General features: G+C 43.0%; 2 protein-coding genes across 6 annotated transcripts; one reads left to right on the forward strand and one right to left on the reverse strand.

Moving 5' to 3' along the window:
• Positions 1–20828: 20828 nt before the first annotated feature.
• Max (MYC associated factor X) lies at positions 20829–49219 on the forward strand. 5 transcript variants are annotated; one of them, XR_011373934.1, is made up of 6 exons: positions 20829–21121; positions 21858–21884; positions 30152–30259; positions 46245–46368; positions 46842–46926; positions 47590–47678. XR_011373934.1 is itself a non-coding variant. In XM_070031762.1 (5 exons), exons 1-5 carry the CDS (start codon positions 21086–21088, stop codon positions 47775–47777), a joined length of 483 nt encoding a protein of 160 aa, XP_069887863.1. In that variant the 5' UTR covers positions 20834–21085; the 3' UTR covers positions 47778–49219. The 5 variants fall into 5 exon arrangements, 3 of the variants coding, with proteins under 3 accessions (XP_069887863.1, XP_069887864.1, XP_069887866.1); XR_011373933.1 differs by having other exon boundaries at positions 46842–46930; positions 47590–47676; XM_070031762.1 differs by lacking the exon at positions 46842–46926 and having other exon boundaries at positions 20834–21121; positions 47590–49219.
• A 14121-nt stretch (positions 49220–63340) lies between these two features.
• Fntb (farnesyltransferase, CAAX box, subunit beta) lies at positions 63341–120923 on the reverse strand. The gene is made up of 12 exons (XM_070031784.1): positions 120692–120923; positions 106483–106547; positions 97117–97189; positions 94308–94399; positions 84226–84372; positions 84043–84126; positions 81572–81658; positions 79510–79639; positions 74276–74408; positions 70406–70517; positions 69777–69891; positions 63341–64735 (listed from the first exon to the last, which is right to left on the reverse strand). Exons 1-12 carry the CDS (start codon positions 120833–120835, stop codon positions 64607–64609), a joined length of 1311 nt encoding a protein of 436 aa, XP_069887885.1. The 5' UTR covers positions 120836–120923; the 3' UTR covers positions 63341–64606.
• Between the last annotated feature and the right edge of the window lie 11945 nt (positions 120924–132868).

Here is a 132868-nt window from a genome sequence, read left to right on the forward strand (position 1 = left end):
AGGGTGAGGGGATAAAATGCCTGGCAATCCTGCGGATGCGCATAGGTTTGACAGCAGTCTGCTTATGCAGGGCGGGCGCCAGGTGAGGCTCCTTAGTCCTGACTGTCTGAAGGTAAACACTTAAGGTGAGCACTTACCTCAGGTTGTTGACATTTATGGTGGAGAAGGGGGAGGGGAAAGAGGGTGTGAGTCAGGCCAGGTTGTCTTGTGACCTCTGGCTGGGCGGAATGCTGTAGGCTGGGTCGTGGGTCCTCCCAGTCCAGAGCTGGGGAAGCCTCAGCTAGTACCGGGAAACTCTAGGGACTGGCTTGAGAAGGTGTGGCTCTCTATTCCTAAACAAAAAAGCATGCATGGTTTCAGAATAGGGTTACTTTAAGAGGAAATTTGTAGGTATTGTTCTCTTCTTTATTACAACTATCATCCTATCGTCTGGGAAGGACATTTGGATCTTGACATTTCCCTGTTTAATCACAATAGATAAGCACCTTAACTTGACGCACATTCTAAAGTCCAACTGTCTGGGTTCAAATCCTGACTCCACCATTTATTCAGTCGCTCAACCTATCCATGCCCAACTACATGGGACTGACAGTCATTACATCAGAGAGCTGTTAGAAGGCCATGAGGTTCTACTGGTATAATACCAAATACACATCACAGTCTGAAAAATGAATATATAATTACAAGTCTAGGCTGGGGGTATAGCTGAGTGGTAAAGCATGTATTTAGTATGCCCAAGGACCTGGTTTTGATCCCTCGCATTCACACACAAACACACATACACAGAAAGTCTATTCATCTTATATGTCTCCCATAAGAAGGAAAAGGCATTTTTTTGGTAGTTAGAATATAATAGACCCCATAGACTTTCCTAAGGCTCTCCCATGACAGAAACCCCAAATGTATGTCAGGTACACAAAACAACATAGAAGCCAGACCCCACCTGACTCGGACCCTTACCTGAGAAAAGTCTGTACAAAGCTCACCTTTAAATAGACCCATTCCAATTTAAAATCACCCATGAAAATGGTATAAATAATACCACATGAATTTAAATTACTTTAAACTTTGGGGTGGGTTTTACAGATATCCTAACAGTAACTGAAGAAAGATGCAACTTAAGACAGCAAATTTTTAGCCAGACATGGTGGCTCATGCCTGTATGTAGTCTTATCTAACTGGGAGTCAGACACTGAGAAGACAGCAGTTCAAAACCAGACCAAACAAAAAGTTTTCTTCAAGATCCCATCTCGGCCAATAAAAAGCTGGATATGGTCAGGTACTGGTGGCTCACAACTTTAGCTACCCTGAGGAACACAGTTCAAAGCCAGCCCGGGCAGACAAATCCAAAATCTCTTATCTGTAATGCCCAGAAACTCTTAATCAGCAAAAATCTGGATGTTGAAGTACGGCTCAAGTGGTGGCTCAACAGCCATGGTCAAAAAAGCTGATTGAGAGTTAGAGGCCCTGAGTTCAAGCCTCAATACCAGCTCTGTCCCGTCTACCCCCTAAAAAGCTGGGTGTGCTGACATGTGCCATCCAGCTATACAAGTGTCATCCAGCTACACAAGAAGGAGACTTCTGGTTCAAGCTGATTCAAACATATACTAGAGACTATCTCAAGAATAGCCAAAACTAGAGCTGGGAATGTGGCTTAGTGGTAGAGTACTTGCCCAGAATGCATGAACCCATGGGTCTGATTCCTCAGTACCACATAAACAGAAAAAGCTGGATGCTGTGGCTCAAGTGGTAGAGTGCTAGCTCTAAGCAAAAGAAGCTCAGGGACAGTGCCCAGGCCCTGAGTTCAAGCTCTAGGACTGACAAAAAAAATTACCAAAATTAAAAGGGCTAAGACTTTAGCTTAAATGGTAGAGTCCCTGCTTAGCAAGCACAAAGCCCTGAGTTCAAATGCTGTACCACCAAAACAACAAACAAATGAAAACATGAAGGCAAAATGTACACATTAATTTTTTTTGTACACATTAATTTTTGAATCTTTAAACCACTTTGTTGAGAGAATAGCTTGAAAGAATTATCTCAAGCTTTCGCTATATACAAAGTTACTCTTGTGTCACTTCACATGTGCCCTCCAGGCAAGATTTTACTACCTTACTTGGTAAATAAGTATGACCTTCCTCATACCAAAAATGTACCAACTCATACTAACTGGATGATGTGTTTATTGTGTGGTCATTATGTTGTGAAATGGCAATGGGCAGCTTTTTACAAGACCTGGGTATAGAGGGACCTGGTTTGGATGAATCATCATCACAGGTTTCTGAGCTGAAAGCCTAAGTGGGAAGGGCTTAAAGATGTCTGGGCTGTCTGTGTTGTCCAATAGCTCAGCTCTGGATTAGGTGGGCCCTTTTATTCTAACTACTAGGAGAGAGGTTCCAGAGGTTGAGTTTAATACACTGGAGTTGGTCCTTCCATAGAACAAGATGTATTTATTGAAAACAGCTTCCTTAAACCAGGAAATCACATGCCTAAGAGACAGACATGAGAACTTTGAAGATAAAAAGCCAGACTAGCAGATGTCAGTGGCTCAAGCCTGTATCCTAGCTACTCAGGAGGCTGAGATCTAAAGATCCACATTCGAAAGCAGCCAACCTGGGCAGGCAAATCTGAGCATCTTTTACTCCAATTAATCAGCAAAAAGTTGGAAACAGGGGTATGTCTCAAGTAGCAGAGAGGCAGCCCTAAATGAAAAAGCTAAGCAAGAATGAAAGGCCCTTAGTTCCAACCCCAGTACTAGAACATACACACACACACACACACACACACACACACACACACACACACACACACACACACACACACACACACACACACACACACACACACACACACACACACACACACACACACACACACACACACACACACACACACACCAACAAAAACAAAAACAGGAGCTCACCAGTGGAATTTATGCCTGCCATGCACAACGCCCTGAGTTCAATCCCTAGCACTAAAGAAAAAATGATTAATTAACCTAAAGGTTCGAGCAGTCCCAATCAAAATCTCAGTGGGCTTTTTTTTTTTTAATTGGCAAGCTGGGGACTGGGAATATGGCTTAAGGGCTAGAACCCTCCTGCTTAGCAAATGCAAGACCCTGTGTTCAAATCTAGTACCACCAAAAAAAAAAAAAAAAGACAAGGTGGACTGAGGATTTAATTGAGTGACAAAGCACTTGCCTAGCATGTACACAGCCCTACATTTGATCCCCAGAACCTCAAGAAAACAAAATCTTCTATGATTAGTAGCTAGTACATTGTATGATTAGTTAGAAACCAATAATCCTACCAACTTCTGTAAGATGACTTTACAATCCAAATGGAAATGGATAGGACCTACAAGAGTCATAGCTATTTTGAAAAGGAACAAAGTAGAAGGATTCACATTTCCACATTTCAAGTCTCTTATGAATTAATTTATTAGCAAGATCAAAATAATGTGATTTTGATATGTGGATGAAGACATAGATCAGTAGAATAGAACAAAGAGTTCAGAAATAGACCCATACATGAAAGCTAATTGATTATAGACAAAGATGGCAGTCTGAATAGTTCAATGAAGGAATAGTCTTTTCAACAAATGATGGTTCTGGAACAATTGGACATATTAAAAAATGAACTTAATCTTTATCTTGTACCATTAACTGAACAGGAAAATCTATACAGACTGAAAATAGTATTTCCTAGAGATGATAATATAGGATAAATTGCTAAGAAATATGAGATTTATTTTTACTAGTTCATTTAGTTTTTGTGATACTGGAAGTTGAACTCAGACCCACATACTTGCTAGACAAGTGGTTTAACATTTAAATGATAGATGTGGGAGATAGGGTCTCATGCTAACTTTGCCAGGGCTTACAGTGAACCTCAATCCATTGTCTTTGCTTCTCTAGTACCTGGGATTATTCACTTATACCACTATGCTAAGCCCTGGCTATGAGCTTTCTTTCTAACAAAAAAAATTTTTTTATGCTGGTTCTGGGCTTTAACTCAGGGTCTGGGTGCTGTTCCTGAGCTTTTGTGCTCAAGGCTAGCACTCTACTACTTGAGTCATAGCTCACTTCTGGCTTTTTGGTGATTAATTGGAAGTAAGAGTCTCATAGACTTTCCTGTCCAGGCTAGCTTTGAATGGCAACCTCCAGATCTCAGCCTCCTGGGTAGATACTACTACACAGGCGTGGGGCAGCTATACCTAGCAATAAAAATCTTTTAGTTAAATCATGATGTGATGACCACATAACTCTGTAAAAATACTAAATGCCTTGTATTATATACTTGAAATGAATGCAAATATGATATGTGAATATATTTCAGTCAGATTGTTAAAAATTAATTCAAGATGAATCATAATCCTAAATGTAAGTATTAAAACTAAAGTTCTAAGAGACTAGAATAAAATCTTTGTCACCTTCTCTCTCTCCTTCCTTCCTTCCTTTCTTCCTTCCTTCTTTCCTTCCTTCCTTCCATCTTTCCATATGGTTTTGTTTTATTTTTGAGAAAGGGTCCTGCCATGTAGCCAGGATTGCCTTGAATTCTGATCTTCCAGTACTCCTGAGTAATATCCCTGTGGCAAGATTTCTTAAATAGAACAAAAATGACAGGCCAAGCTGGGTGCTGATGGTACATGCTTGTAATCCTAGCTACTCAAGAGGCTGAGATGTGAGTATCAATGTTCAAAGCCAGCCAGGCAGGAAAGTCTATGAGACTCTTATCTTCAATTAACCACCAGAAAACCAGAAGTAGTGCAGTGGCTCAAAGTGGTAGAGTGTTAGCGTTGAGCAAAAAGAAGCTCATGCCCAGAGCTCAGGCCAAGTCCAAGCCCCACAACTGATTAAAAAAAGAAAGAAAGAAAGAAAGAAAGAAAGAAAGAAAAATTAAAGCTCTTGATGATCATAAGACATTGTTCAGAAAATTAAGACACATTACAAACAGGGAAAAAGATATTTGCAAAAAGAAAGAATAAAGAACATATTAAAATCTTAGCATTCAATATAACCATTTTTTATCTTCTCTGAGTCCTGCTCTAACTTTGCTTAGACTGGCCTTGAACAAGATCTTCCTATCTGGGTCTCTCACATAGTTTGGATTACAGGGGTATGCCACAGCCAAACATTTTAATGCACAAAATATTTGAAGGTATATCACCAAAACATTATATATAGATGGCAATAAATACATAAAAAGATGTTCAACATCATTGACCATTACAGAAAAATTTAATGAGATAGGAATGCTAACTGTTCTGATTTGATCATTATATATTATATATGCATACTGAACTGTCATATTATACTTCATACATTTGTATAGTTATGACAACAATGATATTTTATTTTATTTTTATTTTTATTTTTTTGGGTCTGGTGGTGGGGCCTGAACTCTGGGCCTGGGCACTGTCCCTCAGCTCTTCAGCTCAAGGCTAGCGCTCTACCACTTGAACCACAGCTCCACTTCCGGCTTTTTTCTTTTTGCTTATGTGGTGCTGAGGAATCAAACCAAGGACCTCATGCATTCAAGGCAAGTGCTCTACCACTGAGCCACCTTCCCAGCTCCAACAATGATATTTTAACAAGTACTGAAAAGGATTAGTTTAAAATTTTTAAATAATATAGAAATGACACAATAAAAATCCCCTCTGCCTTCTTCAATTCCAGTTCTTTTTTCTTTCTATCCCTCCCTTCCTCCCTCTCTTCCTCTCTCTCTCTCTCCTTCTCTCTCTGGTTACTGGGTATTGATCATGGTGTCTTGTGCTACCTAGGCAAACACTGTCACTTGAGCCATGTCCTCAGTCTTCTTCAATGCAGTGAATAGTTTATAAATATTCTTCTAAATGTTCATGTTTGTAGAAATACATAAAGATGATAACTTGGTAGGTGTTGTTTTGTAACCTGCTTGGCTTGTATCACTGTTCACTTCTAGCATCATTCCCACTTTCATCAATGAATTCAAAATCTCTCTCATCAGATTTCTCAGAAGAAGTAAGAATGGCAAATAAACACATGAGGAAATGCTCAATATCACTGGTCATAAAGGAAATGCAAATCAAAACAACATTGAGATTCCATCTCACCCCAGTAAGGTTGGCCAACATTGAGAATTTAAACAATAACAGATGCTGGTAGGGATGTGGGAAAGAGGGAACCCTAATGCTCTGTTAGTGGGAATGTAAACTAGTACAACCACTCTGGATGGTGGTTTGAAGGCTCCTAAAAAACTAAACATAGGGGGCTGGGAAGGTGGCTCAGTGGTAAGAGTGCTTGCCTTGCAAGCATGAGGCCCTGAGTTCAATTCCTCAGCACCACATACACAGAAAAAAAAAGGCCAGAAGTGGCACTGTGGCTCAAGTAGTAAAGCACTAGCCTTGAGCTGAAGAGCTGAGGGACAGTGCCCAGGCCCAGAGTTCAGGCCCCACGACTGACTAAATAAATAAATAAAATAAACATAGAAATGCAGCAGTGGTATTCACTGGACACTATGTTGAAAATGAACTATACAACTTGTGGGTAGGGCTATGAGGGAAAAACTGGGAGAGAGTGAGGGAAGGGGCGATTCTGTCTAAACTGGCCTAACTTATGTAACTGTGACCCCTCTGTCTATCATGTTTATAATAACAATTTTAAAAATTAAAAAACTAAACATAGAACTGTCCTATGACACAGTCATACCACACTTGACAATACCACTCAGAACACTATAAGTCAGGATACAGTAAAGACACTTACACGTTCATGTTCACTGCCGCACTATTCACAATATCCAAGTTATGAAACAGCCCAGATGGACAGGAGAACTTATATAGGGCTCTATGCATTTACAAACAAATAGACTAAAGGAGGATACATGTTGGGAAGGAACCCAAAGGCATAACTCCTTGGAACATCTAAAAGTAGTATATTTCAAAATGAATTCCAGGAAATGGAAACATGTTTTGTTTTTATTGTTGGTGGTGGTGATGGTGTTGCTTTTGTTTTTGGTGTTGTCTTTGGGGGGGGGGGCAAAAGAAGGCACAGAAATGGAAGGAGAAAGAGTGAACAAATGTAGTCATTATATTTAATATATGTAAAAATGAACTATGCAACTTGTGGGCAGGGGTGAGGGGGGGGCGACTGAGGGAAAGAGGAAGGGATTACATCATTTAAGAAGCATTGTACTCATTATCTAATTTATGGAATTGTAACCCTTTTGTACAACTCCCTAATAATATCTTTTTTTTAAATTTCTCTCATCCTGTACCTCAGCTCACCTCACTGTGGAGGACAGCAAGGACTGTCCATAAATGTGGTTACCATATCTGCTAGCCCTGCGTCAACGGCCACCAACAGAAACAGACATTCCAACAGCTATCTGAGTCCAAGGGACACTGTGTTCTTTGGACCTGTTACCAAACCAGCCAGGTCAGTTTCTCCTCCTATTTCAAAGCAAATTTCCTCTCATTCTCTTGAGTTGCTGCAGCATTAGGCCTGTAATTTTGCCAAAGGGAGTGGGAATAGGGTTGGGGGGTGGGGGGGGATTGTGGCCTAGAAGGGAATATTTGTAGCATACAGAGTCATTGTTCATACATTATCATTCCTATTTATTTACTTATTTGCTTATCTGAGCCAATATGCTTAAAGAGTTCTACTAATAGCTCCTTGAGAGACTCATTCAAGATCATATAAGCCAGTGGCAGTGACCAAAAGGAAGAGGATGAGATGGTTTTGTTGTCTTCAGCCAGCAGGCAGGCTGTGCCAGGCATGGCGGGTCATCCCTACCAAACCCGGACTGGAATGTGACAAGCACAAGGCTCAGAACTGGCAGATGGAAGTGACAGCTGGATTTTGGAAAGTTATATGACAGCTTCAGTGGCATTCACCCAACTTGCCCCTTGAAAGAGAGCACCTGAGTGTTCTAAACACCCAAGTGCCTGCTTCACAGACGCCGCCCTTCATTACCCCAACACTGCTTGAACTTGTCATGGTGAAGTGCTCAGCTATTTCAGACTGCTGACCACATAAGGATCTCAATCCACATAAGGAATTCACAAGGCCATGTCCTTCAAATCACTATTCTATAAACTGAAGAGGGCAAGGAGCTTACGCAACTGCACAGAACTAACAGCAGTATGCTGTAGTTGATCAAAAGGAGTGGGGTGGGATCATGTGACTAGGTCATTTCTAAGAGTCCTTCATATTCTAAAGCCCTCTATTATGCTTCTGATCCAAGGCAGCATGTGTTTCATGTGTTAGCATCAGAGACTATGCTGGCCCTGCTACCACCTACTAGTGAAGTGATGTTAGGCAAGATGCTTAGCTTTGCCCAACCTCAGTTTCTTCACCTCTGCTGAGCTGTTGAGAGATTTTGTGGCATGATCCAGGGCCTACTGCAGCACCTAGACGTTGTAAACACATAGTGCTATGGCTACCATCATTATTAAGAAATTTATAGAAGTTAAGGTGACAAGCAAGAAAGTGAGGCTGTGAGTTTAAGCCCCAGTACCACCACAAAAAAGAGAAAGAAAGAAAGAAAGAAAGAAAGAAAGAAAGAGAGAAAGAGAGAAAGAGAGAAAGAGAGAGAGAGAGAGAGAGAGAGAGAGAGAGAGAGAGAGAGAGAGAGAGAGAGAGAGAGGAGGGAGGGAAGGAAGGAGGGAGGGAGGGAGGGAGAGAGTGAAAAAAAAATGGGTGCCAGTGACTTGTAATCCTAGCTACTCAGGAGGCTGAAATCTGAGTATCATGGTCTGGAGCCAGCCCTGGTAGGAAAGTCCATTAGACTCCTATCTCCAGTAAACTACTTAGAAAAAGCCAGAAGTGGCACTATGGCTCAAGTGGTAGTGCTAGCCCTGAGTATAAAGAGGCTCAAGGCCAGTGCCCAGGCCCTGTATTCAAGCATCAGGACTAGCAAAAGAAAAAAGAAAAGAAAAAAGAAAGAAAGAAAGAAAAAGGAAGGAGAGAGGAAAGGAGGGAAGGGAGGAAGGAGAGAGGAAGAGAGGGAGAGCAAAGGAGAGACATTTATTGACTGATGGGTTGTATCTTCAGGGGTAAAGTGCTTTTCTAGCAAGTGTAAAGTCCTGGGTTCAATCCCCAGCACTATGTACACAAAAAGAAATTTATCATTCTGGAACCAGGAAATCTATACAGAGAAGATAGTTCAGTGGTTGTTCAGGGTCTGGGGTTTTAAACAGGAGGAATTAACTAGCAAGGGATACAGAAGAATTTTAGGGAGAAAAGTGTTCTGGATATTGATTATAGTGCTCAGTTGTATACCTATGCAGCTTTCAAGATTGGCAGAAATGTACCCTAGATTTTATTCCATGTAAAATAGGCCTCAATTAACAGAAAACCAAAACAAAGTATCACTGCATGTGTGATCACAGTTTATTGATGCATTTCCATCATCTAAGGCAATTGTTCTCCTTTCTGCCATATGAGGGTAAGACATATGGAAGGAAAGGCAACTCCAGTGGGGTAGGACTCAACCTGTGGTCCCTTACCAGAACTACAGTCATGTGTCACTTAAGGATGAAGACACCTCCTAAGAAAGACACTCTTAAGCAATTTTGTATTGTGTGGACATCATAGAGTGCACTTGCATAAACCTAGATGGCAGAGGCCAGTCACTCTATGTGGCCCCTTGACATAATCAAAAGACACAGTGAACACAATTATCAGCAGTATACTTTTAAAAAATCTAAGTAGAATTGCACTCTAAAACTGATGCTTTTTTTTGGGGGGGGGGGGGAGGTCTGGTCATGGGGCCTGAACTCTGGGCCTGGGCGCTGTCCCTCAGCTCTTCAGCTCAAGGCTAGTGCTCTACCACTTGAGCCACAGCACCATTTCCGGGTTTTTTTTTTCTGCTATGTGGTGCTGAGGAATCAAACCCAGGGCCTCATGCATGCAAGGCAAGCGCTCTACCACTGAGCCACCTTCCCAGCCCTAAAACTGATGCTTCTAAGTATAGTAGAGTCAGGCACTGGTGGCTCACATCTGTAATCCTAGCTATTCAGGAGGCTGTGATCTGAGGGTTGCAGTTCAAACCCAGCCCAGGCACAAAAGTTCATAAGACTTTATCTCCAATTAGCTACCAGATGACCGGAAGTGGGCCTGTGGCTCAAAGTGACAGAGTGCTAGCCTTGGGCAAAATTGCTCAGGGACATAGCCCAGGCCCTGAGTTCAAGCCCTACGATGACCACTACCACCACCACCAACAACAACAACAACAAATGTGTAATAGAGTAGGGCTCAGTTCAATGGTACAAACCTGTAATTCTAGCTACTTGGGAGACTCCATTTCAACCAATAGCTGGGCATGCTTCTTATCAAAGCTATGGGGGAAACACAATGGCTGGACAAAGTGCCCCATGCTTGTCATTCCCAGCAACATGAAGCAACACAAGTAAGAGGATTGCCAGGCTGGTCCAAACATAAAGCAAGACCCCCCTTCCCCCACATCTTGAAAACAACCAATGCAACATTGTACAAAAACAAAAGAAATTCTTTACCTGATTTGTATAACTGTGACCCCTATGTACAATAACAATAAAGAAAAGTAAAAAAAAAAAGACCAGAGATAGGGCTCATTAGTACCAAGAAAAAAAGATAATAAATATATAAATATATATAATATAATAAATATACATCATAGTATGGCCAATATTTAATATCAATGTCAAATGTCATATATTGTACTTAACTACATATGATATATATTGATATATACATATATATGTGTGTACGTATTATATATATATATATATATATATGTATGTATGTATGTATGTATATTTGTGTGTGCCAATGGTACTGGGGCTTGAACTCATTTAGCTTTTTTACTCAAGACTGTCATTTTACCATTTGAGCCACACCTCCACTTGCAGTTTTTTCTGGTTAATTAGAGATAAAAGTCTCTCAGATTTCCCTGCCCAGGCTGGCTTCAAACTATGATCTCCAGATTTCAGTCTCTTGAGTACCTAGGGTTATAGGCATAAGCCACAGGTGCTGGGCGTCAGCTGCATTCTAATCTTACGGGCCATTTTCCTATATGTGGTCCATTGTTGATGTAAGGTTATTATGGTACATGACTTTTCCACTCTAATTAAGACACTCAAAGGTCATGCCTTATAGTCACTCTCTTCTCTTTTCTTTCACAGTTATGTCTAGTGCTTCAAGTCATTGATTTAAATAACATCAAGGAGTTGATAAATTAAGTTGCTAACTAAAACTTCAGTGATAGGTTCTGAATTCCTCCAAGCTTCAGAGAACCATCTTTCTTCAAGATTCCTTCATTTTGTCACAGAAAAGGGACAAACAATATGTCTTTGGAAAAAAAAGTACCTCAAAGTATGTTCTTTCAAAATGAAAGGAGCTTAGGAAGCTGGGGCATGCTTAGCATGTAGGGTCCTGGGTTCAACTCTTACCACCAAGGAAGAAAATAAAAAGGATTGAGAGAATTCAAGGGCAGTCGGGGTTACATTGTAAGACCCTGTTTCAAAACAAAACCAACAACAACAAAAAAGGAACTTGGGGTTTGTAGGTGAAAATACTCTTACCACGATAAGCAAAAACACCAGGGCAATGTTACAGTTCTCAGAAGTAACTTTGAAATTGTCTCTTGAAATACATGTGACATTTGAAGAATATCAGGATGGAAACCCTGATAGATTTATTACTTTAAATAAAAGTTGTTAATCATTTTACTCTGAAATATAACTGTCAGAGACCTATGATACTTTTTGTTTGGTCTTTGTAAGTTGGGCTTTGACCATATGATATAATGTTGTAATATATGCAATATTACTTCTTAAGGTCTCTTTTGTCTCAAATCTGTTGTATATCACTAACAATAGCCAAAGTGATAAATGAAACAACTTCTATAAGCAGATTTCTAATGTGTATTAGGAAACTAACCCTGATGCTAATAAACAAAACATTCTCTGTGGGCTGTTGCTTACCAAAGCTATTAACAAATGCCTTTGATATTCTGACAATGGAGTCAAATTAATTCAAGGACTTCAAGTAAGGTAGAAGCTAAACGTGGATTGATCCTTGACATTAATCTCTTCCTCTTCACCATAACCCCTGAGTCCTCAGGATTACAGGAACACATTTCCAGAATCATTCAGAGCCTACATTAGTAGCAGGGACTGCCCTGCCAAGTACTATGTGAAGAAAGACCTAAACAAATAGCACTTCATTGTCTGCAGTCCCCAGATGTTTTAAGGGGAAAGGGGCTCTTTGAAGTCTCCCTGCCAAAAGTGGAACAATCTTCATGATTTACTTCCAGATATTTCAAGGATGAATTAACATTTGTCCAGACAGCCTATAAAGTATGATAGAATAGGACTAAACAGTTGTTAGGTTCAATCCCACAGTATTTATTATGTCTCAGTCCATTCAGGGTGCTGTAACAAAACACCATAAACTGTGTGGTTTGCAACAGTAAACATTTGTTTTTGAAAACCCTGGGAGCAGAGAAATCCAAGGTCAAAGCATTGGCAGATTCAACTGTCTCCTGAAAGGTGTTGGCTCATAGTGCCCCTTCCACCAAAGGGGAAAATGAGTATCTTGGGCCACTTTCTAAAGACATTAATTCTACTCCAGAACCTAATCACCTCCCCTTCTAATATGGTTGACTGGGAATTAGGATTTTGATGAAACACAAACAGTGGACAGAAGCATCTATGTCTACCCAGCTACCATGCTAAATGTCATACATATGACTAGGAACAAAATGAACAAGGTCCCTGGCCTCATAAAATTGAAGGTCTAATGGGATGAGACAATAAATAAGTGAACAAACACCAATAAAATAAGTGGTGAAAGCTGGTGTGGTAGAACATGCCTGTAATCCCAGCACTAGGGAGGTGAGAGCAAGAGGATCTCAATTCAGAGGCCATTCTGGATTGAAGACTCCCTGTCTCAAAACAACCACAGTGAAAAATAGAGGGTGGTAATGGCTGCCTCACTTAGATGATGAGCTCAGAATGGCTCTTAGAGAAGCTCAAAGCCAGGGGAAGAAGAATCTAGGCAAGGGGAACTGCAGACAGTTGCTGGGGAAATAGGGAGATGAGAAACCTCATGCCTGGACAATGATACCCTAAGATGCTTGGAAGTCCTTCAGGGACTTACAGTCCAACGTAGAGGGGGGTAAGAAGAGAGGCATATCCAAACAGGAAGCCATCACATAACACAGTAAGTGTTTGGATAAGGAAAGCATCTTGTGCTGTGGAAATAATTAATTGGACATCTAAACCTGTCTTGGAGATTCCTAGAAGACTTCCTAGAGGAGGTGACAGGGAAGTCTTAAAGGAACTGCAGAAAGTGGGGCTGAGTGGGAGTTGTTTGAGAGAGCACACTCAGGGCAAACTCTGCAGTCTAGGTTTATTCTGGGACCATGGAGAGGACTGAAATGTTTGATCAAGGCACTAGTACATCACGTCTGTTATCCTGGCTACTCAGAAGGCTGAGAGCAGAGGATCAGTTTGAAGGCAGCCTAGGCATATAGGCTTGAGATTCTTATCTCCAATTAACCACCAAAAAAGCCAGAAGTGGAGCTGTAGCTCAAGTGGTAGAGCAAAAAAGCTAAGGGACAATGTTTAGGCCATGAATTCAAGCGCTAAGACAGGCACCAGTGAAGACACTTCATTCTTTTTTTTTTTTCTTTTTTCTTTTTGTCAATTGTAGGACTTGAACTCAGGGCCTGGGTACTGTTCCTGAGCTCTTTTGCTCTCAAGGTTAGCACTCTACCACTTTGAGACATAGACCCATTTCAGTTTTCTGGTAGTTAATTGGAGATAAAAGTCTCACGAACTTTTCTGCCTGGGCTGGCTTTGAATCATGATCCTCAGATCTCAACCTCCTGAGTAACTCAGATTATAGGTATAGCATCTGGTACTTGACACTTTATTCTTTTTTTGGGGGGGTGGGGGGTCCAGTTGTGGGGCCTGAACTCTGGGCCTGGGCGCTGTCCCTCAGCTCTTCAGCTCAAGGCTAGCACTCTACCACTTGAGCCTCAGTGCCACTTCCGGCTTTTTTTTTTCTTTTTGCTTATGTGGTGCTGAGGAATCAAACCCAGGGCCTCAGGCATGAAAGGCAAGCGCTCTACCACTGAGCCACCTTCCCAGCCTGACACTTCACTCTTTATAGAACACCTAGCTATAGGGTGGGTAAAGGCAGAAAGGTGGGCTAGAAGGCAGGGAAACACACTAGGAGGCCATTGCTCAGATCAGAGAAGATGCAGGCCAGAATTGACAGCTCCATTAGGAGCTAAGCGCATGAAAGGCCTGGAAAAATACCATAATTGGACTGGAAGAATGTCTCAAGGGAAAGAGCACCTGGCCAGCAAATGTATGGCCCTGAGCTTAAATCCCAATGCCGCCAAAACATACATACATACATACATACAGGATTGCTGATATGCTAGATGAGAGAGTTTGGTGGGAGTAAAGGAAGGGTGGTGGTTCAAGTGGGCTGATAAATGCCATTCTGGTCTCCCACCTTAAATCTGGATTCAATTTATAAAGACAAATTGATGGAAACAAAATAGCTTTATTGCTGGGCACTGGTGGCTCATGCTTATAATCCTAGCTACTCGGGAGGCTGAGGTCTAAGCATCATGGTTCAAAGCTAGCCTGGGCAGGTAAGTCCGTGAGACTCTTATCTCCAATAAACTACTCAGAAAAAAGCCGGAAGTGGTGCTGTGGCACAAGTGGTAGAGTGATATCTTGAGCAAAAAGAGGCTCAGGCCCAGAGCCCAGGCCCAGGGTTCAAGCCCCAGGACTGGCAAAAAACAAAAACAAAAACAAAGAAACCCCCATTATTATTGATGGAGATGAATGAATTGAAGGTGAAGCTTGACCTCTGTGGCTTCTTAACACCCTTGATACAGCTACCAGGCAGTTTGTCATGTCAAAGCTAGGTGGCCGCAGGCTCTTCTACAGACCCTCTATAGATAGGGAGGGGAAAAGGCAGAATTCCCAGCTCAGGTTGGGCACCAGTGGCTCATGCCTGTAATCTTATCTATTCAGGAGGCTGAGATCTAAGGAACACAGTTCAAAGCCAGCCTAGTTGAGAAAGTCCGTGAGAATCTTATCTGAAAATAACTACCAAAAAAAGTCAGAAGTGGAGCTATGGCTCAAGTGGTAGAGCACTAGCCTTGAGCAAAAAGAAGCTCAGGGACAATACTCAGGCTGAGTTCAAGACCCAGGACTGGCACACATACACACAAAATGAAGTTCTCACAGCTCAGGGAGAAAGGGCTGGACCACAAATAACCAGTTTCTCCTTTGAACTCTCCCAGGTGACAAAGGGTTCAAGAAACACTGCCCCATAATATACTATAATGTTCTTTTGGTGAGTGCAAACGGGGCACTTGGAGAACGGCAAGTGCAGGGAGGAGCTCTCTCTGTACTCCCTTATCTAAGTAGACACAGAGGAGTTCAAGAGTCTGCAGTCCTTCCCAGCATGTCATCAGCCAAGGAGGATTAAGTTCAAGTCTGGAGTCACCACCGCATGCAGACAGGCTTTGCCTCAGGTTCTGTCTATTACCTCGGGGCCCATCCATCTTTTCCAGTAGTCATTTGCTCTCCTAACTTGCCTCCTTTCCCCCCCACAACAGGGTATGGAAGCTTCTAGTTCTCACTGGGTATTAGATACTCCCTTTTCTGTGATGCCCAGTACACATAATAAATTTATAAGCTAGGTGCTGGTGGCAGAGTGTAATTCCAGTTACTCAGAAGGCTGAGATCTGAGGATTCCAGCCCTGGCAGGAAAGTCTTAAATTTCTCCAGTTAACCAGCAAAAAGTGCTAGAAGTAACTTAAACGGTAAAGCACCTGCCTTGTATAGAAAAGCCAAGTGAGAATGCCAGGCCTTAAGTTTAAGTCCCAGTACTGGCACACAAACCCACATTAATAAGTAGTAATAATAAAATAAATTTCTATATTTTCTTCCTTCAACCGACAGCTTATTTCATAGGTGAAGTTGTTGAACTCTCAGGGTAGAAAGGGAAGCTTTTCCCATTCCTCCCAAGACAAGTTACTCACTCATTCCCCAAGAGGAAATAAAGGAAATAAAGAATGCTAGAATCCGCCCCCCATCCTGTATTTTTATACTTTTTTCTTCCCTATGGAATGGGTTAAAACACATTTTCTTCTCTGAAAATACAAGGAAAAGGTTTCTCATGGTCCTTCCTTTTGGCCTTCCAACTCTAACTACTCTGAGCTCTTTACCTAAGCCCATGACTACACACAGCCTCAGAGTAGTTACCACTGCCCCCTCCCCTCTATGGAGTGTGAAAAGGAGTCCCAAGAGAACTGAGCAGTCTCATAGACTCTTTATGCTCTGACTATACACTAGTAAACAACCTCTTTCATTTTAACTCTTACTTCATTAATTACTTTTCTGTAAGTCTGGGGATTCAATGCTCTACCACTGAGCTATATCCCCTGCAATCAACTTTATTCTGACCTCTTTGAATGGTCCTTAGTTGAGTGTGGCAGCTGGTTCCTGAGGGAACTTGGTGGTTACATTTCCCCAAATAAGGAGAGAGGAACACATTGAGTAGGGAAAGGAGGAGATTGTCTTCCTAGGAGTTCCTTGGGAAATTTGCTGCATAGGAAAGATAGCCAAGTTGTTGAGATAGTTGCTAGTCTAACAGGCTTTCTGTTTTGTTAAGAATGATGTACACTTGAAAAGTGGCTCATATGGTAGGACGCTTGCCTACCAAAGCTGAGGCTCTGCGTTCAACCCCAATATTGCAGAGAGAGAGAGGGAGAGAAAGAGAGAGAGAGAGAGAGAGAGACAGAGACAGAGACAGAGAGACAGAGTCATTAAAGGTATTTTAGCAAGATTTAGCTAAATGGCTTTCTACATATTTCTATACACACACACACACACACACTCATAGATATGCTCAAGTTTATGTGAATGGCTCATAGTCCAAATGTATTAAAATCTGCTTTTCCTCATTCATCCATAGGTGGGGGGGGAGGGTGTTGTTTGTTTTGTTTTGTTTTGTAATGATCTCAATATGCAAAACCTTGGGATTTATTTTTATGGCTTTTTGTTTTTGTTTTTTGCAGTACTGGGGTTTGAAATCAGAGCCTCGTACCTCAATCCACTTATTGTAGACTTCGCATTAAAGCTGAAATGACAAGTATGTATCACACCAGCTTCTTTCTACAGAAATTGGAGTTTCTAGGGTTTTTCTACATAGTCTGGCCTAGATCTTCCTAATCTCAGCTTCCCATGTAGCTACTGTGCTTAGCTACTGGCTAATAAAGGGTACTAAGTGTATGCCTGGGCTGGCCTCAAACCTCAATACTCTGGGTCTTGGCATCCTAAGTAGCTATGATTACAGATATGAGCCACTGGTGTCTGGCTAGGCCTTGAGTTTTCAAAGTAGATGTGCCCAGACTGGCATCAGTAACTCATCAACACACTGGTAAAAAGTGCCAATAGGATGTTCCTTTAATGTATCCTAACTACTCAGGAGGCTGAGATCCAGAAGATCATGGCTTAAAGCCACCCTGAGCAGAAAAGTCCATAACTAACTTCAACTAACCAGCAAAAAGCTAGACTGGAGGTGTGGCTCAAATAGGAGAGGGTCAGCCTAGACTGCAAGACCCTAAGTCCAAATCCCAGTACAGCATACCACCACCACCCCCGCCGTCCCCCAAAAAGAGTGATTTTAGCCAGGTGCAATGGCTGCTCCAGAGTCTGAGATCTAGGTTTGAAGCCAGCCTGGACAGACAAATCCCTGAAACTCTTTATCTCCAATTAACCAGCAAAAAAACAGAACTTGAAGTGTGGAAAGCGAGGAAGTCTGTTTGCCTACCCTTCCTCCCACACCAGAGCATTTGAAGCTCTAATGTGCATACAAATGAATAGGTTTTAATGCAGATCTGATTTAGAAGGTCTAGGTGCCAGCTGAGACTTCCCACTCCAAACACGCTTCCAGGTGATTTATCACTGACCCTGCTTGTAGTAGCAAGGGGCTAACAAGATTCTTGCTCATAAGACTGAAAAAAGCTCTCTTAAGCTCTACCAAAGACAACTGTGTATAGAGAAGAGAATAGATCCTTAGATTGTTATTCATATCAGGAAAGCACCAAGAAGGACAATTCAATTTTCTCCTTAGCTTTAGTGTTATTTATTCTTTCCCCCCACCCTTCTCTCTTTTGCCAGGCCTGGGGCTTGCACTCTGGGCCACGGCACTGTCCCTGAGCTTCTTTTGCTCAATGCTAGCACTCTACTTCTTGAGTCACAGTGTCACTTCCAGCTTTCTTTGTTTATGTGGTACTGAAGAATCAAACCCAGGGCTTCATGCAAGCTAGGCAAGCACTCTACCACTAAGCCACATTCCCAGCCCCATTATTTGTTCTTTACTTGCCTTTGGTCTAAAAACATTCTCTCTAAAGATCATAGTCCTTTGAAACTTACTGAAATTTGCATTATGGTTCAAAACATGGCCAGTTCTTGCATATGCCCTATGAAAATAGCACATTCTACAATTGTTGGGTGCAATGTTTTGTCAGATGTATTAACTAGGCCGGGAGGTGTTCAGAGTCTAACAATTACTAGGAAGAGATGTGTTAACATCTCTTGTCTCTCTACCTGGAAGGCATTTCCTCTCATTTCAACCTACTTGCTCAGACCTTCTTTCAACAACTAAGGATTCAAAGGGAACAAAATGTGGCCTTGATCTTTACAGACCCTGCCCTTGTCCTGGTGGAGCTGACAGTTTCAGATGTTCTTGATGGAGCCCACCCCCATGTGGGACTTGGCATTCTTTCCCACTCTTCTGACCTCTTAACAGCAGTCACTGCCCTTACAATGCATTTGACACATTGTCTTTACCACATTGCTTTCATAATTTACTCTCCTGTCATTCCATGTTTAGCAAAGATTATTTTTCTTTTATAACAGCTTTATTGAGATATAATTATTGATGTATCATAAAACCCACTCTTTCAAAGAATACAATTCAGTGAAAGACTATCTTATTTATCTTGGCATTCTCTATAGTGGTTCAATCTTGGGTCCACATTGGAATCACTTCAATAGCTTTAAAAACTATTGCTGTTTAGCTCTCACCCCCAGGGATTCTGATTTAATCGGTTTGGGATATGATCCTGGTATATGGATTTTTTAGAGCCTCTATTGAGTACACATAGCTGGGGCCCAATGATTGTTGTAATCATCAATTAACCCAGATCTACTATCTAGTTAACTCACTGAAGAGCTACCATCCTAGTCTCCTTTACAGCCTACTACCTCTTATCACATAATGATCTTCCCAACACAAAAAGAAATTTAGAAACAATCAATTAGCCAGGCATACCTGTAATCTTATCTACACAGTAGGCGGAGAGTGGGAGGATCGTGGTCCAAGGGCAGTTTGGACAGAAGAGTCTGTGAGAGTCTGTCATCACCTCCACCAGAAAAAGCAAGGCTGGAGAGGTGGCTCAAGTGGTAGAGTGCCAGCTAAGCTGAGAATACTGAGTTCAAACACTAGTACCGGGGATTGGGGGGGGGGGGGAGTAAATGTATTTACAGCAAGTACAGACTTAAAGGACTGTACCACTGAGCAACAAAGACAGCATATTTGAAGGGGGGGGGAAGAAAAAGCATATTACATTTACATTTGTATCTTTAGTAACACAAAGATATGTTCACAAAACGATATATAGCACAACGATTGTGTGTGTGTGTGTGTGTGTGTGTGTGTGTGTGTGATAGCCCCGAATTCCCACATTCAAAGGAGTCTGGGGGCCATATAATAGTTTTCATTTAGAACTGGTAACTCATGGAAAAGCTCAAGATATCATTCACCTTGCAGGAGAGATGTGAGAGAGTTGGTTAATTTATCTGATCACAGAGGCGTCTTGTTTTTGTTTTTCTTTCCCGAGGGACTTGGAACTCTTACAAATAGTGGCAGGCCACCCCAGGCCGTCTACACCTCCACGGCTGGCTGTGAGCTCTGTGAAGGCATCTCCTTGCTGCCTGCCGCATGTTAGGTGCTCAGTAAATACCCGGGGGATGGAAGTAATGACACCTCCTGCCGGTATCTACATACGATTTTAACTGGATTGGAAGCTGCACGTTTCCCGTTCAGTCCTTTTTTGGCAATGCTTAATTACAGCTCTCTGGACCTGCAGTTCCGGAGAGCTGCAAACGCACACGGGACGGGGCCTCTTCCACGGGCGAGCGTGCAGGGCTGCGAATGTGCGAGCCTCACGGAGGGCAGAGCGGTCACTCAGAGCCAGACACTCCCACGCGAGCTCGGCCCTCTACCCGGTCCTGAGACGCTACCTCACCCCAGCCACTGCCAGCCACCAGAGCCCAAGGACCCACGTCGCGCCGCGGCCCCCGGTCCCGAGCGTCCTCACTTCGGCCCCGGGAGCCCCAGGAAGGCAAAGTAAAGACAGTCGCACCAGGAGAGGCAGCGTTCTTTAGGCAGCCGGCTTCTCCCCAAGAGCCTCCGCCCAGACCCTTGGGCCCGGCGCCCGGAGCTTGGAGCCCAGACAGTGGCAAACTCCAGGAGCTCAGCTCCCTCCACGTGTCCTGTCTTCCCGGCAGCCTCTCCGCTGCCTCAGGAAGAAAACCTCCTGACAACTCGCGGTCTTTGGACTACACCTCCCGGCAGGCATCGCGCCGCTTCTCTCCGCCCCCTACTGGTGCGCAGGCGCCCTATGCTCCGTCAACACGCCGAGCTAGGGGCCCCGGAGTGCGGTGCCTTATGGGATTTATAGTTTTCCTGGCTCACGTCAGGTGGCCCAATATAGAATCGTGGACTACAAGTCTCGGCTACCCTAGCGCGGCGAAGCCCGGTCACGTGGCAGGGGTCCGATCGGGCGTGCGTGCCGCCGTTGATCCGGTGCTGCAGTGAGGAGGTGGTTCTCGCCCGTGTTGTGTGTGTGCGTGCGTGTGAGTGTGAGTGTGTGTGTGTGTGTGGTGTGAGTGAGGGAGCGAGTGCGTGAGTGAGTGAGAGTGTGTGCGGGGGCACTCGGCTTCTCGTTGTCGGTGACTTCCCCTCCCCCCGCCCTCCCCCTCCCCGCCGTCGCTGCAGTGGCCGCTCCCTGGGCCGTAGGAAATGAGCGATAACGATGACATCGAGGTGGAGAGCGACGTGAGTCCCGGGGCTTTTTCCTTCCCTTGAGGGTTGTCAGGCTGGGACAGCGGCCGGGGCTCTCAGGGGGGCGACTGCGGGAGGGGGCCGAGGCCGCCGCCGCCTCCTTCCCCTTCCCCTTCCTCCCGGGACCAGGACCCGCTGCGTCGCGCTCCCGGCTCGCTCCTCTCCGGGCCGGGACGGCCTCCTGGGGCTGGAGGTGGGAGTGGACACGCGGCCTCTGGGACCCCCGCCCCCTCCCGCGGAGGAGGGTGTTGCGGCCTCCTGTACGCACCTCACCCGGCTCAGGTTCCGGGGATACGGGTGGGTTGAGCCAGGGATCCCATTGTCCGGGTGCTGGGGAAGGGGACGACGGTCCGGACTTGCCCCTTGGATCCGCGATTCCCCCCACCCCCCACTCTTCCCATGACCCGTGCGGATCCTGGGGGTGAGGGAAGACGGAGAGAGGTTGGGAGTGCCCAGATGCCCGAGCAGAGCCAGAGGGGAGGGCACAGTGCTCCCGACTCCCTCTGGCCCGGATCGGATCCCGGAAAGAGGGACGGCGCCCGGGACCCCCCTACCCCGCTACCGGATCCCGCTGGGGGTGGGGGGTGGGGGGAGAGAGAGAGGGAGGGGTGTCGGGCTGACTCCCCACCCACCGCTTCCTCCGCCGCCGGCATTTTCTTTCTTATTATTGAATGTGAAGTGTAAAAATAACTCCTATATTTTCTATTTTTTTCTCTCTCTCTTATTCCAGGAAGAGCAACCGAGGTTTCAATCTGCGGTACGTCTCCTACTCTCCATTTCATTTTCATTTCCGTTCAGTTTTAGTCCTTTTTGGGGTCAGAGAGAAAACGATATCATTCTATTACTTTTAATAATGTAGTAAATTCTCTTGTTGACAGCTAAAGTGGGTCTTCAGGGGTTGGGGCGGGTTGCAAATTACGTGATTTTGGATCCTCAGGTGGTAGATTGTAGTGAGTAGTCAGTAAGACAAGCTGTATGCAAAGAAGTGCATCGTTCCTCTAGTTTGTAGGTGAGGGATTCACCTGCCTCTGTATGTGAAGTGAGAAAGAAGGCGTTCTGAAGTGATGGTGGTATTATTTGGGGGCAAGATGGCCAGAGATTTATTTCGGAACAAGTAGGTTTTAAACCATATCTGCATACTTGTATGAACCTGAAGCCACATGCAATAATCACCTATAACCAAGTCATGTGACTGCTGTAGACCCATAGACTCCAGCCAAGCAAAGTATTTTATTGCAAAAATAGGAAATATAGAGAGAGGAGCCAAAGGTTGAATCCTAAGAGTGTCACATACAGCTTCTTGTGATCTATTTCTACAGGATAGAAAGAAAACAACAAAAAATTGAATTGGCATTGCAGTCTCTTTGCTGAAAAGTTGATAGTTATGACTGTATAGTGTCATAATAATTTCCTCTTTGTGTGTGCTGGTACCAGAGCCTAGGACTGTCCTTTAGAATTATCACTCAAGGCTAGAGCTCTATCATAGCTCAAGTTAATTGAATGTAAGAGTCTCATAGGCTCTTCTACCTGGGCTGGCTTTGAACTGGGATCCTCAGATCTCAACCTCCTGAGTAGCCAGGATTACAAGCCTGAGCCACTAGCACCTGACTATAAAATGATTTCTTACCGTTTGGACATGGTTTCCAGAAGATGATCCTGTGGATTTAGAAACATACTGTAATCTCATGCTTTTGGAGTTTGAGACAGTAAAAATATAGCATTAGAGAGAAAACATAGGCCCAGAGTAAGAGTGAGGAAGAGGAATATGTATATGAAAATGTCTGATATTTGACAGTGAGGAACATAGACATATATAGAGTGAGAATCAAAGATTCATTTGTCTTTGAGATAGTGAGGAATAAGATATAGAGGGAAGAGGTGAGGACTGGAACATATGCCACTTCCAAAAATGTGGCTACTCTTCAACTCTCCAGTGGACTATATTGTGGGAGAGCTCACTGTTAGCAGATCTTTCTGTTTCTGCTATTTATTTATTTATTTATTTATTTGTTTATTTAATTTATTGTGATGGTGGGGAATCAAAAGTCAGGGCCATAATTATGCATGCCGGGCAAACCCTCTGTCACTGAGCCACATCCCTTAGATCTTCATAGTCTAAAAGAAATGATACCTTTCTGGATTTTGGCGGGCAGGGGAGGACACCACAGTTGCTAAGCAGGCACTGTACTATTCAAACCATGCTTCTTGCCTATATTTTTTTAATGCTAATTTAATTTTTTTTTTTTTTGTGGTACTGAGGTCAGCTGGGGCCATAAGCATTCTAGGCAAATGCTGTACTACTGAACTGTACCTAGTTCATTTTTCTGGTTTATTTTTAAAAATGGCATGTGGCACACCTGTTTAAAATAGTATATGAAGACTTAAGAGGGTGCCTCTTTGATTCCTCTGGTGTAAGATTTTAGTAAACACCATGTAAAGGCAAGCTCTTATAGTTGTACCTGCATTTTAGCATGATCAGAGATTGTGCAGGTTGTCTAAGACTGGCATTACAATTTATATTTATTTGAGATCTGATGTCTCCATAAAACCCAGGGATGCAGTTGTTCCCATAGTTTAAGATTGTCACTGGGTAATGGTTACTAAAAATAATTTGAAGTGTTGTCCAAATTTGTTAATATATTTGACTATGTAATATATTTGACTATGTGTTAGTTTTTATTCTTGTTTTATGATACTGAGGTTTAATTCAAAGCCTTAGCACTCTACCACTTGACCACCCCTAGACTTTTTTTTTTTTTTAAATAGTATGTTTACTTGATAATGTGGACTTGGTTGGAGTTTTGTGTTTGTGGCCCAGTCTATTTAAAACATAGTGTTTCCTCCAAGTCTGCAGTTACAAAATCTGCCACAGGGCGTGGTCAGGGTTGGATGGTAAGATTGGTAAGGCTTCCTTTGCAGAATTACCCTTTGAATTGGAATTGTATTGCTTTCCAGTTAGAGGAAAGTTTTCCTTTGTGTGAAATTTTGGCTCACAGTTCTTGAATGCTTTTTGCTTTTCAAAACATTTATCTACATTGATGTTTTTGTATATTTGTTGACTAAGTTTTTTAAATGTGTCCACTCTCCTAGAATACTAATCTCCATGTTTTATTTAGATGTTTATAGTTTGCTGTTAAGGTATTAGGTTTTTTTTTTTCCTTTTGATTTGTGGGAAACAGACAATGAAAGTAGGTTGGACCCTTTGTTTTTGTTTCTTGGTGCAGGAGATTGAACTCTAGTCCTCTAAAGCCTTTGTTTTTAATTTGCACACCAACTTGTTGAAACGTAAGTTTTTATCAGGCACAAGTGAATACCAAAGCAGAGAGAAAAAGCAGATGTGTATAGACAAATGTTATATACAAATACAACTAATGTGGATAGCGAGGATAAAAATGATTTCATATTTTTCCCCTTTACAAATACATTTGTTTACTTCCTGAAATTTAGTATAAAATAAATATACTTTTAAAAGTTTACAAGGAAACTATTTTTACGTTTTTTGCTTTGGAAAAAACCACGGGAAAAGATGTGGGTTTTGAATCATAAAATATTTAGGACTACAGAAGAACTTTGAAAGTTATTGGAAAGTGTTCTGTGAGTTCTGATACTAACATGTATGTTTTACAATACCACTATAACCATGTTAGCCTTACTATATCAAAAATGAGGATACTCAGCAAGAACAGAATTAAATTAGGAAGTAAGGCTGACTATAACAGAAAGTGAAACTGATTTGACGACTATGTTTGTGTGCCTCAATACAAAAGGGAAAACAACTTTTCCAGTGGCCACTAAGTTTTATTTTAAAAAAGAAGTAGCCCCAAATTTGATAAATCACATAATTCCACTGATAGTGTCTTAGTTTTGAGAGTGAAAAGTTGCATTTTAAAGATAAATTTTTGTAATAGGTCTATTTTCATTTTATACAAGGAGTTCCTTTTGCTTTGTTTTAGTTTGGTACGTTTCTTAGGAAAAGAGTGAAAGTATGCCAGAAATATAGAATGGGAGCTGGTTAGGAAGCCAGAGACCTTTTCCAGTATTGTCTATCCCATGGCAGCTAAACGTGGGTTATAGTTGTGTACCATAGCCATTAGGAGTTTTAAATAGATTTGTACAAGTCTGCTTCTGGTGCTGTTCTGGCATATTTTTAACTTTGCAGCTCTTTGTTTCTTTAGGATTTACAGTGTATTCAGAAGGGTTGTCTCTTACCTGCAACAGAATCAGTTGCACAGCAGAAGTGCTGCACAGTGCTTGTACTTTGTGTCTGCTTCGTGCTGACAGTGATAATATGAATTCTGAATGTGCTTGTGTTTAGAATAAAGGTTTGTTTTGTTTGGTTTGGTTTGGTTTGGTTGGTCATGGGGCTTGAACTCCGGGCCTGGGAACTCTTTTTGTTCAAGGCTAGCACTCTACCACTCTGAGCTTCAAGAGTCAAGATGCCAGAAATGGTGAAAACTTATAAATCCAATGTGACTTTCAGTTGAGATATTCTGACCAAGGCATCCTTACTCCCAAATGGCTGAAGCATGATGCTAGGTGTGTAGGTAGTACTATCTTCCTATTTTGGTTTAGACACCAGAAGGTGGGAAGAGCCTGGAAAATAAGTACGTTTATTATTAGATCACAGGAGTGTATACCAGGCAATGGGCTTCTGGCAGAATAAGTGTTGGGAAACTGAAATGACTGTTTTCCTGTTAGAAACTTTGGTGGACTTATTTCAAATACTCAATTCATATCAGTTAAAATGAGAATTTTAAGTTGCTAAGAAATTCAGTTTTACCTGTTTTATCCACCAGAATATAGATATTTTTGAGTAAGAATGTGGAAGCTTTATTTTTTTGATGTTTTTAGTCTTTAAAAAAATAGCTTTAATTTTTAAATTTTTATTTATTTTATTTTTGCTAATCCTGGGGCTTGAACTCTGGGCCTGGGCACTATCCCTGGGGAACTTTTGCTCAAGGTTAATACTCTACCACTTGAACCATAGCACTACTTCTGGCTTTTTCTATGATTAATGGGAGCTAAGAGTCTCACAGACTTTACTGCCAGGGCTGGCTTTGAATTGTAGCTAGGATTATAAGCATGAGCCACTGGCTACTGGCTTTTAAAATTTATTTAGTTATGAATGTTACATTATGGGGGAAGGGAGTTTGAACTCAGGGCCTACGTGCTGTCCTTTAGTAGTAGTAGTTGTTTTTACTCAAAACTGGAACACTACCATGTTTGCCACAGCTCTGTTTCTGGGTTTTGGTGGTTAATTGGGATTAAGCCTCATGGACTTTCCTGCTGGGTTGGCTTTGAACCTTGATCCTCAGATTTCAGTCTCCTGAGTAGCTCAGATTACAAGAATGAGTCACCAATGTTTGTCTCATCTTTATTTACATTTCTTAAAGGCAGTAAGTATTTAGTACATTGCATAGATTCTCTATACACTAAGGGTTTTCTATGTTGGCATTGAGAAGATTCCCCTTATTAGAGTGGTTAGGTGTCAGTAGCTTGCAACAAATTATATTGTACTGGAAAACTTTCTGTATCCTTGAATATCAAAGCATTTGCTACTCCATATTATTTTCCTAAAAGTGTAAGAAGAGTGTGGACTGGTACAATTTCTTGAACCAACATGCATTCTCAGCATTAAGTTGAAATCATTTTAAGAGATTTCCCATAATTCAGAACAGATTAACTTCAGTGACCTGCCAGTTTAACAACTTATTGGCCAATAAAATGTTTTCTTACAACATTTAACTACACTTAAGGTACATGTGTTTTGTTAATGTCAGAGAGGGACAAATTGTAGGTGAAGATTTTTATTCTGGCTGACAGTATGGAAAGTTGGGTGGAAATAAAACTAAGAGGCTAAGTAAAAAACCTTGGCATTCGTAATCCACCGAAAGCTGGAAGCGATTTTGTGCTGTAGTTCCTGTTGAACATCTGTGGGCCACTCTCTGGTAGCCCCTTAGTATTTCTGTTGGGTCTAGGATGTGCTAACGGAAAGGCTTTCTGGCAGAAACTAAATCCAGTGTTAAAGAACTAGCAGAGCTAGCAACTGCTTGCTCCTAGAGCATGGGTAGAGCAAGTATTTGGGGGGATCTGCTATACAACAGCAGGTTATCACATAGAATTGTGTTTGATCAATTCTGTAAGAGTGAGTTTTCATTGTTAGAATACCTCAGCACAGGGGAGAGAAATTTTGTTTGCTCAACATAATTGTTTAGCCCTTTATATTAAAAAAAAAATCAGTTGTGAGTTTGTGGGAAGAACTCCAGTACCTCACACTGAGTCTTCACCCAGTTTTTCTTTCTTAACTCTGAACTCTCTCCTTTTGGAACAGGGTTACCAGCAAAAGACAGTTAGCAAAGCATTGAGAGTAAGTCTGCCAACTGGCTGTATGTGGTGATGGGTATCAGGCTGCATGGATTGCTGGTTTAGAAATATCTCTTGAGAATTCTCAGCCTGTGTGAAGGTTTTTCAGTTTTTCATGTGTGCTTTCCAGTATAATTAGGCATATTCTGTATTTTTTTTTTAACTTGGCTCTTGTAAAATGGGCTTGGGGAAGAGGCTTATTTGCCATTGTTGGAAAGCTTTAATATTGATTCTGATTAGACATTACAGCTCAGGATAGACATAGACAAGGCAGGAGGGACTGTTCTAAGATTCCCCTCTTCTGCTAGTTAAACTGAGCCTGGAATCATCACAGAAATTCCATACACACGTTTGAGAACAACAGTCCCAAGCTCAGGCTATCTACCAGGCAGTGGACTGCTGTCTTTCCTTGTTGAGCCAACTTTTTAAACTTGGCTGCCTCCCCAAATGAGAAGCCAAGATTTTGGCTATGGTCCCCAGCCAAGTTCACTTACAATCCTCTAACCAAAAGACTTGTCCATTTGAGTCCGTTCAGTGCTCAGGGAATGGGAGAGCGGTAGTTCATTGTGGGGATGATTTTGGTATTAGATTATATATAACTCCACATCTCTGGCCTATGTGAAACCAATCCAACTTTATTGTAGATGTTTGAGAGCTGCAGGGCTCTCCCAGAAAGAAAACAGAATTTTTATTTGTATCCACAGGATGGATTGTGAATAACTGGTATCATTGCTTCTGTTCATAGCTCTTAAGCTGGGAGGAAGGCCAGGAATCAGGGTGATTTAGTAGACTAGTTTGTCTTAGGCTGATGTGGGAGACCAAAGCTTGGCAATTAATTTGCATGTAAATAGACCATCTTGGAAAGTATATAGCAAACACAGCAGAGGCAGTAAATGCCAAATGTCAGCTCTCCTCCACCTTCTTAGCTCTTTAGGCATATTCGTAGCCTAATTTACCTTTGTATTACATGACTAGAGGGAGCAATAAGTTAGAGTAGCACTAGGCCTTATATGTGTTTAATTCCTTCAAACTATTTTATACTCACATTAGAAATTTTGTTTTTTTGCTATAGTAAGTTATATGATGTGGAGTACCTGCCTCTAGCTTCAGGTTCTCTGATACTCCAAATTTGATTGTCCATTAGATTCCCTGTACGATTTGATTTAATGTATCACTATAGTTGGTAAAATACTCACAGTGAACTCAGACTTCACATGGGACAGCTTTAGACTGCTCTTACCTTCTCCATGATGGGAACCACATGTCCATTCAACAGAGCTGTGGATGAGATGACCACAGCTGTTTCTGACTCTTCTTTCATCTGGAGTGACTTAGACATATTTTTTTCTTTGATATAGGGTCTTACCATATAACCCAGGCTGTCCTCCTGCTTCAGCCTACAGGCATGTACTACATTCCAGGCTTAAACTTTTTAAATTAAATAATAGAATTTCATATCCTTTCATTCTTACAATTCTTCATGGATTTTTGTGTGTACATCTTGTCTAGTACATGCATTTGTTGGTGGTGGCATTGTTCTTGTACTCAGCCAAGTTATTTACTCTTGTTGCTTCATTTTTAAAATTCATGGCACTATCTTGGTAGATTAAAGCTACTTCACTTTATGGATATGACTAGCTCAGTGCAATATGGAATAGTCAAAGTAGATTCCTAAAGATTTTCTGTAATTCCTAGAGTATAGGTGTGGTAAAGCTCTTGCTTTGAATAAAGTGCTTGGAGTCCTTTGAGAGGCACCATTGTTATTATGAGGGGACTTGTCCCTTGTTACCTTTACCCTTTTGACTTATTGACAGTCTTTGTCCAGCTCATTGTTCTTTGTGACTCCAGACAGAACAAGTTAAAGATTGGCTAGGTATTTTAAACTGCCAAATTAGCCTGACCAGGTACATGTGCCTTAGGGAATTTACTCAGTGTGTGTTTATAGAAGACCTGCTGTCTAAGAACTGCCCTTCTGTCTTGCTCTTGTGATGGGAAGCCTTTAGCAGATCGTGTCTTGGATTTGCTTTCAAAAAAGAAGTCTGAATGCAATTGACATCTCTAGCAGCTCTGTGAGGATTTCAGATTCAAGAGGGTTTTGTGTTTTGGGGTTTTCTAGAGGTTTTCTGTTGCTTTAATGAGATTATACTAGTGTCTTTAAGCAAGTGAGAAATCACAGCTGAACCTCTGGGTTTCATTTGGAGCGAAGCACTATACCAGTGCCTCAACTGTTCCCTGAACATTCCCCCCAGTCTTGGAGTAGGGTGCGCCCATCTTAGAAAAGGGCCCACTGGAGCTTTCTTTAGTCATTTCCCAAACATGGACTTGTGGGTATCTGCCATATAAATTGGGGGACACTGTTGGAGGAGAGTCGTACTTTGTCCCCATGAATAACGATGATTTTACTTATGCATGAGCTGGATGCATCGAGCTACTTTGGATGTTCCTGTCTGTCGCAAGCCTTGCTCACCCCTTTCTCCCCTTTAGCAGCCTAATTCTGGAGACTCCTAACTGTCTACCTCGCTTGACAAATCTTCCTAGTACACTCACCAGGGACAGCGCTGACACCATATACTTCCAGGCTGTACCCCCATCTACCTCGTACCAAATATAAGGTATATAAGGAGTGACATTTCTAATGTGCTCTTTTTCCCATTCTTGTAGGCTGACAAACGAGCTCATCATAATGCACTGGAACGAAAACGTAGGGACCATATCAAAGACAGCTTTCACAGTTTGCGGGACTCTGTCCCATCACTCCAAGGAGAGAAGGTGAGTTTTTTGAGAAAGCTGATTGACCAACACTAGCTTGAAACTTGTAATAATAGCAGGGCAATAAATAAATATAAAAATAAATATGGAAATAAATATAGTTAGGGATATTTAAGTGCTATGACTCCCTCATTTTTTGATTATTTGAAAAATCATTGCACATTATTTGCTCTTGTTCTTAGCAAAAAAATATATAAGTTGTAATGGAGCTGTTTGTAAGTTATCAGTAAGAGTGGTCTTTCAAAATTGGAGATAATATGTAATGATTCATTCAAGAAATTATCATTATTATAAGTATAGTCTGTAATACAAAGCTGACCTCATAATTAGTTTAGAATCACACTAAAGATTAAATCTGCTTGTTGCAGTGCCTATAATTTGAGCTACTTAGAAGGCTAAGACCTGGAGGTCTGTAGTTCAGATCCATCCTGGACAGAAAAGTCTGAGATTCCATGTCCAATTAACCAACAAAAAGCCAGGCTGAAGGTATGGCTCAAGTGATAGCGCATTAGCTGAAAATAAGCCAAAGAGCCTCGGCCCCTGAGTTCAAGCTCCAATAACAGAAAACAGAAAAGAAAAAAAGGGAATTGGGGCTTATGAGCCTGGCTTAAGAGGTAGAATGTCTGGCCTATAAGCGGGAGGCCCTAGGTTCAAACCTTAGTGTATCACAAAGGAAAAAAAGATTCACAGTATTGGCTCCCTAGACCTCCATGGGAATTTCTTTCATGCAGTTCAAGGATAATACTTAGCTGCAAGTGTGCTTCCAGGCATGTCTGTGAACTTGCCTGGGCAACAGTGATTTTTTTTTTTTCCAGCTGTTCTTTCTAAGATCTGTAAAGAGCATATTTTAAGTTTTGGAACAAAAGACTTGAATAAAAAGATATGTTCATTTATCTGTGTTTTTATAGAAGGAAAAATAGTTACTTCCTCACTCCCATCCCACACTGGGGGCGCCCCCTTCAGAAGCTATCATTTTCCCTGGAGGGGTGGGCACTAGCTGTTTCTTCATTTGAAAAACAGAAGCTTTGAGCAAAAGCCTATGGGTTAGGGTCACTCCTTGGAATTTGGGGAAAACATCTGTTTGCACAGTTAATTCCATCTTGACACAATGTGTAGCTAGCTGCTCTCTGCAGCCCTTCTGTAGAGTAAGTGGCAAACTGGAAAAAAGACTTCAGTTTTTTCCTGAGTCAGTGATCCAGTGTTCAAGGAATTGGCTGTTTGGGGCTAGAGGTGTATAGCTCAGAAGTAAAATGTTTGCTTAGCATGTGCACGGCCCTGTGGGTGATCCTTAGCACCACAGAAAGAAAAAGAAACAACCACTTGATTAAAAACAACCTTTGTTCTGTACTTTTGATTGACTTTCCTGATTTAGGTCTGTGGTAGGAGTCCTGAGTTTGCTTATATTATTAAAGATCAGATTTGGAACCATTATGATTCATTTTGTTTTGTATTATGACAAATCATGTGCTTTATACTTCATTAAAGGTGGGGTAGATCTGACTTTTATGAAAAACAAAACAGGCCATGTGGATACCTAGTATTGCAAAACCAGAATCTGCCATAGGTTAAGCTTACTGAGTAGGGACCTTCTTTAATGGTCTTGAACCAAGGTACTTACCTGGAATAACAACATTCCTGGATACAACAGGACATCTTTATGACAGAGAGACCCACCCTTTTGTCAAACATTTGTATGTGCAAAGGATTATCTTCTGCATTTATGCACTGTTGATAAGAGAGTGCTTACCCATAGCATCATTTTAATGAGCTATGTAGACAACACCTTACATTTAACCAGGAGGGGTCCTAAGTACTTCTTTCTCATAGGGGGGGCTGTGGACCACTCACAGAGAAATCATCAAATCCACTTTCTGAAGGCAGACTTGGGGATACTATGTTTATAACAAGCAGTCAGGTGACTTAGGCATTAAATTTTTGAACACTATTAAGGAGTCATAGACCACAGATACTGTTTTACATTGCCATAACCTTCTTAAGTCCTCATAATCTCCTTATCCTACATCCTGTTTCTTAAAGGAAATTGAAGTTTTGAATTTGGAAGCCTTACAAATGGAATAGTAGGTCATTTGTGTGACTATCTACTCACTCCATTCAGCAGTACTACTGAGGGTCTACAATATGCCAGATACTGTCCTAGATATTAGGAAAACAGCAGTAAACCAAGCCATCTTGCTAATGACAAAATGGTAGAAAGTGAAGTGATCATTCAAATACAAATACTATGTCAGGTAAGTGCTATGGAGGAAAATTAAACTGGGAATATAAAGGCTTGTAATTAGGGCAGACAAATCTCACTGGCACAATGGCCTTTGAGTAGATCTAAAGTAAGTGAAGGAAAGAACCATTCATTTTGAGCATTCTAGGCAGAAGGAAGGCCTAGAATAGAAGCCCTAAGGCAGAATCTGGGGAGAACTCCTGGGCCAGTAGAGAAACTGAGAGACCAAAGTGGCCAGCAGCTGAGATTATGGTAGTAGGTGCTTTCTAGGGGAACTAGACTTCGTAGAGCCAACTTTACTGGATGCCACTCAAGTTGCAGAATTGTGTTCTGTGTGCTATTAGTTTTGGTTCAATCTAGCCTCTTCCTATAGAAAGATCATGACCTTTATTATTCTTTTTGTCTGCCAGCCAGTTCACAGGTACAGTGACTCTAACAGAACCCTTTGGTCTTCAACGTGATTTTCTCACTAAATGTTGCAATTTTTTTTTTTAATGTGATGTTTGAACCAAAGGAAATTGATTCAGTCTTGATTTGGACTGCAGTAATTAAGGTTGAGAAATTATGTAAATAGGCATGCAATGACTATTTTACTGTGAGTTTTGGAGAGGTTAGCTCAGATTCTTGAAAATCTTTGATCAGAGTCTTCTGATCCTTTGATTTGAGTATCTTTATTTTCCCAGTAACTTTTCACTTAACATTTGAATTATTTGTCATATATGCCCAAGCCTTTTATTATTTTAAAGAGAAATTACTATTTTTAAAAGAAATTACTATTGATTGAATACATTCCTAACCAAGAATAAGGGTTACTTGTGTTGAGAAAGAGAGGGAGGGAGAGAGAGAAGAGAAAGCAAAAGATTTTTTTTTTTAATTGTTTAAGACAGGTTCTCATTATGAAGCAGGCTGGCCTTGAACCTCAGGATCCTCTTGCCTCAACTTCCCAAGTGCTGAGGTTAGAGATGTGTACTACTAAACTGTACCTTGTTTCCTTTTTCTTTGTTTTTAGGCCATCTCACTATGTAGCTCAAGCTAGACTAGAACTCAGTTCTCCTTCCTCAGCCTCCTAGATTCTGGGATTATACCACTAGGCACCACTAGGCCTGACCAGGAAAAAGAAGTTTGAAATACAAATTCTATACTTTGTTTTCTGCATTTCTGCTGCCAACAAATATGTGTGTGTGTGTTGGGGTGAGGGGTAGAATGTTCATGTTTTAAGAAAAAAAGTAACTTAATACCTGTATTATAGGTAAATTAAATCCATGTGAGGCTCTTTGAGGTATTAGACTATTGATACTGCTGCTGCCAGACCTGCCATCATCATTGTTAGATGAGGAAAAAGCTCAAGGTTATTTTTTTTTTTTTTTGCCAGTCCTGGGGCTTGAACTCAGGGCCTAGGCACTGCCCCTGAGCTTCTTTTTGCTCAAGGCCAGCACTACCACCTGAGCCACAGCATCATTTCTGGCTTTTTCTGTTCATATGGTACTCAGTAATTGAACCCAGGCCTACATGCATACTAGGCAAGCATTCTACGACTAAGGCACCTTCCCAGTCCCGAGCTCAAGGTTTTAACAGACTTTGTAATAGAACGGGCTAGAACTCAGGGCTAGAACTCAAGGCGTGACAAATTCCAACTTTTCCATACTTAAGGTAAACAATTTAAGGATGGTTTAAATCTTATTTGAATACATGTTGTCATTGTCTTGAGACTTTCCCTCAGAGCCAGTAATCTTGGCAGTATGTCCTGCCACAACTACTAGAAAAATACTCTCTGAACTGGCATATGTAGGTTACATTGAAATGTTCAATTAAGAGTCATGTCAAATCGATGGATTCTTTGTGAGTCCACATAGTAGTCAGCACCAGGAAATGTACAACTACAATCAGTTGGTGGTCTATTTAAATTTTCCTTTTGAGTCTGTTTCAAGTCATTTGTGTTATAGGAAAAGATGGGATAGAATTAGAAACTATTAGCCAATCAACTAGAGAAACAGAGTTAAGTAAGATGAACTGTGGTCCCTCCCTTTTCTCTTTTTTTGTTTTTCTTGTTTCCAGTATTATTTGGGCTTGAACTTAAGGCTTTTACTCAATTTCCCCCTTCCCCAGTAACTGTGTTCTACCACTTGAGCAGTACTTCCAATTCTTGTTTTTTTGCCTTCGAAGTTTGTCTTCCTTGGCTGGGTTCAAAGTGCAGTCTTTAGATCTCAGCCTTCTGAAGATTATTAGGCAGGAGCCAGTAATGTCTGGCTCGGTTGGTGTTTTGTTTTTAAGTCAGGAGCTTACTGTGTAGCACAGGTTGGCTTCTAACTTACAGCCAGGCCTCAGCCTCCTGAGTACTGAGATTACACGAATGGGCAACCATGCCTGGCTTGGTCTCATCTTTGAAAAATAGGGAAGTGGTACTTTTCTTGAGTGGAAGTTATTCTTTGTTTTAAGGAGTTCCTTTGGGTGCTGTGAAGCTCAGTGGTTTACTGGCACCATGTTTATGTGGAGGTTAAGACCTAGTGGCCAGCCTGTCTTCCTTTACATAGAAGTGGAATACTGCTTTCCACCCTATAGTTGAAGTACAGAAGACAAAATGAAGGCCGGGCGCCAGTGGCTTACGCCTGTAATCGTAGCTATTCAGGAGGCTGAGATCTGAGGATCGCGGTTCGAAGCCAGCCCGGGCAGGAAAGTCCATGAGACTTTTTTTTTTTTTTTTGGGTCCGGTCGTGGGGCCTGAACTTTGGGCCTGGGCACTGTCCCTCAGTTCTTCAGCTCAAGGCTAGCGCATTACCACTTGAGCCACAGCTCCACTTCCGGCTTTTTTCTTTTTTGCTTATGCGGTGCTGAGGAATCGAACCCAGGGCCTCAGGCATGCAAGGCAAGTGCTCTACCACTGAGCCAACTTCCCAGCCCTCCACGAGACTCTTATCTCCAGTAAACCACCAGAAAACCACTGTGGCTCAAGCGGTAGAGCACTGGCCTTGAGCTGAAAAGCTGAGGGACAGCACCCAACCTCCGAGTTCAAGCTCCTTCAAGCCCCACGACTGACCAAAAAAAAAAGAAAAGAAAATGATTGTATCCAATCTTGTTCCTTTATCATGGTTTAATATTAGTAATAGAAAGTTACTTTCACCATTGCCTTTAGCAGATACATACCACAGTTTATAGTAATTTATCATCTTTAAAGTCTCTCCCTAAATGTTTGTTTTCGTGTGTGTGTATGTATGTATATATACATATATATATATATATATATATAGCTGCCTCCAGCTAAGCTCTGTATTTCCTTCTGAATAGAGCTATGTGGAAAAGAATATAACCTCAATAGAAGTTTAAAAATGCAATTTTTAATTTAAAATTTATGTAAATTCTGTTTATGTATTTATTATCTATTTGTTTATTTTTGTCATTCGTGGGGCTTGAACTCTGGGACTGGGCGTTGTCCCTCAGCTCTTAGGCTCAAGGCTAGTGCTCTAACACTTGAGCTACAGTGCCACTTCTGGTTTTCTGAGTGGTTTATTGGAGATAAGAGTCTCACGGACTTTCCTGCCCTGCCTGGCTTTGAACCAAGATCCCCAGATCTCAGCCTCCTGAATAGCTAGGATTACAGGTGTGAGTCACTGGCATTAGGCTTACCTATATATATAAATATTTTATATATTATGTATTTATGTAAATTTATTTTAAGTTAAACATTCCATACTGTACTTTCCTAGACACTATTTGGTTCACAATTTCTTGATTTTGGTGTGAAGATACGAGGCATTACTCCTGTCAGTTTCCATTACAGACCTCCTGGCATGTGGCAGGTTTTCTTTCCATGATTGTGGATGGAAAGAACTGAGAAACAATGGCTTGCTCGGCCCTTTAAAATAGACAACAGCAACAACTTTCTGTGCTCATTTGTGCAATTGAGAGCCCAGTGACTGCTGTAGAGGTTTTAAGGCTTAATAGAGTAGGTGTCTACTCTTGAGGGTCTCTTTCAGAAAGAGGATTCGGCCAACAGTGAACAATAATGCATGAACAATAATGCATGAACAAGGAAGTCTAAAACACTGAGCTAATCTCAGTTTTGTTTTCCTTGAAGTGTGATTCCCTTAACTAGTCAGGTAGATACTGAAACCAAATAGTTCCCTTGTGCCAGGCAATGTAATGATGCTTAAGGTTAAGTATTCTCATAGTGTTTAACCTAGTGTATTCCTACCTATGCTTGTGATTCTTTGATGATGGGTACCCACATGGCCCATAACAAGTAACATGAAAGCAGAGAGCCTGTCACATAAGGTCATTTTCTTCCTTCACTGCCTGACACATAGTAAGGGGGAAAATAGAGATTTATTAAACTGAGGAGAGAAGTGCCCTGGCTACAACATAGGTTTATGTTCCTGTGGATGCTTTTAAAGCAGGCAGTTATTTATTCATCCACATGTGTCTACATCATGACTGGCTGCTGGAGCTATGTCTTTTAAAATGAAGTATACATATACACCATAACACTACCCATTTTACCTCATTATTCATTAAACCAAACTCCGATTTAGGTGATTGTTGTCTGCTTAAATTTTGTAAATCTTAAATTGTTGCCTTATTCTTCAGCCTTAAGTCCAGGCTCACTGACTGTAAATTTATTATTTTCTTTTTCTTTTTTTTCCTGGTACTGGGGTTTGAATTTAGTTAGGGCCTTGAGCTTGCTTATATTTCTTGATCTTTTGTTTGTTTGTTGTTGTTGCTTAAGCTTTCTTGTTCTTGTTCCTAGCTGGCATTATGCCACTTGAGCCTCACCTCCAGTCCTATTAAATTCTTTAAAAACTTGTGTTTTCAACCTCCAAGGGCATTTTATTGACCATCCAATAAAGGACTGACATTATTCAGTGTTCTCTAAGGCACCTAATTTGTGCAGTTGGGCAGCCATCTTCTGTTTGCCCAGAGATGTCACTAGCTTATCTGATATATTTCTTCAAGGTCCAACTCCATGCCCTAATGATATTGAAAAGACTGCTGGGGACAGGGGGCTCCCTGTTCTAGCCCTTATTTCCTGTTTCTCTGACCCTTCCTAAAGCCCACTTCAAACACTTCCCTTTCCTTAGAACCTTGGGCCCTAATCTGTGGACTTTTGTGGATCCTCTAGTGTTGTCTTTATTTTTGTGATTGACTGTTGACTGAGGGTGATGGGCCTATAGTGCAGACAGTTGGCTGGTTACTCCTTTACTGGAGCTGAGATAGATGAACTCTGGGCCTGGGCGCTGTCCCCCAGCTCTTCAGCTCAAGGCTAGCACTCTACTACTTGAGCACAGTGCCACTTCTGGCTTTTTCTGCTTACGTGGTACTGAGGAATTGAACCCAGGGCCTCATGCATGCAAGGCAAGCACTCTACCACTGAGCCACCTTCCCAGCCCTGAGATTTTTTTACTCCCTGAGAAGGACTGCAGAGACAGAAGACAAGTTTTGCCTCTTGAGATTTGAAATAATAGATGACTAGACTTTCCCTTTAGTATTGTTTTCCTTCCTTTCTTTCCTTTTCCGTTCCTTTTCTCACTGTCTCCTTACTTGCCTCCCTTAAGCAAAATTACAAAATCTTGTGAAAAAAACACATCTTACTGTTCCTCTAATACAATGACTACTCTCTGTCCTAAGATACTGTGAAAACCACTGCCCAGTAGACATAAGATGCTATTAATAAAAAGTAAAAGGTAAAATTAATTTTAATTGTATTTGTAATTTAATTGTATTAACTTTAGCTGTATTTAACCAAGTACTTTAAAATAAGTATGACTTGAACATTATAACTGCTTAATAATTACTAATGAGTTAGACTATTTTTGTTGTACTCTTTTTTTTTTAAGTCAATGTTTTATTTTGTGTTAAAACATTTCTCCCTTGTTGTTCTCATAATCTGACTTGTTGCCCTGTCTTAATAATCCAGTATGTGTTTTATTACTGTGGTCCACCTCAGTTCAAAGTAGTCACATTTTAAGTGTTTATTAGCCACGTGGCTTTTATGGATCATATTGGGTAGTACAGTTCTAGGTACTTTCCTCTTTCACCCTCCACTTTAATATGACTGAAATTGGGCACCATATTAAACTGTCAAGAAGCTTGCCTCTCATTTTTCTTTAGAAAGCTGCTATTATATTTCATTTGTGGAATTAAATGATGGCTTAGTGATTCTGGCCATTTTCGGAGCTAGAATCCTTTCTCTGAAGCTGGCTTTTTATTGCCAAGGTTTGTGCTGTGTCTTGTCATAATTTTTTTTCCTAAGCATTTTTTTAAATTTGTATTATCTTTAAGTAGTTGTACACAGGAGTTGCCATTCAACAAAGCAGTTTGTGAGTACAGTGCAGCTTGATCAAGATCACTCTTTTTTTCAACATTCCTATCTCTCTCAACCTACTTTCCCCTCACTTTTCTTAATTTTATAAGATGAACGTTGAATTCTGACTATATTCTCCCCACCCTCTTCTCCCTTCTTCCCTTATTCCCCTTCCTTCAAATGCCTATTTCCTGGTGTTTATTTTGAACCATGATTTTGCCTTTCTAAGATTGTCAGTATGCTTTTTAAGAGGATTGTTGCCATAGCCTCTTATTTTTATTTTTTAATAGTACTGGAGATCGAACCTAGGGACTTAAACTGATGCTTACAAAGCAGGTTCTCTAGCATTGAGCACTGTCAGCCTTTTCTGTGCTAGCTGTTTTCAAGATAGGTTCTTGCTTTATTCTCTGGTGGCCTGTCCTGCAGTCCTTCTATTAGTGCATCCTTGTTTCTGGGTTAACAGGCATACTCCATCATGCCCAGCAATTGGTTAAGACAGGAGTCTTAAATTTTGTTGCCTGGCTGACCTCTAACCTCAATCCCCTGTTTACCTCCTAAGTAGGAGGTTTTCAGGCTTGAGCCACTGTGCCCATCTTCATTTCTTTTCCAAGTAAATTCCAATACTAAATTTTGTTTTTGTCAGTTGTGGAGCTTGAACTCTGGGCCTGGGTGCTGTCCTTAAGCTCTTCAGCTCAAGGAAAGCACTCTTATGACTTGAGCCACAGCACCACTTCCAGTTTTCTGGTGGTTAATTGGAGATAAGAGTCTCATGGACCTTTCCTGCCTGGGCTGGCTTTGAACCGCTATCCTCAGATCTTAGCCTCCTGAGTAGCTAGGATTATAGGTGTGTGCCACTGGCACCTGGCAGTACTAGATTTTGAACTAAGAGTGTTGCACTTGCTAAATGATAGGTATTCATCCATCTGAGCCATGGCTTGTACATTTTAAGAAGGTAGCTAATTTAGCAGGTAAAAGATAATAAGTATTTTTTTTTGTATTAGTTATGAGAGCAGATACTTGGTTATGTGTTTACTTATTAGTGTTTTTTCCTCTCTGGGAACTCTGTGCTCTGGCCTTTCACAAAGTTTGTTGGGGAAGTGCCACACCTTCGTCTCAGACTTCCAACAACCAGAGGAAAAAAAATGCAAGGTTTGGAAGTGATTTTGACCCTTAAATGTTGGCTCCTGTCTTTAAGCTCTTTGCAGGGCCCGGTAACTGCCTTTTCCTAATCAGGCAAGCCGAGGGCCTAGAAGCAGAAGCAAAAGGCCTTTAGAAACCTCACAGCCTTCCCATCTATCTCCCTAGTATTGGTGGAATTCCATTTTTGATTAAAGTATTTTATAATATTAACCCAATTTGTTGTGCAGATGTCATTTTTACTTTTAGAAGATGGCTTTTTTCAGCTTTTCCAGCCCTCCTTTTACCTTAGTATGTGTAACTGCTTGTAGAAAATAATTTTCTGAGTTTCCAAATTAAAAAAAATAAACAAAAAAACATTTAAAATAGGAACCAGGTATGGTGGAACTCACCTGCAATCCTAACACTTGGAGAGTGGAAACAAGAGTATCGTGATGAATTCAAGATCAGTCTGAGCTACGCAGGGAAACTCTCAAAAGCACAAGGGCTGTTGATGTAGGTTAGTGCTAGAGTACTTGCCCATCATGTGCAGCACTCTGAACTTGACCCCCCAGCACTGCCCAGTATCCTCTCTCCCCCAGAAAAGCAAATACAACATATTAGTTAGCAAGTTGGGCAGTAAGTTACCTCTCTTTTAATTAGAGGAACAAGGCAACTGAACCCTTATGAGCTGTTTGTTGTTGTTGTTGTTGTCAGATAGGATCTTGTTTATAGCCGAGGCTAGCCTTTAAAAGCTCTGGAACCTTCTGCTTTTACTCTGGAGTGCTTGCATAATAGGAATAAGCCACTATGCCCAGCTAGGATCTATTTTTGATAATGGAGGAAAAAAGAATAAATACAGCTAAGATCATTATTTTTCAGGTTATTAGGAAATTCTCAAAGGAGGGCAATAATGTTCCTACTGTTAATGATGTAGACCACTGTTCTCAGTGTCACCTCTCTTCACCTTCTTCCTAAAAACAAATTTGCTTTTTATACAAATCTTAAGTTTCTCTAATAAGATCTACAAGTCCAGAAATGTGTAGAGCTCTTGTATTATATATTAAAGCTTTGCGCGTCACTGCTTTAGGTAGGACTTAACTTGGATGATCCCCTAAACATCTTTTTAATGAACTTGAGGAATCTTTTTAGGCCCTAAAAAGTTCTGATTTGCGCTGGGTACTGATAGCTTATTCAGGAGGCTGAGTTCTGAGAAACACAGAAGCCTGTTGGGCAGAAAAGTCGGAAAAGTCCATGAGACTAACTAAAAGTTGGAAGTAGAATTATGGCTCAAGTTGTAAAGCACTAGCCTAGAACATAAAGCTAAGTGACAGCACCCAGGTCTTGAGTTTGAGCCCCAAGACTTAAAAAAAAAAAAGTTCTTATTAGAATTAAGCTCTTTGGGGGCTGAGCCTTTTTTGGAAATGTGTAGATTCTCACTGTGGCACTGGATTGGGGAGTTGGACTCTTCTAGAAGCTGAGTTCTGAGAAAGCAGTGCCTCTGGAAGGTGAACTGACCTGACCTTGCCTTCCTTTCTGGCCAGCAACGGCATTACAAACAGTAGAAGCAGGGACCCACTGCCACACCCCCGAATCTTCTCCATTTTCTCTTGTATTTTTCCCCTTGTTGGCTGCCAAGAGATGGTGGAGCCAGCAGCGCCACAGGAGCTGACATTCCCTCCCCTCAGCTTGATCAGCCAATCTTCTCAGGCGATCTTCAGTCTTTGCCTCTCCGTTTGTTTCTGTTTGGAGCCTGTTTGCTTCTCACCTCTTTTGTGTGTGTGTGGGGGGGGGGGGAGTGCCTGTCTTGGGGTTTGAATTTAGGGCCTGGATGCTGCTATCCTTCAGATTCTTTTGCTCAAAGCTATTGTTGTACCTCTTGAGCCAGTCACAGTTCCATTTCCAGCTTTTTTGTTGGTAATTTGTTGGAGATCAGAGTCCCACGGATTTTCCTGTCTAGGCTGGTTTCAAACTGTGAACCTCTGATCTTAGCCTCCCTAATAGCTAGGATTACAGGTGTGAGCCCAGGTGCCTGGCTTACCTGTCTTTAGATGAAAACAGTCTTCCCTCAATGCTGCTGTTAATACAAGCTACTGTTTTTCATTCCTTCCTTTTCAGCTAGATTTGCTTTGCTTGTGGCTCACTTGCATGCACATTAGTGTGTGTGTGTGTGTGTGTGTGTGTGTGTGTGTGTGTGTGTGTGTGTTGGGGGATACTGAGGCTTGAATTCAGGGCCTGAGCACTGAGCTTTTTCACTTAAGGCTAATACTGTACTATTTGAACTGCAATTCTACTTCTGGCTTTTTGCTAATTGAAGACTTTCCTGCTCAGGCTGACTTCTAATAATGAGCCTCAGATCTCAGCCTCCTGAGTGGCTAGGATAAAAGGGGTGAGACATGGGCACTTGGCTCTGGTCTTTTTAAACCCTTTAGTTCTAAAGTGGCCTCTGTTCCCAAGATACAGGTGTCTCATGGGCTTGGGTTCAAATTCTGACTGTGCTTCCTTCAAGTTATGTGACATTGGGTAAGTTACAGACCTGTGCCTCATTTATAAAGTAGAGAAAAGAGCATATCAAAGGGTATGGTTAGGATGACGGTATTTAATAAGCCCTTACTGTTAGCTGCTGTGATCCTTGTTATGGTCATCATTTTTTTTTTAAGAACTAGGGTTTAAACTTGAACTCACGGCCTCCAACATATGCTAGGTTGACACTCCACCATTTGAACTATGCCTCCAGCTCAGCTTCTGCTGGTTATTTTGAAGATGGAATATTGTGGACTGTTTTGCTCAGGCAAAAAAGCTTCCATCCTCTACATTTTAGCCTCCTAAGTATCTAGGATTACAGGTATGAGCATTAAAGGTATGAGCCACTGGCATCTGGCCTCCATCATTGTTTCTGAGTGCAAGCATTTTAGACCAAGAAATGGCTGCCCAGCGCTCTGCTGTGTGGTTCCCCCACAGTATGAGAGAAGCTTGTCACACTGTTTTATAGGAGGCCCAGCTCCCGGCTGCTTCGTCATTATCTCCTTCAGCCACTAGAGTCTACCCTACCTTCAAGGCTGCGTCCAAACTCTAGAAACTAGCAGGAAAAAATGAGTCTTCCGTCTTTTTTCAGGCAATACTTGATTTATGGACAGGTGGCTTGCTAGCTCCTATTTGGTCAGCAGTCTCATAGGAGTATTATTAGTTATTCAGCTGGCTGGGAGAGCCTTTCAGAAGATTGAAACCAAAAGTCTGGAGTTGGTACACAGTCCCTGTCATAAACCCCATGGTTTCTTGGAAGTCTTTACTAAACACATAAACTCATAAAGACAAGGATGGGCCTATTAACATTTCTGTGGCTATGGTCTTCTGTGGTTTGGAAAGATGTTGGAACAGGACACTATTCAGATTAATCTAGCATTTTCTAGATTCAACCTTTCATCTTTTGTTCTAGAGTAGATGTGGGTTTTATTTAGTTATTTTTTTTAATTGGACTTTAATTCTTGTGGAATGTCTTAGGAAGGACAAAATAAAGTTAGCTGAACCATCATTTTTTTTTCAGTACTGGGATTTGAACTCAATGCCTTGAGCTTGCTAGTCAGGAACTTTGCTACTTGAGCCATGCCCCCTACCCTGAACCAGTCTTTGGAGTTGCTGAGGGGCCAGTAATCAAGGACACTTTCAGCAGGAAATAGAGGAAGAACTATGTTTAGTATTTTGGAGGCCTTGTGCTGGCTTTATACCAATCCAGTCTTCTTGGTGACTTGGTTCCTGAGCACTCTGTTTTGAGAATCTATGAATTCTGTCTGCCTCCAAAAACTTCTCTGGTGTAGAAACTGCCACTGCTCTTAGAACCTTGTTTCATTTTCTGGCTTGTTTTGCTGTGTTCACTTTTCATTTCCTGATAATAATTTAATGGTTTCATGTATAAATTAGCCAGAGAAACGGGGAGCACATAGACAGCTACTCCACCTGTCATTTATTACAAGCTACTACTAAAACATTTGCAAGTGTTTTCTGGTTTCACACTGTGCTTTTCTTCCCTCATTCCAGATGCATCCAGGTAGTTAAATAAGAGCTAGTATTGCCTCCTGGAAACTATTAATTTAAAAAATAGCTTTAAAATAGTCAAATTAGCAAGATTCTCAGTTGCAACCTTAGCACTGTCCCTCAAATAAAAGACATTTAAAGAAAGATTGGCACACACTTACAAGTCCTGTACTTAGAAGATTAAGGCAAGGAATCTTGACTTGGAGGCCAGCCAGGAAGCCAGCCTAATGAGACCCTGCTCAAAATAGTAATGAAACAAGTCAAAATAAGTCAGAGTGGACTAGGGACCTAGCACCTACCTAGCAAGCACAAAGCCCTGAGTTCAAACACCACTATATATAGACAGATAGATGGGATGTGAAATGGATGTCGTTATATCAGTGGTCAAGAGGGTAGGCATGAGGGCTAAGTGGGGGCATAGAGAATTTCTAGTCAGAGAAAGAACAGCCCTGGGCAGGAAGTGCCTGTAGGACTGAAGCCTAGTAATGACCTTGCAGACATGCTTCTCAGACCTATTGAACACCACTGGCCTGTTTGAATTCCACCTCTAGTGTCCAGAGAGGCAAGATATTTTAGTTCTTTCTAATTATGTACTCACACCCATCTTATCACTTAAAAATTATTAGCTCCAATAAAGCCCTTTGCCAGAAGTGCATCTGAAGTGTTTGTTATGTTTCTTCATTCCTTCTACACAGACCACCAGTTAAAGAAACACTGGACTTCTTCCTTGACTTCTTGACTCTGCTACTCTCCCTGTTTAGCATGACCTTTTCCCTAAAATTCCTCATTGGTCTAATGCAGGGTTCATGTGTATATGCACGAATGTGTCAGATACAGAGCAGGGCCAGTGCCTGGCACACAGGAATCAATCACCCATGCCAGAGGCCATCTTCCCATGGCCTTTGTAATCTGCAGTCGTCTAGTCCTGCCACACGTGTCAGCACTGCCTGTGATTATGTGTAGATAATACTTATCTTCTTAACTAGATAGCAAGTAAGCTTCTGGGCAGATATGCTAAGAATAATGTATTTTAATAGTTCCCCACAGTAGTCTGCCCAGTACCTTGCACATAAGTCATGCCAGATAAAAATGATTGCTTGAACATGTTTTCTGGTTGAAAAATTTGCCTTCAGGGTACTACAAGAATAAGCCTGAAGTACTATTGCTTTCCAAGTCTACTAAATAAACTCAGTCCTTGCATACCTCTCTGATAGTCAGCCTACGCTGAGATCTGTAACTTGAGATTGTTAGCACTTAATTCAAAAGTAAACTTAGTTTTGCTAATCTCAGTGTGGGTGCTTTCTTTTGTCTTTCTCCTACTGTTGTGACCCAGTTGTTTAGAACCACTTGGGTTACAGAATTGCCAAAAACTACCCTATGGACACAGAACTTTTCTACTACTTCTCAGAAGCCTGTGTGACATGCATGTCACAGTTTAGCTACTAATGGTCCTACCTTGGGCTTTTTTTGTACCATTCTATCAATTTGGCTGCCTGGCCAAAAGTAACTGTTTACAGCCTGGAAGGCGTCTCCCAGATGAGCATGTCTTCTAGGGGGCCCAGTAGTCTGCCCTCCATTTTATTGCCTTATTAATTTGTTGCTTTGGCAGGTTAGTGATAGGCTGCCTCTGGTCATTGTAGAGGTGTGGCTGCTTCCTGAGATGGCTCAGTCTCATGCCCTTCCTGTATTGACACCAATCACTGACCACTTTCACAAGAGAAGGCTGAAACGGTATCATATATCTCAGTGTTCAGTTGGGTCTACTTATCAGAAGTTTGAGGATCTGACTGAAGTGTGAGATCTCAATGAAAAGCAGGATATCCACTTCTATCCAAGCCAGCATCAGCTGACATTATACTCTCATCATATTGGACCAGTTGATTATAGCCGGCCATAGCAGAGAGTGAATAGCCAGAGCTTTCACTTAAGTAGTATTTTGATATTTTCAGACATAGCCAAGCTGAAGACTTTAAAGCAACCTAAAGAACCAAAGGGGATGGGAGGAGTCCAAGTTGAGGAGTCAGATGGGCCAAGAGTCAGAACCCAGGCTCTGCCACTGGTGGTTTTGAATAAGCCAGTGAACTTCTCTGAACCCTGGGTTCCTAGTGGAACTCGGCTGTGTGTCTCAGGTAAGCTCTGTGAAGCACTTGGCATTTTGACACAAAGAATCCCATAGTTAGCCATATTATTTCCTCTCTCCACTGTACCCAGCCTCTCAAGCTGTCTCCGTGGAAAGCCATGATTCCTCCGCTCCCTGCACTTGGTCTTTATTTTGTCCCCTGTGCTTTTTTCTCATATTGCAACAGGCATCCCGGGCCCAAATCCTAGACAAAGCCACAGAGTATATCCAGTATATGAGAAGGAAAAACCACACGCACCAGCAAGATATTGATGACCTCAAACGGCAGAACGCTCTTCTGGAGCAGCAAGGTGAGCAGCTGAGCTCATAGGGCGACTGGCCCTGCTGTGCTCGGGCCAGGCCAGGGCTTTCACCTGGGCCTGCAGTCAGAGCCAGTTCTGTGCCTCAGAAACAGCCTCGGATTTGCTTCTTTGGCCTGGGTAGTTGAGTGTTAGAGCCTTCTTGAGGAAGGATCTCTGAGCCACCAAGTGAGATGGTGGAGGCTAGGGAGTTGGACATCCAGTGGTGTGTCTTTTCTGGCCTGCTTTCTCCCTTTCTCGGAGCTCAGGTGCTCTGCCTGCAATAGGGGTCTCACCTGATATCAGGTGTCTGAAAAGAGCTTTGAAGTCCTTGGAGTGGAATGTGCTGCGTAAGTACCGGAAACTCCAGGTGTTCAGGGACAGTGAGCCCTCCCCATTGTCAATGGTAGTCCATTCAGGGCAGCCTATGGGCCAGGCCCCTGCTGTTCTCCAATGCTCACACCCGCCTTTTCCTACAACCACAGGAGAAAGCGAGAGCTGATCAAGTTCTTTGTTCCTGGGGAATTCACTTCTCTTCCTCCCTCATGGAAGATGCAAGTAAAAGGAAATGCAAGTAATCACCTGGGTTAGAACATCTCAAATGAAATAAATAAAATGAATGGGTTGACCTAGGCTCAAGCTGAGCTGAACCAAGGGATGGGCCGTGGGTGGCATCAGTGGGTTGGTGAATGGGCTGAGCAGCCTGCATGTAGGGGCTGTCAGTAGGTCCAGGTATTTTGTGCGCATTGGTGACTGACTTCCAAGTGTCCAGCTTGTCATTCCAAGTGGATCTTGAACCAAAACTTCTCTTTGGTCAGTATATCTTACGTCATCCTTCCTGGCTGTTGTGAGACTTTCATAACCTTGTGGAGCCGGGCATTGCTGGGCCGGCTTCTTCTTTGTCATTGCACTGCTGAATCCGACAGGGAACTCGCACTCCATCCTCTGTGCTGGACTTCTGTGGCAGGATGGGAACATCACAAGCCTTCTCTCTTCAGGGTTGGGTGGGATGGCAGAGTCGCTGGTCCTGTGTGCCCAGCCAAGAAAGGAGAGAGAAGGGGGAATTGAAGTGTGCGAGTGGAACAGCCACTAGAAGGGAGTGACTTCTGAGTCACCCTGAGCATTGGGGGCCAGCAAGCAAGCCCTTAGGAAGAACAGGCTGGACCTGAGCAGAGTCTTGTTTGTTCCTGAGTCTCCAGAAGGTGGTAACATGCTCCCTTGGTTGCCTTTTAGTCCGTGCACTGGAGAAGGCAAGGTCAAGTGCTCAACTGCAGACCAACTACTCCTCCTCAGACAACAGCCTCTACACCAACGCCAAGGGCAGCACCATCTCTGCCTTCGATGGGGGCTCAGACTCCAGCTCGGAGTCGGAGCCTGAAGAGCCCCAAAGCAGGAAGAAACTCCGGATGGAGGCCAGCTAAAGCCGCTGGAGCAGGCCAGCAATAAAAACTGTCTGTCTCCTCCATCGTCTCAGTTCTCCTCTCAGTTCATTAGAACCCTCAGAACCATTTAAGAGACTTTTTTTTCTTTCTTTTTTTTTTTTTTAAATTTTTATTTTTACATAGAAGCTCTTGGACAACAACTCTCGTTCTCCTTCCCCATTTTCACCCCCCCCCCCTGCTAAATGTATTCCCTTCAGGGATTCCCTGTCCCCTCCAGGAATTTTTAAACCAAAACACCCCAACTTGGCAGCTTTTTCTGTGGAGGACAGACAGCCGGCCGGACCTGAGCACATGGTGTCTTGTCCACCCTACCAGCTCCTATAGCCCTTCTGGGCACTTGCCTGGAGGGATGCCTACCCTGCTAGGCCTCCTCCCAGTCCTCCCTTGCCCCACCCCCTCCCGCCCCCCACCTCTGTTTGATAGACTTTGTGAATCTGTGAATGGCTCGACTTTTGAGAAGATGACCAGGTTGGAGTAATCAGAATCACCCCCTCTCGTTCATAAGGATTATTTTTTCTGGAAAGCTATTATCGTTCCAGCTGAAAGACCAGATCCTTAAGGAAGTTTGTGGTGGGACTGGGGCCTGGCTCAAGTGGTAGAGTGCTCTGCTAGCAAGTGCAAGGCCCTGAGTTCAAGCCCCAGGACCACAAAAAACAAGTTGGTGGTGTGAAAGGAAAGTGGAGAAAGATGTGCAGATTCATTCCTGCTTCTCAGCCAGCTGTTTAAAGCTGCAGTGCCAGCCTTATGGAGGGCCACGTGACACTTGTGGTATGTACAGGAGACAGCAGCAGTGGAGCAGCAGCCTCCGGAGAGTGGTAGGGGGTGGTTATTGGGGGTGGGACGGGAGGGGACTTGGGTGGGGTAGAAGTTTTGTATTGAGAGCCAGTGATGATGTTTTGATATTTATTTCCTGCTACTGAAATTTGAATCTGAGTGAATTGTCCCTATTTCTGATGATGTCGATATTGCAAAGCGACAGATTCATAAAGTAATTATCAAATCTTCCTTTCTTTTTGTGTGTATTTCTAAGAAATAGAGCCAACTGATTTTGTATGTAAATACCAAGAGCAATTTACCTGGTACTAAACCCGCACCTGAGTGCGGTCCCATCCCCACCCTCGCCCTGAGTCCTTTTTTCCTCCTGGAACCTGTCTCCACTGTGTGGTCCAGCCCTGGTTCTGGCTGCCGTCAACAGATCCCAGTGAAGGGTTTTGTGTCTTTAGGCCTCATCTCTTTGTCTTTTTCCTACTCTGTTCCTGGCATTCGCTGATTTTCTAGTGTATACTCTGTAGTCTCAGTCCGTGTTTGATTCCATTCCATGGAAATAAAAAGTATGTTGTACATACTGCTGAAGAACTGTCTTGCAAGTTAAGGCTTTCCCCTTTACTATAAGACTATAAATAAAAACTTATTTTATCCTTCTTGGTGGTGGTGTCTTCTTGCCCCTGAAAGGCCAAGGTAGTTGAAGGAAGAGGCTTCTGGAAGCTTCTGGGCTTATGTGGCATCCTGAACGATCAAAAAAGGTCTTTTTACTGGGGCTTGCAGGGCAAGGAACAAATATAGTCACCTGCTCTGACTATGTCTGTTTTGAGGGCTCAGCTCAGCCTGAGGAAGTATAGGTAAATGAGAAATGGTGACCTATTCATTAGAAAGACTGCCAGGGTTTGAATAGGAGTAACTTTTGACAATGTTGTTAATCGTCTTCCTGCTGAATAAATGGCCTTTAGAGGAATTGACAGCCTAGAACTCTGGTTTGTGTTCTGGTAATGTGAGTGCCCAGTGTAGAGGGTTTGGTGTTCACCAGGACCTTCCAGTTTCTAGAGAGTTCCAATGAAGATGCAGCAGAACTGCCAAGGGCCAGCTAGAAGTCAAGAAGGCCTAAGATCAGATTAACTCATCTGTGGACCCAACTCCAGACTGAACCAGGTTGACTTTAGCAAGAAAGTAGGTTTCTGGCTAGAACTGCTCAGCTTTGATTTTCCTGTCCAGCTCACAGGAAATTCTGCTTTCCTAGAGGGAGGGATTAAAGTCGGGTAACTTGTTTGATTTAGAATGGTAGAGGGTACCACAGCTTCAATCCATCTGATGTCAAATATCAAAGATGTTATTTTCTAGACAGAGGAAAACCAGTAGAATAACGAGCAGTCATGAAATTTCACAATCCCTCAGATCAGAATGCTTGCTTATTATGTCAGTGTTTTCTTGGTGATCTCTGAATCTGGCTAGCCATAAATACAATCTGTTAAACATAGTTGGTTTCTTCAGGATGGATGTTGGGGCTCAGCTGCGCTCTGCTGTTGGTGAAGAGGTACCAGGTGTAGGAAGGAAGCAAGGCATTCAGGCAGGGGGTACAAAGCAGAAGGCACAACCAAGCTTGGGGGGCAGGCAGCTGTTTATTCCTAGATGTAGTAGTCCCCAGGCTCCAAGGCATGATAGCAAGCTGGGCTCCCGGGGGGGAGGGGGGAGCCTAGTCACCTGACTTGAGCTGACTCTGGCAGGTGCCTGCACTGGAAAGGAGCTGCAGACTACTCTGCTGAAGTGGACAAATCAAAGTCACAGCCAGGTCTCTTATAGCCTTCACAGCAATGGTTATCTCTGAAATCAGGTTTTTTCCCTTTACTGTGGACAGTCTCCTGCACAAAGCCAGGTAACCTCTTGATTTGCTGTGTCACGCTGTAGATATCACCGCTGTAGTGTCACTGAGGGACTCCTACCTTCTTTTTTACTGTGGTGAACTTAGTATGGTTCCACCTTTGCCAAGAATATTTAAAGTGGTACGCTAATACCATTATATAACAGCTACTGCTTCAGTAAAGACTTAACTAGGCTCAAGAGCTGTCAGCTGGGGCAGTTTAAAAAGGAACAAAGCTGAAGTCAGGTGCTGGTGGCTGTCACCTATAATTCTAACTGCTCAAGAGGCTGAGATCTGAGGATCATGGCTCAAAGTTGGCCCGGGTAAGAAAGTTTGTGAGACTCTTACCTCCAATAAACTACTAAAAAAGCAGAAAATGGAGCACTCCCCTTGAGCAAAAAAGCTCAGGGATAGCCCAGGCCCTGAGTTCAAGGCTGAGTAGATAGAAGCCTGAACAAGGACTAAAGAAGGCAAACTTAACATTTGTAACAATACTGTTTGTTTTGTTCCAGGGCTCTACAGTTGGACTGCCTAGGTCAAAATCTTTGTCTGTCACTTAGTAGCTACTCAGTCTCCATACTTTCATCTATACAAGGAGGAAAATGATAGACACGTGTTAAATGACTGAGAATGCCGATCATGTGTTCAACCTCAGGAGTGAGTAGCCACTGTGGTGCTAGTGTGTGACCAAGGCTGACTGTAGGATGGGAAAAACTAGCTTCTGGGCACCTGCCTCAGAGTAAGGCCTGACTTTTTGGGCTTCCCAAATGCTTCCCACTGCTGCCCTATCCTCCAGCTCAGTAGAGCAAGTTCTGTGGGTGCACCACGCAGCCTGCCACGCCAGCATCACTGAGCTCTGGTTGCTATTAGAAAACCCAAATGAGTAGGTATGTATTCAAAATTCAGGGCCTCATATTTTCATTTTTGTTCACAGCTAGTGCTTTGCCAGTTTTCCAGCTTTTTGCTGGTTAATCGGAGATATGAGTCTCAAGGATTTGTCAGCCCAGGCTGATCTCCAGATCTCAGTTTCCTGTGTAGGATTATAGACATCACCCATCAGCCCCCAGCTGCAGAAAAATGTTTAACCAGTCGAAGAGAACTTGTTTCAAGGATATCTGGGCTCCGCCCCTCTTGATACACAGCATTCTGACCCAACAGTTGGAGTCAGTGTAACAAGTTCATGTCACTCAGGTTTGGCTCTCTAAAGTATAACCCAAGAAACTAAAGGAAGCTGTTGGGGACAGCAAAGAAAAGTTGAGTTCAATTGCAAGGTGGGACTGAGCTCTGTTTCCTTTAAAGCACTTGGAGGAAGCTCGGAAAGCTGCTGAGTAGTCCCTTCTCTTTATAGGTCTAACTTCCCCCCTCCCCTCTCAAGCATACCAGAGAAGCCCCGGGCAGCACACCTGTTCTCATGCTACACTGGTTGCCTCTGGTTGCCAGGCAGGTTTGTAATCCAGCCAGAGCAAGGGCATCTAAGGCCTGTTCCCAAGCTCTGTTCTCAACAACCCCTGGAGTCCCAGGAAGGGAAACGATTTGCTGCTCTCTATATGTACTGCTAGATGGTGAATGGTCAAACATGTCTGGGGTTTTGTAATGCATGAGTGAAGTAACACTGTCCCCACCCCCTGTGAAGAGGAGGAACAAAAATATTTTCTAGCCCGGCACCAATGGCTTGAGCCTGCTTGTACTTGTAGGGCACCTAGGCATACTGTCACCAGTAAGGGTTGAATTGCTGCCACTCCGGACTTCCCAGCGGCCCAGCTGAGGAAGGAGCTGCAGAACCAGTGCTGGGGCCAGGGCTGTCCAGATTGGCAGGGCAGTGACAACCTTTACCTATGAGGTGACTGCCCTAGTTTTTGAGCCCTAATACAAGGCCAGTAGTGGCACCATATGCATTGTGAGGCTTAGAGGCATATGTAAAAAAACGCTTGAACTGTGCCTGGCACTTAGTTCTTCGTCCTGCCTGGGTATTGTTGAAATGTGCAGTGAATGAGCACCATCCTGCTCACATATCAAGGTTTAGTGCATGACGATCCTTCAGAGAAAGTGAAAGGCAACATATGTTAAGGGCCAAAGACAAATGTGCTTTGCTTGCTTTCTGGAGACACTTGAGCAATAAATGTTACCTTTTGAAATAAATGGACCTGGGAAATTGATATATACCCTGGCTACCTGGGTCAGAGCCACTAACCATTAACATACCTTCACCCGGCCCTTCACTTGTTTCAGTTTGAGTTTCTGTCCTTCGCTCTGGTTTCAGTTTGTGTTTCTGCAGTGTCTGGTGCCGGGTGCACACTCAGCCGAGATTGAGCCATCCTGGGGTCAGCCTGGTGTTCTGTACAGGACCCGTTGGGACCATGGTTGCAGCCCATCTGGTGGTAGTACTGAGCCAGGCTTGTCCTCACTTGCCACATAACAAGCCAATCCCTGAAACAGTGAGCATTGCAGCCAAGAATATGGGAGAATCCTGGGCTCAAATCCACTGCCCTGAACAATAGTACTTAGAGGTATTTATGGGATAGGCCAGACGGGGTGGTCTGAGGTATGGGTGAATTGTTGATGTCCGTCACAGGCTCCAAACTTCATGGCTCCTAGGACACATGTTCACAAAATAGGGTGGAGTTTTGGAATCTCCCATAGTCAAAAGGCCTCCTTTGGGCACTCTGAAATAAGTTTGAACCAGAAAAGCTTTTCTCCAAATCCCTACAAAAGCATCCTAAAATAGCCCTGACTAAAGTATGCATTAGAGGTGGTTCCTATGATAAAACTAGCAGAGATCCATTCAGGTTTCCTTCGAATGAGTTTCAAAATAAGGGATATGCTCTGTAATGTTTACATTTCAACAAGCACAAAAGAGTGGCTCAAGTCTCTTAAAAGAGAATATTAATTTCATGATGAGGATTCATTATTGTGAGTGAAGTGGAAATAGACAAGCCTGCTCATTGGACCCTAGGCACATGTGTACATACTGCATGATGGGCGTGTTTACAGGTGTGCCAAGCAGGTGGCCCTCGACAGTTCACAACCAGCTGAGCAGGTCTCCTCCTGAGCCCTGAGCTAGATGCCAGCTGCCCAGCAGGCCTGCTGTGACAACCAGGCCCCAGGTAGGATTGTTTGCCTGTATGTTCATCGCAGGGATGGGTCCCTGTACACCTACAGCCTTCTCTAGGCAAAATTATCTGGCACAGTCTCTACTATTAATGTTTTCTATTTTTTTCTCCAGTAGATCAGGGATTGGGAGGGGGAAGCAGAATCAAGGATTTTATATTAAGGAAACTATACCAAAAGTTTCCATGCCAGTGCTGAACATAGGCAGGGATTCAGCTTTCTGCCAAGAAAAGCAAACGATCAGGCCAGTAGAGAGAGGTGCTTTCTCCCCACAAGCTAGCCCCTGCAGGAGACCAATACCAGGAATGAGCCATGCAAAGTCAGGTACCAGTGGCTCATGCCTATAATCCTAACTCATCAGGAGGCTGAGGTCTGAGGATTGTAGTTCAAAACCAGCCCGGGGAGGAAAGTCTATGAGACTCTTTTCTTCAATTAACTACCAAAAAGCTGGACGTGGAGCTGTAGCTCATCTGGCAATGCCAGCCTTGAGTAAAAAAGCTAAGGGACATCATCCAAGCCTTGAGTTCAAGCTCTAGGACCAGGAGGGGAAAAAAAGGAAAGAATGAACCAAGCTGCTGCCCACGCCACCAGTCACTCATCCCTAGCCCAGCAGGCTCAGCTGGCTGTGCATGCCAACACTTAAGAGAGTCATTGTTTCCTATCTCCTGGTGCCATCAACAGCTTGGGGGTGGCAAGGGCAGATCTAGGGCTAAAGGACATTGGCCAGTGGCTTTGGACCAAAAGGCCACAGTGAGGCCAGCCAGCTGAGAAAGGAATGTCACGTCCACAGAGAACTACGCAAGGCTGGTGAGAGACTTTAGGTAGGAGGGACCTTGGTTCCAACAACTGAACCATGATTCCCATTCAGGAAATGAGTTCAGGCTCTTCACCCTCTCCTCAATGTGAGAGGCAGGCCTTCCCCTGTGGGAGAGCTCCCATGAGGGTTGGGGAGGATCTACACTTGCTGCGGGTCCCTTCTCTTCCCCCACCCTTCCTTCCCCCTCCCCCCCCCCACAGCCCAGTGAGCCCAGTGTCTTGTCACTGTGCCACAAATACGTGTGTGTGTGTGGGGGGGGGGGGGGAAATCACTGTCCCTACAGCTTTTCTTTTTGGTACTAGGCTTAGACTCGGCACTGTGCTCTCACTGGGCTTTTGTACTCACGGCAGGCACTCTACCACTTGTCCATACCTCCAGTCCAGCTTTTTGTTGGTTAATTGGAGGTAGAACCTGGAGGACTTGTCTGTGCAGCCTGGCTTCAAACCGTGATCATCAGATCTCAGCCTCCAGAACAGGTAAAACTGTGGCTTGAGCCCCCAGCGCCTGGCCCTGCACTGCTTTTTATTGCTGCCTTTGATGGGCAGTTCTGGGTTGCCTCTTCAGGAGTTGAGCTGCAAGGCCCTATCCTGCACCACTCACTGGAGAGATTTACATGGGTTTTAAAGCCTGGCCCTGTCTCCTGAAAGCTTAGAAGAGCAAAATAAATCCTTCCCCCGAAACAAAACAAATGAACAAACACAGAGAAAGCTTAGAGAAAAGACTCAGATGTGGCCCAGGCACCTGAATTCCAGAGTGGCTCAGTAGAGCCCTCAAGGAGGGAGTTAGAGCCCTCTAACTCAGTGATCTGGGAAACTAAATCATTGATTCTCAAACTCTTTTTTTTTTTTTTTGGTCGATCATGGGGCCTGAACTCTGGGCCTGGGTGCTATCCCTGAGCTCTTCAGCTTAAGTCTAGCGCTCTACCACTTGATCCACAGTACCACTTCAGGCCTTTTCTGTTTATGTGGTGCTGAGGAATGAACCCAGGGCCTCATGAATGCGAGGCAAGTACTCTACCACTGAGCCACCGTCCTAGCCCCAATCCTCAAGCTCTTGGGCTCTCCTTTCTCTCTCCCTGAAAGAACCCAGTCTCAGGGCCCCATGCAAGCACCCAGAGGTTGCCAGCAGGTGTTGGTGAAGGGAAGATGGACACTACATGCATGGTCTCCCTTGGGATCCAGGCACACAGCAGTCACTGCTGGGGAGAAGGAAGAGAGGGTCTCAAAGGGTATTGCCTAGCGAGGAACACAGGGTAGAACTTCCAGGACTTGGTCATCTCCGTCAAGAAGGTTTCACCTGCAGGGCCCTCAGCTCTATCTTTTGTGCCTGGCACTAGTCAGCACGTGGTGTTTGATAGCTGCAAGCCCCAGAATATCCAATGTCCCATCAGCCTGGGCCATCCTGGGTACAGGGGTGGCAACAGAATCACACCCAAGATAACCGTCACGAAGCACAGTGTACTTACTTAATGTGATCAAAGGTTGAGAGAATAGTATAGCTGAACTCAAACAAACATATTACTTAATATCATGGATTATCAACAAGCATTGTTCTTGAAAGAAAAATGTATTATTATTATTGTTCCTGAAAGTGAGAAGTGTGGGTATGTGAAAAGGGTGTGAGGCAGGCACTGTGGCTCCTCACAAAGCTGAGATCTGGAGGATCATGGTTCAAGGGTAGCTTAGGAGAGTCATTTCCAAAATAGCCAGCGAAAAGCTAGACTGGAGTTGTGGTTGTAGTAGTAAAATGCTGTCCATGCAAGCCCTGAGTTTAAACCCCAGTACTGGCAAGAAAAAAAAAAAAAAAAAAAAACACAGGATTCAACAGAAAGAGTTCCCAGTGGCCAAAACAGAAACAATCTGAACAACAATGTAAACACTGTACTGCTGGAACAAAACCCAGAGTAAAAAAATATTCATGAGTCCATACTGACATAAATACAGTCATGTCTCAATACTGGGAGATTGCTTTCTGAGACCCTCCTCAAGGAAACCCAGATTTGTGGACGCTAATATAACATGGCACAGGCACAAAACCTCACACCCCTTCTAGGGGTGGGGACAGAGCTTCAGTGATAGAGTACTTGCTCAGCACACGGGAGGCCCTGGGTCCCATCACTTGTGCTGCCAAAATAAGATTACTTACAATACCTAATACAATGCAAATTCTAGGCAAATAGTATATTGGATTATTTAGGGAATAATGACAAGAAAAAAAAAGTATGTTTGATATAGGCATTTTCTTCTGAGTATTTTCAATTTGCCATTGGTTGAGTTTGTGGCATTGGAATGTGCTGATACAGAGGTCTGACAGAAGGCCCGAAGAAGTAAATAAATGGAGAATAAACACATCTCCCATGTAGAATTCTGTATGATACAGTTACTCCACATTCTTAAATGTGGGGTTGGGCTCCTTTTTCTACATGGTGTGGTATGGAAGGGAGGGAAGGAGTTACTTGGAGACATCTGACCACACCAGATGGGCCAGGTGATCATCAGAGCAGTAGTTTTACCTCTGTGGCATTCCTTCCAGAAAACCACAATCCCAGGCTAAGCATGAGAGAACACACAAGTCCCAGTTGACCTTCTACAAAGTAACAATACCCTTTAACACTGTCAAGGTCATCAAACACAAGGAAAGTCTTAGAAACTGTCATAGTCAAGAGGACCTTAAGGAGCCATGACTAAATAGAATGTATTGTAGAGGTGATCCAAAGACAGTAAAGTGGCTTTAGGTTAAAAACTAAGTTGAATAAAACATGCTAATTAATAACATAAGCAGACTGCTCCATTCCTTGTGCCACATGCCCTATATTAACATAAAATGTTTAACAATTGGGAGAAACTGGCTGGTTGGTAATGAGAACTCTGTGTGCTGTTTGTGATTTTTTTTTCTGTCTAAAACTATACAAAAGCATTTTTGTTGGTCCTGGGGCTTGAACTCAGGGCCTGGGCACTGTCCCTGAGCCACTTCGTGCTCAAGGCTAGTGCTCAACCCTTTAAGCCACAGCATCACTTCTGCTTTTTTCTGAGTAGTTTATTGGAGATGACTCTCATGGACTTTTCCTGCCCCTGCTGGTTTCCAACCATGATCCTCAGAGCTCAGCCTCTTAAGTAGCTAGAATTACAGATGTGAGCCACTGGTGCCTGGCTCGAAAGCTTTTTTTTTTTTTTTTGTCAGTTGTGGGGCTTGAACTCTGCACCTGGGCACTGTCCCTCAGCTCTTCAGCTCAAGGCTAGCACTCTACCATTTGAGCCACAGTACTACTACTGGTTTTCTGAGTGGTTTGTTGGAGAAAAGGGTCTCACAGATGGGCTGGGAATGCTGCTTAGTGGTAGAGTGCTTGCCTAGCATGCATGAAGCCCTGGGTTCAATTCCTCAGTACCACATACACAGAAAAAGCTGGAAATGGTGCTGTGACTCAAGTGGTAGAGTGCTAACCTTGAGTAAAAGAAGCTCAGGGACAGTGCCCAGGCCCCGAGTGCAAGCCCTAGGACTGGCAAGAGAAAGAGAGAGAGAGAAAGTCTCATGGACTTTCCTGCCTGGGCTAGCTTTGAACCACGATCCTCAGATCTCAGCCTCCTCAGTAGCTACAATTATAGGCATGAGCCACTGGCGCCAGGCTAGAAAGCTTATTTTTAAACACATTACACATAGTCATTTTATAAGAAAGCTGTTTCTTTTGGAAAGACAAGAGTAGAGACTAGTTCCCAGCAAGCTGAGTGGGAATCAAAGGCTGTGTCTTGCCCTGCTGTCTTCTTGAACGTCATCAGGCCACCTTGGTCCTTGGTTTCTGAACCTCCTGTACCAGGTGATGAAAAGCCAGAGCAAAGCTGTCATTGTGGGCAACTGAGCTGTCCAGAAACTGGTTAGACATGCTGGGGCCTGTCTGAAAAAGACTGGCTACCACCTTGGCTAAGGTCAGCTATCAGAAAGATCGTCTCAGTATGGCCTCACAGGGCCACACTGCACTGGGGTGACACACACTTGGTGCTGAGAATGACATGAGTATGGGCAGAGCATGAGGGACCCATTAGAAAACTGAAGTGGACCTGTTCCTACCTTTGGCTGTCTCCACCCAAGTCTTGGTGGAAGATGGAGGCAGGTGTTCAGGACCTCAGTCATGTAGCCCTGGAGGAATTTTTTATGTTTATGGTGTGCATATTTGGCCCTCGTCTTGACTTCTACAACCCTCGCACTCCTTCCTTCAGAGGCCTGGAGCGGTGGGAGCATGGATTTGGGGGCAGCAGATCTGACTCAGGTAGACTTCCTCATTTTACAACAGGGAGACCTCAGGTGATTCACTCTGCTCCTGACCTGTTTCTCCAGTTGTAAAATGCAGGTCAGACACCAGCCTCGCCCACCTCTGAGACTGAGTCAAGGACTGAATGAGGAGAGGTAGTAAATGAGGTAGGCTGACTTAGGGGTTATTGTTTGGGAAGTGTGCTTAGAGTGCTCCTGGTTTTTCAGGCAGCCAGGAGGGAGTGGTGGCCTAGGAGCTCATCTGAGACAGTTTTGTGTGTATCCAGGATACTTCCAGTTGCAACTATAGCTGTGCCTTGACTTATGATGGGGCCACATCCCATTAGAAACCCATTATAAGTTGAAAATATTGTTAATACTAAAATGCTTTTACAAGTCAGGTGTAGTAGTTCACACCTGTAATGCTAGCACTTAGTAGGGAGAGGCAGAAAGACTGAGTTCCAGGCCAGCTTTGAATCTTCAACAAGGCCCTGCTTTTTGCAAGTGCGTTCTTGTTTGCTTGCTTACTTGTTTTCATCAATTAATTTTAAACATACTTTCCTTGAATTTCAAAAGGGTTGTACAATTTAACATGTCCATATAAGTGTCCGGTATTACTTGATCACTCTTCCCCACCCTTCTGTTCCCTCCCCTTACTTATTCATTGTTTCCTACTTCTATAGTGAAACCCTGCTTTTTAAAATGCATTTAAATGCATTTACTACCAGTGTCCTTCCAGGGGAGGGCACAAAAGCAACATGAGTTCAATAGAACCTGTACTATTATGTTTGGCCCATACAGCCAGCCTTACCCCTAGACTTCCGTTTCAGAGATGACACATTTCTTCTTTGCTTTAAGCCAGTTAGGCCTGTTTTCTATCAATTTCATCCAGGTCTTAAATGCTACTCTCCTTTGTCTTCATCCAAGGCAGGGCATGCCACAGAGAAGTACATGTGGGTGACTAGAATGTTTGGCCCAAGTTTTAGTGGCCAAGTGCATTTGTCATTTGATTCTAATGTTACCCAGAAAGCATCCCAACCATGAAAGAGATGGAAGAATGCTACATGAATATGGATGAGGAGATTTCATCCAGATCAGGGGTAGGCAAACTACAGCTTGTGGAAGAAATCTGGCACAACACTTGTTTTCATAAATAAAGCTTGCCTGGAACACAGCCACACTCTGGTGGTTTTGTGTAATGGCCCAATGGCAGAACTGAGTGGGAGCTACAGGAATCATGTGACTCATAAAACCTACCAGAAAAAGATGTACTGCCCCCTGGTAGATGGTGGAAGAATAAAATATTGGGAAAGTCCTTCCCTGTGTCCCCAAATCACAGCAGCACTGAGAAGCCTACATCTTGGCCTATGTCTCACTACCTCTGGTCCTGTGCTCTTCAGGAAAGCGAGTATCACTTGAACAAAGCTTACCTCACAATGAAGTTAATGTGCCCTTACCATGTGGCTTACCCTCACTAGGAAGTAGGACCAGTGTAAATGTGCCGGGAGTAAAAGTTAGTCACGTTTTCATAACCATTTGTCAATCTTATCTATCTGGCATCTAAAGCCAATGGATTCTGCCTCTAGCCACAATTATAGTGTATTAAAGGCCATCAAAAAAAGGCTTGAAATTTTTTATGTTGTCCTGCAAGGATTGGACCCAGGGCTTCACATACTTTAGGCAGGTGCTCTACCACAAGGAGTAGGCTATACCTCGGTCCCAGGCCATCTCCCTGTTCAATTCTTGGCAGTTACACTCCTGCCTCAAGTCTTATATACACAGATAAAGTGGGTAAAATAGGGGAAGGAACATGTAATCAGTCATCCTTATGGGGTTTTCTAAAGAACTTTATCTCTGCTAAGTTAAATCATGAGCAAGAAACATAGTAAGATTTTGAGGAAATCCTGTCATAAAACTTCCTTAAACATCTATGATAATTTTGTATGAATCTTCCTCAGAAAAGGCTTCATAAAGGATAGTGTTGCATTGTCCACAAAATGGCTTTGGCAGGATAATCCTTGATGATTTGTTTTGTTTTATGCCTATCTTAGGACCTGGGTACCATCTTGAGCTTTTTTTGCTTAAGTCTAGCTCTCTGGCACTTTTGGTGCTTTTTTGGTGCTTAATTGGAGTTAAGAGTCTCACAGACTTTCCTGCCCAGGATGGCTTCAAACCACAATCCTCAGATCTCAGCCTCTTGAATAACTTCAAACCACAATCCTCAGATCTCAGCCTCTTGAATAATTAGGATTCAGGTGCGAGGCACCTTGTGATCCTTGGGTTTTTAGTCATAAGTCTACATGATGAACCCCTCAGACTTCCTCAAGGAAAAGGATGGCTGATCCCAGATCACCTGTGACCTACTCTATTCCTTTGTCTTGACCCTGGGAAGCTCTGGTGAAATAAAGCTGATCTCTATGAGTTACCTCTTCTAGGTTCAGGATCTACTTGATAAGTCTAAGAATGAATCTAAAACCTAGGCAATTGCACGCACGTGCGCGTGCCTGTGTGTGTGTGTGTACAAGTGCGCTAGTACTGGGGCTTAAACACAGTGTCTCTTGCTCTTGCATAGCTCTTTTCATTCGAGACTGGTACTATACCACTTGGGCCACACTTCCACTTCTAGTTTCTGATTGCTAAGGTCCAGTAATGTGGGCTATCTGAAACTGCTGGTGAGTGTACCACTTGTGCTGCCACAGGAAGAGCATGCTGCTGCTGTGGGCTTCAAAGGCACCCATGCAAGAATGGGCTCCATAGAGCTTCAGCATCTTCAGTTCTGAGTTGGATGTCTCCAGCTGCTTGAGTTCTGCTAGGAAACAGGATAGAAGTTAACCAAGGACATCATGTCTTTACAGAGGTTGGTTCTTTTCCGGCTTGGCACAGCTATTCTCCTTTCTTCTCAAAGAGCCTTGGAAGCTTTGATATGGCTACCAGGCTGGTACTGAGACTGGCATTAACTCCACAGGTTGTGAGCCTAGAGAAGTTTCTGGAATAGGTGAACTCTGGGATGAACTTGAGCAGTCAGGGGATTAAGCATCCATCTTCCAGTAGAGGAGACTCCAATGATGAGGGAAGCAGACTCTGGGTGAAGGCTGGCCAGGAAGAGGTTGACTGTGAAGGGCAGCACATCAAAGGAAAGTGGCAGCTTGTATTTCACTTTGGGTTTGTGTTGTCATCTCACAGTTACTGGCCAGAGTCTAACCTCTGATTCAGAAAAGATGTTCTTTCTGCCTTACCCAGGAGGCCTCCTCGCTGGTCCCAGGAGGGTCTGGCAGGACCCCAACATCTAGGACATTCAAGCTGGGCTTAAGGGGAAGGTGGGGCTCATGTGGAAAGAGCTATGTGGACATTTTGCATTTATTGGTGGGTCAGTTCATGTTTGTTGGGATTAGATGTTATGGTAGTATCTTCCATACATGGATCTGCTTGGTAAGTCTGAGAATGTTATCTCTAAAACCTAGCAAATTGTGTGTATGTGCATGTATAATACTGGGGCTTAAACTCAGGGCCTCTTGCTCTTGCATAGCTTTTTTCATTCAAGACTGGTACTAGGGCTGGGAAGGTGGCTCCAGTGATAGAGCACTTGCCTTGCATGCCTGAGGCCCTGGGTTCGATTCCTTAGCACCACATAAGCAAAAAGAAAAAAGCTAGAAGTAGCGCTGTGGCTCACGTGGTAGAGCACTAGCCTTGAGCTGAATAGCTGAGGGACAGCACCCAGGCCCAGAGTTCAGGCTGGTACTATAGCACTTGCGTCACACTTCACTTCCAACTTTTTATTGGTTAGTTGGTGATAAGTCTCTCAGTTTCATCTTCCCAGGCTGGCTTTGAATTGCAATGTTTGGGTCTCAGTCTCCTGAGTAGCTAGGATTACAGGCATAAGCCACATGCCCTAGCTTCTAGGACCTGTCTTGAATGCTGGGTTGGAAAGTCCAAGAGAAGATAAATCTCTGGAAATGGCAGTGTAAACACTGATATATCACCCTCTTTTCTCTCCCTAGCTTGACTTTACCTACCCTACTAGGCCCAGCTCCTTGTTGTAATGTAAACTCAGGTGAAAGCAGTCCGTTTTGTGTCTTCGTTACACCAATTATTATTACTGTGCCCAGAGCCTTCTGCATTAGTAACGGGAAGGATAGATTTCAATTTTGCAGCCCCACTCCCCCAAAAAAGAAACAAAACCAACTTTCTTACCGGGCAAAAAATAACCAGGAATCAAGAATTACTTTTGGGATTGGATTTAGGTTGTGTGGGTGTGGGCATGCTCTGAGGACTCCTCTCTCCTTGTTGGAGCAGAACACCTACCTTCTTGGCCTTCCTAGGAAGAGGGTCTCTCCACAGAGGAGACAAAAAGCCAGATGACTGCAAGATTCCAGTCTGTCTCCATGCCAACCTCTGCCTCTAGTCAGAACCTCTAGCTCCCACCATGCAGAATGCCTACTCCGGGCTCTAGAGCACAGCCTCCACTCATACTCAGGGAGGAGACAGACATGCTGAAATGCAGTATGTGCAGTGCAGGGAGTTTGCAAAACAACCCTTCCTACTCCTCACTGGGCACACTGCTTCCTTAACTAGAGGCAAAGGTGTGTGAGGGTGGAACTGATGTCCTGTCTCACTTGCAAAGGCCCATGCAAATTGTCTGGAAACATTTTACATGGGAGAAAAATGATTCAATGGCAACCTTCAAAACTCCCTAACACTAGACATTCTGAAGGAACTGTCAGTACAGATCACAAATGACAGACATTATAGAAAATGTTATTCCTTTATTATTTCAAGGAGGTAATACATAGCCCAGAATGCCAAAGCAATAGGAAATTAGAGGCAGCAAATAGCCAGAGTTTCTGAGAAGAGCCTCATGCTGCATCTCTGAGCTCTGGTCTGCCTACAGCCCAGGGCTGCTCACAAGAAGGCCAAGACAGTGACATGAGCTGGCTGTGACTGTAGCAGCGGACAGATGACCAAACTTGGCACTCCACTGACCAGCAAAGGGTTCAATGCAGGGAGCAGCAGAGGCACTACCAGGGCCCAAGGGGAGGATAGCCCTCACCCTGCCCCCCACTAGTTCACAAGGCCTCTGCCTCCACAGCAGCCAGCCTGTCTAGCACTTGACTATTTCTGTGAGCCTAGATTGGGCAAGCCAGAACTAAATCCTGAGTCATAATGAAGGTGAAAGACTTAGTAGTGTTAATGCTGAGAAAAAAAAGACAACACTCAGAAGATGGGCTGGGAATCTGTGGGCGAAGATGGAAACACGCCGAAGGGTCTCAAGACCTCAGAGGGTTTTACATGGTACATGATGAGAGGGGCAGGGGCTGGGCACTGGGGGCTGCTTCCTCTGCCTAGAGTTGAGCTAGAGGCCTGTTTCCACTCATAATTGGTTACCTGGATCTAAGTCAGCACACCTGAGGTAAGGCCTGTGCACCAGGCGTGACCTTGGAGAGATGTGTGGCTCAGTTCCCCCACCCCCAGCTTCTGTCCCTTGAAAATAACTGGGATGGGAGGCAAGAGGCAGAAGTACCTCTTACTGTGGCCCTAACATGGTCTTTTCCAGGGAGCTCATTTTGGTGGGAACCAGAGCCCCACATTGGCATGGAGTTGACCAATCTTCACCCACAAGAGGGTGTCCTGTCTGGTGATTTAATGGCGGCATGTTGTTGGGAGTGGCAGCAGTGGCTATGGATCCTGCAATGTTCAGATGCCATGCGTTTCAGTGCAGCCATCCAGGCTGGAGGCTGGCAGGGAGGGCTCCTTTCTCCTGGCATGCACTGCTCCCAGCCTCACTGCATGAGCTGACAGTTTTGGTTTGACAGATGTGAAAAGAATTTTAAAAACCACGCCACTGTGTACTCCAAACTCAGAGCCACTGGTTTTGTTTTGACAAGAAAGGACAAAGAGAACCACACATGGCTCCATGGTAGCTAAGGCTGGTGCAGCGCAGAATGCACTAGGTACCGAAACGCAGAAACTCTGTCTGACTGGGGAGCTGGGTGGCACGGGGACGCAGGTCCTCTAGTCAGTGGCAGGCTCTGCTGTCTTTTCCTCATACTCCTCAAAGCCTGGGACTGGCTTCTGTAGAAAGTATGTGGTGGCCTGTATCACCTTGTCCGGTCCAATATTGTACACAGGGTGGGTAGGCTGCTGTAAAGAGAACAGATGCCAACATCATACTGTGCCCCCTGGATATACATACATCCTTCATTTGCTGAAATGCACTTTTTTTTTTTTTTTTTTTGTCAGTCCTGGGGCTTGAACTCTGGGCCTGGGCACTATCCCTGAGCTTCTTTTGCTCAAGGTGAGTGCTCTACCACTTGAGCCACAGTGCCACTTCCGACTTTTTTGAGTAGTCTATTGGAGGTAAGAGTCTCACAGTTTCCTGCCTGGGCTGGCTTCGAACCATGATCCTCAGATATCAGCCTCCTGAGTAGCTAGGATTACGGGCATGAGCCACCCGCACCCAGCTGAAATATATTTCTAAGAATGTGGTATAAGGTTCATCAAAGATACACACCAAGATACATAAGATAAGAATGGATGTGGTGGCCCACTCCTGAGTCCCAGCACTAGGGAGGTGGAAGCAACAGGATCAGGAATTCAGAGCCAGACAGGGCTACACGGTGACTTCCAAGTCAGCCTGGGCAATACAGTGAGCCCCCACTTCTCCTCCCCACTCCCCCCTGCTTTTTTGAGAGTATATGTGTATATTCCCATACTGGGACTTGAACTAAGGGCCTGAGCACTATCTCTTAGTTTTTCTACCTCTAGTCCACAAACCATGTGGGGATCTTAAGACAACAGTAAATACGATTTTTAAAAGTCAGAATTGGAAGAGGCAAAACTATCCTTATTTGAAGATACCATTCTTTTCCAAATAGAAAACCTAAGCTAAGAGAGTCTGTAAAGTATTACAATTATTAAGAGTTTATAAAGATTGCTGTATATAAAATTAACATATAAAAATCAACAGCCATAGCCGGGCACTGGTGGCTCACGCCTGTAATCCTAGCTACTCAGGAGGCTGAGATCTGAGGATCGCGGTTCAAAGCCAGCCCGGGCAGGAGAGACCATGAGACTCCTATCTCCAATAAACCACCAGAAAACCGGAAGTGGCGCTGTAGCTCAAGTGGTAGAGCGCTCGCCTTGAGCTGAAGAGCTGAGGGACAGCGCCCAGGCCTGGAGTTCAAGCCCCATGACCGACAAAAAAATAAATAAATAAATAAATAAATAAATAAAAAAAATCAACAGCCATTTCATATACTAAGTAACAACCAGTTATAAAATATAATGGGGAAATAAGATTGTACTCAGAGTAACTACAAAAACCATGAACTACTCAGATATAGATCTAACAAAAATGTACTGGCCTTCAAGAGAAAAAAATTTAAGAATCACTGAAAAATATGAAAGAAAACCTAGAATGTTTATAAAAGTAAAACCTTAATAGAGGCCAGCTGTATCACATTAACCTAACATTCAGTTCTATTCCAACAAAAATTTCAAATTCTTAAAAAAAAATTTGTAAGAATTTGATAAGCTGATCCTATACCTCATAAGGAAAGGCAGTTGTAAAGAAAACAGAAAAGAGGTACTTGCCTAATTGTCTGTGTGTCGATTGTTTAAAGTGCAGAGGTAAACAAGCCAAAGGAACCGAATGACAGTCTAGAACAGAACCTCCTCACACACAAACTGATGGGAGGCCCACCAGCATGAAAGCTTGCAAACCACAATAAATACTGCTGGTCAGAAAAAATACAGAATTATATCTTGCCATCACTATAGACAGAAATCAAATCACACTTGAAAATTTTTGTCTTACTGCAGTGCTTTGTTAACTATGGCACTTAACGTGACTTGTGATGTATTTTGTTTGTCAGCTACTCTCAAAACATGGTAGGGATAAATTCCTTCTATAAAGCCTTGATATCCAAACTGGAAAAAGACCACAACAACAGCAGCAATAAAAATCACAGACAAATTCCTTAATGAACACTTGCAAAGTGAATTCAACAACACATCATGATTAAGTTGGTACATTCTAGGAATGCTAGGATGGTTCAACCTATTCAAATCAATGTAACAAAGTACATAAACCAAATAAAGTACCAAACCCACAAAATCACTTCTATAGATACAGAGAAAATTCAACATCTTTTCGTGGTTAAAAACTCTGAAGAAATTGCCGGGTGCTGGTGGCTCACGCCTGTAATCCTAGCTACTCAGGAGGCTGAGATCTGAGGATCGTGGTTCAAAGCCAGCCCGGGCAGGAGAGACCGTGAGACTCCTATCTCCAATAAACCACCAGAAAACCGGAAGTGGCGCTGTAGCTCAAGTGGTAGAGCACTCGCCTTGAGCTGAAGAGCTGAGGGACAGCGCCCAGGCCCAGAGTTCAAGCCCCACGACCGACAAAAAATAAAAAACAAAACTCTGAAGAAATTAGGTATAGAAGGAATGGACCACAACATAATAAAGATTATATATGACAGACCTGTTGCCAATATCATGCTTCATGGAGGAAAACAAATCATTCCCCCTGAAGTCAGGAATGAGACACAGGTATAGTCTCTATACTCGCTGCATTCTCCCAACTGCTATTCAGTATAGTACTAGAACTCCTAGCAGAGCAGTACAACAGGAAAGACAATAAAAGACTTAAAAAGGGAAGAAATAAATTGAATTATCCCTATTTGCAAATTATGGGGCTCTGTATTTAAAAGATACTAAAGATTCTAACAAAAAACTCCTGGATCTGCTAAACACTTTTTTTTATATAGAAGGATAAAAATTAGCATAGAGAAATTGGTAGCTTTTCTATATGCCAATACTGAACAATCTAAGAAAGAAATTCAAAGACAATTATTTTTTTTTTAAGCCTAGGAATAAACTAAGGAGGTAAAAGATCTTTACAATGAAAACTATAAAAGATCCAGAAGAGGACTGGGAAGATGGCTCAGTGGTAGAGCGCTTGCCTCGCATGCACGAGGCCCTTGGGTTCCATTCCTCAGCACCACATAAGCAGAAAAAAAAGCCAGAAGTGGCGCTGTAGCTCAAGTGATAGTGTGCTCGCCTTGAGCTGAAGAACTGAGGGACAGCGCCAGGCCCACGATTGACAGAAAAATAAATAATAAAAGATCCAGAAGATAGATTTAAAAAAAAATGATTTCAGGCCATCTACTATGGCTGGGCAGTAGTGGCTCACACCTGTTATCCTAGTTATTTTGGAGGCTGAGATCTGAAGATTGATGTTTGTAGCTGGCCTGGGCAGAAAAGTCCCGTTAACCACCAAAAAGCTGGAAGTGAACGTGTGGCTCAAGTGGTACAGTACTAGCCTTGAGCAGAAAATACAAGTAAGTACGTTAGATCATAAGGCCTTGAGTTCAAGTCTTAGTAACTGCACACACAAAAAAGGAACAATTACTTAAGTAACACTCCCCACTGCCCCCTCCCAAAAAAAACCCCAAACCATAGAAAAGATAAACTGCGTACTACTTTAAAGTGAAAATCCATTCAGGACTAGTACTAGGGCTCAAATGGTTGGGTACCTGCCTAGAAAACTTGAAGGCCTGAGTTCAAATCCTAATACCCTGCCCCTATCCAAACACTAAAAATAAAGCAAAAAGAAAAAGTCACAAATTGAAAGATACTTACTATATACCCATAAGTGAGAAAGGGTTAGTATCATGACTACACAAAGAAGTCCTACAAATATGCAAGACAAAGGAAAACATCTGAAATTACAAATCAGTAAGCTAAGGAGCTAAGGATAAGAATTCTGGCAACAAGAAAAAAAAATCTGCCTATGGAATGCCTTGTCTTACTGCTGCTGTGAGTATAAAATAGCACAAACCCTGCTGAAGAACATTTGGTAGCTATCTAGTAAAGCATTTGACTGCGTGTTCTGGGATACGCCTGTAATCCCATCACCTAAAAGGCTGAGGCAGGAAAAGATCACAGTTGGAGGTTAGCCTGAGAAACAAGTTCCAGACCAGAATGATGCACATAGCAAGACCTTGTCTCCAGAGATCAAAGGCTAGGGCTATTGCTCAGTAGTAAAGCATTAGTCTAGGAAGCAAAAGGTCTTAGGTTTGATCCCAAGTATAAAGCTTAAAATATGTAAAATTAACACACTAATATTTTTATAGTAGAAACAGATATATTAAGAGGACAAAAAATACACAGCCATGATAGAAGTCAAATTCAGGACAAGGTTAGCTCTAGGGAATGAGGGAAGAAACAAAAGAAGAGGGTTGCATTGAAGGAAACAGGAAAAAATCTAAGATGTAGAATGGCTATAAAGCTGTTACTCTCATTTTTCTCTGAGGTTGAGCATCTGTTCACCGATCTACTCGCCATTTGTGTTTCTTCTGTTTGAAAAGCAACAAAACAAGGAAGATTAAGAAGACAGATAATGGCCAGGCACCAGTGGCTCATGCCTGTAATCCTAGCTACTCAGGAGGCTGAGATCTGAGGATTGCGATTCAAAGCCAGCCCAGGCAGAAAAGTCCGTGAGACTCTTAACTCCAAGCAACCACCAGAAAACCAGAAGGTGTTGTGACTAAAGTGGTAGAGCGCTTGCTTTGAGCTGAAGAGCTCAGGACAGTGCCCAGGTCCAGAGTTCAAGCCCACGACCAACAAAAGAAAAAAGAAGACAGATAAGAAAATAGGCTCAGTATTTACAACTGTGGAAACAGGACACTGTAATACTTCATAACACTAAATTGTGTTCACTAAAATCTGTGTGGGTCATGTTACTTGACCTCTGTGGACATCTCAGTTGAATCCATGTCTTGGGCTCATATTTGGGTTCAGAGTAACTCTAACGAGACATTAAGCTGATACACCCAGGAGAGATGTAGTCAGCATACAGTGAGTATGCCCTGAAGATGCTGTACTTTCCTCAGAGAGGAACTAAGGGGTAAGTGCTGGTCTGGATACCTGACTCTGGAATAAACATACAAAACCTCTATCTATCCCAGATCAGACTACACTATTAATAACCTGAGTGCCTACAGTTGCATTTCCTAAAGGTTGTATCTTCACTAATGGGCTGCAAAGAGTAAGGGAGTGTCCACTAAGAGCTTTGTAGCCTGTTCACACAGGGAGCACATGCCAGTGCTGCAGGCTTAAGTTCTCTGCTCAGAGAAACACCATGGAGAAGAAGTGTTGAGTCCCCATTGCACCTTACCAGAGCATTTTCTGGCATGCCCAGGACCACATCGTGCAACATGGCTCCGCTGCCAAAGTGCTGGGCAATGGATAGGCCACTGAGGCAGTAGCAGGTGTGGTAGAAGTCACGTGACCTGTAAGGACAAGCAGTTCTGCACACGTGCTCCTCAGCTCCCACCAATCCCTCCAGTGAATCCAACCACATGGATCCAGGTGCCAGTGATATGCTTTGCCTGCCTTGCCCTTAGGCTACACATGGCTACAGGTGTGGCTTTTCCTAGCACTGTTTTGAAAAGCCCTATCTTCCCACCCCGCCCAACAGTGAGGCTATAATTTTAGCCTTTGTCCTATTCTACTTAAATCAGTTTGTCTCAACAGAACAAAACAAACAACAGAGGAGGAAAGCGACTGCCGGCCATCCTGTCCCCTCTCAGGAGGAGAAGGTCATGTGAGCAGGGAGACCAGATAAGCTGGGGTCCTACTGATTAGGGTGTCTTCCCCATGTGACACTAGCACGAAGCAGGCAGATTTAAAGGGATGCCCAGCCTTTAATGGCCTGGTTCTGAGCTGAGCTGTAGAATACTGCCTTTCCTGCTTGCCATCCCCTGCTCCCTTCCTCCCTCATTCCATCCCTGACAAGATACTCACTTGCCAGGCTTGTCCAGAAGGCCGCCGGCAGGGCACTGGCAGCACATGAGGATGTACTCCTGCAGGGCCTGCTGATGGAACATCCAGTGGCTCATGCTGAGGGCTGGGTCACCTGAAAGACAAAGGGTCCAGGCAGGAGTTAGCCATGACTTGTACTTTATGAGCCAGTAAGAACAGTCAGGCTTTCATTTCCCTCCTCTTCCATTCTTTCTTGGTATACTTGCTATCTTCACATATCCCTTCTGCTGAGCCTTGTCCTGTGTCAAAGAGCAGCCATTCAAAGCATTCACTTCCTACCTTATTAGCTTTCTGAGTACTTACCTTACTCCTCCTCCTGAAATGACCAATTTGTTTGCCTTTTTTTTTAATCTGCCTTTTTTTTTTTTTTGATAGTCTCATTATGAGCCAGGCTGGCCTCAAACTAAGTCTCCTGTGTGATAGAATTACAGGTATGTACTATCATGCCTGGAAGCCATCATTTCTGTATTCTAGCACCTTTCTGAACCTTGTGCAAAACTCTAAACAGATAAAGGAATTCTTAGCAGGCAGTAATAAACTGTTTATTCTCCTACTTTCTAAATCAGAATGAAAGCTATCTCCAAAAGGGAATTCATCAAATTATTTCTTGACTCATTTTTTTTTTCCTAGCTGAAGGAGTGGCTCAAGTGATAAAGCCATCTACACAAGGACCTGAGTTCAATCCCCAGTACAGGGGAGGGGGTGGTAAGAAGGAACATTTATTTAATGTTTTTTTTTAATGAGGACATTGAAAATATTCTAAAGTTAATTGTGATGATGGTTATATAATTCAATGAATAAACTAAACCCTGAATCTTATGTCTTAACACTTCAGAAAAGCTACATTAAACTTTCTATATAAAATATGCCTTTATGTCATACCCTAAAACAAATGATTATTTCTGGAAGTTAAGTAATAACCTATAGGTAAAATCAGAATCTGGAAAGAAAGTGCTATAAACTATTAAAAGATTATAGAGTGCTTCAATTATTTCCTATATTACTGAGGTTTAAATCTCAAAGTTCATAAACTCCACAAGGAGCTTCCTGAATTTGGACACAATCACTCATAATCAAAGCAAGATAAAGGGAAAAATGATAGAAGGATGATTACTTTGCATGGAAATCAGCTTTTTAAATCCCTTTACCTCTGCCTTCAACTACAGATCCGCATTATCATTTTGCATTTCAAAGGTTCCTTTCATCTACCCAATTTCTAAACCATAACTGACAGGTACAGCCACATGGAGCCCAATTTCACAGATGTACAAGAAAGAACCAAGGAATGTCCCAAAGAAACTCATAGGCTTTCTTAATGCTCCAGAATCATCGGAGATTTTTAAGTGACTACTGGTAATTCATTGTTCTATTCAAATATTGTCTTCCACTGGTTGAAGGCAGTTGATGGTATGGAGCTACTAATAGTCATTTGCTGAGTGAGGAAATAGCCTACACCTCTATGCTGCACTCTGTTGGGTCTTTTTCTAGAAAAAGACTGTGTGTGTGTGTGTGTGTGTGTGTGTGTGTGTGTGTGTGTGTGTGTGTGTGTGTGTGTGTGTGTGTGTGTGTGTGTGTGTGTGTGTGTGTGTGTGTGTGTGTGTGTGTGTGTGTGTGTGTGTGTGTGTGTGTCTGTCTGTCTGTCTCTGTTGGGTCTTTTTCTAGAAAAAGACTGTGTGTGTGTGTGTGTGTGTGTGTGTGAACAAGCGGGAGAGAGGGAGAAAGGGAGAAAAAAAGACAGATTGGGAATGGCCTTAAGCATGCTAAACAAGTGTTTTATCACTGAGCCAAATTCCCAGCCTGTGTTGTTTTCCTTTTTCTTTTTTCTCTATGCTAGTAGAGGGGCATGAACTCAGGGCCTCGTGCCATGGGTGGCTTTCTTGTTCACAATTGGCATTCTACCACTTGAGTCACACCTTCTAGTAGTATAGCATTTTGCTGGTTAATTGAAAATGGACTCTCAACAATTTTTTTTTTTTGCTCAGGCTAGCTTCAAACTTTAATTCTTTAGATCTCAGCCTCTTGAATAGCCAAAATTGAGTAGCCACCAGTGCCCAGCATATTTTATTTTTCTTTATACAAGAAACATTTCAATTGTAGAGAAAAACAGAAAATGCAAACTAAAAAAAAATGACTATCTGTAATTTCATATCCCAGAGTCTATTCTTTTTTCCCCCATCCTAAAGATGTTCCATCTTAAGGATTTGCATGTGCTAGGCAGGCACTGTACCACAACACTACATTCTCAGCTTTTTCTATTAATTTGTAGAGCCAACTCTCACTAAAAATGAGATTACTCTGTTTTGAAACTACTGTGGTCATAGTATAGGGTAAGACGTGTCTATAATGCATCTCCTTTCCATTCCAAGGTTGGTATTTTGCCTGCCACTCAGAACACACCCTCTGCTAGACTCCAGTCTGTTCCAAGTCCAAGAAACGTATTGCTTATTTCCTTTTCCTTTTTAGAAAAGCTTTTGTGATGGTGCTGGGGCTTCAACTCAGGGTCTCCTGCTCTCACTTGGCTTTTCCATTAAAGTCTGATACTCAACTATTTGAACCACACTTCTTTTTCTGGCTTCTTGGTGGTTTATTGGAAATAAAGAGTCTTCTGACAATCCTACTAGTGGTCTAGCCAGAAAGTGTGCAGCCTCCAGAGACAGACAGGTTTGTATCTTAAAGCTCTGAGCCTAATCCCTGTAGCCCTGGGCTGAGGACACAGCCTAGCAACTCTGTTTATCTTACAGTATCAAAAGTGGCCACAACTCAACAGCTCTTATTAAATTAAGCAGCTAAAGAATAAGGTGTGGAAAATATAAACAAGAAGGAGGAAAAAGACAGGATGAGAAGGGCAAAAGAAAAGAATCTTACTTTTTACACTTGAGCAACTAATAATTACCTACCTGAGTCCAAAGAAAAGTTTCCTTCTGGGAGGGGAATCTCCCTGAAGGGTTGGATTAGTACCCAGCAAGGCAGCACAGCTCCTCTGTCCAGCTGGTACTCAGTGACACCCTGCTCTCAGGAAAGCAAAGGAGCTAGCCAGAACAGGCAGCAGACAAGCAGCCTGAGGTTCCAAGAGTAAAGGAAGGAAGGTTTCCAGCACTTTTTGATTGTTGTCTACTTTGATTCTGCATCCCCACTGGAGACCCCACAGACAGGAATGTAGAGTTTTGCAATACCTGGTATTGCAGTTTGGATGGCTCAATGAATTTCTAATTGACAGTTACTTTTTTGTTTTTTTCTGCCGATCACGGAGCTTAAACTCAGGTCTGGGCACTGTCCCTGAGCTTTTGTACTCAAGGCTATCACTCTACCACTTGAGCCACAGCTCCACTTCCAGTTTTTTGGTGGTTAATTAGAGATAAGATCTCAGCCTCCTGAGTAGGGAGGATTACAGGTGTGAGCCAAGGGCATCTGGCTAATTGATGATTTCTAATGGTGGTGATATCTATACGGTCAGCATAGTGGACATGGTAGCTGTTTTCTCTGAACATTCCACTTCTCTGCACCTTTCCTGTCACCAGGTGCCCAGGCGCACAGTGTTGCACTTCTGACATGACCGAATGAAGCTCTGGGATAGAAGCTGTAGCTTCACACCTAGCTGAGGGGTCAAGACAGGAATGGCTGCTTCCGCCAGTAACAGGGGCCTCCTCACGATGTATAAGGGAGCTGATCCTGCCACAGGTGACCCCTCAACCACTAGCCCTAAATCCTGCTGAGCACATGAATCCCTCACCAAGGAGCTCTCAAATGCAGGATGGGCAGAGCTCCTTCCACCCCTCTAAACAGGCATGCTAGCTCCTGGCCACTTGGAGACCAACTACCATGCAGTTCCAGCTAAGGGCCTCCTGGGCTCACCTTGTGCATGCAGTGCGCGGTGTAGCAGGGGTAGAAGCCCTGCCTGCCAGAAGGAGTAGCAGCCGTCCACCAGCTTGTTGCAGCGGCCCTGAAATCCACCCTCAAACCGCATCTGCCGGCTTGTCACCCATTGCTGAGAAAGGAAAAAAAAGGACAGGAGAGGCAGAATGTTAACTAAACATTCACAAAATCCAGCAAGACAGGCTGCTCTGTGGGAAGAAGGCTTCCTTACATATGACTTCTTAGCTCTTGGATTTAGAGGCTCTGGCTTTCTTCCCTCTGGTCTCCTCATTGCTTTGATCATTTAATCTGACCCTTTTGAGGCTACTAGCACTTATTTCTGCTCAGTGGCTAACCTTTACTTGGTTCCAATTCAGTGCTGATGCTGAGAATAAAGAGAACAAGTTGATATGTAAGGAGACCTGCAAAAGTGTCTTAGTAAACACAGCATGTGCAGGAAAGCTAACTAAGACTGTCAATGGCTCTATACTCACTACTCACTGCTCAGGGAACATTTACTCAAAGTAGATAAATGGAATGCTCTGTTACACCTCATCACAGCATCTGCCTCACCTACTACCTGGGGAAATTCACTCCAGGCCTCTCAGCAAGTCTCCACCAAGACTGAGGCAGCACCCATTTGTTTTGACTATCAGCTGTAGTCTCTGCCCGTTTAGCCTCCCATCCTCCAAAAGGAAACTGGCTGGCTGATACGAGTCTTTTACTTTATACACTGGCACTTGATGTTACTCAGTGGTCACATGTGATACCATCATTCCTTCCTTATCTCCAAGTTGTCTAAACACACTGTACTACTAAGATCAAGACAGCCTTGGGGTTGGCTAAAGAAGTAGAATCAACTGGCTGAACAGATATAACATTCATTTCCCATCCCAGTCTATGGAGCAGTCACTGGCCGACGCCACAGGACAGTATCACTGTACTGAAAGGTAGAGAGTAGGCTATATCCCCAGTACCCAGTCTTTTGGATTGAATTCTTGGATATAAACACAATGGACTCATTAGAGAAAGCAACCCTGACCTCTCTTAATGGTTGTAGTTATAGTCACAGCAACATTCAGTGACAGTCACAACCACAAATTCTTTTTTTTCTTTTTTTGGTCTGTCATGGGGCTTGAATTCTGGGCTTGGGCCCTGTCCCTGCACTCTTCAGCTAAGGCGAGTGCTTTACCACTTGAGCCACAGTGCCACTCCTGATTTTCTAGTGGTTTATTGGAGATAAGAATCTCTCGGACTTTCCTGCCTTAGCTGGCTTTGAATCTTGATCCTCAGATCTCAGTCTCCTGAGTAGCTAGGATTACAGGCGTGAGCCACCAGCCACAAATTCTTAAAAGGACAGGGGCTGGGAAGATGGCTCAGTGGTAGAGCACTTGCCTTGCATGCCTGAGGCCCTGGGTTCAATTCCTCAGCACCACATAAGCAAAAAGAAAAAAGCCGGAAGTGGCGCTGTGGCTCAAGTGGTAGAGTGCTCGCCTTGAGCTGAACAGCTGAGGGACAGCGCCCAGGCCCAGAGTTCAGGCCCCAAGACCGGACCCAAAAAAAAAACAAATTCCAAAAGGACAAAGTCCAGCTGGGCACCAGTGACTCACACCTATCACTAGCAACTCAGGAGGCTGAGATCTGAGGATCTTGGTTCAAAGCTAGTTTGTGCAGAAAAGCCCACAAGACTCTCTTTATCTCTACCTACCAAAAAAGCCAGAAGTAGAGCTGTGGCTCAAGTGCTAGAGCAAAATAGTTCAGGGACAGCACCCAGGCCCTGAGTTCAAGCACCAAGATTTGCACAAAAGAGAAAAAAGGTAAAAATTTGCATAGTTGGCTGAGATAGTAACACAAGTCTTAAATGACTTGTGCCTAGGGATAATGGCATCTGATGGCAGTAGACTAAGCATTACTCAGGAAGAGAGAAAGTAAGCACTACCTAGGTATCTATTCATTTTTCTCTTTCCCCACTGCTTAAGTAGTCCCAAATGCAATTGATTTTTTTTCCCCAATGCCTAAGCCCATGGGTTCATTCTATTCCCTTGACTATAGGAAGTCATAAAATCCTTTAGATATAGGTCCTGGCTCTTCCAAAGCAAAAGGAAGGGAGGGAGGGAGGAAGTTTGGGTAAGAGTAATATCAACATTTATGGAGCATCCACTGTATAAACAAGGCTGTTTGTGTAAGTTCTCTCCTTTAACCCTCAAAGAACAAGGATTGAGACACATGAAATGCTCAACCTCCCTAGCCATAAAAGAAATGCAAATCAAAACAACATTGAGATACCACCTCGCCAGTTAGAATGGCTATAATCAAGAACTCTAACAACAGATGCTGGAGGGGATGTGGACAGAAGGGAACCTTACTGCATTGTTGGTGGGAGTGTAAACTTGTTCAACCACTTTGGAAAGCAGTATGGAAATTCCTCAAAAGACTCCACATAGAGCTCCCCTATGACCCAGCAATCCCACTTTTGGGCATTTACCCAAATGTTCACAAACAAGACCACACTAAAGCTACCAGCACGACTATGCTTATTGCAGTATTATTTACCATAGCTAAGATATGGAACCAAACCAGATACCCCTCAGTAGATGAATGGATCAAGAAAATGTGGTATATATATATATATATGCAATGGAATTCTATGCCGCCATCAGAAAGAATGACATTGCCCCATGTGTTAGGAAATGGAAAGAGTTGGAAAAAATTATATTAAGTGAAGGAAGCCACGCCCAAAGAAACAGGTCCCATGGTTTCCCTTATTTGCAATATCTAGTATATGTCTTAGTCAAGCAGAAAAGGTCAGATAAGTTGACGTTAGGGAAATGAACCCTAAGATACGTATTCAAATGTTTTTTTCTTTCATGTGATTGTTTCTAACACATTTATAAGATTATTTCTTTGTTGCTTTGTATGTCCCTCCCCCACGGTATAACCCCTGCTTTCATTGTATTTGATGTCGGTATAATTTGTGGAGGGGAAGGGAAAAAACAAATCGTTTAAATAGGGATACAGGTGGACCCGTTGCAACAATGAGATGTACAAGTCGTTATGTCAAAACGAACTTTACAACTTTGGTGGGGGCGGGGAGGAGGATTGGGTAGGGGGTGGGAGGGGAATGGGAAGGGATGGGAAGGGGAAACAAAGAAGGAGGCTACAATGCTTGATAAGAAATGTACTCACTATCTTGCCCATGTAATTGTAACACCTCTGTACAGTATTTTCACAAAAAAAAGTCCTCAAAAAATATATATAACACCATCCTGATTGATAATAGGTATCTTTAAAATTGTGTATCTTAAAATGACACTCACCTGGATCTGTACATTTGCTAAAACTACTGAATTAGGATTTTGTGTTTCTGAAAAAGCAGCTATTTATATGGATCTATTCCTTCTGTCATTGACTATTTCTCCAGAGGGAATACTTCATCAATAAGAGGGAAAGCTCAAACAGTAAGAAATACCACCCTAGTATCTACAACTTAAAATCTTTATATGGGGGGGGGGAGGATGGGAAGGGATAGGAAGGGGAAACAAAGGAGGAGGCTACAATGCTTGATAAGAAATGTACTCATTATCTTGCCCATGTAATTGTAACCCCTCTGTACAGTATTTTCACAAAAAATAAATAAAAATTTAAAAAAACTTTATAGGTCCACCTGTATTCCTATTTAAACCCATTGTGAGATGTACAAGTCATTATGCCGAAAACGAACTTTACAACTTTTGGTGGGGGGGGAAGGATGGGGGGGGGTATGGGAAGGGGAAACAAAGGAAGAGGCAACAATGCTCGATAAGAAATGTACTCATTGGGGCTGGGAGGGTGGCTCAGTGGTAGAGCGCTTGCCTTGCATGCCTGAGGCCTTGGGTTCGATTCCTCAGTACCACATAAGCAAAAAGAAAAAAGCCAGAAGTGGCGCTGTGGCTCAAGTGGTAGAGCGCTAGCCTTGAGCTGAAGAGCTGAGGGACAGCGCCCAGGCCCAGAGTTCAGGCCCCACGACCAGACCCAAAAAAACAAAAAAAAAAAGATACTCATTATCTTGCCCATGTAATTGTAACCCCTCTGTAATTTTCACAATTTAAAAAAAAATCTTTAAAAAAAAGAACAAGGATCATTCTTCCTACCTTTCAGAAGGGGGGAAAGAACAAAACAAACAAATTAAGACAGTTTGCCCAAGGTCACTTGGTTAGAAAACAGCAATGGCATGTATACATATATATATATATATATATATATATGTATGTATATATATATATGTATATATGTAATATTACCATTATATACTTAGTCAATAATTATATTCCTTAGTTCTACCTGGGACATGGGACTTTTATGTTGCATTCCTTGTTGGTGAACAGATCACCAAGTGTCTCATAAACTCTATGTCCGGTGCACAAAGCTAGTCATTTTGAAAAACTTTCTAAAAGAATGTGATGTATAGGAGCTTTCTAAGGAAGAGGATGCACCTAGCTAAACCTGTAAACAATATAGCAGAAATACTCCACAGTGGGTCCATGATGGGAGCCTGGAACCTGCACTCAAGAACTGTCAGTTATAGCTACTTTGCTTGGAAGTCACAGTCTAGAGAGTGCAAGGTCTCCAAAAGACAAGGGAGAATAGTTTCTCCTTAGTGGCTGTGTGTGTGTGTTTGTGCTCAAGACTGATGACTTTCTGAATTCATTCTGAATTTCAGCCAGAAGCTGAAGGTCTAGATGTAAATGTTTGGGTATCCTCAGTGAAATTACCTGGCTCCATCTAGATGTAGATGCTGAACATTCACATAGATGAGAGAGAGAGAAAAAAAAAAGCTTCACTTCAAAATGCTTCCAAGTTTTTACAACTTTTTCTCTTCTGAGACACATGATAGCAACTAATCCTGAGACTGAAGCTACTTTTCTTAGAAGTATGAGGAAGGTATTCTGGATCATTCCATGTTTGCAGGAGTTAAGAGGACTTTGGAGTTGGCTTAGCACAGTGTGCAGAAAATTTGAAACAGGCAGAGACAGCAGAAAAGAAAGCTGAGACTCAGACTAATTCTGGACTCTTTCAATTGTCTCAGAACTGTGCTGAGAGCTCCAACATCCCATCTTCTCCCAGGATTTGAAGGTGCTGAGCTCAAGGCTATCTCTATTGGTCTTTCCACAGCCAAACCTCCCCAGAATATCAGACCGACATAGTCACAACCCTAGGAGTTGGAGCTGAGGGGACACAGCTCAGCAGATACTTACTAACAAGCTCTTCAGGTTCAGAGAGCATTCCTTCTTGAGGATTACCAGTGCAGCCAGGCCACAGAATGTGTAGCCACCATGGGCTTCCATCCCTGGCACCCCGCCAATGCCACCTTCCCAGTTCTGACACCTAGAAGATATTGAGAAAGGCAGCCTGAATGTGTACATGTCCCCTCCACACTGCAGATGGCAGAGAATGACTTTGCTCAGGTAAAGGCAAAAGCCATCACCATTATGAATATAAAGATATTCCAGATCTTGGTTCAAAATACAGACTTAGCCAGGTGCTGGTATCTCACATCTGTAATCCTAGCTACTCAGGAGGCTGGTATCTGAGAGGTATGGTTAAAGTCAGCCCAGGCAGGAAAGTCCATGAGACTCTTATCTCCAATTAACCACCAGAAAACCAAAAGTAGAGTTGTGGCCCCAAGTAGTACAGTGCTAGCCTTGAGCAAAAGATCTCAGGGACAGCACTAGGCCCTGAGATCCAGTCCCATGACCACCACCAACAACAACAAAAGAACCAAACCCAGAGTGCCTAAAGTACGATTTCTAAACAATAATTACGAGGCTGGGAAGGTGGCTCAGTAGTAGAGTGCTTGCCTTGCATGCATGAGGCCCTGGGTTCCATTCCTCAGTACCACATAAACAGAAAAGGCCGGAAGTGGCGCTGTGGTTCAAGTGGTAGAGCACTAGCCTTGAGCTGAAGAGCTCAGGGACAGCGCCCAGGCCCAGAGTTCAAGCCTTATGACTGACAAAAACAAAATAAAAAAATAATAATTACCTTACAACAGCACTATAAAAATTGTAAGAAATGTTGAGTACTATGATTATCTGCTTTATTAATATATTAGAAATGAGAAGGTAATGGAATGATGCTTACAAAATTCAGAAGGAATATAGTTATAATATTCCTAACTTAGAAATCTCTAACCAAGTAAACGACTAAGCAGGTTTGTGAATATAGACATAGGCAAGATCTTAAAAGTGTATCTCCCAGGTGTCATCTGTGGAGATACACTAGAATATGTGCTCCATTAAAATGAATAAGTAAGCCTAAGAGTAATGCCTTCAACAAAGCAAAGAAGTAATTTCATGCCAAAAGGAAGCTTGTAGATGCCTGCTGTGCAACAAGCTGAGAACAATCTGCCCAGACTGAAGCAAGAGGCCAGAGAGCTCCAGGAAGGATAACTCAGGACCCAGGCATGCGCACACGCGTGCGCAGGCACACACACACACAAAGTGCACGCACTCATGCACGCACATACCCATACATGACTGCCTGTGTGTTTCACTATGTGGGGAATAATTTTATAGTTCTGACAGAATTTCTGGAATGAATTCCTGATGCATACATTTATGACATGTACATTAACTCCAGGAAAATCAAAGTAATGGAAAAAAATAAGATCATAGTATATTATGTGGTTTCACATTAAGTTATATTTAGATGGTTAAAAAAAAAGTACTACTACATTGACGAGAAATATAAAATAAAAATAGTATATATGTAACCGTTTGTGTGTGCCTGTCCTGGGGCTTGAACTCAGGGCTTAGGGTGCTGTCCCTCAGCTTTCTTGCTCAAGACTAGTACTCTGCCACTTGAGCCACAGCTCTACTTCTAGCTTTTTGATGGTTAACTGAAGATAAGTCTCTTGGATTTGACTACCTGAGCTGGCTTTGAACTACAATCTCAGATTTCAGTCTCCTGAGTACCCAAGATTTACACACAAGAGCCACTGGTGCCCAGCTCTCTCATCTCTTTCATAAGAGTTTCTGCAGGAGTGGAATTACTGATTCATAGCCAGGGTACTTTATGATATTGCTAAACTGCTCTAGACTGCTAAAATCAATTCAAACTCACACCTATACTGTTTACCAAAGTTTTGAGCCTTTACCATCTAAATAATAAAACGCTGGAAAACATAAGAGTTTAAAATATTTTTAAATGCACAAGCATGTAATCCTGAGTCATCTCTTATAAGTTTATATTTCTTTGCAGTCTACAGTGAAGTCTTGGCCAGCTGGTCTCCAAGAAGTCAGGAAACCCTGGCTTTCTCACCTTGCTATCCATTCCGCAGTGCCTTCAAAGAGGTCTGGAGTGATGATGTTGGTCAGAGAGGCCACCGAGGCAGCGCAGTATGCACTTCTGGAGACACAAACAGAGGAAAGCATAGTGTGCGTTATTTAAGAATGCATCTAGTGTCCTGGCTCAGTGAGCTCCGTAGGTGGATTGCTTGCCTTGCCAAGTAAGCAGAGATTACCTCCCATCCTCACTCCTGGCACCTAGTCAGTCCTCCCAAGTCTCCAACTGAGAGGTGTGGTATTCTATTTGGATAGAGTTGCTCACAGCATGGCCTCAGTGAGAGAACATGACGTTCTATTCTCCTTACCTTCAAATGGCCAAATAGACATCAGAGGAAGTAACAGTCATATCAGTTCATGTCAAAAGTAGCTTTAGCTCCTCTACTCAAGGACCTACAGTGGTTTCTATTATTCATTCAGGGGTCTGGATTATATTCAAGGGCTTCCGATGTGCTGCTCTCTCATTCAGATGGCAGGACTGTACAGATTTCTGTGGAATTGGTGCCTAAGGAATTAGAACTTTACATTTTCTGCAACAGGCACACTCCAGAGCAGACCACTGAACTCTAATAGTTGCTTAAGCAAAACAAGAGGAACAGGAATAGACATAGCTCTTGAACACCTACAGGAGGAAAGGAACTCTAGTTTCCAACATCTCACCAATACACACACAGGAACATCTTCCAATAAAAACAAAGGAATGCTGTCGTCGTTGTTGCTCATTTTTGCTATTGGTGCTGGGAATTGAACCCAGAGTTCATGCTAAGTAATATGCTCCACCACTGAGTTATATTCAAAGCCTCTTCTTTTTTGTTTGTTTGTTTTTTTGGTCGGTCATGAGGTTTGAACTCTGGGCCTGGGCGCTGTCCCTGAGATCTTCAGCTCAAGGCGAGTGCTTTACCACTTGAGCCACAGTGTCACTTCCGGTTGGAGATAAGAGTCTCACAAACTTTCTTGCCTGGGCTGGCTTTGAACCTCAAACCTCAAATCTCAGCCTCCTGAGTAGCGAGGATAACAGGCGTGAGCCACTGGCACTGGGCTCAAGCTCTTTTTTTTTTTTTTTTAAAGCATTATCCCACTTGATTTGGGATAATTTTTATCATCCCAGCCCTAATTCTTCTCAGTATACATTCTAGTTCAGCTTCTCCCATCTTTTACAATATAAAACAACACAAAGTCAAACTTACTGAGTATTCCATAGAAATCTCTGCATTAGCTATAAGCAGGATAATCCTACTAGCACGGTTGTCAGCCTGGCTCCTGCTGGCCAAAGCATGGCAAAGCTTAGCTGCACCAGCAGGCATTGGAAGCCTGAGTCATGTGTGCCAGCATCAAACGTTGGCATTTACCATAAGCTAACTACAAAAATTTGATCCAATTGCCCTGGTCTTCAGCCTCTGGAATAGCCTCAGATGTATTTTTTGAGGCTCTGAATCCTAATGTAACCTATGAAGCAGGGAGGTAGCTTGTGATGGCATTTGCCTTGCATCAATGCAAAAACTAAGCAGTGATGACAAAGTCACCAATTCTAGATCTCACACTGAGTTGGGTAGGGAACAAGACACAAGTTCTTCAGGTAGTTTCTTCCTTCCTCCTTCCATGTGTCCAGCCATCAAAGGACTCCAATTTGTTTGCTCCTCTCCATTACTTCATCCTCTCTGCTGTCATCCAAATCTGAATCGGTATCTTCCAACTGGATCAATCTCCTGTCCAGTCTCCCTCCATCCAGCCCTGAAACTGAAGACCTTTGCAAAAACACTACAATCTATTCACTGCACCTGGACACCTGGAAAATTTCTAGCAAGATACAAATCATATCACGTCACTTTCTACTTAATACCACAAAAATAAACTCCAGAATCTGAAAGCAGAGTATTTTGGACCTCCTCAGTCCATTTCTGGGCTGTCTTCAGCTTCATGGCTCCTTCTGACCACAGGCTCTCTACATTTCAGTAACACTCAGCCTCTCCTGTCTTGCAGATATCCTTTTCTGTCATATTAATTTTTTTTTTTTTTGCCAGTCCTGGGGCTTGAACTCAGGGCCTGGGTGCTGTTCCTAAGCTTTTTTACAGAGCCATAGCTCTGCTTCCAGCTTTTTTGGCAGTTAGGAGCTAAGAGTTTCCTGGACTTTCCTGCCTGAGATAGCTTCAAACTGCAATCCTCAGATCTCAGCCTCCTCAGTAGCTAGGATTACAGGCATGAGCCACTGGCACCCAGCTTATTTTACTTATGTTTTATGGCATTTACATAAAGAAGAGATAATGACTCTTAGGATATCTGTATCACTTCCCCAATCACTGTGGCCTTGTGTCACTGACACATCATTCTGCACATTGCTCAGTGGGATATAGCAGTATATCTGCCATGCTGCTTTTTTGGCTTGGCATCACTAACACAGTTGAGCTGTAGAAGCCATGGATGCAACTATCTGAGAAAACCCCCACTCACCTTACGTCTACCTCACCTCCAACGTGCATGAGAAAAGAGCCATCAGGTTGCTTTAGTGAGTACAGATACTGAAGAAGCTTCTCTCTGAGGCAAGCAGGAGGGAGAGAGGCAGAAACAGTGGTCAGTGAGGTACAGCAGCTGGGCAGCCCTTCCGGTCTCTGTCACTGCTGGCTGTGGTCATACCTGTTAATGACATCGTAGGCCTCCTCGGTGCCAATGATGCATAGTGCATTGACAGCTGCATAGGTAGGTGCGAGGTGTGGGTACTGCCCAGGGCCTCCTCCAAAGCCACCTTCTGGGCTTTGACACAGCTCCAGGAAGTGACAGACACTAGTTACATGGCCAAGGGGAAAAACAAAGTCAGAGAACATTCATTTCAAAATTCCAATGCCACCAGATTGCCCATCTTTCTGCTAGCTTTCCTACCTCTAAAGTTGGAAAATCCCTTATCTATTTGTTAAAAATAATGTCCCCTCGCCCAGAGGCTTAGCTTTCCACTAAACTATCATCAGTTCAGCATGTCTTCCGATCTTTTCCTGTTGCTGTTCTTGTAGTACTGGGGTTTGCATTCAGGGCCTTCTACCACTTTGAGCCATACCTCCAGCTACATGCATTCCTATCAGTTTTGTATTTAAGCATTGCCTTTCATAAAGACAATGAAGAAACAACCTTTCATACACAAGGGTAAGAGTCTTGTGTATCTTTATCAAACCTTTCTCATATTTTTTCATTCAGCTACACACCTTGGATTTGAAATCCAGCCTCCTTCCTTGCCTTTGAAGACTTCACAACCTTTGAATTTTGACCAGCACTTAGTGGTCAACTCTTCTTTCCACACTAGCCACCCCAGTCTAGATTCTCTCCTTGGCTGGTGGTGAATACTTGGAGACATCTCTCTCTCTCCCATGTGTGCCCTGGAGGGTTGCTGTTCTGTTTCTTCTGTTGCTAGGAAGGAACAATCTCTGAGTGGAGTCTGCCCCCATGGCTAGGAGTGTGACAGAGGGCCTGATCATGCTCTCCAACAGGAGTGAACACAAGCAAAGCCCAAATGGCTCACGCCATAAGAAGGACAGCTTGGCAATTTGTGAGTTCTTGGAGAATTTTCCACATGAATCCACAGAGGTTCCAGTTCCTGAAATGGGAGCAACTTTAATGAGGGTTTGCCTCTGAGAAGGCATCAGGGTACCCAAAAGTTATATTCCTGCTTTAGGTGAAATAAGAAAGCCCCTATCTGTCCAAGGTCCTCTGAAGTTCACCAGGAAGAAGTACACGGCCCTCATTAGCAAGTTGCTTCCCTAGCCTACACTCTGCAGGTCACACAAGGCCTTATGGTTAGGAAAACCTCCACTTAAGAGGACATGAACAAAGTCCATGTCTTTCAAGTGGTCAGGGGCCTTCTTTTCTGACTTGTTCACCTAGTTTTTTTCTGTTGGTAGTGGGGCCTGAACTCTGGGTCTGGGTGCTCTCCCTCAGCTCTTCAGCTCAAGGCAAGTGCTCTACCACTTGAGCCACAGCACCACTTCCGGTTTTTTTCTGTTTATATGGTGCTGAGGAATGGAACCCAGGGCCTCATGCATGCAAGGCAAGTACTCTACCATTGAGCCACCTTCCCAGTCCTCACCTCGTTTTTTCTTATCCACTGCTTACAGAGAGACCACTTAGGGCTAGCCCCCATGAAGACACAAGTTCATGATTGCTTTTCCATATCATGTGCTTTGGATTTCAGGCCCTCCATTACTTGGGCAAGGACAGCAACAGAAAAAGCTACTGACATGGCATTTGAGTCTTGAAATCCTCACAGGTCAAAAGAATGCTCATTTACTTCTATTTACTTCTAAAAATTTGCTGTAGGAAACAAGGCTTGAGACTAAAACTGGTACATAGATTACTCTGCAACACATTTTTAATAAAAATGTTTATAAAGATGCCAGGCGCCGGGGGCTAACGCCTGTAATCCTAGCTACTCAGGAGGCTGAGCTCTGAGGATGGTGGTTCAAAGCCAGCCCAGGCAGGAAAGTCCATGAGACACATATCTCCAATAAACCACCAAAAAACCAGAAGTGGTGCTGTGGCTCAAGTGGTAGAGTGCTAGCCTTGAGCTAAAGAGCTGAAGGACAGCGCCCAGGCCCAGAGTTCATGCCCTATGACCAACTAAAAAAAAATTCATAAAGAGATACAGTGATTTTTAACATGTTTACCAAATCATCCTAAATTTTTTTTTTTTTTTGGTCCAGTTGTGGGTCCTGAACTCTGGGCTTGGGTGCTGTCCCTCAGCTCTTCAGCTCAAAGCTAGCACTCTACCACTTGAGCCACAGTGCCACTTCCGGCTTTTTTCTTTTTGCTTATGTGGTGCTGAGGAATTGAACTCAGGGCCTCATGCATGCAAGGCAAGCGCTCTACCACTGAGCCACCTTCCCAGCCCCCATCCTAAATTCTTAGGTCATCTCCCAGAAACAAAAAAACTACTAAGCTCAAGTCCGAATGAAGGGTGGCCTGAATGACCTACCAAAACCTTTCCATACTAGAAAAACAAAAGGTTTTAGCTGACATAACTGAATAGTCTGAGGTTGGGAAAGTATTCAAGAGTAGCCACATGAGTGAGGTTCAGGGTTTGATCCCCCATAGTGGGAAACAAAAAAACAAAAAGTGTAACAGCACTGATATTTTTTCAGAGACAAGGTGTCACTATGTAGCCCAAACTGTCCTCAAACTTAGAATCCTCCTGCCTCAACTTCAACCGGGATTCCAGGTCTGAAACACCACACCCAGCTTAACAGTTTCTTTTTCTTTTCTTTTTTTTTTTTTAATTTTTTTTATTGTGAGAATACCGTACAGAGGAGTTACAATTACATGGAAAGAAGAGCCATCCATTTGCTTCCCTAGCTCCTCAGAACAAAATACTTCTGACCTAGTAGCCTAGAGTCTGGACTAAGTGGGGATCTGGATGTACTAGCCTCCATGCCAAACCCCGTCAGCTGACACACTGCATCTGTCTTAGGGTTGTGCTAGAAAGGCGAGGCTTCTCTGGAGTTTCACACTTCTGTATTACAGAACATTCTGATCCTGAGGCTTCCTACTTGCACCTTAAGGAACTGACAAATTGGCCATGACAAACCCAGCTGTCAGTAACAGCCTTCTTAGCAATTCTGTACACCAAAATGTTCATGACACTTCAGTCTACCAAAAGGGGGGAGAAAAACTTATTTTAGACACCAAAAATTCACCAAGTAATAAGAAATTACAAGCAGGAAGTACTATGCAAACATCAAGAGGGGCACACTTGTGAAAAATAAGTTCACAAGCATGGCTTAGACATGCTAAGGACATACACATAGTAAAGATAGACGCAGATCAGTTATCATTAATATTAGCAAAGCTTTTACTGCTAGCTTATGTGATAATTATTACTAACAAAGTGGAAAAGTTTCTTCTACATAAGGTGGTTTTTTCAGACACAAAGTATAAGCATGAGAACCCATGGAGTAATAAAGAATAAACAGAAGCTCAGGCATATCAAAGCAGGAAAGAATGTAGGTCTCTCAATATTACCAAATTTTCAGATGACTCAGATACCCACAAAGTCTGAGCACTAGTCTTTGCTAAACAATTAGAATAACTTGGGAGTTGCTGGAAAAATTAATGCCCCTGCCTAATATCAATTAAATATCAATATTAGTATACCTAATATCAATTAAATCATAATCACAGAAGGTAAGCCAGGCTGGCAGAAATTTTTAAAACTTCCTATGTGATGCCAATGTTCACCCAAGTGCCAGTGTTTCTTAAACTTAAGTGTGCACGGAAATCACCTGGGGATCTTGTCACACAGTAGGTCTAATTCAGGATTAAGACTGGTCTGAGATTCTGTGTTTCTAACAAGTTTTCAGGTGATGGCAGTGCTGTCAGCCTGGGAACCACATTTTGGGTAGCAATGAGATAGAGCTACACTGTCCAACTGGTGGCCACTAGTCACATGAGGCTATTTAAGTTTTAACTTAATTAAAAAATTCAACTCCTTGGTTACATAGAACACATTTCAAGTGTCAGTAGCCTGGCTAGTGGCTACCATATTAGACCACATGGCAGGCTCCATTGAACAGTAACCATTAAATTGTTAAGAGGATCAAGTTGAAAGCAAGAGAATAACTATTTGCCTTACAAGGAATTTACTTGGATTTTTAGGTGATAGTTTAAAGTTGGAGTAGATGATTCTGGATAGAATTGTTACCAGTGGGAATTAAGTATGTTCAGTAAATAGTCAAATAATACAAAATGAATAGGGGCACAAATCAAAGACTACTAAGAATTAAAAAAAAGTGAAACAGGCACAAGAAGCAAGTAATATATTTAGGGAAAGGGTAGAGTGAGAAATCATAAAGATACAAGATAGAAAATGACTAGAAATACATCAGGAAAGGGACCAGAGAATTTAGGTCCAGAGAATTATTGATTGTGGCCAATCAATAACAAAATATAATTATTAAAGCATCATCGTAAACACAGCATTGGCCAGAAACAATTATCTGGCCCCTAGCTTCCATTTCTATTGTTCCAACTCAAAGAGGATTCAGATTATACTTACAAAAATACCTAAACATCAAAAAATGATACTAAGGATGAGAAGGGAACAAAATATTAAAAGGCTTAATATTACGGAAAACCACAGTGAAGATACTACTCAGCAAAACACTTCATATATGCAAAGCATAATTTTACAAACTTTCTAACAGTCAAAATTGCGGCTAACCTAAAGCAAGAATTTAGGCTAGATTAAGAAAAAAAAAACACAAAACCTTAAGACTCAGAATGTAGCTCAGTGCTTGCCTAACATGCAGGAAGGCCTGGGTTCAAACTCCAGTACCACTGAACAACAACAACAACAACAACAACAAAGACAACTTCAGCACAAAAAGATGTTAGCACAGATTCAAGGCATAAATAGATTATAAAGATAATGGACGTTTTGGAAAAGCAATCATCTTGGCTTAGGAATAGAGGCAAATGCAAGATACATGAATGACATAATGCTTCTTCTAGTACTAATTCTTCCAAATGTTAGACTGTAAAACACCTTCATTCAACATAGCTGAGAGAGGCAATCTTCTCCCTTGGTGGAGCCACTAATGGGTCAGTAAAAGATAAGCAGCATCTATTGTTGGTTCTAGGAGGCTGGAGCTATTCACAGAGCTCCCACCAAACACCAACAATCCTTTCCATGTCTGCTGTTTGGAAAATGTGGCCAAGTCTAAGTAGGTTACTTTACCTTTGGCTTACTGATGTTTGGGGTGGACAGTTCCCTTTCAGAGATGGTGGTACAATCAGCAACATCCCTGATCTATACCCTCTAGATGCCATCAGAAGTTGGTCCCCAAAGCACACTGCCTAGATTAAATAGTGTCCTCACTGAATGGCAAGAAAACATACTAATTATATTTTCATTAGAAAATTAGAAGGAAATAGGCAGGGCACAGTGGCTCAAGCCTAAAATTCTGGCAACTTGGGATGCAGAGACCAGATGACTAGGCCTAAGGCCAGCAAAGCATACAAGTTTAGGAGACTTTATCTCAACCAATAGCTAGGTATGGTGCTAGATACCTGTCATTCCAAGTTAACAGGGGAAGTACAATGGCTGGGTACAGTGGTGCACACCTGTTATCCCTGTACAAATTGGAAGATCTCAGTCCACGCTGACCTAAATATAAAGTGAGACCCAATCAGGAAAATGAGCAACAAAATAAAGGGGCTGGTAGAGTAGCTTGAATGGTAGAGAACCTGTCTTGCAAATGAGGCCCTGAATTCAATCTACAGTACTACTAAAATTATATAAGGGGCTCCCAATAATCTTTTCTTTTTAAAAACAATTAGCCTTTAGAAACAATAAAGCACAGAAATAGCAAGTTTTGAATTTCTTTGGAAAAGCTTTATAAACTGAAAAGTTCTAAAATAGTATTAAATTAAACTAACTAAATTATAAAAATTAAAAACCTCATTTCGGTAGTGTCAATGTCTCCCTGTAATTTTTATTTTGCTGTTTGTTTCATTAAAGTTGCTTTTAATAGAAAAGAATGGTAATCTCATTAAAGTACTTCCTTCAGTGTTAAACCATTAAATAAAGCAAACATCTAGTTCCAAACTACTAAGGTATTTTATGTAAAAACACATATAAATTTGCATGTGTAATCTCTTAGGAGGCAAGCTAAATTCCTACCTGTGAATATATTTATTGTTCTTGAAACATCTGATTTTTGGCAGTAATAAAAGACTAGCCTTGCTAATTTGGTTCAGCAGTCACAGTAGCTGATAAAGTGATTTTTGTCCACTAGAGGGAACCCTGCTTTGTCATACCATTCCATAAACAAACAGAAGCATCAGAGAGAACAAAATAGAAAAGCGTGAGAAGCATTCATATCATGCATAAAGTGTGTGAGTGCACATGTGTTGAATGTCAGGGAGGGTAGGGAAGAGGGCAGGAACACAATAAAACTCTCCCCAAATGCCTTCTGGGTCACCTTTTTACATAAGGGAAAAACACTGATAGCATTGAAAAGCATTCCTTTTCCTTGTGCAAAATAAATAAAAGGGAGTGTCATATTTTAGGTAGTACCTTAAAAAACACTTTTTTATAAAAGCCATTAGGATTGCTCTGAATCTTTAAATGCTTATTTCTTTAGTAGTCAGAACTACTAGCCTGTGTTCATAACCTATTATTGGTACCTAGCATTAATTGTCTGCTTAGCCTAAAACAAAAAACAATACCATTATTGGAATACTGTCATTCTTTTTCTCTTTGGAGGAAGTACTGGATTTGAGGTAAGGGTCTCACACTTGGTAGGCAGGTACTCTACCAATTGAGCCTTTTTTGCTTTAGGGATTTTTCAGATAAGGTCTTATACTATTTGCCTAAGCTTTAGACTGAGATCCTTCTACCATCATCTCCATCTCCCTAATAGCTGGGGTTATAAATATGAGCCACCATGCCTGGCCAAATTTATCGTGTGTGTGTGTGTGTGTGTGTGTGTGTGTGTGTGTGTGTGTGTGTGTGTGTGTGTGTGTGTGTGTGTGTGTGTGTGTGTGTGTGTGTGTGTGTGTGTGTGTGTGTGTGTGTGTGTGTGTGTGTGTGTGTGTGTGTGTGTGTGTGTGTGTGTGGTGTGTGTGGTGTGTGTGTGTGTGTGTTGGAACATGGGGCTTGAATTTGGGGCCTGGGTGCTGTCTCTAAGCTATTTTTGCTCAAGGCAAGCACTCTACCACTTTGAGCCAGAGTTTTCAAGTGGTTAATTGAAAATAAGAGTCTTTCAGTCTCACAAACTTTTCTGCCAGATTGGCTTTGAACAGTGATTCCAGATCTCAGCCTCTTAAGTAACTAGGATTATAGGCATGAGCCACCAACACTGGGCTAAAATATTTTATTTTTTATTTTATTGCCAGACATAGGGCTTGAACTCAAGGGCTTAGGCACTGTCACTGAGCTCTTTTGCTCAAGGCTAGCGCTCTATCACTTTGAGCCATAGCGCTATTAAATTTATCATTCTTTTTTTTTGGGGGGGGGGAGGTCCGGTCGTAGGGCCTGAATTCTGGGCCTGGGCACTGTCCCTCAGCTCTTCAGCTCAAGGCTAATGCTCTACCACTTGAGCCATAGCGCCACTTCCGGTTTTTTTCTTTTTGCTTATGTGGTGCTGAGGAATCAAACCCAGGGCCTCATGCATGCAAGGCAAGCACTCTACCACTGAGCCACCTTCCCAGCCCCGTAAATTTGTCATTCTTTAATAGTTCTTAAGATCATAATTAGTCATAGTAGTACATGCTTATATTCCCAGCACTCAAGAGGGGAGATAAGAAGATCAGGGAGAGACCTTCCTGGTTGCATAGACCTTGTCTCAAAAAAAAGAAAAAGGCATTAAAATTAATGCTCATAAGAATCATGGATAAAGCTTTAAGGCAGCTATAAAATAGAAAATTCTTGAAATTGGGACAAATCAGCTAGTTTGTTTTTGAGACAGGATCTTGTTATGTAACCAACCCTAGCTGGCCTCAAATTCTCTTTCCTTCTTCCTCTGCCACCTATGTGCTGGTATTACAGGCCTGCATTACCATGCCGGGTAGGTCTTTATTGTTCTAACATTTTGCTGACTACAAAACAGTGAAGGTTCATTACAGAAACAAAATGCAGTAAGCTTCGAAAGGAAACATTTTAAATCAGTTTAACCTCTAGTCAGAATTGCAATGATGGGTATATTACATCCATCTGGTTTTTTATGTATATAACTATTCACTTTTCGCCTATAATTTTCACTTCATATCTCTTTGTAAGGGTATATACATTCTTACAGGCAATAAACACATTTATGTATATATAGTTTTAATGATGGTAATATTTCATTGCATGTATTGTACTATAATTTACTTGAACATTTAACATGTTTTAGAGCATACCCTCATATCAGTATTTAGGTTGTTTCTCATTGTTCATTGAGGTGAGCTCTTCAAAGGGTCCCCTCTTCCTATCAGATGTTGCCACAGAATCAGCTCTTATGCTTCCTCAAGCAAGCCTCAGCAACAAACCACATAACCTGGACAAAGCTCAAAGTCCATACTGAATCCTCCCACTGCAGAAGCCCTCGTGACAAACTGGCTTCTGTCCTCCTCGCGGGTACCTATCTTCTGCATCACCATAACAGAATCTTCACAGTTCTTCTTGCTTGTCTGAAATGTTTGGCTTTCTGGTTCTCACATATATCCTGATTGTGTAGGTGTAGGGGGGAGACTTCCCAAACAACCCCCAGCCTTCAACTGGTATTTCAAAAACACATAGGCCTTTATTTTGACAAAGAAAAATTCCTGTTACTGCAGAAACTCTGTCCAACTCCACTTCCAGTGCTGGAAGCAAGCAGGCTTGCCACAGCATCCTGATGATTAAAAAAAAAAAAATGCCTATCTTCCCTCTGACTCAGAAAGCATGGTACCCACCACAAGGGTTAGTGGCCTAATTCTTTATTATCTTCCCTATCCACATGCATCACAAGACACCCTGCCCAGGAACGCAAGAATGAGAGGTTATTGTTAAAAGAGAATGAATGAGACAATGTGAGTTCTGTTCTTTTGACCTGACAATGTGACCAAGGCAGGGGCACTGTGACCCAGGAGGGCTCCAGTAAGCTTCCATGGTCATGGCTGCCACTTTGTGCTGAGGAAAAATGATCCTAGCTCAGGAGGCTCCAAGTGCAGGTCCCTCACCCTCAGGAGTATGAGAATAGCAGAACTCAAGCTTGCTCCCAGTGGACCTCTTAGATCCAATTTTTGGCTCTCCTTTCCCATCCCAGATATCCCAGAGATGCAAGGCATGATCCGTTTTTGGTTCCTTAAGATATCAATTGTGAAGCTGGGAGCCAGTGGCTTACTCCTGTAATCCTAGCTCTCAGAACCTGAGATCTGAACATCTTGGTTCAAAGCCAGCATGGGCAGAAAAGTCGCTGAGACTCTTCTCTCCAATTAACAAGCAAAGCCAGAAGTGGAGATGTGCTCCATTGGTAGAACACCAACCTTGAGTGAAAAAACTAAAGGATGGCACCGAGGCCCTGAGGTCAAGCCCAGCACTGTCATGCACACAGACGCGCATGCGTGCACGCGCGCGCGCACACACACACACACACACACACACACACACATGCACGCGTGCACACATATACACACAAAATATAAATTGTGATGAATTTAGGAAGGCCATCTGCATGAGCAGCTTGGGAGGCATCTAAGCTGCTAAGATCCTTGAATCATAGCACATAGTAACCATCCAGTCCTGTCAAGAACTATCCTGTTCCTCAGGCACTCCACTTCTTTGGAGATGTTTATGAAAGTCAGAGGCATTCTTGTTCATTGAGCTGGTACACACTTTCCCACAGCAGCTATGCAAACACATTTTATACTTTCTGGCAAAATCATGTCTCTCAGAGTTGATGATAAAGACTCTTCTCAAAGATCAGAGGCAAGAGCCAAAAGAAAAGACCACAGAAGAAACCAGAACCCTTCTTAGAGGAGTTCAAAGTCTTTTCTACCCACTAGCTTACAATAGGCTTGTGGAGGAGTTTCAGGAAGTTGTTGGAGGTCAAGAAAAGGGCAAGGGTTTTTTGGTAGAATTGGGGTTTTTTGCTTGTTTTTTGTTTGGTTTATATTTCCATTCACAACAAATACAACAGGAACAAAACAAATAGAATCCAAAACTCAAGATATAAATCCAGAGCGAACTCCAGACTCCCCAAAGCCAGACTCACTCTGTAGCAACTATCTGGGGGATAGGTTCATCTAGTAGTTCCAAGCTGTGCAGGATCCAGTAGCAGAGCCATGGGCGGCTGGCATCCAGACACTGTGAGAGGGAAAGGGAGAAAACACACTCTTTATTCAATCATTCCAAGACACTGCTAACAAGGCTACATGTGTCTTACTCCCTGCAGCCCAGCAAGAGGAGGAGGGTACCCTGGCTTTGGACAACAATCAGTGAATGAAGGAGGCTTTGCTTTGTAGCCTTAGTCAGAGCTAAAATAACCATCTGTGAGAAAAGGACAATGGCATTAAAATTTTTTAATTAAAACTTGAACTCAATGGGTCCCTCCCTCGCAGGTACCCAAGGAAGGCAAAAGAGGGGCCCTCTTACATACCAGGAAGTTAAGGGCTGCTTGTTTTCCCAGTACAGACCTCAAGAGACACATAAACTCAGAAAAAAGTCTATGCAAACTGGGAATGTGGTTCAAGTGGCAGAGTACCAAGCCTAGGAAGCACAAAGCCCTAAGCCAATAAATATTTGGTGTGTATCTACTTGTATCAAGCACTGAAAAGACACTGGGGCATGATAATTAACAAAACTGCTTCCCAAATTGTTGTTGTGACAGAGTCTCACAGCCTGCAGGCTGGCTGGCCTAGAACTCAACTCTGTAACGCAGGCTGACCTCAAACTCATGATCCTCCTGAGTTCTGGGTTTATGGGCATATACTGCCATGTTTAGCTTGCTTAGATTCTTGAACTATTTGGGATATAGAATATATGTATAGTTAATTACATGAAAAGAGAATGAAAAATACTCCTGCACAATTGCTGCCATGGGCATCAACACTCTTGAGGAGTTGAGGTCATGGTTCAAAAAGTAGAGTTGGGTAAAGCTTGAGGTTCAATACCCTGTGTGTTGTGCGCATGTGTGTACATATATATATATATATATGAGAGAGAGAGAGAGAGGGAGAGAGAGAGGGAGAGAGAGAGAGAGAGAGAGTGGCGGGGGGGAGGGAGAGAAGAAAACAGGTTGACTCATTCATTGTCTCAGGAGCCATCAGGTGTCCAAAGGTGACATGTGAACAGATTTCTATCCTAATACAATCATACATGGCTATGAGCATTTAAGTCAAGGAGGAGACAGGTAAGAGTAGTGCCCACTTTCCACCTCTACAGATTAAAAGAACTTTTTCCAGATTTGTAAAAACAGTACATGTCAGAGCTGAGATAAGACGGTAAGTCTCTAGAGTCTCAATTCAGTGCACTTTGGCACAAGCTACCTTCTTCAAAATGTGCTGATGGTTTGAGCTCTAACCCACTACTAGAGTTCACTCTGGTGGGTCACTGAAGACACTGCTAAGTGTTTGGCCCAAGTCTGAATCTCAGCTCTCCCTCTTACTAGCTATGTGCCTTTGAGCAAATGAATCTTGCTATGCCTCAAAGACTGATCTAGCTCATGCAGTAGACACAAGGGTGAAATGAATGGGGGAAGGAGAGTAAAGATAATGCACACTGTATTATCTTTATCAGGGCTGATGGGATCCTAATCACTGAAGAGTTCAGTCAAGGATTGAAACCAATATCCCACAGCCAAATCTAGCCCATGGATATGTTTTGTCCTTTAGTTTAACTGAAATTGGTTGCAACATTGAGCCTGATAGGAGAATGACACAGAAATCTGAATTTCTGCTTCATTTGGAAGGAAAATAAAGATCTGGCAATTTTTGGTCTACATTCCCAGATGCTGGCAACTTGGTGGGGGAGATTAAACACATGAAATCTCCCTTTCACACAGACCACATTCAGCTAAATTCATTTACTTTTGCCACCTAATGAGGCCCCACGCCATTAGAGTTGAAAAATCCCTGCCACAAATAGTCAAATACAGAAAACTCAAAATACAACAGGTTAAAAGTGGCACTGTTCAGTGTAAAGCAGGGCAGGAGCCTGGAGCCCTCCTGTGCACAGCCACTCAGCCCTATTCCCAGCCAAGCCACCTCTCATTCCAACTACAGTACTAAGGCTCCTTTATGAACCCAACCCTAGAGATCTGAGAAATAAGCTTTAAGAGCCACTCAGTATTTGGATCCACAGTGTTAAACTGCAAGTAGTACTCTTGGGGATTCACATACTGGCCTCTGGTCAGAACAAAACTAGATCAGGTTATAGAAAAAGGGTTGACTTTGTCCTATAAGGAATGAGTAGGTCATTGACTTTTAGTTAGTTTAGTTAGTTAGTTAGTTTAGCTAGTTTAGAGAGTTAGGAGAAAGCATGGAAATCACCTGTTAGCTGTGATTAAATGTGGAAAGAAAGCCCAATCCCATCTAAGGTGCTCCACTGGCTAAGACACTAAGAGACTTAGTTCTGTTCCTTTCAGAAGTGAGGTCCTGGATGTGGGACAGCAGCCCGTTCTTGCCACAGTCATGTGGTAAATATGTGAATCTCTAACAAGTCAGGGCTACTAGCCTTTGGTGTTATAGTAGGAAAAAATGAGAAGATAGCCAGGTGCTGGTAACTCATGCCTATAATCCTAGCTACTCAGGAGGCTGAGATTTGAGGGTCACGGTTTGAAGCCAGTCCAGGCCAGGCAGAAAAGTCTGGGACTCTTATCTCCAATTAATCAGTAAAAAGCTGGAAGTGGAGGAGTGATTCAAGCCCTAGCCTTGAGTGAAAAAGCAAGAGTATGAGGTCCTAAGTTCAAGCCCCAATGCCAGCATAAACACACACACACACACACACACACACACACACACACACACACACACACGGAAGATGTGGCTGAGAATATGACAGAGTTTCTAAGCCACATGGTTTACCTCATAGGCATCTGTCAGTTGTCGAAGGCCTCTTTTCAGATAATGGAAGTGCTTCTCTCTCTGCAAAATAAGCCTGGAAAGACAAAGAGCCTGTAAGCCTATTCTAGTAGTACTTGTTTACACACATACACACATACATGCACACATATGCATGCACACATGCACCTGCACATCTAGCCTTCAAGACATACCTTGCAATCACTAAATGGATACCTGGCAACTTCTGAAGCCCAAAGGGCAACTGCACAAGGGAAAGGAGGCCTGCCTCTAAATACATCTGGAGTGCCTGATGCTGCACTGGCCCATTTTCTGAGTTTGATCACCTCTTAAAGTAGGTGACCCTGGGCTAGTGGAAAAGCTACATGCAGCCAGATAGTAACAATCCATCCAGATAGTTCCTCCAGGATCTCAGAACAGGTTATCATCCTGGGAACAATTTATAGTGAAGCCTCCTTGCTTCCTTGACTTGGCTAGCCACTGTCATTTCAGCCATTTCTTCTGGGTCACTTCTTTGAGGTCTATATTTTCCCCTGCCTGCTCCATGGTTAGCTATCTATTATTCCTGCCCTGAAATTCCACCTCCCACATGCTGGCCAGATGATGGTGTTTGTATTCCACAGTCATTCATATCCTTGGCGCTGAGGTCAGCAACAGTGGCTTTAAGATGGAATGTGCCGCCCATGGCCACCTGCACAGGCAGAGACAGAGGCGGCACTTCTTGCTGGGTGCTGCAAAAGGGGCTGGGTGGTTATGGAAGGAATAAAAAGGAAAAGAATGTCAAGGCAGCCACTGTACTGTACCTGCTGACTAAAGAAATCACAGGAAAGAGAACCAGCCTTCTTTCTAGGTAAACATTTCAACAACTGTTTTTAGAACTCCCACTGTAACTATGGTCAGAATAAGATCATTAATGAGAACACTACCTCAACAAGCCTTTTCCAATTCAGTAATAGAAATGAGGTAAGTACAGAAATGGCTGTAAAGGCAGGGGCAGATGACTAGATTTCATAAAGGAAAAAGACAGACTACTCCTGAGGTGAAGGGGAGGAGTACGTCTCATAAAGAAAATACTGCGCCTAAGCTGGACACTGGTGTCTCACACCTGTAATCCTAGCTATTCAGGAGGCTGAAATCTGAGGATCACATTTCAAAATGCCAGCCCAGGCAGGAAAGTCAGTGAGATTCATCTCCAATAAACCACCAGAAGTGGCATGTGGTAGAGCGCTTGCCTTGAGCTGAAGGACAGCACCCAGACCCAGAGTTCAAGCCCCACGACCATTTAAGAGAGAGAGAGAGAGAGGAAGAAACTAAAAAGCCTGACAGGTATTGCCAGGTATCAGTGGTTCACCCCTAGCTACTTGGGAGGCTGAGGGTGGGAGGATTGAGATTTGAGGTCATCCCATACATAAAGACTCCAATCTCAATAGAAAGACGCTGATTTTCTTAAAAGAAAAAAAAAATTTTGAGAGGAGGGACCAAGACTAACAATGGCCAGGTGCTGGTGGGTCATGCCTGTAATCCTAGCTTCTCAAAAGACTAAGACTTGAGGGTTGAGGTTCAATGCCAGCCTGAGCAGAAAAGTCTGTGAGACTCCTATCTTGAATTAACCACCAAAAAGCTAGAAGTAGAGACAGAGCTCAAGTGGTAGAGGGAGTATCAACCTTGAGAAAAAAAAAGCAAGCAAGAGTGGAAAGCCCTGAGTTTAAGCCCCAGTAACCAGCACACACAAGGAAGGAAGGAAGGAAGGAAGGAAAGAATGAAGGAAGGAAGGAAGGAAGGAAATTGTAGAATCCCAAGTATTTTAGGAAGCAGGAGATGTGAGGTTCTACATCCTTAGACAGAGATGGTGGTGGGAGTATGGAACCAGCCAAAGCTAAGACTCCTTCAGAGTCTCTCGAGGAGGCAAGAAACTCATCTGGGACAACCTCCAATTTCTCAGGAATGAGGACCAAAATCTCAGGAGAGCTGTGGTTTGGTGGGGGAGGGATTATTTGGGAATCAATATAAGAGATGAATAAAAGGATTATAAGGTAGTTAGTGAAGGCCTAGTACAAGTTAAGGAACGTGAAATTTTGGTGAAGCCAGTTAGCAGGCGCTATTAAGTGACATCTTTCCTTGGTAATTTTTTGTTGTTGTTGGATTTTTTGTTTGTTTGTTTGTTTGTTTGAATAGCATCTCACTATGTAGGCCAGACTGGCTCTCCCTCAGTTTCCCCAGTCTTGCTGGGACTCTATTAGAAGCCACAATGGGAAGCTAAGGGAAGAGCAGGTAAGCTGAGAAGGGACAACATGAAAAGAGTTAAGTGAACTGCTGAAATAGTTTATCACATGTCTGGTTGAGCATGTTGGTAAGCCAAGGCCAGGATGGGTCTAATGGACAAGAAAAAGCATGAAAGTCTGTGAGACCATCAATAAGGGCAAGACAGCAAAGAATTTGGAGCCAGAATTCCTGATCCCTTTCTCTCACAATATCTCTCAATCAATCCTTCTATCCTTCCTCTCCTCCTCTCTCCCTTTCATTCCCTTCTCTCTTTTTCTGGTAGTATTGGGATTTGACCTCAGGGCCAGGCACTTGCTAGGCAGATGCTTTACCACTTGAATCTGCTCCAGGCCCTCCTGATTTCTCTTAATGGACCTGTTCATAGTGTTTACTGTATATTAGTTAGTTATTTTCCAGGGGAAAAACACCAGAATATACCAAAAGAGAACTTAGCTGCCTTGTTTAGAATGTCAGGCAAGCTAGCACTCTGTTCTTGATAACAAAAATCTGGGGATCCTAAGTAGAATGCTGGGGAAAGGAAGTAGGAGTTTGATAAGGTCAGTTTCTGTCTGGCCACAAGGGACTGTTTTCTCTGCATCTTTGTCCCTTCAGTTTAAAAGAAGGATATTGCCTCCAAAGAGAAGTTGAAATTCAATCACATACTTAGTGTTCTCAAGCACCACACAGCAAAAGGCCCAGACAACCAGCCAACTAGGCACAGTTGGGTCATGCCTGTAATCCTAGCTACTCAGGAGACAGAGATCTTTAGGAATAAAATTCCAAGTCATCCCAGGCAGAAAAGTCCATGACACTCCATCTCTAATTAACCAGCAAAAAGCTGGGCTAGAGACAAGACTGAAGTGGTACAGCCACAAGTAAGCAGGCCAAGTGAGCATAAGATCCAGAGTTCAGCCTTGGTATTAGACAAAAAAAGAAAGAAGGAGGAGGAGGAGAACGAAGAGGAAGAGGGAGGGAAGAAGGGAAGAAGGAAGGGGAAGGAGGAAGAAGAGAAAGATGCTGTTTCCTTACCTTCTTAGCTTGTTCTTGAAAGAAGCTTTGTCATCCTTAAGGAAATCCAAAATCTCAAAGGCAAATGCTTTGCCTCAAGAGGGTAAGAGACTCCACTTTACTAAAATGGCAAGAATAGCTGAAGCCCCACCTGCTCAGGAACATCACCTCGGTCACTTTGGATTTTGCCCTGGTCCCTGGGGACAGAAGCTGAGTCAACCCTAAGATAAGCCCTTCAATAGTTCTCCTCTAACCTCAAACCTTACTGCACACAGCCAGGTCCCAGGAGTCCTGCTAAATTTCTTCAGCTGATTCATCTCAAGACAAACTTGATCCAAAAACCAAGGGAAAAGAAATTTCTTCCAGTAACCATTTCCACAATCAAACACTTCTTTTCACTCTCATCCATTTAATCATGAACACATACCCATATATACTAGGGTTTACTCTTTTCAATAGAAGACTACATGCAGTTTCTTTTGGTCAATTATTAACTACACTAAGAGTTAATATTATGGTTTGCATAATTCATGCTAACATCCTAATCTCCCATGTGACTATTTAGAAAGCGGGTCCCTTAAAGAGGCACTTTGAGGGGCTAGGAAGGTGGCTTAGTGGTATGTGCTTGCTTTGCATGCATGAGGCTCTGGGTTTGATTCCTCAGTACTACATTAGCAGAAAAAGCCAGAAGTGGCGCTGTGGCTCAAGTGATAGAGGGCTAGCCTTGAACTAAAGAGCTGAAGGACAGTGCCCAGGCCCAGACTTCAGGCCTCACAACTGACAAAAAAAAAAAAAAAAAAAAGGAGGCACTTAGATTAATGAGGTCATATAGATGGGGCCCTAATCTCAAAAGACTAGTATCTCTACAAGAACAGGAAAAGACACCAGAGGGGTGAAAGCACATGTAGGAATACAGCACGAAGGCAGACATCTGTAACCCTGATGACAGGCCTCAGGAGAAACCAATCCTGCCAGCATCTTGATGTTGGACATCTCCAACCTCCACCATTGTGAGAAAGTAAGTTTCTGTGTCTCAGAATACCCAGGGTGTGGAATCTGGTTGTCAGCCCAGGCTAACTAACACTCTTACCATTCTTTTATCCTCAGTTCACCTCTAGCCAATGTTTTCTGTGTAGAAAGTCAAAGCTATAACTCCTCCCCTTTCTCTCTGAACAATACAACCCCAAAGGCAATCAGGAAGAGCAGCAGAGGAACCTGCTGTCAACAAGGGCTTCAGGCCAGATGTGACAGTGCAAAAGAGGACTGAACACCAGCTTCTCAAGAGGAAGACCAAATAGGCAAACACCTTAAAGCTACTGGAATTAACTTAGAAATATTGTGTACTGGATGACCTTGGGAATTGTACTTCAGGCTAAGGTGAGTCCTGCTGACCTTTACCATGCATCCATCCCCTTCCTTCATCATGTCAAGCCTTCATTGCTTCTCATCCTCATTGCCTTCTTTGAGCTTGGTTCGCTTCAGTCTCAGGACTTTTGCACATGCTATTATTCTGTCTGGAACACTCATACTTAGGTACCCTACTTACCCCACAGGTCTCAGCTCCAAAGTCATTTTCTCTGAGAGGCTGCCACTGACTTCCCAACATAAGTTAGATCCTCCCTGTGGTTCTCTCTTGGAACATCCCATTGGTAAAGTCTATTTGCACTCACCAACTTAAGGTCCACCTCCCCAAAACCATGAGTCCAATAGGGACAGGACCCAACTAGCCTTGCACTAGCCTGCTACACATGCCTGTTTCCCAAGCCCAGGAGACTGGCTGACCCTCTGGAACCCCTCCTGTTACTGTTGAGGACTGAGTGAAAAAGTGGAAAGAATTCAAGTGAACACAGCAGAGAGGAATGTGTTCATCGCTCAGTGGCATGGTTGGCTGTGACAGATGAGAGGACAAAGGATGCAGTCCATTGCTGGCTACTGGGAACTTCCTAAACTCACTAAAGGCTTCTCTAGACAAACAAGCACCAGGCACATAATACATCACCAGAAAGAAGGTGAATTTACTTGCAAGAACCCGAGAAAAAAACAACAGTTAAGGACTCCTTGGAATTTTAAAACTTCTAAATAGCATTTGGATATGGGAGTGGCAGAAGCCAGTGGAGGCCAAGCTCAGCCAGTGGAGCTTTAACTCAGGCACTCTGGCTTCAGAGCCATTGCAACGCAAACCTCCAGAGCTCTTTCAGGTCAGGACATTGCCAGTATTTCTCACTTCTGAGAAGCACTGGCTTACTTTTGCCTCAGAGAGAACAATTTCAAAATTATATGTGAATGTTTGCGTGTATGTCTGCACATGCATGTGCATGGACACTATTATAGGTTTCTCAGGGAAGCTAATGAAATAAATAAAAGAGTAAATTCCTTTTTTTTTTTTTTTGGGTCTGGTCGTGGGGCCTGAACTCTGGGCCTGGGCACTGTCCCTCAGCTCTTCAGCTCAAGGCTAGCGCTCTACCACTTGAGCCACAGCGCCATTTCTGGCTTTTTTTTTCTGCTTATGTGGTGCTGAGGAATCGAACCCACAGCCTCATGCATGCAAGGTAAGCGCTCTACCACTGAGCCACCTTCCCAGCCCTAAAAGAGTAAATTCTTAAAGAGTATGGAATAAAAGTACAAGGCGGAAAAAATAAACTGTCATAGGAAAGCAAGATGCTGACAAACAAAACCATTAAAACTATAGTCAAGCAGGGTGCCAGTAGCTCACACCTGTAATCCTAGCTACTCAGAAGACTAGGATCTGAGGATCATGGTTTGAAGGCTTCCCAGGCAGAAATGTCCAGTTAATAACCAAAAAACTGAAAGTGGAGCTCTGGTTCAAATGGCAAAGGGCTAGGTAGCCTTTAGCAAAAAAGCTCGGGGACAGTGTATTTAGGCCCTAAGTTCAAGCCCCAGGTAACAAAAATAAAAACAACAACTATGGTCAAAAAGTTTCTTGAGGGTGGGAAGGTGGCTCAGTGGTATCGAGTGCTTGCCTTGCATGCCTGAAGCCCTGGGTTCGATTCCTCAGCACCACATAAGCAAAAAGAAAAAAGCCGGAAGTGGCGCTGTGGCTCAAGTGGGGTACCAGTGGCTCATGCCTGTAATCCTAGCTACTCAAGAGGCTGAGATCTAATGATCACAGTTCAAAGCCAGCCTGGGCAGGAAAGTCCATGAGACACTTATCTCCAATAAACCACTAGAAAACCGGAAGTGCCGCTATGGCTTAAGCGGTAGAATGCTCGCCTTGAGCTGAAGAGCACAGGGACAGTGCCCAAGCCCAGAGTTGAAGCCCCATAACCAACAAAATAAATTAATTAATTAAAATTTAAATTTAAATTAAATTTAAAAAAAACCTTGGGACTTACTAACTCACTGACTCCAGGAATGGATGTAAATCTCACAGCCATAAAGAAAAGGAAATCAGGCTGGGACGGTGGTTCAGTGGTAGAATGCTTGCCTTGCATGCATGAGGCCCTGGGTTCCATTCCTCAGCACCACCTAAGCAGAAAAATCTGGAAGTGGCACTGTGGCTCACGTGATAGAGCGCTTGCCTTGAGCTGAAAAGCTGAGGGTCAGTGCCCAGGCCCAGAGTTCAGGCCCCATGACCGACCAAAAAAAAAAAAAAAAAAAAAAGAATCAATTCATGTTTAAGAAAGCAGGATAGAGAATTAGAATGACTGAAATCTATCTGCAATCCTATGGAATGACTCCAAGTGAGTCACAGGCTCATACACACATACACACACAAAAAATCATGAAATAATTTCTGGGATCTTGGGGGTGGGGGTAGGGGTGTGTGTAGGGAAGGGAAAGGGTAGTCATTATGAAATGTATCCACATTCATCTCCAGCCTTGAAACTTCAGTGAAATCAAATTTGGCTTTGGCTCTGGAAGGCTGTTGAAGTATCACTGCAGGTACCCTGGGCCCGTATGTGGTCAGAGTTCCTGGCAGTGTACAATTCTGTCACATCTGATCAGCATCATGACCTCAGAAACACAAATACCCAGCCACCTAGATTTATTGTTAAAGTCTAAAGATGCACTTTAGCTAACAGTGAAGTTTGTTCCTACAAAATGTTGACTACTAAACTGTAAAATATTAAAATTATGTTAATAATTTGAAATTCTGATTAATTTTCATGTTTTTGTTTTGTTGCAGTGCTAGGAATCAAACCACAGGGAGCTCTCCCCGAGCTACCTTCCCAGCCTCCAGATTTATTCTGATATCCAAGAAGTTTATTCTATAATGATGTTTTGCTTCAGCCTTATATTGCTACACATACACACAAACACACACACACACACACACACACACACACACACACACACACACACACATATTCAGCCACCATGTAATATTAATTAACAGGCTAATTAGCATCCTTTAAAACAACAAGTTTTATAGGCAATGATGATAAAATACAAAGCTGTCATATTCCTGAAACAAGCCCAGAGTCCAGATCTATTCTATCTCATGGGGCCCACAGCTCTAAAGGAGTACTTGTTTTCCACCCACATCTGAATTTTTTATTGTCCTCAACCATAACTCCTAAACAACTTTTTCCAGACGGTAGCCTCAGACTCACTTACCTATCAACACAAAGGAAGGAGTATAAGGGTCTACTCTGATGGTGAATGAAAAAGGAATAGCTATTAATCATAGGTCCCTTGTGGGAAGAGAGGCCATGTGTCCACAGAGCTCCAGGCAGGAGACAGTGACTCAGAGCCCACGCAGGTGAGTCATTTGGGGCCCCTAAATCAATCATTCCCCTTACCATCAACAAGTCTCGCAACCACTGGGAAAACTGAGGGGTACTGGCTTGTGCGTGGGGGGTAGAGGAAGCACCATCGATGCCATTATATCCACCAGCTCATTCTCCCACACTGTCGACATAAATGGTATCATTTGCTAACTCCAGCTGCAGCTTCTGACAAGAGAAATAGAATAATCATCTTGCTTAGGCCTGAGCTTTGAGATAATATAATGTAAAGCTTTGGTCTACAAGTCTGGGGAAGATTCCTCATTGGCTGATATTTTCCTCTTTGCCTTCCCAGTGAAGAAACAGTCTTTAGAGATAAGCACCTGCCTGTTTTTTTTTTTTTTTTTAATAGTGCTTTTCCCTGTTTTCTGCAGGAAGGGATGGGGGTGGACAGTCAAGGAAATGGTAGCAAAATAGAATGCTAGGAAAAAGGATACAAAGGTAGCAAGGTTGGAGCCATGTATAATGTTCTAGTACAGAGAAGCACCCAAAGACTTAGTCAGTTAAAGGCTCAAGAAGTCTTCTTGAAGGAGGTGAGGCTGGACACAAGACCCTACAACATCCTAACCAGACTCATCACCATGTTAAATCTGGAGAGTATCAAAAAAGAAGTATTCTAAGATAAAGTGATGGCCACACAGGATTTTGAGAATGCAACATTGGATGATTCTGGAAAAGCAATTTGTGACAGGAAGAGAAATACTAATAAGGGGATGAAGCAACTTTATGAAGTTCTAGTGTGAGACTTTCCAGGATAGTGTGAAAAAGTGAAAATAAAAGTTCAGATTTTCTTCTAATTGTTTTAGATTTTCTGATCCAAGAGAGCTTTGAAGACTTCAACTTGCTAAGCACTCCCACCTCCCCAACCAAAAAAAAAAAAAAAGTTGTATTTCTCATTAGGAATTCATCCTTGGAGATGTAGCTCATTGGCAGAGCACTCATCTAGCACATGATGGATTCCAGCCCCAGCATTCAATCAGCATCATCTATCCTTTGCCCCTTCCTGGCCTGTTTCTCAAGTTTGAGTGAGGGTTCTCCTCTGAACACCAAAGCAACAGGATATAACTTATCCAAAACCTGACTCTCTTTCCTACCTTCAGACTTCAGAGGTCAGGACTCAAGGGGCACCCCTCGGTGGCTCAGACCAAGTGGAGCATCTCCTTACACACTGTTCCAGTTGAGGCTAAGTTTGGGGTCACAAGCATGCCCAGGTAGCCACAAGTCATCAAGCATCACTCTGGCAGCAGACACAGGGAGCACCCTGTGGTTAGATAGGCACAAGGAGGAAAAATAATAGGCTCTCATCCAGGTGGTATTCTCCCAGGCCCCTCAATCTCCTACTACAGCTTACCTTGGTACAAGGTGGTTGAACTTATAAGAACTGAAGACTTCCTGGATCTTTTCTTCTACTTTGGCCTGGTAAGATGCAGGACATGGAAGAGAGAAAAAATAATATAAATGACAATATTGCTAACTTTTTCTTCTCATTGCCACAAATGCCCACTGGATATAGTGTTTTCTGATTGCACAGTATTTAAGACTGGATTCAGAGACTTAGAACAAGAGGCAGGTAGAGGTAAGTGGTCCCATGTACCATATTGTCATCACACAAGTTTCTCTAGTACCCTAATCCAAATTGGAACCGTGGCTACCTATTTCAAGTTGTCCTTGCATTTCTCTCTCTCTCTCTCTCTCTCTCTCTCTCTCTCTCTCTCTCTCTCTCTCTCTCTCTCTCTCTCTCTCTCTCTCTCTCTCTCTTTTTTTTTTTTTTGGTCCAGCATTCCAAATTCTAAAGAAAAGCTTAACCGGGGCTGGGAAGGTGGCCCAGTGGTAGAGTGCTTGCCTTGCATGCATGAGGCCCTGGGTTCGATTCCTCAGCACCACATAAGAAAAAAGCCGGAAGTGGCACTGTGGCTCAAGTGGTAGAGTGCTAGCCTTGAGCTGAAGAGCTGAGGGACAGCGCCCAGGCCCAGAGTTCAGGCCCCACGACCGGACCCCCCCCCCAAAAAAAATTTCAGATTTGGGCTGAGAAGGTGGCTCAGTTGGTAGAGTGCTTGCCTTGCATGCATGAGGCCCTGGGTTAGATTGCTCAGCACCACATAAGCAGAAAAAAAAGCCAGAAGTGGTGCTGTGGCTCAAGTGGTACAGCACTACCCTGAGCTGAAGAGCTCAGGGACAGCATCCAGACCCAGAGTTCAGGCCCCATGACTGACAAAAGAAAAAAAAAATCTGATTTGAGGATCGCAGTTTAAGGCTAGCCCATGTAGGAAAGTCTGGGAGACTCTTATCTCTAATTATCCATAACAAAAGCTGGAATTGGAACTACAGCTCAAATGGTAGAACACTAGCCTCAAACAAAAAAAGTTATGAGGGCTGGGAAGGTGGCTCAGTGGTAGAGTGCTTGCCTTTCATGCATGAAGCCCTGGGTTCGATTGCTCAGCACCACATAAGCAGAAAAACTGGAAGTAGCACTGTCTCAAGTGGTAGAACTCTGGGCTGAAGAGGCTGAGGGACAGTGCCCAGGTGGAGGTCAGGCCCTATGGCTAACAAAAAAAAAATCCAGACTTAAAAAAAAAAAGTTATGAGACAGCACCTAGGATCTGAGTTCAAACCCCAGTATCTGCATAAAAATAAATAAAAAAATAAAAAGCTGAATCTAAATGATAACCTAAAAAAAAAAAAAAAAGAATGGCAGTCCCTCTGCAGGCCCAGGCAACAATGACTTTCTTTTTTGGTTTTTGGGGGGGGCTCTGGTCGTGGAGCCTGAACACTGGGCCTGGGCGCTGTCCCTCAGCTCTTCAGCTCAAGGCTAGCGCTCTGCCACTTGAGTCACAGCACCACTTCCAGCTTTTTTCTTTTTGCTTATGTGGTGCTGAGGAATCGAACCCAGGGCCTCAGGCATGCAAGCAAGCACTCTACCACTGAGCTACCTTCCCAGCCCAAATAAACATGTTTTCTTTTCTTTTCTTTCTTTTTTTTTTTTTTGTCAGTCGTGGGGCTTGAACTCTTGACTGTTGTCCCTGGGCTCTTCAGCTCAAGGCGAGCTCTTTACCGCTTGAGTCACAGCGCCACTTCCAAACAATGACTTTCTTATAACAAGGCTCTGTCTGACCCATCCTGATAGAATGAGCAACCTGACCACATCCATAACTGGGATTGTTTAATAATTATGCTTACATATACCCCTTCTTCCAACAGTTAAGCCTAATATACCTGGAAGATGGGCTTACTTTGCATTTTCCTAGAATATGCCTATGTAGCAAACTATTCCCTTTTCTCTGGACTTATCACTACTAGTCTATTTGTCCTGTTAGGCCTAGAATTCCTCACTACAGTCCTCTTCCTCTGGGAATCTCCCATGTATATATGGGTGTGTGTGTGTGTGTGTGTGTGTGTGTGTGTGTGTGTGTGTGTGTGTGTGTGTGTGTGTGTGTGTGTGTGTGTGTGTGTGTGTGTGTGTGTGTGTGTGTGTGTGTGTGTGTGTGTGTGTGTGTGTGTGTGTGTAAGCTTCTATTTTCCATTTGATAATCTGTTTTTTGTTATAGGGTACCAGACAAGAACTTAAAGCAAACTATTCCCTTTTCTAGTCTATTTGTCCTGTTAGGCCTAGAATTCCTCACTACAGTCCTCTTCCTCTGGGAATCTCCCATGTATATATGGGTGTGTGTGTGTGTGTGTGTGTGTGTGTGTGTGTGTGTGTGTGTGTGTGTGTGTGTGTGTGTGTGTGTGTGTGTGTGTGTGTGTGTGTGTGTGTGTGTGTGTGTGTGTGTGTGTGTGTGTGTGTGTGTGTGTAAGCTTCTATTTTCCATTTGATAATCTGTTTTTTGTTATAGGGTACCAGACAAGAACTTAAAGCAAACTATTCCCTTTTCTAGTCTATTTGTCCTGTTAGGCCTAGAATTCCTCACTACAGTCCTCTTCCTCTGGGAATCTCCCATGTATATATGGGTGTGTGTGTGTGTGTGTGTGTGTGTGTGTGTGTGTGTGTGTGTGTGTGTGTGTGTGTGTGTGTGTGTGTGTGTGTGTGTGTGTGTGTGTGTGTGTGTGTGTGTGTGTGTGTGTGTGTGTGTGTGTGTGTGTGTGTGTGTGTGTGTGTGTGTGTGTGTGTGTGTGTAAGCTTCTATTTTCCATTTGATAATCTGTTTTTTGTTATAGGGTACCAGACAAGAACTTAAAACAGATCATTATTGGGCTGGGAAGATGGCTCAGTGGTAGTGTTTGCCTTGCATGCGTGAGGCCCTGGGTTCCATTCCTCAGCGTCATATAAGCAGAAAAAGTGGGAAGGGGCACTGTGGCTCAAGTGGTAGAGCGCTTGCCTTTCTGAGGAGCTGAGGGACAGCGCCCAGGCCCAGACGTCAGGCCCCACAACCGACAAAAACAAACAAAAACAATTATTTTCCTTCTCTGCATTTGAAAGAAATGTTCCTTTGTTCTGGTAGTGCTAAGGATCAAACCCAGGGCCTAGCATGTGGTAGGCAAGTACTACAACTGAGCTACATCCCAGCCCTGAAAGATCGTTCTCTATGAAGTTGGTTCCTCCCATAAAACAAAGGACCTCAAAAAGTCACAAAAGAAGCCGAATGTGCCTGTAGGCCAAACCTCAAGGTTATCTCATAGTAGGTTCTGCTAGGATAAAGGGATGGTAATGAGGTAGGGGACTAGTTAGCAAGTTGCAACGCTCTAAATTCCTAAGAGCAGGAGTAGGGAACCTTCAGCTTATGGGCTGTATCTTACGTCAAAATCATTGCTTACGTGGTAGACAGATACTAAGGCTTCTTGCATGGTTCTTATTGTAAGGTCCGCTCCTGAATGGCCAGCAGACTCCACCCTCCTCGCAGCAAAGTCTCCACCCAGTACCTGCGTTACCTAGGCAACTGGGATACCTGGAAGAGGTCACATCTGCATCCGCTGAGGTCACATCTGAATTTTATGTGGCCACACCTTTCCCCGCCCATACCCTACATAAGGCCTAACCCAGGCCCAGACGCTCTCTTGCTCTTGCTCTTGCTCTTGCTCTTGCTCTTGCTCTTGCTCCTGCTGCTCTTTTCTTGCTCTCTCTGTTCTATTCTAGCTCTCTCTCTTGCTCTCTCTCTTTCCCAGCTCCTGGATGGCGAGCAGACTCCACCCTCCTCGCAGCAAAGTCTCCACCCAGTACCTGCGTTACCTAGGCAACTGGGACACCTGGAAGAGGTCACATCCGAATTTGATGTGGCCACACCTTTCCCCACCCATACCCTACATAAGGGCTAGCCCAGGCCCAGACTCTCCCTTTTTTCTCTCTCTGTTCGTTTCTAGCTCTTGCTGCTCTTTTCTTGCTCTCTTGCTCTCTTGCTCTCTCTCTTTCCCAGCCACGTGGAGTGCCAACCTTGCCTGGTCCCAGCAGGTCTACCCCTTACCTGAATACCACGTGAGTGCTACTGTTCTTACCCCTCTCTCTGCTCTTTTCTCTCTCTTTCCTCTCTTCCCAGCTCTCTCTCATTCCCAGGCCTTTCCCAGCCACGTGGAGTGCCACCCTTGCCTGGTCCCAGCAGGTCTACTGAATAAACCTACCCCTTACCTGAATACCACATGCGTGCTGGTGCTCTTACTCGGCTACCTCTTTTTAAAAACCTAACACTTATCAGTTGCTGGAAGCCATCTGCCTGTATTGGCAATTCTATATAGCCTAAAATGATGTTATATCTAAATGCCCATGGCACTCCTCTCTGAGATATATATTGATCTCCCTCCTTGGAAATATTTATTTTTTTTTCTCTCCTCCCCCAGGCTGGAGAAGAATGTAGAGCCTCAAGCAAACTAGATAAGTGCTCTAACACTAAACTAATCCCAGCCTTCCCCTCCACCCTGCCCAGGAAACATTAAAAAAAGGGGGGGGGGGAGTATTATTTCAAAACACCCAGAGTTAGAGCTTCTAGTCCTATTGACAAATGTGCAAATTTATTTGTGATGATGAGAGAAGCAGGGGTATTAATCATATAAAGTGGCAGCCAATGTAAAATTCATTTATATTTGGTTTCAGAATATGCTTTAGTGTTTTGTTGGAACCTAAGTTTGAGGGAAGTTCTGGTTAAGAATTTATAATATTTCAAGAAACAGACTGAAGCCACCACAAGAACATGACTTAGAAGAACAGAACGTTGTACCAGATCCCTCTTGATGCTTTTTCCATTCCAGATACTCATATGGAACTAATATAAAGCACCAGCCAAATCAGAACACAGATGGTAGTTTTCCATCATGCTTTCCTTAGCTGCAAACTGAATGGGACAGGAAGTTATATGTCATAAAGCATATGTCAGCAAGGACGTTAAATAAAGATTTGCCTATGACATGGTTATATGTAAATTGACAAATTCTGAATAAAACAAAACTGAAACAAAAACATCCATTACCAAAGACAAACCTATTCAAATCCATATTAAAAATATTCAAAGGATATTGGAGGACCAGGCAAGATGGTCACTTACTTGTTCAACTTTTCCTTCCCTTTTCTCTGCAGTCATATCTAACCTACAATATTTGCCTTTCAGTGTTCAATTTTAAATCATATTTCCTTCCCGAACTGCCCTTCCCTATTTGTATTTCTTTTCTTTTTTTTTTGGGGGGGGGGGGTCCGGTCGTGGGGCTTGAACTCTGGGCCTGGGCGCTGTCCCTTAGCTCTTCAGCTCAAGACTAGCACTCTACCACTTGAGCCACAGCGCCACTTCCAGCTTTTTTTCTTTTTGCTTATGTGGAGCTGAGGAATCGAACCCAGGGCCTCAGGCATGCAAGGCAAGTGCTCTACCACTGAGCCAACTTCTCAGCCCTCCCTATTTGTATTTCTATCTACAGTTAAATTGCTCTCACATTCACATTTCTTCCGCCATCCCTAATCCTTCCTCATTACTTATATTTTAGCTGGTAACTAAGTTGGCCAAATATTATTGATTTTTCTGTGTTTTGTTTCTTATTTTGTGTTTTATTTTTGGTTTGGATGGATATGTGCTTATCTGTTCAATTTTCTTCATCTCTTCTTTCCCTTTCTCAACACAATTTAGCTAGATATTTTCTACTTGTCTCCCTCGTGGTTTTTTTGTTGGTGTTTTTTTTTTTCATTTACCCTTCCTTTTTTCTTTTTCTTTCTCTCTCTCTCTTTTTTTTTTTTTTTTTTTTTTGGTGCCAGCCTTGGGACTTAAACTCAGGGCCTGAGTGATGTCCCTGAGCTTATTTGTTCAAAGCTAGTGCTCTACTACTTGAGTCACAGCTCCACTTTTGGGTTTGGGCTGTTAGCTGGAGAGTCTCATGGACTTTTCTGCCCAAGCTGGCTTTGAACCACAATTCTCAGATCTCATCTTCCTGAGTGAAGTCAGATTACAAGTGTGAGCCATACCATCCAAAAACACTTCCTTGGGGCTGGGAAAGTGGCTCAGTGGTAGAGCGCTTGCCTTGCATGCCTGAGGCCCTGGGTTCAATTCCTCAGCACCACATAAGCAAAAAGAAAAAAGCCGGAAGTGGTACTGTGGCTCAAGAGGTAGAGTGCTAGCCTTGAGCTGAAGAGCTGAGGGACAGCGCCCAGGCCCAGAGTTCAGGCCCCACAACCGGATCCAAAAAAGAAAAAAAAACCCTTCCTTTCCAGGTTAACTGCCACCTCTTCCTTATATAATCACCTAGTTTGTATTATTCATTAGTGTTATCTTCCCTATTTCTTTCCATTACTACCCTGGTTAACTAAAGTCCTCCTAGATCATGAACAAACATCTTTGCTTCTATTTCATCTAGATACTGGATAGTAACTGGTCTTCATTAGGGATTGCCACACACAAGGTTATGATTTATCAATTGCAATAGCTTTTGCAGCAAAGCTTCCTCACCCTGAGTAGAAAATAAGTCTACATACAGTGTAGTGGCACTGAAAATGAATGCTTGGCTGCTAAGCCATACTCCTGCAACTTAGTAACAGGGAAATACACAATATCCCAGCCACCATCCAGTTTTAAGTTATTAACTTAAAAGACACGGGAGATTGAAAAGTGACCAGATACATAAATCATAGCACATAAATGAATAAACAAATGTGCTTCCCTCAAAAGCCAACAACTCACAATAAAGGTCATAAGTGACAGTGAAGAAAAAGAATTTTCAAACAATTGGTTCAAAAACCCAGTAACAAGGATGACCAATAAAATTATGTATAAATAGCTGAACAAATTCAGAGAGGAGACAACTGAGGTCAAAGAGAACTTGAAACTCTGAATGAAATAAAGAAGACAATGCAGGATATGAAAGAATTCAATAAAGATATACAAAGATATAAAAATTTTGAAAAAAAATTGGAAATTAAGCACTCAATAGTCTGAATAAAAGGTTAAATCAAAGCCAGGCACCAGTGGCTCATGCTTGTAATCCTAGGTACTCAGAGTGCTGAAAACTGAGGATTGAAGCTCAAAGCCAGCAAGAAAGTCTCTCATTTCCACAAAGCCAAAAATGGCTATCACTCAAGTGATAAGAGCAGTAGAGTAAAAGCCTTAAACAAAAAGCTCAGGAACAGCACTTAAGATCTGAGTTCAAGCCCCAGGACCAGCACAAACAAAAGTTCATCAAAAGCCTAGCTATACAACAAGTTAAAAACAAGGACTGAAAAACTGGCTGCCAGAGGCTCATACTCTAGCTCATATTCTAGCTACTGGGGAGGCTGAAATTTGAGTATTACAGCTGGAAGCCAGCCCAGGCAGGAAAGTCTATAAGACTCTTATCTCCAATAAACTACCAAAAAACAGTCTATCCTGCTGTTGCAACCAGCTCTTCTAAACATGGTCTTAAATAAGAAAAGAATAATATGGTGGTTAATGATTGGATCTAAATGCAAAATTTTGAATATACATTGCCATATAAAGTAAAATATAGGAAGTGGAGCTGTGGCTCAAGTGGTAGAGCACTAGCCTTGAGCAAAAAAAAAAGTTAAAGGACAACATCCAGGCCCTCAGTTCAAGCCCCAGGGCAGACACACACACACAAAATTTTTGTAAAAAAGGACTGATGACAAAGCAGAAGAATTAAATCATCAGTCAGATATTGAGAAAATACTACAAAAATATATATGGAATTTATAAAACTTCTGGGACATCATCAAAAGGGCAAACCTATGAATCGTAGATATAGAAAGGGAATAGATACAAATTAAAGACATATTATCTATTCAATAAATTATAGTGGAAAACCTCTTCAAGAGGTTTTTCCTCAAGAGAAAGTTATCCAGGAGGAAGAGGTTTACAGAACATCAAAGACAAGTAAATGAGTTATCTTCTCCTTAGCATTCTAATACTTAGACATCTAAGGTCAAAACCTTCAGGTCATGAACCTCTTTATGTCAAGTCCCAGCTACAGCTCCCATTTGGGCAACATAGCTAGCCAAAAACAGGTAAGGAAAATGGAACAGAAACCCTAATCATGAACACAACAGTACGTTTAGTTCTCTGAATCCTTTAGTGAATAATCACAGCTTAGGGGTGGCCTTACGGGTTTCCAACACTTCATTACAATGAGAAAATTAAGAGTTCTTAGTTTTAACTGGTGGAATATCTATAATTAAATTCCTTTTAAAAATTTTACTGAATTTGGGGCTGGGAAGGTGGCTCAGTGGCAGAGCGCTTGCCTTGCATGCCTGAGGCCCTGGGTTCAATTCCTCAGCACCACATAAGCAAAAAGAAAACAGCCAGAAGTGGTGCTGTGGCTCAAGTGGTAGAGCGCTAGCCTTGAGCTTGAAAGATTAAAAATTAGAGTTATATTTGACCATTGCTAACTGCTGATTTTGCTTTTGTGCACTAGCACCAACCCCCTCCCTGGAAATAAGGAATTGGGTAAAAATCTCAGAGTCCAGATGTTGGCCCCAGGACAAGGTCTGTGGTCGTAGATAAAGAACAAACAACTGTGTGTTTTGTTTTTTTTTTTAGTTTCTGTTTGGAAATTCCCCAAATGGGACCCGGGGATAACGACCATCTGGCAGGACTAGCGGATGTGAACTTCCCTAACCCTTATCGTCCAAAGTTACCACCCTCCCCTTGAGTCCCCCCCCTCGCGCCAATCATTTTACAAAGCGTGTTACTAAATTTCCCGCGTGGCAAAGTGATTGCTGGTGTATATGGTGACCTTTAAACGGGCCAATCACGGGACGCTTTGTGTTATGCGTTAATCTTGTGGTTTTGCCTTTTAAAATGCTTGTAACCGCTGCTTGGGACTCTCTCCCTTCCAGTCCATTTGCGCAAATGTCAAATAAACTCCTCTTGCTTGTTGCATCTCCCGGCCTGGAGTCTGAGTTTCTGGGGCGCCCTCCCGTTGATGAAAGTATCTTAGGGGACTAGGGTCTTTCAAGCTGAAGAGCTTAGGGACAGCGCCCAGGCCCAGAGTTCAGACCCCATGACCGAACCCCCCCAAAAAATAAATAAATAAATAAATTTTACGGAATTCTACACTTTAATTACAAGGGGGACCTGGACCAGGACTGTGGCTCAGGGCTTGCCTAGTATATGTGAGGGAGGCCTTGAGTTCAATCCACAGAACCACAATAAACAATAAAAAGAAATATTGAGAACAGAGGCTAAGTAACTTTTTTTACCTAACTGAGATTTACCAATAAATAATAAAAGGGTTATCTAAGCCACAAGTAACTATGAACATTAACTTGACTATTTTGATGCTAAAAACAAAGCAAAGAACAGTGATGCTAAAGCATGCCCCCATTCCCTGGCCTCTCACTTTATCCTTAATTTCCATGCCTCCTATCCATCCCAAAGGAACTGACTACTGTATCAAAACTCTCTTTTCTAAGTAAGAACCTGCCTAGGCAGGCTGTTCTCCGCCTGTACAATAGAAGTGCTGTTTGTTTAACAGCCCTATTGCAACAGATTTTCTTTTGGATAACAGCTTTTGCTGTTTTGCCCATAGACTCATTTTTCCCTGAACAATGGGCACACAGTTCATAAATCATGTTAATGAAAATGAAAGGGTTCTCTTGGGAGAGAATGACAACCTAAAGCATCTGATCTGCTTCAGAAATATTCTTGCATGACAGTTACAAGAAAGACCATGAGGATCACTCACTGAAGATTTAGTCCCAAGAGATTACCTCTTCAAAATTTAAAGCAGCCTAAAATAAAGGGAATTTGATTGGATCCAGATTGAATACATACACATAATAAACTTTTAAAAAAATTTATGGAGCTTGGTTCTAATGCTCACTTATACCTATAATCCTAGCTACTCAGAATGAGATCTGAGGATCACAATTCAATGCCATCCCAGGCAAGAAAGTCTAGGAGACTCCTATGTCCAATAAATCACCAAAAAGGTGGAAGTGGAGCTGTGGCTCGAGGTAAAGAGCTAGCTTGGAGCAACAAAGCTCAGGGACACTGCTCATGCTGTGCCCCAGGACTGGCATGAAAGACGGAAGGAAGGAAGGAACGAAGGAAGGAACGAAGGAAGGAATGAAGGAAGGAAGGAAGGAAGGAAGGAAGGAAGGAAGGAAGGAAGGAAGGAAGGAAGGAAGGAAGGGAGGGAGGGAGGAAGGGAGGGAAGGAGGGAGGGAGGGAAGGAGGGAGGGAGGGAGGGAGGGAGGGAGGGAGGGAGGGAATAAAAAGGTGTTGGTGGCTCACACCTGTAATCCTAACTACTATGGAGGCTAAGATCTGAAGACTGAAATTCAAAGCCAACCCAGGAAAGTCCATGAGACTCTTATCTCCAATTAACCACCAAAAAGCCAAAAGTGGAGTTGTGGTCAAGTAGTAAGTAAAGCATTAGCCTTGAGCAACAAAGCTCAGAGACAGCTCCCAGGACCTAAAGTTCAAGTTTCAGGCCCAGGACACACTTAACAGCAGAATGACAACACACACTGCTGGTAACACTGTAAAATGTACAGCTGTGGAAAAGCCTCATGATTGTTTCGTTTTGTTAAATGAAATTAAATACCTACCTACCTACCTACATCTACTAAGTTTTTATTCAAAAGAAATGAAATACATACCCAAAAAGATTTCTAAATGTATTTTTCTAGTAGCATTATTTATAACAGACAAAATCTGGGGAATAGAAGAGAGAAGAGAGAGACTACCCAAAAACCTATATTATATTTATTTTTAAAAACCACTCAGCAATTAAAAAGATAGCTGGATGGCACTCTATCACTTGAGGCATACCTCCACGTCCAGCTCTTTGCTGCTAAAATGGAATTATGAGTCACATGGACTTTTCTGCCTGTACTGGCTTAGAACCACTGAGATCCTCAGATCTCAGCCACAAACCACAGCAATCGTACTGGAAGAACCAGTGGCCCAGCACCAGGCTCCGAAGTAGTTGTAGGTGGCTTGGGACTGGAGCTGGGGCTTTTCACCTAAACAATCTGGTTTTACTTCCTCTCAAGTAATAAAAGAGAGAGATCACCAAAACTCTTTTAAGCTTAACAAATGAAACATATCTCAAAATGAGTAACTTCATGTTTTGAGGATGCAGACTAGAATATGCCATAGGAAAATCAGACTGTAGGAGCCCAGAATTCATCACTCCAGAATAAGCCTCTTTGACATAAGGATTATTTTGAGCTGATTATTTTGAGAAACAGCAGACACAGGGAAAGTTCTGGAAACTGCTCTGAAGTTACTGATCCCAAAGGGAAATTTACATCTCTAAAGGAAATCTCCCATCTCTTGCTTTCTCCTTCCCCCTTACTTCCCCACCTTACAAAGAAAACTCCAGACTGCTCCACAAGGAAGAAGCTCTATGTAACTCAGTAAAGCCGCACCTGTTTTTCATCTTCCTGGCCTACACAATGTGATATTTGAGGCTACATTATATACAATATAGTATAGGTTGAATTTCAATGAAGTAAAAATGATTCACACAGCCTCCTATCGAGCATTTAACCAGAGTTCTGACTCCTCTACACTGCAATACAAAAAAAAAAAAAACAAAAAACTGGGAAGTTTAATCATATTGAACAACTTGTTTTACCTGCATTCATTAATCTTTAAAGACAATACCATGAAGCAGGAGGCTAAGATTCTTTCCTAGAACCATTCCAGCCCCTCCCTTGGGCTCAGAAGTCCATGGGTGGCCTACTGCCCACAACTTAAGCACAGCACATCATTAACCTACCAATTCAGTACTTCTTTATACCTCAGTTTTCTCATGTGCCAAATGTGTAAAGACTGAATCACACAGGATATACAGGAGCATTTAGCACTGTGCTAGAACCAAAATAAATGGTCATTATGTTGATTAAATCCCTAAGGAAGCCAAATTATCTTTTTATTTTTCTTTTGTGTGAGTATGTGTTTGAAGTTTCTTAAAATAGGGTCTTGATAGGTAGCCCAGGTTAGTCTCCAATTGTGATCCTCCTGTTCAGCCTCTCCACTGCTGTGACTAGAAGTGTGCTCCATCACACGCAGCTCATTATCTTCTTAGGAATTGCCACTGTTCATCACAGACTTTTAAAATATGAGTGGAAATAATGACATGCAAAAGAAACACAAGATGTTCTACTATGTATCACACCATTGGGCCTGTATCTGAAAGATGCTCTGTAATAACCTCTTAGGACCCAGTACCTTCTCAGACCTGGACCTGGCCTTGGCTCTATCCTTTGTCAGATAAGAACTTGTCTCCTTTTTTGCATTACTCATTTTGCCCACTTTAGAATATAAGAGTTGGTAAGAACTTTAGCATTCTGGGAGTGGGGGAAGAAATTATACCCCCCCCAAAAAAAGCCTATCAAAAAAGCTCTTGACAATGTCCCTATTTTTACGTGCCTTTCTAAGCATGGAAGTCTCTGTACTGAATTTTAAATTAACAGACCAATCACTGATTCCCCTTTTTCCTTAGTATCCAGGCCCTTATCTGCTAGGGCAATTCAGTTAACCACATAAAAAATTATCCCAGGGCTGAAAAAAAGAGAAGGGAGAATAAGGTAACTCCTCAGTCCAAAGTCTGGACAAAAGAAAAAGATTTGACTTGAATCAACTCAATTATCCATTCCTTTGGAACACTGTAAATATCCTACTAGTTTTTCACTGATGGAAGAATTTTTTGCAACCTTTGGCAAAAGATTAGGACAAGATGATTAGCTTGAAACTAGATTCAATAGTTAAGAGTTTTCATGGATTTTTGTTTGTTTTTGTTTTGTTTTGGGTTGGGTTTTTTATTGGGGTAGGGGTGCCAGTACTGGGACACTGTACCTGAGCTTTTTCACTCAAGACTAGCACTCTACCACTTGAGCCACAGTTCCACTTTTGGTTTTGGGGCATGGAGGATCTTAATTCTGCACACACTCCCCTCCCAGCCCAACGACCCTTCTGGAGTCTCACACACTTTTCCTCCTAGGCTAGTTTCAAACCTCTATCTTCAGATCTCAGCCTGCTGAACAGCTAGGATTACACGTGTGTCACCATTACCCCTGCGACGTAAAGGTTTTCTTTCCTACCCATAATCATATATCTCCAGTTAAAATATCTCCTCTACTATTATGTGTATAACCACGTATTCAAGGTCTTTTGTTATAAATTTATATTGAGTCATACTTGTAAAACAAATTTATTGCTATTACTTTTGCCTCGACAGAGGCCTGCAGGTTCAGGTGTCCAAGAGGAAGCAGATCCTTCCTTGCTTAAGTCTAAGTACTCATCTTACTAAGAGATCTTATTTTAGTCAGCAGTTGGGGAGGCTCGATTGTCAGTGCTGAAAGAATCATCCTGACCATTTCTAGTAACAGATGGGCAAGCAGCCCTACAACTCATTCGGGAACAATTCCAATTGGGTAATGAAAAAGAAAAGCTAAACGATGTAGTGCACTATTCAGTCCTCACAAACACTGTTCAAAATGCTCTGTTCAATTTCACCTCTAGGCCTTAGTGAATGACAAGCAGTCCCTTAATCCATACCATAAGAACTTTCCAAGCCATAACTGCTTTCCTGTCTGCTCCCCCACCCTCTCCACTCGCGCGCACGCGCGCGTGCACACACACACACACACACACACACAGGCGGTTTCTCTCTCACACACACACACACCCCAGAGGCTGTTTCATTTGTGTTTCTTCATACGGTGTCCAATACATACTGTGTCCAGTACCTAGCTGGTGCCACCACGAGGCAATCCCCAGCGTGAGACTGCATGTCAGAAATTAAACCGACTGTGGAACGGTAGGAGCGCCGTCCCGCCATACTGTTTCCCTGAAGGTGCCGAGACTGTGAGCAGGTGGGGGGAAAGGCACGAACGGTCCCAGAACCTGGGGGCAGAATGCCGAGGGCCGGTCCGCCTGGCCTGCGGCGTGCTCGGGCCTAGAACGCCTTTCTCCCCGCTCGGAGGCACGGAGGTCCCGAACTCCGCGCTCCCTGCCCGACCCAACGACCCCTCCCCAAGGCTGCCCCACAAAGGCTCCACTCGGAAGCCCCGGGCGCTCGCCGAAGGGGGACGCCGAGGTGCAATGTGGGAGTCGTAGTTCCCTGAAGTGTTCTGTGGCCGAGCAGCCTGGCGGTCGGGACTCCCACTCCCAGAAGCCCCCGCGCAAGCGCCTCGCCCAGTCCTGCCACCTCACCTGTTCAATGGACGTGACTGTTTCCACCGAGTCGTCCTGCAACCGCTCCCGCGCGTGTTCCGGCCTCAGACTGTACAGCGGTTCTGACCAGACAGGGGAGGAAGATGGAGGGCAATAGTAGGTGAAGGAACTCGGAGAAGCCATGATCAGGAGAGCAGCGGGCGATGTGTAAGACTCAGCTTCGTCCAGCAACAACGCGCATTGAAACTCGAGCGGGCTAAGGCGCTACGGAGTGTGGGTAGAGTCAAGATTTTGAACGCGAATCTCTCCTCCCACCTACACATCTTCGGGGAGTGAGTGACTAGGATGCTGCCGCCCCCCTTTGGACAGATGAGTTGCTGCAGGAGTTCAACTTCCCCTGGCGAGCTGGAAAAGGGTCCGAGCCTCTGAATTCACTTTCGAAGAGACGTGGCAAAGAATGCGTGCGTTTGCTATGCAAATCTTAAAAAAAAAAAAAAAAAAAAGAACAGGAGATAACCTTGAGTTTGGGATATAAATTTAAAAGCAGTATAAATTTAAAAGCAATTCTGACGGCTCTCCTGGCTGCCACAGTGTTGCTATTACTAAGAACCATTGTGCACACCGTTGGGTCTTTGACAGCCTCTCTGAAGAAGCCAGAAGCTCCTCAACAAATGAGCAAAATTACTCTGTCGGTTCGCAGTGATGGCGGGAAGGGGTATTGGGATTTTTCTCCCTCGGTGGATTACAGTGCAATAGCAGGAATTAAAATGTGAGAGAAAACCTGAGTTAGATGTAAGATACAACTCCCCCAAGACGTAGTCAGCAAATATTTATGGCACACATACTGCCTGTTGGGCCTTGTGTTAAACCCCAGGAAACCTTATATTTTAAAGGAATACATAGATTGAAATGAATGACCAGAAATTATGAAAATTTAGAATAATGATATAATTAGGTCTGTGAAAGAGACTAAAGGGTTAGGAGTCTAACTAGATTAGTAGTCAGGCCAAGTTTCTCTTAAGTATGTGGTAAGCTGAGACCTGCAGGATGCTAAGGAGCAATCCAAGAGAACTAAATGAGGACTCCAGAAGAGGGAACAAAGTTTCAGAGAACATGCTACAAGTATACCTGTGTATGCTTTTATTTAGAAGTATTCACAACCAAAGAAATTCTCATGAAGTAGGTGTAATCATATATTCCCTATATTTTGATCGTAGGAAAACCTTGTTGCCTTTGAACAATAATGTAAAATAATATTTTTCAGGGCTAACATCAAAAAGACTACACCAAAATTATAATGCCAAGAGCCTAAGTAGGGGGTTGAAGGAAAAGACAATAGGTGTAACTCAGTGGTTAGGGCTTAGCGCATGCTCACACGAAAGAGAAGGGGGGTGCGGACAGAACATTTTGCCATCCCCATTCAATTCCAAGTCATATTTCTAGGATCCAAGAAATATAGGCCAATGTGATATTTCATACCTGATTATGTCCTCAGTCTCTCAGAAACAGTCATTGCAAAGATGAGGCTGGGTGGCATAAAGGCCTTATGTGGGTGAATGTATCACCAATGATATTGTTGCTGAGTTAAGACCCTGATGCTAGAATGTTACCAAATCTGAAAATGAGTGGGGCTGCAGTTGAGATTGTGGATGTGGCTGTACAAAATAATATTACTTTATTATACTTTCCTCTGTATTTGGCATCTTACTGTCTTTCCTTTAGTTCTCTCTGTGTGTGTGTGTGTGTGTGTGTGTGTGTGTGTGTGTGTTGTTTGTTTTTTTCTTGCAGGGGTAGGGAGGGGGGGAGTCTAATCAGGTCTAGGTCATAAAGGATTCAGCCTTCTGTGTTAAAATGTTGCTTTGCTTAAGAGCCAGAAACAAGATTTCAATCCTAAAGATGGAGTTACTGAAAGAGTAACTGGAATGGTTTTGTAACAAATACTTTGTATTTCTCACAGGTACACCTAAAGCAATTACAAATCATATTCTAGAAATTGAAATCCATTTCTGAAATGCAATCTCCAGTGCAGTGGGATCCAAGAGCAGTTAATAGGAGCCTGGCAAGCATCTTCTGAGGATAGGCTCTGTTCATTCAGTAGATGTTTATTGAGTATCAGTTATTGCTGGGTACTGAAATAAATGCTAAGGAGGCAGTGGTGAACAAGCCAGACAGTCTCTGCCCTAATGGGTCTCTCATGATTTACCAAAAGAAATTAAACAATAATACAAAATTGACTATTTCATTACAGCTGGAGAAAATGTCATGAGACAGGAAGAAGCACAGAGTGTTGCAAGATTGCATAATAAGAGACCTAAAAAACAGTCTGGCAGAGCTAGATTGAGGAAATAAGCTAGATAATCTAGGGGGAGGGACCAGACTAAGCAATGGAAAATCCAGTGACAACCAAAACTCAACTGTGACCAATAATGAAAAACATGAGAAGTTTTTACTGTGTGTAAGCATCAAGGAGATCCTTAGGCCTTGGATAATTAATAGTCTGCCAGGTGTCCTTCTTCTAGTTAATAAAAAATACTCATTCAAGATGCAAAATGAACATCAATCTTGTCAACTCTGCCAAGAATGATGTAGAGGGAAACACCTTAATAATGATCATGAATAGCAACTCCAGATTGGACTGAAAATTCTTTGGGATTATTTTTTCAAATGAATGATATGTTTTTCTACATTGAACTGTGGGTTTTATTTCTTTTTTAAAAACACAATGCAAAATGTGGACAGTGAATCTTCGTACTAAAACAAAAAGAAAAAAATGTTTCAAATAAACCACTAGAGGTCGCTCCTGACCTTTACAGTGGGCGCAAAGTAAACGGGAACAGCTGTCACCGCATTACTCACCCGAGCCTTATGTCAGGATGAATTGTTTCCTTTAATATCTCGGGAGACTATGTGATAATTCACATCGGAACATTGGGAAAATGAAAAGAGCTTATTATCCCTCTAGGTAATTAATTTTCTCCCACACACTTACTCCCCTGTCATATCCCTGTCTCTGGTTTACCCTAGTGGATGACTGCTTCTACTTAGGCCCAACCCCTCCCCTTTCCTCATGCCCAGCTCTGTGACATAACTACACGATGTTCTCTTGCTCCTAAAACATCATTTTTCCCTGTACTTAATCAAAATCGCCCTCCCCCCAACATACTATTTCTCCACTTCTGTGAGGAAGCCAGGTATTTTTAGCCCTCTTCATCCTTCTTCTACTTTTCCATTACTCATTTGCTTTTAGAGCAAAGTCCTTGAGAGGAGTTTCCCCTACTAATAGTGTCTCTAATTCCCCTTCTCCAACTCTCTCTTGAACTCATTTTAATCTGGTTTCTGATTTAGGTCTTCCTAATCAAGTCTCAAATAGACTCCAAATGGCTGAATCCAAGGGAGGATTCTCAGTTATAAGTTATGTCGAGTCTTCCTGTTGGACTTGCCAGCAATATTACATGAATCCTCTGAGTGTTGTCTCTGTTTCCATTCTGTTTCCCACACTCTCAGATAAACTTAATATAGGTACAATGCTTCTTTTTTTGGGGGGGGGGGTCCGGTCGTGGGGCCTGAACTCTGGGCCTGGGTGCTGTCCCTCAGCTCTTCAGCTCAAGGCTAGTGCTCTACCACTTGAGCCACAGCGCCACTTCCTGCTTTTTTCTTTTTGCTTATGTGGTGCTGAGGAATCGAACCCAGGCCTCAGGGATGCAAGGCAAGCGCTCTACCACTGAGCCACCTTCCCAGCCCCAGGTGCAATGCTTCTATGATACTATCCCCCTAAAACATTGTAGTTGAAACACAGTCCTTGATATAAAATGTTTGGAGGTAGACCTTTTGGGAGGTGATTTGGTTATGAAAATAGCGCTCTCATGAATGAGACTAGTGCTTTTTTTTTTTTTTGGTCGGTTGTGAGGCCTGAAGTCTGGGCCTGGGCGCTGTGCCTCAGCTCTTCAGCTCAAGGCTAGAGCTATACCACTTGAGCCACATCACCACTTCTGGTTTTTCCTGCTTATGTGGTGCTGAAGGATCGAACCCAGGGCCTCATGCATACAAGGCAAACACCCTACCACTGAGCCACCTTCCCAGCCCTGAGACTAGTGCTTTTATAAAAGAATCCTGAGAAACTCCTAATCCCTCTTCTTTCACAGGAAGACACAAACCAGGAAGCAGACCTATACCAGTCAGCTTGCTCGCTCTCTCTCTCTCTCTCTCTCTCTCTCTCTCTCTCTCTCTCTCTCTCTCCCCCTCTACCTCTACCTCTACCTCTCTCCCTCTCTCCTCCCCCTTCTCCCTCTCTTTCTCTCTCTCTCTCATTCTGGGGCTTGAACTCAGGGCCTCATACTCTCATTTGACTTCTTTGCTCAAGGCTGGCTCTATCACTTGAGCCACAGCTCTACTTCTGCTTTTTTGCGAGCTAAGTGGAAGTAAGAGTCTCACAAGAGACTGCCTGGGCTGGCTTTGAACAACAATCCCCAGATATCAGCCTCCTAAAGAACTAGGTGTCAGCCACTGGCACCCAGCTTCAGACTGAATTTTTAAAATGTAAGTGAAATTACCTTTCACTTCTCATCTTACCCAGAGCCAAAGTCAAGATGGCCTACAAAGCCCCACCCAACTACTTTACCCGTCTCTTCGCTTTGTGCTTTCCTGCTTGCTTACTTTGTTCCCCCTCCCAACCAACCAACCAACACACACACACACACACACACACACACACACACACACACACACACACACACACACACACACACACACACACACACACACATCTTCTTGTTGGTCTGTGTTCATCTCAGCATGCCCCAGCGGCAGAGTATATATACTTGCCGTTTCTCTCCCCTACCTGGCTCTAGCCCAGAGAGGGGTAACAATGTTTGACAAGAAATGCACTCTTTCATTACCTTACTTATGTAACTGTAATCCCTCTGACATCACCTACAATAAAATAAATGAAGTGATTACCCACCAGCAACACTTTGTCCCAATTTCCTAGTTTATTTTCCTCCATAACACTTCCTATCAGATCACAGATTTTATATTGTGTGCATTTGTTATTTGCCATCTCCAATCTCACTAGAATGCACATTATACAGAGCAGAGATTTTTGTGCATTTTGCTCATTGCTGCACTCCCTGGCACAAAACACTGGATAAGTTAAGTGACTTGAATGATTTCCAGCCATTGTAACATGCTGCAGGAGATAATGACAGTGAACATGTCATTAGCCTTAGCCTCCAGGAGCTCATTATCAAATAAATGCAGAAACAACTATATAGCTCTTAGTGTTGTATAGTTTATCATAAAATAAATACATGAAGGTAAGACCGAACACATATACAAAATGAAGTGGGAAAATAGGTACATGAAGAATTAATACTATTTGGTGAAGATAGCTATTTGGTATATAAATACCATTTGTGTTTAGCAGTATTTTCAATATAGTAAATATTATATAGTACAAGTTTCCTTCCTTCCTTCCCTCCTTCCTTCCTTCCTTCCTTCCTTCCTTCCTTCCTTCCTTCCTTCCTTCCTTCCTTCCTTCCTTCCTTCCTTCCTTCCTTTGTTGTTGTTGGTCGTGGGGCTACTCTTTAAGCTCAAGCTTGAGTCACAGCGGCACTTCCGGTTTTCGAGTGGTTTATTGGAGATAAGAGTCTCATGGACTTTCCTGCCTGGGCTGGCTTTGAACTGTGATCCTCAGATCTCAACCTCCTGAGTAGCTAGGATTACAGGCGTGAGCCTCCAGCGCCCGGCAAGTTTTCATTTTTTTTAATTAAAAAAAAAGCTTCAGTGGTGGGGATTGAACTCAGGGCAAACACTCTTCCATGAAGCTACAATAGCTTTTAAATGATTAGAATTTAAAAACTGTGAAATTCTACTTTTGCTCTCACTTCTGGTGTTATACATACAAAAGGAAATGTTACAAAGGTTTCTAGCGCTGGGAATGTGGCTTAGTGGTAGAGTGCTTGCCTAGCATGCAGAAAGCCCTGGATTCAATTCTTCAGTACCACATAAACAGAAAAAGCCAGAAGTGGTGCTGTGGTTCAAGTGATAGAGCACTAGCCTTGAGCAAAAGAAGCTCAGAGACAGTGCCCCAGCCATGAGTTCAAATTTCAGTAAAGGCAAAAAAAAAAGTTTCTAGTTACGGTAATAGAATATCTTTCTAAATATAATGATTTTATGACACAGGCTAACTGTGAGTTTTCTCAGCAACCAATATGTAATCAAATCTTTATTACTATTATAATTATTATTAATTAGAACTCTAAATGCCTGCATTGTTATTGGCAGTATTAGTATTATTATTAATTAGAACTCTCATCTCTCTATGTAGCCTAGGCTGGCTCAAATTCACTATCCTACCTCAGCCTCCCAAGTGTTGGAATTACAGAGGTGTATCACACCTGGTTAGCCTGCATTGTTTCATTGTGCCATATGTTGACAGCAAATAAATAATATATATTACTAATCACTATACATATTCAATTACCTACATGAAAATATTCACTCTCAGCCCTTCTTACCATCTGTTATGATGGTGGAAAGTATTTTATCAGCAGATGCAAAACTGAAGCCAACTACATAGTACAATGAACACTACAAAACTGGGAAAGGACCTAGGGAACTCAGTGGTAGAGTGCTTACTTGTCCAGCATGCATGAGGCCCTGGACTGATCCCCAGCACCACAACACACACACACACACACACACACACACACACACACACACACACACACACACACAAACTGGAAGTAGAACTATGGTTCAAGTGGTAGAGCTCTATCCTTGAGCAAAAAAGCTCAGGGACAGTGCCCAGGCTCTGAGGGATTGTGTGTGTGTGTGTGTGTGTGTGTGTGTGTGTGTGTGTGTGTGTGTATGTGTGTGTGTGTGTGTGTGTGTGTGTGATTAACTGGAGATAAGACCCTCTCAGACTTTCCTGCCTGGGCTGGCTTCAAACTGTGATCCTCAGATCTCAGCCTCCAGAGTAGCTAGGATTACAGGCATGAGCCACCAGCATCCAGCTCAGTCTTTCTGAAGTCTGCTAATTTAAGACTCTCTCTCCTGCTGTTTGTAAGGCAATCTTAGCTGTGTTTACATATGTGAGAAAAGTAAGTCTATAATCTTGCTGTGTGAAAAATGTCCTTGCTGGGCATTCTCTGTGATCCTTCCTGTAAAGACTCCCTTGTTGTAGATAACAGAACTTCTATCATCCTGGGTACCTAAATGACCCCCGCCCGCCCCGCCGCCCCCCCCCCCCCCCCCCCCCGCAAACCATGCTGCCTATTGACTTCCCGTGAGAGGGAAATAAATCTTTGATGAGATGCCCTAAAATCTGGAAATTTATTTGTTAGAACTACTAGCATTACCTTGTCTAATATATGAGATGACTCATTCCTGCTTGGGTTCCTAATTGCAAATTATATCTTTTCCCCTAAACCTAACTTTGACAGTAAAACTTTTACTGCAATATACAATAGTAAAAAGACCTACATTGTATGGTTGGTGGGACTGAGTCATGTCTCTGAACCCTAGTTTCATAAAGAGACATTCTGAGACCTTCTCATTACAAAATCTTTTCTGAGACTTTCCCATAACATCCTCCATAGCTAAAACCACCTGCTAGGAAGCTGTAAAAAACACACCACAGCTTTAATTTCCTGCTGTGAAAGAATGAAATGATTCCCCAAAACTGTGCACAGGAAATCAAATTAGATAAGCCTTCTGGTTTGGTTCTTGTTATAGGCAAATTGTGTCACTCCACCTCAAAATTCATGTTGAAGTTCTAATTCCTAGGATCCCTAGTTCTAACCCCTCATCTCAATTAACGAAGAGGAGTTTTGATGAAGTAAAAATAAAAATGGCTTCAGATTTTTTTTTTGTCTTTTATAAAGAACAGAAGTCTTTTCCTGAGCCTTAAAGAGTTCCCAAGAGGGGAACGAACACCTAGTAAACATCATGCTGGCAACACAGAGAACAACTTTCTGGAATCTCAAAAGTCTTCACAAGGTTTTAGAAATTTCTGGAGTGACCAGTTTTGTCTCTTGACCTGGACATTCCAAAGCACTTATGAAATGCATGCCACTTTCAATTATGTGGGTTTCTAAGCCTTTGAATTTGATAACAGCTCAAGCTTACAGGTTTGATCCAGTTGAACCTGTGTTTCTGGATTTGCAAATGTGCTCTGCTCTGTGAGTCTGGGGGTAAGCTCAGTGGTAGAGCCCTTGGCTAGTGCACTAGAATCCTGGGTCGATCTCTAGCATTGCAAACAAACAAACAAGAGTCCTTTGCTCTCTTTTGCTCTTATTTATTATGATTCCTTGGTTCATGATGAGACAGGGCTTTTAAGAGAGGTAATTGAAGTCAAACAAAGTCATATGAGTGGACACTAATCCAGAGTGGCTAGTGTCCTTGTGTGAGGTGATGAAGACATTCTCAGAAGGAAGATTATAAACAGGGTATGGCCATGTACAAGCCAGGGAAAGATGTTTCACAGGACTGACCCTGGGGACTTGAGCTCGGACCTCTAACCTTCAGAACTGTGGGAAAGCACATTTCTGCTTGTTTGCTTTTCTTCTTCTTTCCTTCCTTCCTTCCTTCCTTCCTTCCTTCCTTCCTTCCTTCCTTCCTTTCTTTCTTCCTTTCTTCCTTCCTTCCTTCCTTCCTTCCTTCCTTCCTTCCTTTCTTCCTTTCTTTCTTTCTTTCTTTCTTTCTTTCTTTCTTTCTTTCTTTCTTTCTTTCTTTCTTTTTTTTCTTTCTTTCTTTTTTTGTGGCAGTGCTGGGACTTGAACTCAAGGCCTGGCCACTGCCCTTTGGCTTTTTCCCTTTGGCTGACACTCTACCACTTGAACCACAGCTCTACTTCTGTCTTTTTGGGTGTGTGTGGTTAAATGGGGATAAGAGTTTCTAGGATTTGTCTGCTCGGTCTGGTTTCAAACCTGGATCCTCAGATCTTGGTCTCCTGAATAGCTGGAACTACAGGCATGAGCCACCTGCACCTGCCTTCTGCACCTGAAGTGGTACTGAAATGGGTTTTTCTGTGAAGGCAAATCACCAGCAGCATTAGGGATGATGGCTGACAGCTTGTCTTCTTGTGCCATTTCAGAGTTGCTTTTGTCAGAAACAGGAAAGAAAAAGGATATAAAAGAAAAAGGACAGCATGGGGATGAGGAGGAGGGATATAGGGTGGGGGGTTGGTCCTGTTTTTCTTTTTTTTCTTTTCTTTCTAATTCTGTAGTGGGCACATTACAGTCACCCAGGGTTGAACACACAGGGTGGGTCTGGAAGATGCATTGAGTTTAGTTAATGAGGAGCCAGGGAGCCGGCTGTGTTATCTCGGTGGTTGATGGGCTGCCTACTGAGCATTTCTTGGGTTATTCAGCTCATGCTATGGCATATATCTCAGCAGTGGCCTTTGGAGCATGCTCAGTGTGGCAGAGGTGAGGAGGAGGTGGGGGAGGCAGAAGGATTCATCTTTCTGGTAAAAGATTCAGTATAATCGAGTGACTGTAGGAGGTTTCCAGTGGAAGAGACATTTAGTATGTCTTAGCTCTAGAGAAATTTTTCCCAGTCCAAGATGACTAAAACTGGGGAGATGTCAAAATGTCCTACTGAGTAACTGTGGTAAGAGGGTGGAGGTAGGTAGTTTATTTACAGAGACTTTGGTTGAAATGAACTTTGATGTCTTTACTGGTATATGTGATTTTTCTGATAACACTGTCCCAAATTTTAGTTCCTCCATCTTACGGAATGGAGAAAGACAGAGGCAGAGACAGAAACAGAGAGAACTCTCAAGGGAGGTCTTTGATGGCTATGAAAGTGGCTAAGCCAGGAAGCTTGAGCTTCTAGACTATTCACTTGTTATCAGGCTGGGAAGGTGGCTCAGTGTTAGAGTGCTTGCCTTGCATGCCTGAGAAGCAGAAAAAGCCAGAAGTAGTGCTGTGGCTTTAGTGGTAGAGTGCTAGCCTTGAGCTAAAGAGCTGAGGGACAGCGCCCAGGCCCAGAGTTTAGGTCCCACCACTGACCTATATATATATATATATATATATATATATATATATATATATATATATATATATATATATATATATATATATATATATATGTATGTATGGTTATCATTATTATTTTGAGATGGGACAACAGGCTGGTCTTGAATTCACAGGCTGTAGTAATCTTCCTGCATTAGTTCCTCCAGTAGCAGGGACTACAAGCACACTGCAATGCCTAGTTTAGCCCTCTCTTCCGCGCGCACGTGTGTGTGTGTGTGTGTGTGTGTGTGTGTGTGTGTGTGTGTGTGTGTATGTGTGTGTGTGTGTGTGTGTGTGTGTGTGTGTGTGTGTGTGTGTGTGTGTGTGCCTGTCCTGAAGCTTAAACTCAAGACCTGGGCCCTGTCCTTGAGCTTTTGTGAGCAAGGCTAGCACTCTGCCACTTGAGACACAGCTCAACTTCTGGCATTGCTGGTGTTTTGTTGGAGATAAAGAGTCTCACAGATTTTCCTAAGCCGGGTGACTTTAAACTGGGAGCCTCAGAGTTCAGCTTCCTAAGTAGCTAGGATGATAAGTATGAACTACCAGTAACTAGTTCCATTTTTTTTTTAATTTTTAAATTTAAGTTTTCTGAACTTCAAAGGTTTGTACAAGGGGGGCTTCAATTTAACATGTCGATCTAAGTGTCCACTGCTTCCTGTTCTGTCTTTTAAATTTTTAAAATTAATTTAAATTTGAAATCATCCCAGTGTTGATGAAAAATCCTACATTTTTTTTTAGTATGGGCACCTCCCCCCATTCTCCCCCCCAATGTCCCCCAATTCATTTAGGAAAACTTATTCTGTTTTCTCTCTTGCTTAGGAAAAAATTTCTTAAAAAAAAAGTTCTTCTAGACTGAGGAATCCACCTCTGCTTACATCTTTCCTCCAGCTTCCTCTGACAGAAGCAAGCAGAGAATCACTAGAGAAAACCTGTAGAAAATTATTTCCCACTAAAGCAAGGATCATTGGGAAGACAGCCACCGTGCTCAAAGCAAGTGGGCTGAGTGGAACCTGGGCTCGTACTCTATGCATGGAGAAAGCAAACATCCGAGCAGGTTGGACTCAGTTCAGTAAAAACATGCCTGGCCCTGTGTATCTGTGGAATAGTCTTACAGGCTGGGTAAGCAGAGGGAAAACATGACAGGTGTCCTTAGAATCTTTTGAGTGCCAGGGGGAGAACTGTGCTAAAATCTTTCCCACACATTATTTATTTCACCTAACAATCCATAAGGTTTTTATTCCAAGCATCCCTATTTTGAGATGAGGCACCTGAAGCTCAAGGTTGCACAGCTCCCGAGGAATGAAGCTGTGGGTCCAAGTGTGCTCACTTCAGAGCAGACATGCACTGGAAACCCCATATAAACCTGGGGAGAGAAATGCACCTGCACAGCTTAATGGACTCCACATGGGTGCGTTTCTTTAGATTTTAGTGTAGTTAAGTAGCTATCAGGCTTAGGATTTATCCCTCTTTAATATAAATTTAGATACTTTGCCTGAAATATAGCTCAGTAGGTCAAGTAAATAGACCTACTAGAAAAGTACATTCTTCATAATATTCAGTTAACACACACACACACACACACACACACACACACACACACACACACAATTCCACTGGTTTTCAAAGACCCAAGGTGAGAGGAACAGACAAAATGGAAAGAGAGAACTATGTAAATGGATGGATAATGATGTAAGGGGGGACATTTGATACATCGTACTTATTGTACTTATAAACTTACATGCTGAATTGAAACTTTTGTACAACTACTTGAAGATAACAATAATAACAATAATACAAAGATCTAATGGACTGGACTTCCTTTCGAAAGGATCCTTCACGTCCAGCCCAAGGGACCACACAGAGGCAGGCAGGCACAGGGCCATATTTCCCAGGAGAGGGAGCACATGGCACCTATCCCTATCCAGGTAGCAGGAAGGTCTGGGGGCAGGAAATGAGGTAGGTGGGAGCTCAGGTGGATCTGGGCGGAGAGAGGGAGGGGCCAGCTGCACAGCGGGAACTCCAAGGCTGGGAGGAGCTCAGGTATGAGTGGAGCTGAGGATCAAAGGTGGGCGTGATGCTAACCCCTTTCCCCCAGTATCTATTCTTAGGAATGGGTAATTTTCTGAACTCAAAAACAAACAAACAACATTTTAATTTGCCTTTCTGCAGTGCTAACATCTTCAGTGAGAGTCAATTA

This window comes from Dipodomys merriami, unplaced genomic scaffold, assembly GCF_024711535.1.
Source record: "Dipodomys merriami isolate MVZ:Mamm:240054 unplaced genomic scaffold, mDipMer1.0.p SCAF_1, whole genome shotgun sequence".
NCBI lineage: Eukaryota > Metazoa > Chordata > Mammalia > Rodentia > Heteromyidae > Dipodomys > Dipodomys merriami.

Coding starts and splice junctions, on each gene's coding strand:
- Fntb (XM_070031784.1), bottom strand. CDS start 120,835: ATGGCTTCTCCGAGTTCCTTCACCTACTATTGCCCTCCATCTTCCTCC. Junction 84,373..94,307: donor CCCCAGATAGTTGCTACAGA/GTGAGTCTGGCT, acceptor CCATGTAACTAG/TGTCTGTCACTTCCTGGAGC. Junction 81,659..84,042: donor GGAGGTGAGGTAGACGTAAG/GTGAGTGGGGGT, acceptor TTGTGTCTCCAG/AAGTGCATACTGCGCTGCCT.
- Max (XM_070031762.1), top strand. CDS start 21,086: ATGAGCGATAACGATGACATCGAGGTGGAGAGCGAC. Junction 21,885..30,151: donor AACCGAGGTTTCAATCTGCG/GTACGTCTCCTA, acceptor CCATTCTTGTAG/GCTGACAAACGAGCTCATCA. Junction 46,369..47,589: donor CGCTCTTCTGGAGCAGCAAG/GTGAGCAGCTGA, acceptor GTTGCCTTTTAG/TCCGTGCACTGGAGAAGGCA.